This window comes from Balaenoptera acutorostrata, chromosome X (genome assembly GCF_949987535.1).
Source record: "Balaenoptera acutorostrata chromosome X, mBalAcu1.1, whole genome shotgun sequence".
Taxonomy (NCBI): domain Eukaryota; kingdom Metazoa; phylum Chordata; class Mammalia; order Artiodactyla; family Balaenopteridae; genus Balaenoptera; species Balaenoptera acutorostrata.
Genome location: NC_080085.1, coordinates 133,689,554 through 133,820,466, shown reverse-complemented (window position 1 = coordinate 133,820,466; position 130,913 = coordinate 133,689,554). Strand labels below are relative to the sequence as shown.

Here is a 130,913-nt window from a genome sequence, read left to right as displayed (position 1 = left end):
CTACCCGAAGGCCCCCGCCCCCGCGCCTGACGAGGCTCAACTCCTCTCAGCTGCCCTCACAATCCAGTTCGCAGGGAACGAGCATGCGCTGTGGGGCAGAGAGGCGAACTCGGCGCCACCCTGTGGTCAGTGCAGGAAGTGCAGGCCGCGCCTCCCTCACAGGTCCCTGGAGGCAGCGAGCCCTACTGACAGGACTGCTGCATCCATGAAACTGGAAATTCAAACTAAAATGGAGTCTCTATCCCAAAAGTTTTCGAAAAGTAGTTAAGGAACAAGTAATTGGAAACCATTTGGAATGAAGTGAATGTAGATGCAAACTTTACAACTTATACCAAATTCACTCAAAGTTATTCAGAGGCACATTTTATTTTAGTTTCTAATTCATTTTTGGCTGCGTTGGGTCTTCGTTGCTGCATATGGGCTTTCTCTAGTTGCGTCGAGCGGGGCTACTCTTCGTTGTGGTGCACGGGCTCCTCATTGCCGTGGCTTCTCATGTTGCGGAGCACGGGCTCTAGGCGCGCAGGCTTCAGTAGCTGTGCCGCGCAGGTTTGGTTGCTCTGTGGCATGTGGGATCTTCCCGGACCAGGGCTCGAGCCCGTGTCCCCTGCATTGGCAGGCAGATTCTCAACCACTGCGCCACCAGGGAAGCCCCAACAAATAAATTTTATAAGTGTTTGTCTTTAGATTATTTTCTACAATATTCTGATTTAAAGTAATGCCAAAAAAGGGTTATTGACTGAATGCTTTCTACTATGTATTCTGGTATTTAATTAGATTTTATTTTTGATTAACTGCTTACATTTTTTCATCATTCAAGTTTCTTTCCATTATGAACTCTCAGGTGTTTTCTACAGTATATATTTAGGACTAACATCTTTTTTTTTTTAATTTTCATCAGTTTTTTAAAAAATTTATTTATTATTTATTTATTATTTATTTTTGGCTGTGTTGGGTCTTCGTTTCTGTGCCAGGGCTTTCTCCAGTTGCGGCAAGTGGCGGCCACTCTTCATCGCGGTGCGCGGGCCTCTCACTGTCGCGGCCTCTCTTGTTGCGGAGCACAGGCTCCAGACGCGCAGGCTCAGTAGTTGTGGCTTACGGGCCTAGTTGCTCCGTGGCATGTGGGATCTTCCCAGACCAGGGCTCGAACCCATGTCCCCTGCATTGGCAGGCAGATTCTCAACCACTGCGCCACCAGGGAAGCCCAGGGCTAACATACTTTAATCACTTACTACATTTGTAGGGTTTCTCTCCACGGTGGACCCTCTGATGTCAAGCAAGGTGACAATTGTGGTTAAAAGCTTTGTCATATTCTCTACATTTGCACAGTTTTCCCTAGTAGGAAAATGTCTAGAAAGTTTTGAGAGCGAGTTAAAGGCTTTGGCAGATTCCCTGCATTTGCGAGGTTTCTCTCCAGCACGAGATCTCTAACGCTGACTAAGATATGAACGCTGATTAAAGGCTTTGCCACATTTTTTACATTTGTAAGATTTCCCTTCAGTATGGATTTCCCTATGTCTTCTTAGATTTAATGATTGATGAACGCCCTTCCCACGTTTATTACACTTGTTAATGTTCCTCCCTAGTATGAATTCTCTGATGCTGAGTAAGACTTGAAGACTGGTGAAGAACGTTACCGCACTCACTGCGTTTGGAAGTCTTCTCTCCAATACGAACACGCTTAATACACAGTAAGATTAGAACTTTGATGAAAAACATTTCTACACTGTTACTTTTACAATGGTTCTCTGAAAATTGAATTCCCCGATGTTTCATAAGATTTGAGTCTTGGTCAAAGTGATTCCCCATTCCAATGAATGGATAACTTCTTGCTCCATTATAAATACTCCTGTGATTGTTGAAGATAGAGCTCTTGCTTAAGGCCTTACTCATTTTATTACACATGAAAAGTTGTTTCGTATTACCTATACTATGATACCTATAGAACAACGTTGGCTGGATAAAGACCCTCCCATTATTATCAACATTACAGGTTTTAGAATAGGGAGAAACTATTTGTTGGTTAAGGTATAAAGAACACTTGCTAATGGATCTCCCAAATTGATACTGGGAATTTTTTTTCTTCATTCTTAAATCTATTGTTTTCAGACATGAGTATTTGCAGTATAGACTAGATGACTTTCCAAGTTTTCCAAATTTTCATTCAGAGATTGTGCATAATTTAAAAAATTATAGGTACTTCCCTGGTGGTGCAGTGGTTAAGAATCCACCTGCCAATGCAGGGGACATGGGTTCAAGCCCTGGTCTGGGAAGATCCCACATGCTGCAGAGCACCTAAGCCCACGCGCCACCACTACTGAAGCCCGCACGCTCTAGGGCTGGCGTACCACAACTACTGAGCCTGCATGCTGCAACTACTGAAACCTGTGCGCCTAGAGCCCATGCTCTGCAACAAGATAAGCCACTGCAGTGAGAAGCCTGCACAGCGCAATGAAGAGTAGCCCCCGCTCCCCACAACTAGAGAAAGCCCGCGTGCAGCAATAAAGACCCAACACAGCCGAAAAATAAATAAAAATTTTAAAAATAAATAAATAATAAAAAAAGGTATACATCTTTATGTACAAAAACATATTTTTCTGCCAAAGTTACTGACTTAAATTGGAGTTTTTCCCAATTTGATTTATATCCTTGATTTATTTTGGCAGTAATGTTTTTCCTATGGGAAGTTGTCCTAATATGATTATATCCATAATAACATCCTTTTAGTCCTTCACATGCCTGCTTACATTCCCAGTCTTTCATTAAGTTTAAATTTTTAAGGCGACAGCTTTCTTATTTCCTGAACAGCACTTTTCAGAATAAATCTTCCATGCCTGGCTTTTTTTGGCATCAAACCCAGGATGTCATGAAAAGATATAGCTGAAAGATACCAAATAAATTATCCCACTTAATAATCTCAGTGAAAATACTCTACATTTTATGTATACTTGACAAATAGTTACCTAAATTAAGTAAAACAGAAATGACCCAAGTAAAATCAGAAGTGAAAGAAGAGATATAATAAATGGTACTATAGAAATAAAAGTAATTATAGGAGGCTACTATGAACAATTATACAACAACAAATTTGACACTTAAAAAAATTACATGAATTTCTAGAAAGATACAGCCTACTTAGAATTTAGCATAAAAGAATTTTTTTAAATCACAATAAACTTACAATTAGACAAAAATACTAATTTTAAAGAATTCCCAACAAAAAAAAATCTATGAACCAGATGAATTAACTAGATAATTTCAACGACATTTCAAGAAAATTTAACACAAATTCTCAACAAATATTTCCAAAGTGTGAAGAGGAGATAAATTATCAGGACACCTTCTATGAGACCAGGGTTACCCAATATAAATTAAAGCAAACAACCGGAATATAATGAAGATTATACATGAAAAGACCACAATTATCAGTATATTCAATAGTGGAAGACTGAAAGCTTTTCCTCTATATTCCAGAAAAATATAAGAATGCACATTCTCACCACTTGGATTCAATTTCCTAGTCAAAATGATCACGCAAGGAAAAAAAGGCATCCAAACCAGAAAGGAAGGAGTAAAGTATCTCTGATTACAGATGACAAAATCTTATGTAGAAAAACCTAAAGCATCCACATTAAAAAGCAAATAAGTACAGAAATCATAAACAAATTTAGCAAACTTCAAAATACAAAATTAAACAAAAATTAGTTGAGTTTCTATACACTAACAGAAAATAATCCAAAAAAGACATTAAGAGTATATTTTCATTTACACTAGGTTCAAACAGAATAATATATTAGGAGTTAATGAAGGAAGTGAAAAGCTTGCATGATAAAGATTGTAAAAACTGCTGGAAGTAACTTGAGAAGATATAAATAAACAAACACACATTCCATATTTCCAGATGGGAATACTTATATTAATTGTCAATACTACCCAAGGTGATCTATAGATTCAGAACAGTCGCTTTCAAAATCCCAATGACAATTTTGACAAAAATAGAAAAGTTCCTTCTAAAATGTATGTGGAATATTACAAAACATTGAATATCAAAAATAACTTGATAAAGAAAGTGAAAAGTTGGAAGCATTACACTTCCAGATTTTAAATATACTACAAAGCTATAGTTATCAAAAGAGAATAGTGCAAACATACAGACAGAAAAAGAATAATCGATCAGCAGAGAGAGCACAGATAGAAGGTTCCATATTTATGTCAAATAATCTTCAACTAGGGTGCCTAGAGCACACAATTGGAAATGGGTAGTCTCTTAAACAAATGGCGCTGGAAAAATTGGATGTTTACATGTGAAAGAATTATGTTGGACTCTTACCTAATGCCACATATAAATGTTAACTCTGAAAGGATTGAACTGGGACTTCCCTGGTGGGCCAGTGGGTAAGACTCCGTGCTCGCAATGCAGGGGACTGGGTTCGATCCCTAGTCAGGGAACTAGATCCCACATTCATGCCTCAACTAAGAAGCCCACATGCCTCGACTAAGAGGCCTGCATGCTGCAACCAAGAAGTCTGCATACCACAACTAAAAGATCCCACATGCTGCATAAGACCCAGTACAGCCAAAGTAAATAAATAAATAATTTTTTAAAAAATAAAAAGGATTGATGATTTAAATACAAAACTATAACTATAAATCTCCTAGGAGAAAACATAGGGGATATTTTTTATGACACTGGATTTGGCAATGATTTTTTGGATATGAAACTGAAAACTCAGGCAAGAAAAGCAATACAGTTGAATGGGATTCCATCACATGTAAAAACTTGCACACATTAGAGGAAACAATCAATGGGGTGGAAAGGCAACCTGCAGAAAGAGAGAAAATTCTGCAAATCATATATCTAATAAGGAGGTAAGATCCAGATTATATAAATAACACCTAGAACACAACAACATCAAAAAACAAGTAACACAATGTATGGGCTGAGGATTTAATAGACATTAATTCAAATAAAATATACAAATAAACAACAGAAATGTGAAAGATGCTCAAAATAAGTAATTATTAGGGAAATAAATGAGACCACAATGAGGTATCACCTCATACTGATTAGGAAGACCACTACATATATATATATACGCACATATAGTATATAGAAAATGTTGACAATGATATGGAGAAATTGAAATCCTTATACATTGTTCAAGGAAATATAAAAGAATATAACCAGCAAAAAAATAATATGGAATTTTCTCAAAAAATTAAAGATAGAATTATGATATGATCCAGCCCTCCCACATCTGGGTATGTATATAAAGGACTTCAAAGGAGCATCTGTTAGAGATATTTTCACACTCAGTTACTTTGTAGCATTACTCACAAAAATCAGTAATAGATGAAACAGCCCAATATTCATGAATATATTTTAAAATGTAGCATATACATACAATGGATTATTATTCAGCTTTGAAAAAGTAACGGATCTTGTCACATGATGCAAAGTGAATAAATCTAGAAGACAGTATTATTTTGTGATATACAATAGTCACAAAGGAACGGACTTTCTTTAGGTGAGAACTCTGATAAAGAAAAAGTGGAATGTTAGTTGACAGAGGCTTGGAGCAGAGGGAAATGAAGAAGCGTTTGTTGGGGGTTTCCCTGGTGGCTCAGTGGTTGAGAATCTGCCTGCTAATGCAGGGGACACGGGTTCGAGCCCTGGTCTGGGAAGATCCCACATGCCGTGGAGCAACTAGGCCCGTGAGCCACAACTACTGAGCCTGCGTGTCTGGAGCTTGTGCTCTGCAACAAGAGAGGCCGCAATAGTGAGAGGCCCGCACACCACGATGAAGAGTGGCCCCGCTTGCCACAACTAGAGAAAGCCCTCACACAGAAATGAAGACCCAACACAGCCATAAATAAATAAATAAATAAATAAAATGGTTAAGATGATAAATACTATATGTTTTTCCCACAGTTAAAAATTAAATAATACCGGGCTTCCCTGGTGGCGCAGTGGTTAAGAATCTGCCTGTTAATGCAGGGTACAAGGATTCGAGCTCTGGTCCAGGAAGATCCCACATGCCGCAGAGCAACTAAGCCCACACGCCACAACTACTGAGCCTGCGCTCTAGAGCCCGTGAGCCACAACTACTGAACCCGCGTGCCACAACTACTGAAGCCTGTGCGCCTAGAGCCCGTGCTCCGCAACAAGAGAAGCCACCGCAATGAGAAGCCCGTGCACCGCAATGAAGAGTAGCCCCCGCTCACCGCAACCAGAGAAAGCCTGCACACAGCAATGAAGACCCAACACAGCCAAAAATAAAAATAAAATTTAAATTAAAAAAAAATTATTTTTAACTAAATAATACCAAAAATAGAAGTGTAAAACTTTTCAAAAATTACTTTTCATTCAAAATTTTCTTTCACAAGGTAATAAATTCATTTAAAAAGTAGATGAGAAATTAAGACTATTTCCAAAACTACTCGCCAAGTCAGAATAAAGCAAACAATGATCAATAACCAAGAAGACAAATAAAGTTGATAAGTCATAAGCACAGTAGGGGTATAATTAAACAAATAATCACATATATTATTGGCAACATATGGGAGATTCAAATTTGAATTCAACACCACATTGTCTTAAGTGTACTGAGTTGAAAATTGTCTTTTACAGACATGAAATATAAGTTAAAAACAAAATGAGATTAACTAATTTGGGAAAACACACCTTATAAAAGGAAGCATATTGTTTGTAGAATTTCTTTTTTTTTTTTTTTTTTTTTTTTTTTTTTGTTTGTAGAATTTCTAAAGAAAAATAAGAGAAAATTTATTGCCCTGAATTCTGAATACAACATATATGTACTATTAAAAAAGAATCTTTTTAGATGAGATGATGTATGTTAACTAATTGTATTGTGGTAATCATTTCACAATATATGTATGTCAAATCATAGGTCAATTATATCTCAATAAAACTGGAAAAAGTTACATCAGCTTTACAATAATGTCTGAAATATACATATAGATAGATAGATATAGATCTATCTATATATGTATATATATATATATATATATATATATATATATATATATATATATAGGACCAAAATAAAATGGAAATACAACTTAGCAAAACTTACAGGATGCAACAAAAACAGCTGTAATTAAGAAGTTTATCATTATAAACAACTACAATAAGAAAAAAAGATCAGAAATAAACAATCTAACTTTACCCTTAAAGGAACTAGAAAAAAAAGCAAAAAACTAAGCACATAAGTAGCAAAAGGAATGAAATATCAGAGCAGATATTAATGGAGACCATGAAAACAATAGAAAACATCCATGCAAAGTGTGCTTTTTTAAAAAGATAAGCAAAATTGACAAACTTTTATCTATACTAAGAATAAAAGAGAATACTCAAATACACAAAATCAGAAATGAATGAAGAGAAACTGCAACTGATACAACAGAAATACAACATCATAAGTGACACATATGAATAAGTATACTCCAACAAATTGGATAAACTAGAAGAAATAAACAAATTCCTAGAAAACTACCAAGACTGAATCAAAACAAAATAGAAAATCTAAACAGATCAGTGATGAGTGAAGAGCTTGTATCATTAATCAAAAACCTACCAACAGAAAAAAGTAAAGATGAGATGGCTTCACTGGGAAATTCTACCAAACACTTAAATAAGAATTAATACAAATCTATCATAAACTCTTCCAAACAAATGAAGAGGAGGAACATTCCCAAACTCATTTTATGGGTCCAACGTAACTTTGATACCAAACCTACATAAGAACACTATCAGAAAAAAAAAAAACTGGGAAGTATCCCTGATGAATATAAATGCAAAAATTCTCAACAAAATACTAGCAAACTAAATTCAATGGTATACAAAAAGGATCACACACCATGACCAAGTGGGATTTATCCCTGGGGTGCAACGATGGTTCAATGTAAACTAAATAAAATATGTAAATTAAAATATGTGATGCACCACATTAATAGAATAAAACATATAAATCATATGGTAATCTCAATAGACGCAGAAAAGGCACTTGACAAAATTGAACATCCTTCCAAAATTGGTTTAGAAAAATGTACCTCAACATAATAAAGGTCATAAAGAACAAATTCACAGCAAACATTATTCTCAATGGTGAAATTCTGAAAAATTTTCTGCTAAAAATAGGAAAAAAAAACAAGCATGTCAACTCTCATCACTACTTTTCAATACGGTGCTGGAAGTCCTAGCCATGTCAATTAGACAAGAAAAGGAAATAAAAGAAATCCAAATTGGAAAGGATGAAGTAAAACTGTCTCTGTTTGCATTTAATATCATCTTATATATGAAAAATCCTAAAGATTCCACCAAAATACCATTATATCTAATAAACAAATTTAGTCAAGTTGCAGGATACAAAATCAACGTACAAAAAACAGCTGTGTTTTATTTTATTTACTTATTTATTTTTGGCTGAGTTGGGTCTTCATTGATGTGTACAGGCTTTCTCTAGTTGCTGCGAGCAGGGCTACTCTTCATTGCGATGCACAGGCTTCTCATTGCAGTGTTTTCTCTTGCTGTGGAGCACAGGCTCTAGGCGTGTGGGGTTCAGTAGTTGCAGCATGCAGGCTCAGAAGTTGTGGCACATGGGCCCTAGAATGTGTGGGCTTCAGTAGTTGCGGTGCATGGGCTCAGTAGTTGTGGCTCATGGGCTCTAGAGTGCAGGCTCAGTAGTTGTGGTGTATGGGGTTAGTTGCTCTGTGGCATGTGGGATCTTCCCAGACCAGGGATTAAACCCATGTCCCCTGCATTGGCAGGCGGATTCTTAACCACTGTGCCACCAGGGAAGTACGAACAGCTGTGTTTTAATATACTAACCACAAACAATTTGAAAAAAGAAGTAAGGAAAACAATCATATTTACAATGGCCTCAAAAATAAATAAAACACTTAGGAATAAATTAAACCAAGTAGGTGAAAGATATGTAAAACTACAAGACCTTGATGAAAGAAACTTAAGAAGATACAAATAAATGGAAAGAGTTCTTGTGATCGTGGATTGGAAGAATTAATATTGTTAAAATGTCCATACTATACAAAGCCATCTATAGATTCAATGCAATTCCTATCAAAATTCCAATGACTTTTGCACAGAAATGAAGAAAACCACCCAAAAAGCTGTATGAAACCACAAAACACCCCTAATAGCCAAATCAATCCGGAGAAAAAAGAACAAATCTATAGGCATCACAATTCCTGATTTCAAACTTTATTATAAAGCTATAGTAATCAAAACAGTATGATACTGCCAAAAAATAGAGACATAGACAAATGGAACAGAATCAAGAGCCCAGAAATAAACCAGCTCATACATGGTCAACAAAGATTTGACAAGGGAGCCAAGAGATGCAATGGTAAAAGAATAGTTTCTTCAATAAATTGTGCTGGAAAAACTGGGTAACTACAAGCAGAAGAATGAAATAAACCACTTTCTTCTACCACTCACAAAAATTAACCCAAAATGGACTAAAGGCTTAAATGTAAGACCCCCAAACTATTACTTCTTCTGTTACTTGAAGAAAACCTAAGGAATAAACTCCTTGTTTTGGTTTTTTTTTTATTAACGTCTTTATTGGAGTATAGTTGCTTTACAATGGTGTGTTAGTTTCTGCTTTATAACAAAGTGAATCAGCTATACGTACACATATATCCCCATATCTCCTCCCTCTTGCGTCTTTGATACTGGTTTTGACAAAGACTTTTTGGATATTTGTACCAAGGGTGCAAGTGACAAAAGCCAAAATAAACAAGTGGAACTTGTTTCAAATGAAATAAAAACTAAAATAACAAACAAGCAAAAAACACTAAACTAAAAAACAACACTTCTACATAGCAAAATAAACAATCAGCAAATACAAAGGAAACCTACAGAATGGGAGAACATATGTGGAAACCATCTTTCTGATAAGGGCTTTATCCAAAATATATAAAGAATCTATAAAGCTCGATGGCTAAAAAAATAAAAAATAAAAAACTGGGATAAAGACTTGAATAGACATTTCTCCAAAGAAGACATCCAAACAACAAACAGGTACATGAAAAGATGCTCATCTAAATATCAGGGAAATGCAAATCAAAACCACAATGAGATATCACTTCATACCTGCTAGAATGGTTATGTGAAGAAAAAAAAAAGGGCAACTCTTATGTACTTTTGGTGGAAGTGTAAACTGGTACAATCGTAGGAATCAAAAAGAATGGAATTGGAGCCTTATCTTACATCACTCACACAATTTAACTCAAAATGGATTAAAGATTTAAATGCAGGACTTGAAACAATAAAAATCCTAAAAGAAAATAAAGGAGAAAAGCTCCTTGACATTGGTCTTGGCAATAATTATTTTTTGCATATGACCCCAAAATAACAGGCAAGAAAAGGAGAAATAAACAAGTGGGACTATGTCAACCCAAAAACCTTCTGCACAGTAAAAGAAATAATCCAAAGAATGAAAAGGCAACATATGGAATGGGAGAAATTAACAAACTGTCTTATCATAAATGGTAATTACCGAAGTATATAAAGAAATCACACAACAGCAAACAAATAAAAACAAATAATCTGATTAAAAATGGTTAAAAGATCTGATTAGACACTTTTCCAAAAAAAAAAAATACAAATGTCCAACAGGTACATGAAAAGATGTTCAGCATCATTCAACATCACAGAAATGCAAATCAAAACCGTAATGAGATACCACCTCACACCTGTTACAATGGGTACAGTCAAAGAGACAAGAGATTACAATTGTTTGCAAGGATGTGAACAGAAGGAAATCCTTTTTGGTGAAAATGTAAACTACTACAGCCACTATGAAAAACAGTATGGAGGTTCCTCAAAAAATTAAAAGTAGTCATTTTGTTGTCCCAGTACCATTTGTTGAAGAGACTATCATTTGCCCATTGAGTATGTGTGACTCCCTTCTCAAATATTCGTTGACTTTATATGCAGGGGTTTATTTCTAGGCTCTCTATTCTGTTCCACTGATTATGTGACTATTTTCTTGCCAGTACCATACTGTCTTAATTACTATATCTCTGTAATATAGTTTTAAATCAGGAGGTTTGATGCCTCCCAACTTGTCCTTTCTCAGGATTGCTTTGGCTATTTGGGGTCTTTCGTTTGACAAAGTTTAAGGTTTTTTTTTTCTATATCTGTGAAAAGGGTCATTAGAATTTTGATAGAGATTTAATTGAATCTATAGATGTGTAGTATGGACATTTGAACGATATTAATTCTTCTGCTCCATGGGCACAGTATATCTTTCTATTTTATTTTTTCTTCTTCAGTGTCTTTCATCAAAATCTTCAAGTGTTTATTGTACAATTATTTCCCTTCCTTGGTTAAATTTATTCCAACTATTTTATTGGTTTTGATGCTATTGTGAATGGAGAAAGAATAATGTCTTCAACAAATGCTGTTGGGAAAATTGGAAAACCACATGCAGAAAAATGAAATTAGACCCTTATCTTATAGCACTCACAAATATTAATCAAAATGGATTAGAGACAAACATAAGGACTGATACCCTAAAACTCCTAGAAGGAAACATAGAGAAGAAGTGCCTTAACATTGGTCTTGGCAATGATTGTTTTGGACATGACCCTAAAAGCATAAGCAACAAAGGTAAAAAATCAGTAAGTGGATCTACATCTACCTAAAAAGCTTTTGTACCGCAAAAGAAACAATCAACAAAATGTTAAGGGAGAATACAGAAAAAGGAGAATATGTTCTCAAAGCTTATATTGGATAAAAGGTTAGTATCCAAAATCTGTTTATACTGAACTCATATACCTCAATAGCAAAAACAAACAAGCAAAAACAGGAAACAAAATCCAATTTAAAAATGGGCAGTAGAATTGAATACATACTTTTCCAAAGAAGACTTCTAAACGGTCAACAAGTACATGAAAAGATGCTCAACATCCCTAAAAAGTAAGGAAATACAAATCAAAACCACAATGAGGTATCATCTCACAGCTTTAGAATTGCTATTATCAAGAAGACAAGAGATAAGCATTGGTGAGAGTATGGAAAAAAGGGAACCCTTGTGCACTGTTGGTGGGGATATAAATAGTTTAGTCACCATGGAAAAACTGTAGAGGTTGCTCAAAAAATTAAATATAGGACCATATGCTGCAGCAATACCACATCCTGGTATATAGCAAAAGGAAATAAAAGCAAGGTATCAAAAATATATCTGCACTCGCATGTTTATTGCATCATTATTCACAACAGAGGAATCAATAAAGAAGATGTGGTGTTTACATACAATGGGATATTATTCAGCCTTAAGAAAGAAGGAAAAAAAAAGAAAGAAAGAAGAAAACCCTGCCATTTGAGACATCATGGATGAGCCTTGAGGGCATTATGCTTAGTGAGATAAGCCAGCCAAAGACAAATATTGTATGTTACCTATATATGGACTCTAAAACCAAACCCTTAGCAACAGAGAGTAGAATGGTGGTTACCAGGGGGTGAGGAAGGGGAGAAATTGGGGAGATGTTGTTAAAAGGCACAAACTTGATACCAGAAGATGAATAAGTTACATAGACCTAACACACAGCACAGTGATCACAGACGACAATACTGTTTTATGTATCTCAAAATTGCTAAGACACTGGATCATAAATGTTCTCACCAAAAATAAAGTATAATTATGGGATGTGATATAGATGTTAAGTAAAGCTATGGTGGTAATCAGATTGCAGCATATAAATGGTTCAGATCACACTGCAAACTTTAAAAAAATTAAAAGTAGGGCTTCCCTGTGGTGCAGTGGTTAAGAATCCGCCCGCCAATGCAGTGGACACGGGTTCCAGTCCTCGTCTGGGAAGATCCCACATGCCACAGAGCAGCTAAGCCCATGCGCCACAACTACTGAGCCTGCGCTCTAGAGCCCGTGAGCCACAACTACTGAGCCCACGTGCCACAACTACTGAAGCCCGCGTGCCACAACTACTGAAACCCGCGTGCCTAGAGCCTGTGCTCTGCAACAAGAGAAGCCACCGCAATGAGAAGCCCACGCACCGCAACGAAGAGCAGCCCCCGCTCGCCGCAACCAGAGAAAGCCTGCGTGCAGCAACGAAGACCCAACGCAGCCATAAATAAATAAATAATTAATTAAAAAAATTAAAACTAGAACTGTATAACCTTTTATGTATGTGTATTCTAAAAGAGCCAAACTCAGAGAAACAGAGAATAGAACGGTTGTTGCCAGGGCCTGGGAAGTGGGGAAAATGAGGAGACGGTGGTCAGAGAGTATAAACTTCCAGTTATAAGATGAATAAGTTTTGGGAAATCCAACGTACATCATGGTGACTATAGTTAACAAAACTATTATATTCTTGAAAGGTGCTAAGAATGTAGATCTCAAATGTTCTCATCACACAAAAAATAAATAGTCAAATAACCTATGGTCATTGTTTCACAATATACAGGTTTATCAAATAACTACATTGCACACTTTAAGCTGACAAAGTGTTATGTCAATTGTATCTCAATAAAGCCGGAAAAAATATTTCAAGATGGTGACAGCAGAGCATGAAAACAAGCACAGGCTTTTCTGAGCAAAGGACCCAGTGTGACAGCAAAAGTGTCACACCTGTGGGGCTGGCCCTTATTGAACCTGCTAAGACACACCTAAAACCTGCCCCCTTGTCCCCATCTCCACGGCTAACAACCTGCCTGAGCTCCCACCTGGGTCACTATGGCAATCTCCTAATCGGCCCCCTGATTCTCCTTTTGCCCCTTCAGACCATTTGTGGGACAGCAGCCAGAGTAAGTCAGATGATGTCCTTCTTCTGCTTAAAACCCTTCCCTGGCATTTCACCCAGAGTAGAAGCCAAAGTCCTTTCAATGGCTGACAAGCCTGTTCACAACCCCCAGGACTCTCTCCCTCGCTCACTTAACTTCAAACACACAGCATTCCTGACGGTCCTCAAAAAAGCCAGGCACGTCCCTTCCTTGTGCCATGTCCCCTTGCTCTTCACTCTGCTTGCAATCTCTTTGCCACCGGTGGCACTCTGCATGTCCTCCCTCACAGCTTTTGAGTCTTACTCATTGACAAATATCTACGGAGCACAGACTACGTGCCAGACACTATTCAAGGCACAGACGGCTGCATCCAGCGTCCCTCTGATCATTACTAAGGCGGAGCATCGTTTCATAAACTCGCAGTCAATTTTACAGCTATTTTCCTGGAAAAAATAAATAGATAATATGGGAGCGTGGGAATCTTTCAGGCATAAACCCCAAAACTTAATATAAATGTTATAACTGTCAGGGATGTGGAGCTCAGCTTCCCACTCCTTAAACATGGGCTGTGCGTAGTGACATCCTTCCAAACGGTACAGACAGAATGGACTGGGGGAAAGAGGAACGTTATAGTGCAGGAACCTGACAAGCCCTCCTTCAGCCAGGGGACCAGGGTCACATCAACAGTAAAAAGCCACAGGGACTTCCCTGGTGGTGCAGTGGTTAAGAATTCGCCTGCCAATGCAGGGGACATGGGTTCAAGCCCTGGTCCGGGAAGATCCCACATGCCACGGAGCAACTGAGCCCATGCACCATAACTACCGAGTCTGCGCTCTAGAGCCCACGAGCCACAACTACTGAGCCTGCGAGCCACAACTACTGAGCCCGCATGCCACAACTACTGAAGCCCGTGCGCCTAGAGCCTGTGCTCTGCAACGAGAAGCCACCATAATAAGAAGCCCGCGCACCGCAACGAAGAGAAGCCCCCTCTCGCCACAACTAGAGAAAGCCCACGCACAGCAACGAAGACCCAACACAGCCAAAAAATAAATAAAAATTTAAAAATTTTTTAAAGAAAGGAGTAAGCCACCCTCAGAGCTTTTGCCCTGTATATGGACTGTTGTGAACTACTTTTACCCTCTGTGGTTTTCCCCTCCAAAAACACAAAGCCCCAGGCTAATCACGAGGGAGACACCAGGTAAAATTCATGCTACAAAATTCCTGGCAAGCACCCTTGAAAATGGTCTATGTCATCAAAAAACAAGGGATGTCTCAGAAACTCTAACAATGGAGACATGACCACTAAACACAGTGAGCTATCCTAGATGAGATCCTAGAGAAGAAGAAGGTAAAACTAAGAACTTTGAAAAAAGAGTGGACTGTAGTTAATAGTCGCATATCAACATTGGTTCATTAATTATGACCATGTACCCTAATTATTGGAGACGGTATTAAAATAGGAAACTTGGGCAGGGCTACTTGTGGAATCCTGCACTCTCTTTGAAAAAATTTTCATTCTTTCTTTCTTTTTTTGACTGCACAGGGTCTTATTTACAGCACGCAGAATCTTCATTGCAGCACTCAGGATCTTTTTTTAGTTGTGGCATGCAAACTTCTTAGTTGTGGCATTTGGGCTTCTTAGTTGCAGCATGTGGATCTAGTTCCCTGACCAGAGATTGAACTCGTGCCCCCTGCACTGGGAGCGCAAAGTCTTACCTACTGGACCACCAGGGACATCCCACAAAATTTTTATAAATCTGAAAGTATTTTAAATTAAAATATATTAATCAATACATCAAATTTTTACATTTTTCTAACACTTTATCTATTGTCCTACTAGTAATTACTATAAATTTCCACTGTCACCTAGTTTTATAGTTTTATTTATTTATTTATCTATTTATTTTATTTTATTTTATTTTTTGGGGGGCTGTGTTGGGCCTTCATTTCTGTACGAGGGCTTTCTCCAGTTGCGGCAAGCGGGGGCCACTCTACATCGCGGTGCGCGGGCCTGTCACTATCGCGGCCTCTCTTGTTGCGGAGCACAGGCTCCAGACGCGCAGGATCAGTAGTTGTGGCTCACGGGCCCAGTTGCTCCACGGCATGTGGGATCCTCCCAGACCAGGGCTCGAACCCGTGTCCCCTGCATTGGCAGGCAGATTCTCAACCACTGTGTCACCAGGGAAGCCCTAGTTTTATTTTTTTAATTGGATTCATGACACAGTAAAGTAAATAACCCAGGATAACACATAATTTCCTATAGCACCATATGGTACATTTTATATTAAAGTATTAATGCACATGTGGATAATAATTTATTATACACTATGTTATTTAGAAGTATTCTCGGTTGTTGTTGTTTTACTGGAGCAGCTGTGTCCTGGGTTCACTCTCTAAAAAGCCTGTCACCATAGATGTAGGTCAGGATTCAGACTGACGTGAGTCTATTTCACTTCATGGCTGAACATATTCAACAGGTCAGTTTATAAAATAAAAATAAAATGATTAATGATTCATTGTGACTGGCTGGTTTTAATTTTGTTCCATGTTTACATTTCAGGACTAATAGCACAAAATCAACTATTTGTCAACTCAAATACCAGTTTAGAATAATGAGAAAAGTAGTGACCACAAAGATTCAATTTATCATCATGATTTTTTCTAATCCAAAGTGTTTAAAAAATATTCAAACTCATCAGTTCCTAGGTGACAGGAGAAAGTGACAATATCAGAGGACCAACAATGGCAAATTATCTTGCAAGTGATTTCAGATGCTGCTACATTTTGTGCCAGAAATAAGCTGACTCTTAAAAGATCAGATGGAATTACTGGAAGCTCAAACCCTGCAATATTTCCTTTTCTTTTTTTTTAAGACTTATTTTATTATTTATTTATTTTTTGGCTGCGTTGGGTCTCAGTTGCAGCACACGGGATCTTCGCTGATGCACGCGGGCTCTTCGTTGCAGTACACGGGCTTCTCTCTAGTTGTGGTGTGGGGGTTTTCTCTCTCTACTTGTGGCATGCAGTCTCCAGGGCGCATGGACTCTGTAGTTTGCGGCACGCAGGCTCTCTAGTTGAGGGGCGCGAGCTCAGTAGTTGTGGCACAAGGGCTTAGTTGCCCCGCAGCACGTGGGATCTTAGCTCCCTGACCAGGGTTCGAACCTGTGTCCCCTGCATTGTAAGGCAGATTCTTTACCACTGGACCACCATGGTCCAGTGGTAAAGAATTACATGTTGGACTTCCCTGATGGCGCAGTGGTTAAGAATCTGCCTGCCAATGCAGGGGACACGGGTTCGAGCCCTGGTCAGGGAAGATCCCACACGACGCGGAACAGCTAAGCCCATGTGCCACAACTTCTGGGTCCGCGTGCCACAACTACTGAAGCCTGCGCACCTACAGCCCGCACTCTGCAACAAGAGAAGCCACCGCAATGAGAAGCCCATGCACCACAACAAAGAGTAGCCCCTGCTCGCCTCAACTAGAGAAAGCCCGCGCGCAGCAATGAAGACCCAACGCAGCCAAAACTAAGTAAACAAATAAATTTATTAAAAAAAAAAGAATTACATGTTATTACAATGTCCATCCATATAGTTAGCAATGTAAGTCAAGATAAAGAGTGATCTGTTCCTATATGTGCACCACAATTCAAAAGAAACACATAATGCTTCTAAGAAATCAGGTTAGATATTAAATAGAGTTGAAAATATAAAAAGCAAATACTTTTCCTTGCTTTGATTGTACAAAAGAAGTGGCCCGGGCTTCCTTGGTGGCGCAGTGGTTGAGACTCTGCCTGCCAATGCAGGGCACACGGGTTCGAGCCCTGGTCTGGGAAGATCCCACATGCCGCAGAGCAACTAGGCCCGTGAGCCACAACTACTGAGCCTGCGCGTCTGGAGCCTGTGCTCCGCAACAAGAGAGGCCGTGATAGTGAGAGGCCCGTGCACCGCGATGAAGAGTGGCCCCCGCTTGCCGCAACTAGAAAGAAAAGCCCTCACACAGAAACGAAGACCCAACACAGCCAAAAATAAATAAATAATTAATTTTTAAAAAGAAGAAGTGGCCCATGTTAAACAAACACGTCACCTGATAAGGTATGTTCATCTTAAGAACACTTCCATCTTTCTCAAAAAACTGAAAATAGAGTTGCCATATGATCCTGCAATCCCACTTCTGAGCATAAATCCAGACAAAACTATAATTCAAAAAGATATATGTACCCCTATTCACAGCAGCACTATTCACAATAGCCAACATGTGGAAACCACCTAAGTGTCCATTGACAGATGAATGGATAAAGAAGATGTGGTACATATATACAATGGAATATTACTCAGCCATTAAAAAGAATGAAAGAATGCAATTTGTAGCAACATGGATGGATCTAGAAATTATCATACTAAGTGAAGTAAGTCAGAAACAGAAAAACAAATACAATATCACTTATATGTGGAATCTAAAATACAACACAAATGAATTTATTTACGACACAGAAACAGACTCACAGACATAGAGAACAGACTTGTGGTTGCCAAAGGGAGAGGAGGGTGGAGGAGGGATGGACTGGGAGTTTGGGGTTAGCAGATGCAAACTATTCTATAGAGAATGGATAAACAACAAGGTCCTACTGCAGAGCACAGGGAACTATATTCAATATCCTGTAATAAACCATCATGGAAAAGAATATAAAAAGAACGTCTATATATGTATAACTGAGTCACTTTGCTGTACAGCAGAAACTAACACAACATTGTAAATCAACTATACTTCAATTAAAAAAAAAAAGAACACTTCCATCACCACAGAAGAAAGATGTATTGATTGTATTGAAATAAAAGAAAAAACTGATATGCTGTAACTTAGGAAATTATTAGTAAATTGGAAAAAGATAATGTGGGCTTAGAAATGCTCATCGTCACAAATATTTTACATGAGTGACTCTGGCAGTTGTACAAAGTGGTAGAAGTCATTATTCCTCAACTGTATATGATTATGGCAAATGTGTTCAGCTCATAATCTTAAGAGACAAAATTTCTGCTCCTATAAATTAAATCATGATAACCTTTAAAATATCGTACAATTTCTTTTTTTTTTTTGGAAGCCCCCGCAGCTTGTGGAATCTTAGTTCCCCAACCATGGACTGAATCCGGGCCACAGCAGTGAAAGCATGGAGTCCTAACCACTGGATTGCCAGGGAACTCCCAAAATATTGTACAATTTACAAACATGTTTTGCAAATTCAGTGAGTACATTAGATATTTTCACATCTGTTCTAAAAAGCACTTAAAACACTGATAAGAATGCCCAACGGGCATCAAGATCAAATGCAATCAGCTACCATCCCAGGCAAATTAATGACATTGAGCAAATGTTAATATATGTGCCCACTTATTTAAAGCATATATTAGTGTATGATACAAAACAAAGTCAAATACTATATGATTATATTAATATTTAAAATAAAATCCTATTAGGAAATGCAACGTGGTGAAATCAGAAGCATCTTGGTATAAATATATTACAAATATTTATGCAGGATTCATGATGGGATGATACTGTGAACCAAGTGGAAATTGATAAGAGAGCTCTCCATGGAAAAATCCTGACTCTATATAAAATGCATGCTTGTTAGAAGGCCTTTCCCCTTGTTTACAATGAGAGAAAACACCTTTGAAATATGTTAGAAAAATGAAAAGCTTTAACAAGAGATAGGCATACACTTTCTGACATAAAAATTAAACAAAAAGGAAAAGTAAAGAAATGGGGAATGAAGAATCTACAAATAAAAATATCGATTCTTTTTTTTTTTTTTTTTAATCTTTTGGCCACGCTACACAGCATGTGGGATCCTAGTTCCCTGACCAGGGATGGAACCTGCACCCCGAGAAGTGGCAGCACAGAGTCTTAACCACTGGACCGCCAGGGAAGTCCCAAAAATATCAATTCTTATGGGAAAGGAGCTTATGATAAAAAATAAGATTATAGATATCCTAATTTACCATTGAAATATACAAAATTATTCTAAAGCCTTGAGATTTTGAATTTACTAGGAGAAAGTTTATTTGCAATGAAAGTATCTACAAAAAGCACCCATTGTCTTGGCTCTTAAATATGCTAAAGTTTCAAGTTTTAATATATTTCGTCTTAAATTGTCTTAAGTAGTATGCAATGGCTAGTATTTTAAAAATCACAGCTGTATGTGGATCTTCTAAAAGTGAGGCACAATATTTTCATTATATCTTTATAAAAAATTTGGTAGTGGGCTGGCTATTATTATTTAACACTTCTAGTCACATTGGAAATCTGCCAAAGTCGTTTCAATGACCTAATATTTACGAATATCTAAGATGGTCACTGTGTTAAGAGAAACCGTCAAGCATGGCAATATCTTAATCTGGAAACAAGGTAAGTTAAGAAGTATATTTTAAATATATTTTAGATAATTTGTGTTCCTTTAAAGCCAGGGAAGTAAAATTATAGAAAATTCTGAATTGGGGGCTCCTCTGGTAGCACAGTGGTTAAGAATCCGCCTGCCAATGCAGGGCACATGGGTTCGAGCCCTGGTCCGGGAAGATCCCACAACTGCTGAGCCCGCGTGCCACAGCGGTGGGCGGCCCTCTGAGACTGGGTCCAGGCGCTGTGATGCTCTGGTTCTCTCGCTCGGGGTTCTCTGGGCATCGGCCTGGTCGCCCCCTGCCGTGGTTGGGCGGCCTTACGCCAGGAGGAGGGCTGAGGCCACGCACAGCCCAGGCTGACAGCCCCGCCTCGGGGAACCCAGAGGAAGGGGACATGCGCGGTGTACACATATGAAGCCCGGGACTGCCCTGTCTGGGTTATGTTCCCACCCCTGGGGCCCATCGCTGTTGCTGCCCTGGGCCACGCGCCTGTTGCCATGGCCAGGGCGTGGGATTCTGAAATCGTGGCTCCAGTGGGATGGAGTGGCAGGGACGGCGGGCGAGGGTCAGTCTCCCCGACCCCGGAGAACTGGGCAGAGTTGAGGAGAGGCAGCGGGGTGCCAGGCTTTGGTGCAGGACTTAAACGTGGGTTCTTTGACTGCAATGCCAAGCAGAGGCCAGCAGAGGGAGGCGTAGTGATTTGCTGGGATCTTGTGGGGTCCTGCCCATAGACACGACTTGGGAAGCCACATGTATCCCGTTTGGGACAGTCCTGTTGGTGGCAACCTGGGGTGAGTGGCCAGGAAGGGAAGAGTGACAGAAGGTGGGCTCCCTTGTCTGCAGCACTGCCCAGCCCGGCCAGCTTGCCCCGGGCAATGCGGCGGGCAGGCTGAGAGCCCCAGATTCGCCATTCTCCTGCCCGGTCCAGTCCCCGCTTACATTTTCCCCAGAGAGAGGCATTTCCTGGTTCCCTGCTCACCGTCTCAGCAGCTGGGCATTCTGCAAAGTCTCTAGAAAATACCCGCAGTAGATTTGTGAGACTTTTTTTTTTTTTTTTTTTGGCCGCACCACTCAGCATGTGGGATCTTAGTTCCCTGACCAGGGATCGAACCCACGTCCCCTGCAGTGGAATCGCGGAGTCTTAACCACTGGACTGCTAGGGAAGTCCCTTGTGAAACTCTTTAAAACGCCTTTACAAAGTGCCCAGGATACGAGCAGTGAGTCAAGGTTGTGGGTGTCCTGCCAAGGTTCAGGGCTGACCCTGCAGAGAGGACTGGATTTAAACCCCAACCTACCATTACTGTGTGTGTGCCTGGGCCAATTGCTTGACTTCTCTGTGCTTCCCTTTCTCCCTTGAAACCGAAGATCGTGATAGTACCTGCCTCAAAAGACTGATGTGAGAAAAAAAAAAAAAAGACTGATGTGAGGAATAAATGAAATAGTACGTTCTAGCATACTCGGCACGTGATCTAGTACATAACAAGCACTTGACAAATAGTATTATATTATTATGCCCCCAACACAAACCCATACATTAAATCATCTGACTACACATAAATCAGTCTTCCAGACACTTGCAGCTGCCCCTTGAGGCACAGACACTCCATCAGTAACGGGTAGAATTCAGTGCTTTGTGGGCTCCCCATCTTCTTAAGCAAGAGTGAGCAAACTTTTCCTATTGACCTGAGGTCAGGAGAACATCAATCAGTGTAATTAGTTAATTCAATAATGGCTTAATTTGGGAATGCCCTGACGGTCCAGTGGTTAGGACTCCGTGCTTTCACTGCTAAGGGCCTGGGTTTCATCCCTGATCTGGGAAATAAGATCTCACAAGCCGCGTGGTGCAGCCAAAAAAAAAAAAAAAGTAAATAATGACTTGACTCTGTTTGGCTGTTGAGGAGTTTTGGAGGGCTTCATCCTTTTTTTACCTGAAATTGATTGACAATATTATGTTTAGCTTCAGGTCTACTGAGGGCTTATTTCTTGGTTCTCACTTGTGTTTGAGATGAGAAACTGTCAAGTAAATGCCCTTTGGACAAGCAAGGACAGCGTCTGCCTCTGGGACGCGTGTGTGAGCAGCTGCGGCTGTGCAGGTCCACACGTACACACACGCAGAGATGTCTTTGACTCACAACAGTTACCTATACAAGGAGCCGCCCTCACCCTCCACTTCGGAACCTGCACTGCTCTATGAGCAGTCACAAGCCAACCAACCTCCAAGGTCAAAATATCTTCTGTGAACCCAGAAGAGAAGAGGGTAGGGTGAGGAACTAAGGAAAGCAGAAAGCCGTTAGGATAGAGGTTTTCAACATCAGCTGCAACTAAGCCAGCGCACCACAACTACTGAGCCTGCGCTCTAGAGCCAGCACACCACAACTACTGAGCCTGCGCTCTAGAGCCTGCGAGCCACAACTACTGAGCCCGCAAGCCACAGCAACTGAAGCCCAAGCACCTAGAACCCGTGCTCCACAACAAGAGAAGCCACCGCAATGAGAAGCCTGTGCACCACAACGAAGAGTAACCCCTGCTCGCCACAACTAAGAGAAAGTCTGCGTGCAGCAAGGAAGACCCAACGCAGCCAAAAGTTAAAAATAAATAAATAAATTTTTTTAATTAAAAAAAAATAAAGCAATAAGAAGCAATGAACCAGACCATTCAAACTTTCCTTACTGGGACCCACCTAAGAAATACTTTTCACTTTGCAACCTGTATCTATCTCTTTTTGAAAAAAAATTCATGAAACAACATTTACCCTAATTATGTTTGAGGCACTCTGATATTGCCTATTACATTGTATTTGTTTATTATAAGTGGTGATTATGCCCCCGCCAAATTGATCTCACCAGCCGCTACTGGGACCCAACTTACCATGTGTAAAACACTGAATTAGATTTACACATACACCAACAGGGGTGGCCTCAAATCATGCTGTTGGGTGAGAATAGTAGGAAACAGAACAAGATTTATAGCATAATGCCACTTAGGAAAGCAAAAATCACACACACACACACACACACACACACACACACACACACACACACAAGGATACACAATGGTTAAGGATATACATCAAACACATTAGAGGCGGTACCATTGGGGGAATGAAAAACGGAAAATAAACTCCAGGAGGATCTGGATGCAAGGATGCCCGCGTGCTGTGATCTGAGAATGGTTGGCTAGGCTCGGAACTGGGGTCCAACAAAACAAAAGACGGGGGGGTCATTTACTGGAAAAGTTTGAGAATCACATAAATATCCAGAAAATACATAGGAGCTGGAGAATGCCGCATTTAGAATTCTTGAAATGTATTTTAAAAATCAATTCATAAGGTCAGAGACAAAATATCATCCAGGGCAAAGTTGGAAGGGAGGAGGAAGGGTCCCCTCACCATCGACAAGGTGATACCAGATGAAAAGGAGGTGGTCGGCTTGGAGGCTGGCAAGGAGCAGGGTCCGAGAGGCCTGGCTGGTCAGTGCACCCCCGGCGCACTCCGGGGGCGGGGGCTCATGGCGGGGGCCACAATGACTCCAGGGAGGGGCTCTCTGTCGAATGTACGGCCCCTGCCTCATTGCTCTCTCGCCCAGAGCCCCTGCCGCCCAGGAGGCTGTCTGCCCCCAGCCCTTGGTTACAGCTTTTCTGGACCAGGATGGACCCCTAGCCCCAGAGTCACCAGTGCTCACACCGTCTGCTTCCCTTTACACCCAGCAGCCTCGTTTTCCTGGACTAAGGAGATTCTCCTTCGGGAACCTGAACCCAGAAGGGGGAGACCATTGCCATCGGGGTGAGGGCTGCGGCAGGAGGGTCTGGAATCTGGGCAGGAGAGACTGGTCTGGGGAGCGCGGGGGGGGGGGGCAGAGTTACAGGGAACAAAAACTGGGGCCAGGGCTTTCCTGGTGGCGCAGTGGTTAAGAATCTGCCTGCCAATGCAGGGGACACGGGTTCGAGCCCTGGTCCAGGAAGATCCCATATGCCACGGAGCAACTGAGCCCGTGGGCCACAATTGCTGAGCCTGCGCATCTGGAGCCTGTGCTCCGCAACGGGAGAGGCCGCGATAGTGAGAGGCCCGCGCACCGTGATGAAGAGTGGCCCCCACTTGCCGCAACTAGAGAAAGCCCTCGCACAGAAACGAAGACCCAACACAGCCATAAATAATAAATAAATAAATTAAAAAAAAAAAAAAACTGGGGCCAGCCAGGAAGGCGGTGGTGGTAGCGCGGAAACAGACCCTGAAAGTATGGCTGGGTTATTTACCAGTACAACACAGAGCTGGGCTTATAAAGGGAAATCCTACGAGGGCCAGGCAGGCAACACAGAAGAGTGAACAGAACGGGGGGGCGGTAAGACTGGGGGCCCCCCAGAGCACAGCCCATGAAAAGGGCAGTCACCCAAAGTGGCCACTGCTCCCATGCAGAAAAGGGACCCTCGGGGTCCAAACTGTCTCATTTTCAAGAGAAGCCAATAAATCCAGAATTTAGTGTAAAACCTCCCAATTTATTTTATTTTAATTTTTTGGCCGCCCCGTGAGGCATGCGGGATCTTAACTCCCCAACCACGGATTGAACCTGTGGCCCCTGCAGTGGAAGCGCAGAGTCTTAACCACTGGACTGCCAGGGAAGTTCCAAACCTCCCAGTTTTTGAATTGACGACACTTTTTTGCTTTTAACATGTCTACAGACTGAGGTGGTTAAGTGGCCAGACTCCCAGACCCTGCTGGTTCAAGGCCCGGAGGCTCCCCACAGCCCACCCCTCCACTCCCCGTGGGGGACCATCCTTCCCTCCCTTATCACTCCTCTGGACCCTGTGACAGCATGTCTTCCTTGTAAACGTCAAAGCTAATACACGGGGTGGTGGGGTATTTCCTGGGCTTCCCCAGAGCCTAGGCAAAGCCCTGCCTAAAGCTTTTAACTTCTCTTGCCATCATTCCGTGCTCACCACCAATTCCTGGTGTCTAATTTTGCTTCCTGGACCCTTTGATCCGGCAGGTGGGGTGCCCTGATCAGGGAAGAGCACCGGCCCATTTTGGGAAGGGACGGGCTGGCAGTCTGCTCTATACAACTGCCCTGGGTGTGCCTGGTTAGGGGGACCATCCCCTAGAGACGCGGTGTCTCAGAGCGCGCTGACAAGTCCAGGGTCCACGCCTGCAAAGAAGGTGCTAGAAGTCTCCCCAACTCTGCCTGGAAATCTGCAGGTCCTGGTGCCCTGGAGGGGCCCCCATCTCAAGGACGGACTGGCCTGTAGAAAGGGAGACCCTACAGAAAGGCCCCCCTCTGAGCCCACCTACATCCCTCCCCATCCTCTTCAGACAACGTGGGGGGAAGTTCTGATATGTGGGGGCGTTCAGGAAAGATGCCTGCATCCTGCTGCACTCGTTCCTCCCTTCAGCCGGTCAGTACCCTTCGCCACCGCCCTTGCCCCCGTGGGGAACTGGTGCCCTGGGGCCCTCAGAGGCTGACACCCTCACCCGCAGCATAAACATGACACCTGCTACCCGCCTGGCCCAGAGGGAAGCGCTGTAAAGCCAAGCCCCAGGGCAGGCGGGGAAGCCCCTGGGCCACTATGATGCCTAAACAGGAGGTTGGAATGCAGGGCTAGAGCTTGAGGCAGAGGAGGCAAAGGGCAGGGGGAGGTCTGGCGTGGAGGGGATGGAACCGGCCTGGAATCAGGAAACCTTGAGGAGGGGGCTGGGAGAAGAGAAAGACCCAGTGGGTGAAGGCAGGGCGGTGGGGAGAAGGTGGGGAGGGGACGGGAAGGGGACAGGGAGAGGCAAGTGGGCTGGTCCACAACACGGAGGGACCAGAAGTCCAGGCTTCGGGCAGGCAGAGTTAGTCATCAGCTTTGAAACTGCCCAGTGAACTCGGCAGCTCCTAGCAGACTCCCCGTTATTGCCTCTGTGTCTCCCCATGTGTCTGCCCCAGCTCACCTCAGAGACCCCACACCCCAATGGCTCAAAGGAGAAAAACCCGGGGCAGGGGTCTCCCTAATGGTAGAGTGGAGCCTGCCTCAGCTAAGCTTCTCTGGGGTCAGGGGTCAGTGCCCACCCTGCACCAAGCAGTTGACACACTCACTGCCCCCGTGACCCTCGCAACACCCAAAGGATGTGTTTCCCCTTCTGACAGAAAACCAAGGCTCACGGAGGGGAAGTGATTCGCCCAGAATGCATCTGAGGCTGCTCCATCAATCAGCAAGCCGTATGGACCAGCCCCTGCTCTTAGAACTGGGCATGTGGGGGTGAGAGACAGGCCTAGCACTCAATCGTGTACTGTACTTTAGAGAGGGAAACGGACAAATAGAGAAGTTCAGCTAATGATCAAGAAAATACGAAGGCCCACAACATTGTAAATCAACTACATTTCAATAAATTTAAAAAAGAAAAAGAAAAAAAGAATGAATGAGACAATATATACAAAAAAAAAAAAGAAAGAAAGAAAACACGAAGGTAACAGGGTCAAGCGTGTGTGGGGTGCTACTCTGGCTGGCAAACTCAAGGGAGGCCCTTGAAGAGGTGACAGCCTGCCCAGCAGACCCCCAAGGAAGGCCTGTCACACAGAGGGAACCGTGAACACAGCAGCCCTGAGACTGGACAGAGCTTCCCGCCCAGGGCACAAGCGGGCACGTGCAGCTGGAGCTGAGGGCAGAGGGGTGGGCCTGCAGAGAGAGGGGATGGGAAACTGCAGGACAGAGGCTGAGAGTGGAGGCAGGGAGGCCCAGCAGGAGGCTCTTACGCAGGCCTCCACGTCAGAGGTGACGGGGCCTAGAACTGGGGAGAGGATGGTGCGGACCAGGGGTGCAAGGGAATAGAGAGAAGGAGGATGTGGGCCTGAACTGGGGAGGCTGGGGAGGAAGCAGAAATGAAGGGGAGGCAGATTTTGACCCTAAAACCCAAGCATCTTACCCCTGACGGGGACTTTGTCTTTTTCTCCTTTGTCGTCCCTCATTAGCCAGGACAGCGGGTACACAGTAGGTGTACATTTAACTCATTCATATATTCAATGAATATTTATTGAGCACCTACTATCGTGCCTGGCAAAGTCCCTGGCCTCTTGGATTTCACACTGTGGAGAGAGAGGGGGCGCGCGTGTGGTGATGGAGGGAGGGAGAAGAGAACGGAGGACCTTTGTTTCAGATGCGGTGGTCACTGCAGGCTTCTCTCCCACCTCCTTGGGGGAGAGAGGCGGTGAGTCTTGGCCGTGAATATCTTGAAGAAGTGCACCTCAGGCAGAGGAAGCGGCAAGTACAAAGGCGCGGAGGTGGGAGGGTACTCACTGAGTTTGTTGATTCATTCACCGTTACCTGTGCCCTTGCCTTGGAACTTTCTAAGATCAGTGCCTGGGTCTTTCTCATCAGACAGCAGTGGTCAGAGGGCTGAGTGGGGGCCACGTCCTCCCTTTCTTTACGCAATTCCTCTTTCCCCAACACTGGCCAGGCCTAGAAGCAGGACAGGTGGAGGAGAAAAGGCAGAGACAGTCAAGCAAGAGGGTGGGTTCTGTGCTGTCCCACCACTCACCCCCAGGCTGTTCCTGGTTTTAGCCCCTGAAGGTCCCACCCTGGCATTCCCCTCCCCCCACCTCTGCCCCTGCCAGAGTCCCCCTGGCACTGGGAACCCCCTGCCCCTCACAACAGTCACTCCTGCTGAGTGGAGCGTCTGTCTCTCACTCTGCCACACCCGCTCTGCTCAGCCCCCGCACCACGGAGGGACCTAGGGGAGCCCGGGAACCTACGGTGCAAATGAAGGGCCGGCCCAGGTGAACCCTAACCGCGCCGCCTGCAGTGCAAGGGCGGAGTCTTAACCACTGGACCGCCAAGGGAAGTCCCCCGGCTTTCTTATGCTCATAAAATAAGTGGAAGCGGACTATCACTTCCTCATTATCATTCCTAAGTCATTTCTGCTTCTCCAGCAATCTTGCTGACATGTCGCTCTAAATTCCACCGATTCAAGACTTTCTATTCTTACCAAGAAAGCGTAACAGGCAGCAGACCCCCAAACAGGCCTGACCACACACGGAACAAGGTGGGCGCTAGGTTAACGGACCTGACACGGTTTCTGCGGCAGCGACAGAATCAGATGAACCTCTGACAGGGAGATGCCCGGGATGGGGCGGGGGGTGGGGGGCGGGAGCGTTAGGTGCCAGCTGAGAACGTCCCCGGGCAAAGTCACCGGGGAGCTGCCTGCCTGAAGGGGCCAAGTAACTTCCCTCACCCTGCTTCGCGACGGAGAAAGGGGACCTTGCTTCACCTAAGCGGCAACCCCCTCCCTGTTTATCAACAGCTGAGAAGGGCTGGCAGGGTCTCAGCTGGGATTTACCCTTCTTGGGGTGGGGACGTTGTGCGCTGCCCCCTTGAGAACTCAAGCCCCATCAAAAGTCCAGGAAGAACAATGACTTTTGTTTGGTCCTATTTGCCTTCTGGATGGTCCCTGGGGAGGCGAGGAGGCGAGCAGGGCTGTACGGCCCCCTTTGGGGGAGAGGAAAGGGACGCAGGAAAGACTGCCCGGGGGAGACACTCCGTTCACACTTACCGAGGCCTCGCAAGACCCCGCCCTTTCACAGGTAGCATCTCATTTACCGCCCGTGGCTCAGAGACGGAAACAAGAGCCCAGGATCACAACGGCCCAAGGTGGTGGAGCTGCAGAGCCCGGGCGCGCGCCTGCCGCCTAGACGCCGCCGCCTCCCCCGGACGCTCGGGCGGACCCGGCTCCTCGGCCCCGGGCCCTCGAGGAATCGGCGCCGCGGGCACAGCCGTGCCCTGAGACCGGGGAGCGACTCCGGGCCTGCAAGTCGGCTGGGTCAGCCCTCCCCCAGGGCCCGAGCCTCCCCTTCGGGCCGGGTCCTGGCCCCCCCCCCTCCCCGGGGGCTCCTCCGGCGGCCCCGCTGACTCAGCACAAACCGAGCCGCGGCGCGCGGGGAGGGGCCCGGCCCGACCAGCCGCCCGGGGGCAGCAGTTCCGCCCGCCCCTCCCCCGGCCCGCCCCGCCCCGCCCCGCCCCCGGGAAGAGGTCCAGAGTCGGGAGCCGCGGCCCCGGCAGAGCGGCGCTCGGGAGCCCCGAGGGAACCAGGCGGGAGCGCGCAGCCGAGGCCCGGCGCGGGATGACAGCCCTCGGCGTGCAGGTGGGCGAGAGCCCGGGGTGGGGGCGGGGAGGGGCCCGGCCGGGGTCGGGGGTGAAGCCGCCCAGGGCGCGGGCCCCTCGAGGTCCTGCGGGCACCGAGGCTCCCAAACGGCTGGGGAGGAGTGTTGTGCTTCTCTTTGGGGTCCGCAGTGTCCATCCGTTAGGTGCACCAGAGGGGTCCCTCCTGTTAAAAGGGGGCGCGTCTGGGGCGGAGGATGGACGGAATCCACTCGAAAATGAGGCTCGCCTTGTCACACGAGGAAGCATCTCTGGGGAAGCCAGGACTTTCCTGGGCGGGGGCAGCAAGACCATCTCCCCTCCTGAAACTGATTTTGGGGGGCGGGCAAGGGGGTGGACTCGCTGGGGCACGCGGAAACCTCAGGACAGGCTGTAGAGAGGGGAGGGGCCCGCCTCGCAGAGATGGGGTTTCTCCTTAGAAGGATGCCAGGGGTCCATCCCCACGCCTACCCCCCGGGCGTGCGGCTCTCCGCTGCCCTGCGTCGAGCTTCCCTAGCGGACGCGTCCCGCCTCCTCACCTCCCGACTGGACGGGCGCCCCGCAGCGCAGACTCCGGCTGATCCCAATGCGCCCACTTTGTAGATGCGGTGACGGAGGCTCAGGTGAAGTAACCCGCCCGTGGCGGCCAGCTCAGCGACAGAATCGAGTCGAACCAGACTTCTGGGCCCGAACAGGAGAGACTCCACCCACAGGCCGCGCCCCCAGCCCCTTGTGGCCGGGACACCGCAACCCTAGAGCCGGATGCAGCGAGTTCCTCTCGTGCTGGGCATAATCTGGGGTCCCGGCCGGGCCGCCTCCGGGACCGGCAGTGAGGAGGGTGGGAGCGGGTGCGGTCCCGCCTTCGGGAGCCGACGGCCCTGCGTGGGAGAGACGTGCACACCGGGATTTCGGAGCGGTTTGGGGGAAGCGAGTGCTAGACTAAGAGGCGAAGAAACTGCGGCAGGATTAACGGGGGCGGGGAGGGGCAGGAGAGTAGCCAGGTAAACAGACTTGACCTTTTAGTGAAAGAAGGGGGGCGGGGAAGATGAGGTAAAACCCTGGGGCGCTACTGCCGGCGGCGCGGGGCGGGGCGCTGTGCTGGCTTGAAAATCGCCGCTGATGCTAGGAGCACGTAACCGCCGGCCTGGGACTGTTCTAAGCAGTGGGGGTGCTTAGGTCTCGTTTCGGCTCCACCCGGGGGCCAGGAGGCAGGTACTGTTATCTTCAGGGGGTGAGTAGCTCGCCGGAGGTCAAAGCGCTAAAAGGCAAGCAGGCCGGCTCCGGCGCCTCCCTGACCGGTGCCCTGCGGTCACGCAGGCGGAGCTTACTCTGTAGGAGGCTGTCGAAGAGATTTCCAGCTGAGGAGGAGGAGGGCCTGACCTGGGCCTGGGCTGAGCGGGCAGTGGGAAGGGGTGGTGGGGGGGGGAGGGAAGCGCAGGAGCGCGGGGCGGGGGGTTGATGTGGAGAAAGCGTAGTGAGCAGCCCAGAGTGTCCACTACTTAGGGGTTGACGGGATCAGATGGGGTCCTGGGTTACAGAGGAGGACAAGACCTTGGCACTGGACTCAGTGGCCCAGGAGTGCCACGTGACACTGTTCTACAGGTCACTACTTAATCATTCGGGGCTCTGGATGAAAAAGGGAAATGCTTCCATTTTTCTTTTTTTTTTCAGTAGAGACAGTCCAGGCCCTAAGAGATTAAAGTGATTTGCCCAAGGTCACAGAGCTGGAGGCTGGTGGGTCAGGGGCAGGGCTAGACTGCCCTCATACCCTCTGGTCCACGGACCTTCCACTGACCAACGCTGATGCCCAGCTGCCCTCCGGGAGAGGATTTCAGGCCCTGGATCACTGCAAGTTCACAGAGGTGCTGGCAGCCGGGGTGTGGGGCAGTGGTGAGGAATAAGGACTCCCAAGATACCTTATTATTGTTACTAATATTAATCAGGAACTGCTTCTGTGCTGGGCACCTTTATATACATGATCTCACTTAATTCTTGGGAGTTTTACTGGTGTCAGGGTTTGAATGATGCCCTCCTTTGGGGTGGGAGGGGGAAAACGACCTGATGTCAGCTGTCTTTTTCTGATCCCAGTGTGATGTCTGAGGGCCTGGAGATTAAAGTCCACTCTGTGTGCAGGACAGGTGGGGCTGAGGGTAGGATGGCATGTGCTTTTTCTCCAGACAGCGTGATGTCTGAAGTCAAAAGGCCTCTGGGTGCTGCGTTCTTGTGACTTGTTGCCTGCGTCTGGGGTTTTCCCATCCTAGAAACTTATCAACCTGCAGGGAGTTACATAACCTCCGGGTGCCTTCATGGCTACTCTTTCCTGCAGGGATCACTAACTCCTGCTACAAAATGCAACTGCGGAACCATAGATGAGAAAATAAGGGCCAAGGAGGTTAAGAAACCGCGCAAAGACAAACACCTTTATGGTTTGTAGTCCCAGAGGTTTCCAAGTTCCCTTGGTTTGTTTCTCAGTAGAGCCGTTTTTTCCTCATGAAATCCAGTACGGACTCTTAGATTCCCAGCGGCTCCAGCAGGTAAGAGGGACCTGCTGTGGGTTAAGTGAGGGGCCGGGAGCTGACCCCCTGCCCCCTGCTTTAGCACCTGGAGGCCTCCAGGAGACGAGGGGATGCGGTTTGAGAACCAGAGCCCAGACTCCCCGCCCGAGTGCTCTCTACAGCGCCCCAGGCTGCCTTTGTCTCTGGTCTGCGTCGGGTCCTGAGCCCTTGGGCGTCCCTCTGGCCGCTCCAGTCCTTCTCACCACATACTGAGCCCCTCACACGAAGGCCCCAGTGGGTATTCATCGGTTGCGTGCATCCCCCCCACTACACATGATACAGCTGTCGGGCAGCTGTGCCAGGCTTTACTGTGATCTCGGTGAATGCTCTTGGGCTGGTCCCCTGACCTCTGTGTGAGTTTCCCTTTTTACATACCCTGCCCCCCCCCCATGGAGCATCTCCACCAGACTCAGGTTTAAGAGTGAGACAGGACCCTAACTAGGCAGAAGTGCTGAAAGCAAGCCGGATCCATAAGGATCCTGGGGCCTCCCGGGAGCGTGGCTCTGCTGTCTGCCCCTCACTGAGAGGGGCGGCCCAGACCGCCTCTGGAAGCCTCCACTTGCACGTGGCATAGGGCTCACCCCCAGAGTCCCCTTTCGGTTTGCTTTCTAGCAGTGATCGTCACGCATGAGCTGTGTGCTTTGCTTACCTCCCAAACTGGGGCGTGACCTGGGCTGCTTCCACACACACTCTAAAGGGCGTAATTTATGACTGGGCAGGAGATGGTTTAAAGGGAGCTTCAGATGGAAGTGACAGCGGCTGCAAACTCGACCTCGTGGCTCTTGAGCACGGCGCCGCGTGCTGGGGACACGGTCCTGCCCTCCCACTACGAATCAGACAGGAATGGAAAACTTGTCAGAACGGTTCCTGACGGAGAGTGACCGGAGGGGTCCGTTCTGGGTTGGGTGGGCAGGACAGACCCCTCCCAGGAGGCGATGTTTCAGCTGAGACATGAAGAATGGAGAAGGGGGGGGGGCAGCCGGGAGAAGAGCCTTTCAGGTGGAGGGACCAGTAGGTGTGAGGAGGAAAGTTCTAGGCTTGTCCTAGGCATGGCCAGGAGGATGCCCTGGGAGGGCTTGTGGGCCGTCTAAGGAGTTTTACCCTTTGAAGCATTCCTTTTGCTTCCGGGTTGGGGGTTGGGGACGGTGGCGTGGGGGTGTCCCGGGGCTGTGGGAAGGGACACCTCACTGGACGCGTGGCCCGGCTTGCCAGGAGAGAGGACAGGGTGTACTTTTGCAGGGCCGAGACCATAGGCTTCGAAGGGGAGCCTCAGGGACTCCCCCACCCAGAAACTTCTAGAACAGACAGTGGTGCCCCGTCCTGGGCGGAGTACAGGCTGAGCCAGACTGAAGGGCAAAGTGCAAATATCACTGCGCCCTGAAGAAAAGTGCTGAAAAAGCTGGGTGCAGATTAGAAGGAAACTGGGGAAGACCAGGGGCCAGAAGAGGGAGCTATGTAACCTTCACTGATGTGCTAATAAAGTCTAGTGCAGTATTCTTGTTTTGCATACAAAGAAGCCAAGGCTGGCTGCTAGCTCAAGGTCACATCAGCCAAGCCAGACAGGTTTGCTGACTTCAGAATGGACTAAGATTTGCCTGTCAATACAATTTGGGTTTCTTACTCATTATAAAGATCATTAAAGAAAGGTCAGGAAACTCTTTGCCTGATTAATAACTGGATCCACAGGCAATGCTTATAGGTCTTGAATGGAGGACGGACGGGAAACAGGTAGGATGGGAGGAGGGTCCCCCCCCCCGCCCCACCAGGAGGTGGGTCTGTGCTGTGACTAAGGTGGGCTTCCCGGGCATCCTGGGAGACTGTGGCTGTCGGAAGCTACAAGGTGTGTTCTGGGTCTTCCCTGAGGAGGCTGGTGAGCTGTGGCGGGGGCCCTCCCTCATGCTGCCCCGTGCTGTCTTCCAGGCCCAGAAGTTGCTGGCCCAAAGGAGGCCCCGCCGGTCCTTCTCTGACCCCTCCATCCGGGCGCTCATTATCTTGTGCGCCTCCCTGGCAGTGGTCCTCTCCTCCCTCTCCATCTGCGATGGCCACTGGCTCCTGGCCGACGACCGCCTCTTTGGGCTGTGGCACTTCTGCACCACCTCCAACCAGGCTGAGCTGCACTGCCTCCGAGACCTGAGGCAGGCCCATGTGCCCGGGCTAGCCTCGGGCATGGCTGTGGCCCGCAGCGTGGCCACCTTGGCCGTGGTGGTCGCCATCTTTGGCCTGGAGCTCCTCATGGTGTCCCAGGTGTCCGAGGACCCCCGCTCGTGGCACAGGTGGGCTGTGGGCTCCGCCCTCTTCCTCCTCGCGTTCATCCTCTCCTTCGGGGGCCTCCTGAGCTTCCTGACCCTCCTCAGGAACCAGGTCACGCTCATGGGCCTCACACGGACGTTCTGGAGCGAGTTCACGGCCTCCTTCCTCTTCTTCCTGAGCGCCGTCAGCGGCCTCCACGTCAACAGCATCAGCCGTACTGACAGCGTCACGCACCCCTGGGGCCTGCCTGCAGAATTTTAGGCCCCCCTGCGAGGACACTGAGTTCTACCAGCAAGTGGGGTCACGATGGGACTTCTCCAACATGGGACATTCAAACTGCCGCCTCTTGGCCTTGGGGTGGTCGGGCCAGTGGCCTTTGCAGCCCAGAGGCCGGGTGGGTGCCTCCAAGCCAGCAGCTGCACCAGCTTAGCCACGTTATTAGGATGTTGATTTTACAAGAAGAAACATATTTTAAAACCTTTTCTTGAGTCCTTCCTGGGATGGGAATAGACGTGGAAGCAGCTCAGGGAACTGGTGCTCAGGCTGGCTGCACAGCCAAGTACATTTCACACCTGTTTTACTGACTCTGCCGGGATATGGGCTGTAGGGTCCCTGGGGCCTCCTGCGTTGCTAAGAGTGAATCATTCGTCAGCGAAGGGTGTCCAGTCAGTGCCTAGAACCTTCTTCACCAGCTCAAAGGGCCTTGTGCAAATTCCCTGCTTTAGCTTTGGTCATGTCAGGGAGGCAGCGTTCAGGGCTGCTGGGGTGTAGAAGCTTTTCAAACCGTTCGACTTTATTTGAGCCCTGCCCTTTGTCGGGGGTACCCCGTAATCCCTGGATAACCCCAGCTTCCAGCAGCTGGCTGTGCCTCGGGACTCTCCCTGTGAATCCCGCCTGAGGCCCTTCCAGGAGGGCCCGCCTGGCTTCTAATACTGTACTCTCTGAGGTAAGCGTGTGCATCCATCTTTGGTAAGGGCCAGACAGCCTCAGGGTACCATTTTTATCCTAGAACACACTTCAAAGAGCACATATCTGGAGCTGCTGGACTCCAGGGGGTACTGGGGACTGGCCCAACCTCAGGTAATGATTAACAACCACCCTGGATGCAGAGGCCTGCAGGTGGAGGGGACCAGGAACCAGTGGAGATTTCCACCCTTGCTGGCCACTTTACATTTCTGTGCATCAAATTGGCCCCTGTCCAGTCCCTTTTCTGCCCAGTAGGTGGGTTTGTGGCCCTCAGCCCATTTCATTCTACACTAGCCCCATGCCCCTCCCCCACCTGATGAATTCAGGCCTTTCCTGGTTCATTCTGGCTGCCACTGATTGCATGGGGTTTTGGTCTCTGCCCTGCCAGGTCCTCTTTCTGGGCTGGACTGGGTGCCTCTAACTCTCCTGTGATTTTACTTTTTTTTTTTAACTTTTTGATTCCAAGGTGTACAGAGTCCATGAAGGTCCCTGGAGAAAGCCCTGGAAAATGGGTGTCTGGCCTTCTCACCCCAGTAGCAGACTATAAGATGCAAAGGGGGTGACCCTGTCTGCAGGGGTGAGATGCAGAAGTTGTGGGCCAGGGCCACTTGTCCAGGGTCACCCAAAGCCAGGACTAGAGCTGGGCCCACCTACCAGCAAGATGCCCTCTTCTCTAGCCGCGGGGAGGGTCACCTCTGCTTCTGTCAAGAATGCTCTCCCCTGAGCACGCAGGCTTCGTTTTGTAAAAGGGTTCAAATACGTAGTCCTTTAACCCTCACATGGCTGGCAGGGAAGGAGTGCTAATAATTGAGGGAACTGAGATTCAGAGTACAGGGGGAGACTTAAAATCCCCAGTGGGGCGGGGAGACAAACCCCTGTCCGCCCTTGCCCAGGAGCAGGGGAGACAGACAGCCTTGGAGGCTGGGGATTTGAAACCAGAAGCCCTGGACCGAGCTGCCACTTCCCTGCTGAGTGTCTTGGTCAAGTCACAGGACCTTGGTGAACCAGTTTCTCTTCTGTCAGTGGGACTCTGCCCCATTTCCTGCTGTACTGCAGATAGCTTAGCCGAAAGCAGGAAGAACGGGTGCCTCATCCCACGCTGGGGCGACTGAAAGGGCCGGGGCTCTCCTGGGCTCCCTGTGACTTGGCTGTCAGAAGGCTCTGGGGGAAGAGCGACCGGGTGGGTGAGTTGCGGTGAGGGGTGGGGAGGGTCCACCTAGGGCCGAGGGCCTCAATCTCCGCTAAGCTTGTCCCTGAAAACTGGAGCAGGGGGACCCGGGCAGCCCCATCCTCCAGGAAGTGGTGGGGGCGGCATCCTTCACCTGTGGCTCCCGGGCAAGAGGACTGACAAATACCAAGTCTCATCCCAGCTACCGTTTATTCCCCTGCCCCCTCCTGGGACCCCTGAAGTCTTCCCAGAAAACTCAACAGACCCAAATCCCAGGCCCTCTTCCTGCCCCAGGTCCCTTCGGTTCTGAGGAATTACCACCACGCCCCTGCCCCGAGGCCCGGAGGAGGGGTGTTATAGTCACAGGAGCGAGCACACAGCATCTGGCAGGAAGATGGGCAGCAGTCAGCCCTCAGGACCTGTCTTGGCCTGTCTGGGTGGCCCTGCTCCAGCCTCAGATGACACTGGTCCTGCAGGTACCCCGGCTCTGCTCCGAGGGGCTGGCCTTGGTGCCGCTGCTGAAGGAGCCGAGGGCCACCGGGTGCAGTGGGAACTCACGCAGGTGCCACTGCCGCCACTTCTTCTGAACCTCCAGCTGCACCTGCCCCCAGAGACCAGCCGTCAGCCGGGAGGAAAGGATGACCCTGGCCCAGGGTCCTGCTCCCCTGGGGCCTCGGTCGGGCTCTGCCACTTCTGCCCAGCGGGCATGCCTTCCCCTCCTGCAGGCCGCTCAGATTTACCATCTCGACGTCCAGTAGGTATTGAGGGCCCCCTTTCCCTTGGGTCCTTTCACCTGCAATCTCTGCACACCTGTCCCGAAGAAGGGGGTTGTTCCACAGTCTCCAGATTGGTCACCTGGGGCAACTGGACACATCCCCATGAAGCCACCCAAGCTCGGAACTTATCTGGGGGCCAAAGGGCTGCTCTTTGGGAATTTCCTTCACAATCCCCAGCTGTAGCAGCAAAGCCTTTGAGGCCAGACTTGATGCTTGATTTTTGGAAAACATCAGAGGCTACTCCCATTCAAGTGGGGCAAACCAGATGATCAACAGTCACGGGAAGGCTTTACTTGTGTGCAACACCGTATCCAACTAATGTCAACTGCACGGCCTCTGTGCCAGGAACCTCACGTCCCGACGGTGCTCTGGGCAAGGGCAGAGACCTCCAGCTAGGGGTGCAGCCCCCCGCCCTGCCAGGAGTCACACTCTCTGGAGGTCTCAGAGGACGGAGCAGCAAACGTTTCACCTGAGTCACTCGTTTTACAGATGAGAGGCCTGAGGCCCAGAGCAGGGCCGTGACCGACATCACCCATCAAGCAAGCAGTCAGCAGCCGCGGTTAGGGCTGGGGTGCCTGCACTTTCCTCCATTTCCTGAACTTGCCCAAGGATAAGAATCACCTGGGGTGCTAGTTAAGACATTCTCAGCCTCCAGCCCAGACTGACGGGACCTATTTTTGCTGGTTTAGAAACAGGGCAGGACCCAGCGGTTGTTTTAACAAGGCCTGCAGGTGATCCTGGGGCTCCCATGAGGTGAGCCCAGACTCCTGGAAGACAGACCCAAGCCAGGAGGGCCCGGCCTCCCCCACCAACGCCACACCCCACTCCCCACCACCCCTTCCAGGTACGGCTGTGAGGGAGCTCCCCTGCACCCCGGCAGCCCAGGACACTCACCTCCCCATTGAGGAAGCAGTAGAGAACGGCCACCACCAGGCCCTGCGGAAGAAGCCGGGCAACGGGATGAGTGCGGGCCCAGCACCCAGCCTCCTACCCGCCTGGGGCCCTTTCCTCACCAGCCCCAGCTCACTGCTCCCCACAGCTGTTCCAGAGCCTCCCCGCGCCTCTCCCCCTCCAGGGGAAGCGGAGGCTTCCTCTTCCGGCCCTCAGTGCCCCAGCTGTGCTGGCATCACCCACACAGACTGACACGCTTGGGGGCAAGGACCTCCCCCGTGTCCAGGGAGGGGCCCTGCACCAGGGCCGTGCCAGTTACGTTAAGTGGAGGCCACAGGGACCAGGCAGGTCACCAGAATTAGCGAGGCGGGCCACCTGGGAGAAGCAGCAACAACGGCACCTGAGCCATGCCCATCCGGCCCGGAGCTGAGCGGGTGGGGCAGCCCATGGGAGCCCCTGGGCCTGGGTGGGCTCATCTGCAAGACGAGCTGGAAATCTGGAGAGGTTTAAACAGAGCCAGCTACTCACGTTGAAAGACAAATGTGTGGCCGTGTGGTCAGAACAGCTGGCGTGCAGGTCGCAGGCAGGTACCGGCCAGCCAACAGTGGGGCGTGAGCCCCCCTCACGTCCAGGTCAGAGGCCTCAGGGCTACGTATGCTTTAGGTTCCCTGGGACGGTGGGGGTCTGTGCCTATCAGGGCCCTCCCCCGCTAGCATCCGGAGCTCCTCTCTTCCCAGCGGTACCCCCGGAGTCCTGGCGTGGAGCCTGCCAGGCGGGGCTGCGGGCGGAGATGCGGGACCTGAGCTGAAGAGGCCTGCGTGGAACCGTGAGCTACGAGCAGGGTCTCGCAGTCGGGATGCCCTGCTCACCTCAGGGCCCTCCGAGGGCCGGCCTGTCCTTCCTAACAAGCCCCTGCCCTCAGGCTTCCCACAGAGGCCCGGGTGCCACAGCCCTGACCTCGGGTGGCCCAGCCCCTCCCCCCAGTGCCAGCCAGGCCTGCCCCTGGCTGCTTATGACATGGACAGGACCCCAAAGAGGGGTGAACCTGCCTGTTTATGGTGGGCTTCATCCACACGACTGCTCAGGAGTCCTGGTGTTTTTTTGTTTTGTTTTGTTTTTATATTTTAGTTTTTTTTTATTTTTGGCTGCATTGGGTCTTCGTTGCTGCGCGCGGGCTTTTCTCTAGTTGTGGCGAGCAGGGGCTACTCATCGTTGCAGTGCGCGGGCTTCTCATTGCTGTCGCTTCTCTTGTTGCGGAGCACGGGCTCTAGGCACACGGGCTTCAGTAGTTGTGGCACTCGGGCTCAGTAGTTGTGGCGCACGGGCTTAGTTGCTCCGCGGCATGTGGGATCTTCCCAGACCAGCGCTCAAACCCGTGTCTCCTGCATTGGCAGGCGGATTCAGAACCACTGCGCCACCAGGGAAGCCCAGTCCTGGCATTTTAACAAGAGTTACAAACTAGAAGGATCTGCTCTAAGAGTCTCAGGTGTGGTTGATGCCACAGGGAACAGGGACCAGGGGGGTGGGGCAGGAACACGGACTCAAGGCAGCAGTTTTCAAGTTTTGCCACACATAAGAATCACCTGGGAGCTCTGGCCCAGGATGCAATCTGTGCCCCAACTCCGAATGTCTGGGGTGAGACCATCAGCAGCTCTGAAAGATGGTTCGAAGGGGCACCATTGATTAGGAGCCGCTGTCAGAGGGTGTGAAAGTCGGGCTTTGAAATAAACGAGAGCTGGGTTTGGGGCGCAGCTTAGCCTGTGTAATATTGGGCTTCTGGGTTCCAGGTGCTTCATTCAATCCTTGCAGAGCCCTAGGAGGTGGGTGGGGAGGACCCCCGCTTCACAGGTGAGGGACTGAGTCCCGGGTCGGCAGGCCAGGAGCTGGTGGTCAGGCTGCTGCCACCTCACTGGACCAGGGCTGCCGCAGCCTCAAAGGTCTGGAGACACAGTCTCACTGTTGAGGTGGGGGTAGCCCCGGGTGAGGGCCGGTTAGACGTGCCCCAGGTACGCAGAGGGCGGCCTGCCTCAGCCAGCAAGCTTCAGAAATTCCACGGTTTGTATACAGTCATTAAGAATATGCAGTCTTGGACCTCCCTGGTGGCGCAGTAGTTGAGAATTGGCCTGCCAATTCAGGGGGCACGGGTTCGAGCCCTGGTCCGCGAAGATCCCACATGCCGTGGAGCAACTAAGCCCGTGCGCCACAACTACTGAGCCCGCGAGCCACAACTACGGAAGCCTGCACGCCTAAAGCCCGTGCTCCGCAACGAGAAGCCACAGCCATAAGCCCGCGCACCACAACGAAGAGTAGCCCCCGCTCACCGCAACTAGAGAAAGCCCGCGTGCAGCAACGAAGACCCAACACAGCCAAAAATAAATAAAAATTAAAAAAAAAAAAGAATATGCAGTCTTTGAAGAATTTTAATGACCTGGAGAAACGTTCATTATGGAATGATAAAGAATTAAACAGAACAAGGAGGATATAAAAGCCACACGTCCTGATCTCAATTTTGTGTATGTGTGCGTGTCTTCTTGGATAGAAAAGAGACAGAAGTAAACACACTGACATTTTAACAGAGGTCATTATATCGGGTTATGAGATTATCGATGGATTTTCCTTTTTCTTTTAACTTTTCCTTATTTTCCAAATTTTCCTCAATTAGCAAGTATTTCTACAATTAGGAGGAGCTAATAAACTTTCATTTTTAGAAATATATGACAGGGATCATAGCATTATGGTTCTGTGTGTGTTCTTTAAGCTCTCGTCTTTTAGAAATACATGCTAAAATATTTACGTTTGAAATACAACGATGGCTTGGGGTTGCCTAAAATGATGTGGGTGGCGGCAGAGGTGAAACAGGACAGGCCACGAAAGGGTAAGGGCCACACGGAGGTTCGTTATATCGTCCACTTCACTTTTGTATTATGGAAAAATTTTTCCATAATACAAAATTTAAAAAATATGCATACAGTATAAATGTATAATATATAATAAAATGACATCTATGTTTGTATTTGAACAGTGGTTCTTTTTTTAAAAAAAGTCTTAAAGATCCTTTTTCTCTGTAAACATTTCAATGGGAACATTTAGGCAAGTGCTTTTGGTTTCCTCCTAACAAGCACTTCCCGAGGGGAGCCGAACGGCCTTCAGGAGCAGTCTGCAGCCCCAGCCGCAAGCCCAGCTCCAGAGACAGGAAGTCCCCACCCACGCAGGATGACACCTGGGTCTCCAGGTCCTCAGCGGGGTCACTACCCACTTCTGTTGGCCAGGTCATGACCTTCCACCCGTCTGGACCTGGACCCCCCACCTGCTAAACGGGCCACGGTGAGCCCAGCCTCCCGCACGTTATGTGGAAGCTTCCTGGCCCAGAGCAAAAGATCACGGATTACACAAGAGACTAGGTGCTCTGCGGGTCTGGGGTGCTGGCCGGGGTCTCTGGGCAGAGAAGGGGCTCAGAGGGAGCAAAGGGGACAGCCCTGGGGTGGGGGTCTGAAGGCGTGGGTTAGGGCCAGACCCCACTCAGGAATGTGTTCCCAGTGATGCGTCCTCCCTGGAAGTGAGCTGTGACAGGAGGACCACCCTGGGCACACCTGTCCTGAACAGAACTCCAGGAATGAGGGCGGCGTTGAGCCCCGCCCCAAGGCCGAGGCCTGCCCAGGTGAGGAAGACTGTGGGATGGTCAGTGTTGTTGAAGACAGGCTGGCTTCTTCCGGAAAACCCACTGGGAGAAAGTTCTCTCAGGCCGTTCCCTAGGGACTAGCCTGCTTTCATCTAAATCTTGAAAGAGTGTGTTTCTGTCTTTGCTTTGGCTACTGGGAAGCTCCAAACCAAATTTATGACACACCTCTCCCACCTTCAGAAAACTTGATCAAATTTGTTTCTGTGTATGAACTCAGTTTTGGCTTTATTTTCTTTATTCACTGATCCCTCATCTACTTATTTTTTGTCCTTTGTATGTTTTCCCTGAAAGCTACATCATATTATTTTTGGAAGGAGATAGTTATGAGTAAATAAACAAATAACACTGTGAAGTTTGGGATTCATGTTAAAAGCCCCTTCTGTCCAAACAGGTTTACTATATTTTTTAACTTCGCAACATCTTGTTGAATTAGAAGGTAGGTGGTTTCTCCCCCACCCCCTTTGTTTTCTTTTTTTAAAGTTGGCTTTTATTTTTAGTAAATTGTGTATGTAATTGGTTTCAAAGAGTCAAATGTCTCTTGTCACAAAAAAAAGAAACGAAAAAACAGTAAGCTGCTGACACCCCTGCCCCATTTCCTGTTCTCAGAGGCAGCGACTTGGAACTCTCTTGACTGATTCTGAGTTATAATGCGGATGTTGCTACTTCTGAATTTTTCAGCTTGGGGCGGTTTTTTTTTTTTTTTTAAAGAGTTTTTTGTTTTGTTTTGTTTTGTTTTTTTAATTTATTTTATTTATTTATTTATTTATTTATTTATTTTTGGCTGTGTTGGGTCTTCGGTTCGTGCGAGGGCTTTCTCTAGTTGCGGCAAGTGGGGGCCACTCTTCATCGCGGTGCGGGGACCGCTCTTCATCGCGGTGCACGGGCCTTTCACTATCGCGGCCCCTCCCGTTGCGGGGCACAGGCTCCAGACGCGCAGGCTCAGCAGCTGTGGCTCACGGGCCCAGTTGCTCCGTGGCATGTGGGATCTTCCCAGACCAGGGCTCGAACCCGTGTCTCCTGCATTAGCAGGCAGACTCTCAACCACTGCGCCACCAGGGAAGCCCACTTGGGGCGGTTTTTATGGACTTCCCAGTGTGGAGAGGAGGCTATCCTTCTTTCGCACAGCCTTCCACCCCCCGCCCACTCCCCCACTACACTCATCTTCCTGTCCTACTCCTTGATGGCTAAGCCCGAGCCCTCGGTGCTTACATTATTTTGACTCTAATTACCGAGACTTGTGCGATCGTGTGTGCTGGGCTACGTTCCCTTCGTCTTCCCTGGAGTCAGTCTCTCTCTCCTTACTTGCATCTCCCACCCCCGCGTGACTGGTGGGGAGCTTGGGCCCCACTGAGGGTCACGCAGCACGGTGAGGTCCTGCCCCTGCGTCTCGTGGGTCTCTGCCAAATGAGGCATCCCTCTGCCTCCGGGAAGACCTGGCTTTTGGCCTCTCCACTTTTCTCTCAGGAGAGAGAGAACACTTCTTCCCACCGTGAAGCCACAGCCCCTGGAGCTTACCTGGAAGGAGCCAAGGGCCAATTCAAAGAACAGCTGCATCTCCATGGCATCCTCCGGGGAGAAGGCAAAGACTATGTAGTGGACTCCGAAGAGGGGGACCAGCAGGAGGGTGGACTTGGCCAGGCGCCTGAGGACACAGAGGCGCTGCGGTCTCAGGCCCCTCCACACCCAGGGGCACCCCCATCTCGCCTGACTGCAGGAGGCTTTGCAGCAGTGTCCCCGCCGCTTGTTTGTTTTTACTTCCGTTTCGGAAAATCTCCAGCTCCCACGCACCCGTCACTCGGATTCAATACTTATCAGTCCACGGCCAGTCCCCAAATTTCTGTTCATGCGCCCTATCAGTAAAACGCTTTGAACCCATACCCACATGAATAACTTTATTGATTTATAACGTATCTGCATGTACTACTATCACGCTGTGTCTTATGTATTATTAGCAAAACCAGCATTCTCATTTGTTTGATAATAAATATCTGTAAGGAGAAGCTCTTTTGTTTTCTTCCCAGGTTAGGGTGGCCAAATTTAGCAAACAAAAATACAGGATACCCAGTTCAATTTGAATTTCAGATAAACAATGGATAGTGTTTTTTTTGGTGTAAGTACTAAAAAACTATTTGTTGTTTATCCAAAATTCAAATTAAACTGGGCATCCTGTATTTTATCTGGCAACTCTGTCCTGGATCCCCAGCTGCCCCCTACTTTGGAGCCACTACTCTAGTGACATCCTGGGGAATCTGTCACCCAGTAATCCAGGCCTCTGCCAGATTCTCAAAACTCAGATCATGACAGAGAAAGCCTCTGTTGGACACTGATTTGTCTTCAACATTTGTCATGGGCTGAACTGTGTTCCCCCAGAATTTTAAGTTGAAGGTCTAACTAAGCCCCAGTACCTCAGAATGTGACTGTACTTGCAGACAGGGACCAGTTTAAATGAGACCATCAGGGTGGGACCGTAGTCCAACCAACTGGTGTCCTTGTAAGAAGAGACACCAGGGATGCAGGTGCACAGAGAAAGGCCACGTGAGGACCCAGTGAGAAGGCGGCCGTTTACAAGCCAAGGAGACAGACCTCAGGAGAAACCAAACCTGCCAACACCTTGATCTTGGACTTCCAGCCTCCAGAACTGTGAGTAAATAAACTTCTCTTATTTAAGCCAGCCAATCTGTGGTATCTTATTGTGGCAGGCTGTGCAGACTAACACAGCATCTTTCTTGAACATCTTAAAGGTTTTAAAGTATTTTTGGATCACATTATCTTGAAAATCTGGTGAAAGCTAAGGTCTGGTGAAAGCTAAGGTCTAGTGAAAGCTGGAAAATACAGTCGACCCTCGGCATCCACGGGGATTGGTTCCAGACCCTCCGCAGACACCAAAATCCTTGGATGCTCAAGGCGTTTATATAAAATGGGGTAGTATTTGCATATAACCTACGCACATTTCCCCACATATTTAAATCATCTTTAGATTACGTATAATACCTCATACAATGAAAATGTTTTGATTGGGAATTTTTTTTCCCAAATATTTTCAATCTGCAATCCAAGGTTGGCTGAATCCTCAGATGCAAAACCCACAGACAAGGAGGGCCACTGTCCCTGTAAAGATTTGAATTTAGGTCCTCGAAGCCCACTCTCTGACTCCCTAGCCTTGTCCCAAGGGCAAGATCTCTGCCTCCAGGGACCCTGCTTAGATTTCTCTTCTCCCCACCCCCAGGGCTGGGTCTCAGGGTCACATGGACCCACTCTCCCTTCCCCTGGTCCACTGTAAACCCCCAGGCCCCGGCTTTTCCTTTTCCTCCACCTCCAACAGTGCCCAGCACCAGCTGGGTACACGATAGGTGCCCAGGAAATGCCTGCTGACTGACTGAGCGAGCGTGCCTAGGGCTTGGCCCTCCACTTACGTATAGTGGTTCCCTTCACTTCCTCTTGTTTCTTGAGTTCTAAGTTTCCTCATCAGGATCCTTAGGATGTTTATAAAAAGGATGAAATTAATCTGTAAAACACAAGGCAGAGGTGGGGCTAAGGGTGATCTGCGCTCCCAGCACGACCCCCCGGCCCTGGCCCCCGGGCAGGGAAGGCGCTGCAGGCCACACCAGGACAGCTCAGCTCGCCACTCCCTCCGCCACCCCCAGACCTTCCGGGGGCTGGGCAGTGTGCTGCTGAAACACACCGTCTGGGCAGGGACGGCTGCCACAGCACCGCCCCCCCGCCCCTGGGATTCAGGAGCTCTGAGGTCTGCTCAGCTGCAGCATGGATTACTCACACATGGAATGCGTTGGAATCTTGTTAAGAGGCAGACCTGGAGTGGGCCTGAGATTCTGCATTTCTAGCAAGCTCCAGGGAATGAATGCCAAAGCGGGTCCTTGGACTACGCTTTGAGTAGCAAAGGCTTTATAGCAGAGGTTCTCAAAGTTTAAGGTGCAGATTGCTGGGCTCCACCCCCAAGGTTATGGTTTAGTAAATGCAAATTAGATTTGCTTTTTTTTTTTGGCCACACCACATGGCTTGCAGGATCTTAGTTCCGCAACCAAGCCCTCAGCAGTGAAAGCACGGAGTCCTAACCACTGGACCGCCAGGGAATTCCCAAGATTTGCATTTTTAACAAGCTCCCAGGTGAAGCTGCTGGTTTGGGGACCACACGTTGAGAACCACTGCTTTGGAGACTCACAGAATCTCTGCAGGTCAATCGCCAGCTCCAGGAAGCCTTCTTATACCTCCTTTTCCTGATTCACTGTAGTTAGGGATGACGCTACTCGTAAGAGCACTTGAAATACTTGAAAGGGGCCAAACGCAAGCATCTGTGTGCGTCCACTGATCACCAGTTCAATCCTCACTTTCTAAAGGACAGGAACGCAGTCTATTTCTTTCAGTGTCCCCTTCCCCAACTCCAGTGCCCAGTGCCAGCAACACTATGAAGCTGCCTGTGCGTCGGCCCCTCTCCTCCCCTCCCCCACCAGCTCTAGACCATTTTGCAGAAGCAGGATCAGTGGAGCTGACTGGCTGGGCCCCCTCATTGTTCAGACAAGTAGCCTGGGGCCTGTGGACGCTGGCCAGAAGACACAGGATTAGCAGCCTGTCTGGGACCCCAGCCCAGCGCCCCTGCTTCAGGACACTTCTCAGCTCGCTGTTTGTGCATCTTGCTCTAAGCTGTGCGCGGTGTAAACTAACAAAGGCTCTTTTATCTTATTTCATTTTTTGCCTTTGAATTGTATTTCATTTAATAGGGAGAACTTGAAAGCAAGAGGGAAAATCTTAACTATCCCAAGGATGAGTCTTAAATAGTGGAATTCTAGGCCCCGTGACAGGCTGGTAGGGAGAAACTTTGCATCAGTAGTGCCCACCCAACATCCGTCAGTCACTAGAGAGACTACAGTCTAGTGAAAGCAGCCTGGGCCCTGGGGCTCTCGCGGGCTGGGCTGTCCAAGCCCCACAATTACAGCAGGGAAACTGGCTCGGTGTTATGCAGCAGCAGCACATCAGCTGGTCAAATAATTTCAAATGACGTGGGAAAGATGACATCTATTGCTAAGTGAAAAAAACAAACTAGGACACAAAACTATATTAAGCATTTTTGAAAAAGTACATGTGCTCAAAGAAAAAAATAGGAAGGAAAAGCACATGATCACAATGTGCATCTAGGCACTAAAAATATGGGTGATTTTATTCCCTTTTTAAAAATACATTTTGTATTTTCCAATTTTTTACATGAATTCCATTATTATTATTTTAGAAATGACAATATATTTTGATTTTTCAGAAAAACAAGTACATTCTTATTAAAACATAGTTAGTGATAGAGTCAATATTTTTCCACCACATTATCAACCTAATAAAAAAGGTTCTGACATTATCTAAATGTGACAAGCTGACAAAAAACAACTTTTGGTAAATAATAGCAGATTTCATTATACTGTTTTCAGCGTATTGACTGTAGTAGGAAATGAAAGCTTAGTATCTTTCATTATCCCTTAAGCTTCAATTTAGTCAGATTATAAAACACTATGCTAAGGTTAGCAAGTAAAAATGATAATCAAATTATTTGTTACCATCAAATGACTTTGGGTAGCAGTGTCTTAGGGGAGCAAAAGTAAAGCCTTGTTTAAAGTACCAGACACTCCCTGCGCTAGCAGTACAGCCTGCATTACCACCGTGTCAGACGCCCCTTCCCTGAGTGGTTCCGGATTAATGAACGGCCCTCGCACCTGCTAAGAAAAGCCGAAATAGGAAGTCGCTGTGCTCTCCTGAGCTACTCAGTGGCCTAACGCGGCTGCCACTCGGATTTCGCCACAATTTCCCGCTCTCCTACTGCAAGTCGAGATGGTAGGCAGCATCAAATAAAATTCTGTTATTTTTGAAAAGAGAAAGGTGGTGGTCACGGATGGCCCCGGGAGGCGAGCCCTTCAGCCATCAGCAGAGGAGGGGGCTGCTGCCCTGTGCTGCCCTCCTGTGAGCCCAGGAGGGGCACGTCCTGTCACCTGGCTCTGCAGCCTTGGCGCTCCTCTGAGCCTGTGCACATTACTTCCGGAGAGGGGCTGCCCCAGTGTGCCCCCCGCCCCACGTGTCTTTCTTGTTCTTATCCAGGCCCACAGGCTCAGCTAAGGGCCTCTGGATTGCAGAGCACAATCACCTGGGAACTTAAAACCAACACGAGCCCCCAGGCCCCTCCCCAGGACAAGGAGACCCTGCACCTCTGCTATCACTGTTTTTAGAAAGCTCCCAGGTTGAGAGTCCAGCCAGGGTCGAGACCCCTGAGCTCCCCTGTCCACGAGTCCCTCCTGAGTCTCTCCGCTGGGGCCACCCCTCCGGGCCTGTCCCCGTCACAGCACCACAGGGGCCCAAGGCCAGTCTGGCACTTGGCTTTCCCCAGGTGCAACCCCCCTCCTGTGATCCCAGCTCAGCGAGCCTGCCCACTTTAACCAGAGAACACCGAGAAAACGATCAAGCGCCAGTGCTCTGCACCAGGGGAGGGGGAATCTCAGGCCAGCCTGAGCCAGATCGGGGAAGGAGCTCTGCTCGCCACACCGCAGCTGCCACCGTGGACCAGGCGAAGGCAAGCTCTCGCCACCTGCCTCACTGCCCTCCCATCCACCGGTCTCTAGGGGCGGAGCTCCCAGACCCTCCTGCCACTGCCCAGCCCCCGGAAGGTCTGGTTTATCCCTCCGCACACCCAGAGGCAGCAATGCTGGCCTTGCCCTGGCCCTCTGCCCTGCAAGCCGGTCCTGTTTTGGTCTCTCCCGCTGGAGCCCAGCTCAGGGGGACGGCCACTTACCAGGACGGAGACGATCACAGGCCCTCGAATGACCCACCAGATGGACGCGTTGGCATTGATGTCCCAGCACCTAGGCAGGGAGAGCCAGGCATCACAAGGAGTGGGGAGCTGGCTGACCAGAAGAGACTAGTTCTCTGACGTCCCCTTTGCGGGAAGGACCCACACTGTGGTCCTGACCCCGGAGGCTGTGTGCTCAGCACCCTGAGAACTGACCATCCTCTGCGGCCCAGGAGCACTGCCGGGGCCAAGGGAGCATCTGGGAGCAGAAGCGTGGGGACCTGAGATGGAAGATTCTGGGCCCCAAAGCCAGCACGCTGTCAGATGCATCGGGGAGCATGGTGGCCGGGCAGCTGACCTCAGGGAGTGAAGTGTCCAGGTGACTGACGTGTGACCTCGGCCCCGGGGACACCAGGCACAGGGGCACTTGGCAACTGGAGAGCCTGTGCTTGGTCTAAGGCGGCCACAACTCTGTCCAGCTCATTTTTGCCACGAGGGCACACAGGAAATGTTGACAGAACTTTCCATTTGTTCTAAAGAAGCTGAAAATCCAGACTTTTTTTTAAGGGAATTTATCCAATCAAAAGGATTATTTGGGGGGCTTCCCTGGTGGCACAATGGTTAAGAATCCGCCTGCCAATGCAGGGGACACGGGTTCGAGCCCTGGTCCAGGAAGACCCCACATGCCGTGGAGCAATGAAGCCCGTGCACCACAACTACTGAGCCTGCGCTCTAGAGCCCACGAGCCACAACTACTGAGCCCACGTGCCACAACTACTGAGCCTGCGAGCCTAGAGCCCGTGCTCTGCAACAAGAGAAGCCACCGCAATGAGAAGCCCACGCACCGCAACGAAGAGTAGCCCGTGCTCACCGCAACTAGAGAAAGCCTGCACGCAGCAACGAAGACCCAACGCAGCCAAAAATAAATAATAAAATAGATACAACATTAAAGAGATAAAAAAATGTTTAAAAAAAAAGAAGGATTATTTTGGACTGAATTGGACTGCAAGACGCATGCATGCCTCGTCTGCCCTCGTCCACTCTCCGGCCTGGCTGTGTCATTACACTGATGACACACGGCCTCCCTCCCCCTCGGCCCGGCTGCCGCACCTCCTCTCGGGCGTCTTCCATGCTTTCCTTCCACGAGCCCGCTCCCAGGAACCCCCGGGCTTACCCTGTCCCTGAGCCCAAGTCTTTGGAGAACGAGACTAGAGCTCTTGGTGCCCGTCAGGGCTATAAGGCTGCTCTCCTGCTCTCCTGGGCCTGCGGGACTCACACACTCGTGTCGGAGGAGGGAGCTGCCAGGAGAGGAAGAGCTGGGCTGGCCCTTAGAGCAGCTGCCAGTGTTTCACAGCTCTCGTCGGGCACCTGACCCAACCACAGAGCGGCTGGGCTGGCCAACCCCAGGAGGGCTGGGCATTCGGCAGCCTGCGCCGCAGAGAGCTCGCCTGTGGCCCAGGCCTGAGACACAGGCCTCTCCTAGGTAACAGCTCCAAAGAAGGAGCCATCCTGCTGGAAGCGCTGGACAAGATAAAATATACCCTCGTTACCTCCCTCCGTCCACCAGCTTACCCGACATCTTCCAGAAAGTGTCTGGTGACAGCCCACAAAGCAACAAAAATGGCTGGGGAACCTGAGGGTTAAAAATAAAGGGGGGGGGCAGAAAGGAGAGGACTCAATTTTCAGCACCCTTATGAGAGACAGGACAATCAGTGATTCCAGGCCAGGGAGCAAGCAGGTGCCAAGGTCTGGTTGCCATGGAAACCCCCTTGCCATCCTGTGTAAATCTGCAGCCTCCCGCTTCAAGGGTGCCAAGGAATCCCTGGGAACGGAGGCAGGATCAGACAGATCCTGAAGGCCACTGGGGGGGCAGGGGGCTCCTGGGAGCTTGGGCCAGATTCCAGAGGACCTCTGCGGGGGAGAAGGGAGGGGACCAGGGCCCCTGGGCAGGCCCATGGAGCTTGTGCAGGCCACTGGTGGAGCCCTTTTCTCAAACTGGGATATTTCGGGGGGATGCAAGGCCACAGGAGAACATTTAGTTTTATTTGAATATTGGTTTGTAAAAAGCTTGGCCATTCAACTGGTAATGTAAGCTATCAATGTTATGTAAACAAAAATACATTTTGGACTAGAGAATTGTAAGTACACAGGAAATTTAAAGATAAAATACAAGAACACTTCCTGACTTCTGGCTGAACATGACAAACTGAACTTATACATTTATCTCTGTTTCTCACTGAAACCCCCCCAACATGAGAGTAAAGAAATAAAAAAGCTACAAGCCCATAAGCACAAAGAATGGGCAAGGAGGGTACAGTGCACGAGAGATGTCAGCACACTTAGGAACCTGGGAGCTGGCAGAGGAGCAGTAACTGATGTCCCAGAGCAGACGAAGCTGAAACACAGCGCGGCATGGGGGCTGCTGCTGGGAAGGCGCCCGGGCCCGGTGGTGAGGGCACCCGGGACGCCAGCAGGCAGGAGAGAGGGTGGGGCTGGAAGACAGGAAGCACGGAACCACCCCAGGTGACCAGCACCAGCCTCCTACAGCCAAAGAGCTCATCCCCGACAGAAGGGCACTCTCTGGAGAAACAGAGCCAGGGGGAATGGGGCTCTGGCCCAGCAGAGGGTGGGAGGGGTGCTCAGCTGGGCACGGGGACCAAGAGATGGTCTACACCTGTGCTGCCACGTGTGGCCACTGAGCCCTTGATACGTGGCTGCTCTCAGATGAGCCGTGCCGCAAGTGCAAGAGAGCAGACTTGGAAGATGTGCAAGAGTAAAAGACTGTAAAATGTGTTATTAATGATTTTTAAAATTATACATCGAAATGTTAATATTTTGGTTATATTGGGTTAAACAAAATATACTACTGAAATTAATTTTACTAATTAATGAAACTAATTAGTTTCTTTTTACTGTGTTTACTGTGGCTACTAGAAAATTTTAAGTTATATAAAATACAGCTCAGATTCTATTTTTAATGGGCATGCCTGTCATCCGCTGACTGGTAAGAGCCCACCCCCAGGCTGCTCAGTTCTCAGACTTCTAGCAGCCGGGATTGCACCCTTGCTCGAGCCCTCCAAACCCCACCCCAGGCAGGAGATGACAGGATTCTTCCCTGGAGGAACCAAACAGCCCCAGACAAAGGGCCTCTAGTACCGATGCTGAGGATCCACGAACACAGCGGCCACTTCCAGCCCCGTCTCCCTTGAGAGACATGTCCCCCCACTCCCCTCCACACCCACACAGAGGGCCTTCAGTCAACACCGAAGTGACTCACTCTTAAATATGAATAGTCAAGGTCATCAACATCTGAGGAAAGCTGATTACATAAAAGACAAGGACCAAAACAACCAGAGAAAAGGAACTCAGAGGAAACAGACCATACAGGCTGTGCGAGGAACCTGAGCAAAACAATTCCAAGGAATATCATCAGCGAGATTAGAGGGACGATTACTTCTCCAAGACACAAACAGGATGCCGAAAAGAGGGAGCATTCAGAGAATAAGGAAGAGGGCTTGGACATTCAAAATATGATGATCAAGAGTTTTAAAATTCCATAGATGGGATGGAAGATAAAGACCGGGAACTGCCCAGAAAGCAGAACGCAAAGTGTGGAATGAAAAGTAAGAGGAAAGAAACGAGAAAATTAGAAGCCAATTCCAGGATGTGCACCAACTGATTAAACGTTTCAGAAAGAGAGGATTAAAAACCAGAGGGAAGGAAGTGATCAAAGGGGCCGTGTAAGAACACTGTCCAAGAGATGAAGGATGTGAGTTTCCAGATGAAAGGACCACCACATACCAGCAAAAGGATGAAAACAGACTTGCATGGGGGCAATCCCTATGATATTTCAAAACACAGGAGACAGAGAGAAGATTCTACAGATTCTACAGCTTATACAGAGGTGAGTAAAAAGGCTCAGGAAACAGAATGACATGGCATGTCGCATAACACCAGATGCCAAAACAGAAGGCCTTCAAAATTCTGGGGAAAAATAACTGTCAACCTAATTTCTATGCCCAGCAAAACTACAAATAGGGCATGAAAGTTGAACAAAGATATGTTTAGATATGCAATGCAAAAAAATGTAGCTTCCAGACATCCCTGGTGGTGCAGTGGTTGAGAATCTGCCTGCCAATGCAGGAGACATGGGTTCGAGCCCTGGTCTGGGAAGATCCCACATGCCGTGGAGCAACTAAGCCCGTGCGCCACAACTACTGAGCCTGCGCTCTAGAGCCTGTGAGCCACAACTACTGAGCCCATGCGCCACAACTACTGAAGCCCGCAAGCCTAGAGCCTGTGCTCCGCAACAAGAGAAGCCACCGCAAATGAGAAGCCCGCGCACCACAACGAAGAGTAGCCCCCGCTCACTGCAACTAGAGAAAAGCCCGCGTGCAGCAACGAAGACCAAACACAGCCAAAAAAAAAAAAAAAATGTAGCTTCCATGCACTCTTTGTTAAGACAGACACTGGAGGATGTGCTCCAACACGACTGGACAGTAAACCAAAGACAGGCAGACAAGAAGTCAAGGAATAGGATTCATGGAGGAAAACGAAGGAAATCTCAGCCTGAAGGTTAAGGGAGCTGAGCAAGTCTAGAGAATGACCAGCCCAAATAGAGCAGGAGGGCAGAAGGCTCTTCTAGAAAGAACATGGGTGGGTGTATCACGTTAAACAGCACCCCCCCCCCAAAGGTTCATATCCCTAGAACCTTAGGATGTGACCTTTTCTGGAAATAGGGTTTTTGCAGGTGTTATTAGTTAAGATGAAGTCATACTTATAAGGACCTTAATCCAATATAACTGGCATCGTTTTAAGAAGGCCGTGAGATACACACACAGAGAGGAGACATAGAGGGAATAAGACCATGTAAAGATGGAGGAAGAAATTGGAGTGAGGCTCCTACAAGGCAAAGAAGGCCAAAGACTGCCACCAACCACCAGGAACAAGGGGAGAGGCATACAGCATATTGTCCCTCAGAGCCCTCAGAAGGAATCAGCCCTGCCAAGACCAGACTTTGAACTTCTGGCCTCCAGAACTGGGAGACAATAAATTTCTGTTGTTTTAAGACAAGTGGCAACTTGTTACAGCATCCCTAGGACACTAATACAGCAGGAATAAACCAAACAAATAGGAACTAATAGACTTCACGTTGTTGCATTTGATGATGGGGAACCAGCACTGGAGGGTTTTCCAGTTCTGTTGAGAATTTGGGAGAATTAATGACAGCAACACAAAATGAGTCAATAAAAAATGACTCCATAAGTTTGGGATTAACACACACACACTACTATATATAAAATAGATAACCAAAAAGGACCTACTGTATAGCACAGGGAACTCTACTCAATATTATGTAATAACCTATATGGGAAAATAATCTGAAAAAGAGTGGATATATGTATAACTGATCCACTCTGCTGTACACCTGAAACTAACATAACATTGTAAATCAACTATACTCCAAAATAAAATAAAAATTAAATTAAAAAATGACTCCATAAAATATAAAAACTTAAATACTGGAAGTAAAATCAATGTACACCAGTTGGCTCGGTAGTAAACAATATCTACATAGACATGATGATATATACATTGAATATTGTGATTTAGCCCCAAACTGTGAAAGACTCTAACGGGAGGATGGAGGTGGCATATGAAAAATTTTATACCCTTCCCTTTAATCACAAGGAGTCAACAAATAACACCTCAGGACTTCCCTGGCGGTACAGTGGTTAAGAATCCACCTTCCAACGCAGGGGACACGGGTTGGATCCCTAGTCTGGGAACTAAGATCCCACATGCAGAGGGACAACTAAGCCCGTGCGCTCTAGAGCCCGCACGCCGCAACAAAAAGATTCCGCGTGCTGCAGCGAAGATCCTGCGTGCCACAACTAAGACACGACGCAGCCAAATAAACAAATAAATATTTTTTTAAAAGCGGGCCAAGGATGTGAATAGACAGTAAAAAAAAAAACAGTGCCTCAGATGGACAAATCAAGACACAGTAGAATACTGTTTAGAAACATGAGAGCAGATACCAAGGGGAGCAGCTAAAGAGCTGGAGGGTGTTACATCTGGTGGCAGAAGTGGGAGCCTCTTCAGGAGCTGCTTGCTTTTGTTTGTTTTTTCATTTTAGACTTGTAGTTCTATTTAATTCTTTAAACCAAGTACACGTGTGGCTTTGATAAAAAAAAATTCTCTGCCTCAACTGCGGGTACTTTGGGCAAACATGGATTCTGAGGGCCACCTGTTTATGATTATTTGTCTTACATCTTTAACAGTGAGTCGGTGGAAAAGTTTGAAAAGCGGATAATGGCTTAAGTCGTGGTTCTCACTGTGGTCCCTGCAACAGCAGTATCGGCATCACCTGGGACCTGGTTAGAAATGCAGAGTCTCAGGCTCCACCGCTGGCCCACTGGACCGAGGCTGTGGGGCGGGGCCCAGGCAACCAGGTTGACGTGCCCTCTGCGTGGTTCCAACGCAGCTCCAGCTGGAGCACCACCAGTCTGAGATCCCTCAGTGAATGGGAGTTTGACGCAGCTCCTATAAAAGCCAGAGGTATCACCCTTTCCTGGGCACAGACTGACACCCCAGCCACCTTGAAAAAGTAAAAGCTTTGGATAAGCAATAAAAACTTCAAAAGCTTGTGCCTTCTGACTCAGGGGTCCCAATTCCAGGATTCTCTATTACACATGGAATAAGCTTTGCCCACAGAAGTATTCCTCACTGTGTTATTTATCACAGTGAAAAATGAGAAACAACCTAAACATCCAAAAAATAGGTATTTGGTTACATACATCCACACAGTGGTTAAAAATGTTTACTGAAGATTTGAGAGAATACAGAGCATGCTTCTGTGTTCATGGAAAGAGGCAAGATCCAAAATTCTACATACAGGACGACTGCAACCATGTGGGAAAAACTGGGAGTATAAAAGAAGTCTGGAAGGAAACCCCAGAAAATGTTCAACAGATGGGACTACGGTAATTTCTTTTCCTACTTTAAAAAAAATTTTTTTTTTTTGCAAAGTTTTATGGTGGCCACATACTCATTCCAGCAACCTATCTCTGGGGAGGGGGGTGAGTACAAACTGAGGCAGGGGCCGCTGCTTTTGCAAGACAAGAGCCTCTCGCAGACAGCTTTAGACCTTCCTGAGTCCCTTCATGTCCCCTGGGGGTTGTGCAGGCAGAGAGGCACAGAGAGAAGGAACCCCTGCTGTTTAATGTGCTGCTCTATCCCCAGGGCCTGGCATATAGTAGATGCTCAATAAATATTTGAGGAAGAGGGACTTCCCTGGTAGCCCAGTGGCTAAGGCTCTGCACTCCCAATGCAGGGGGCCCGGGTTCCATCCCTGGTCAGGGAACTAAATCCCACATGCTGCAACTAAAAGATCCCACTTGCTGCAACTAAAGATCCTGTGTGCCGCAACTAAGACCCAGTGCAGCCAGCTAAATAAACAAATATTAAAAAAATATATTTGAGTAAGAAAAGAAGGCTCTCATTATCTCATTTAAACCTCCTAAAAACCCATGATGGAGATATTATCACAATGCACTTTTGTCTCCTTGCTAGACTACAAACCCCTGGAGCGATGGAACCATTTTTGTTTTTGCTTTTGTAATCTCCGTAAGCCCTTCTGAGCACAAAGAAGTGCTCAAAGAAAGTTCAGCAAATTATGATCCTGACATTATAGATGACAAAACTGTCCATGTTCATACAGGGAAATCCTGGCAGATCTGGGAGTCAAGGCCCAGTGAGTTGGCTAGACAGTGGGGGCATCTGGGGCAGAGTCAGCAGTATAAGGCAAGCCCCTTGTCCCAGGCTCCCTGGAACTACTGGCCTATGTGGAAATCCAGATCTGCAGAGCCCCACATCTCCTGCTGACTGAGGGTCATGTGCTAATCAGGCTGCCAGAGTTCAGAAGCAGGAGGGCTCAGTGAACTCCGCTGGTTCAGGCAACTTCCCTGATGGTCTGATGAGGAGACAGAGCCCTTGCACATAAGGATTTAGACAAGCAGAAAAGACAGTGGAGGGCATTCCTGGCAGGAGCACTTCTTAATTAAAGGCACCAAGAGGAAAGTAAATGAAGCTAATGGCTACTACACATGACTACCCCTGTAAGCCTGTGAGTCACTCACAGAAACCTGACTCTGTCTAGAACCCAGTGGGTAACTTACATATGTTTATCAAATGAACAATTGATGGATGGAGGGAGGGAGGGAAGCAGGAAGGGATAGAGGGATGGATGGAGGGATGGATGGAGGGGTGGTGGGATGGATAGGTGGATGGATTGATGGAGGGATGGATGGATGGATGGATGGATAGAGGGATGGATGGAGGGATGGATAGGTGGATGGACTGACGGAGGGATGGACGGATGGATGGAAGGATGGATAGATGGATGTTTGTTTATGGCAGAATAAGAGTTAAAGGGCTTTGCAAATAGACAGGCCTTGGTTTGAATTCTGGTTCTACCCTTGTCTACAGTGTGAGCTGAGCATGTTATGTCATGTCTCTGAGCCAAGGTTCCTCTAAGAGGCCTCTGGAGGTTGTTGTGATGATTAAATAATGCATGCAAAGTGTTGAGCTCAAAGCCTGGCATACGGTAGGTGCTCAAGAAATCAGAATTATTATCATCTTCATGGACCAGAAAGGAAAGGGGGAAGAGAAGCAGTGGGGCCTGCAGTTAGCTGCCTTACTACCATTTCCCCTCCTTCCTGGAAACTGAATCCTGAATTTCCTTTGGGAAGCTATGTGGTTTGAATAGCTTAAGCCAATCAGTGTATTCCATTCTCTCAGGCCCCTGTGATTGGTTCAAGGATGTGTATAACACTTCAGCTGGTCCAATCAGAGTGAATCTCAGAGTATTTGCTGGGAGTGCTTGGACACGGCCTCTCTCTTTCATCAGATTTAACAGTGAAGCCAGGAAGAAGCCCAGAGCTGCTGGCAGTTACACTGGGAGCACCTAATGATAACACTGACGTTACAGGCGGCAAAGCAGAAAAACAAAAAGAAACGCTGAGCTGCTGGCTTCAGCCTCACCTGAAGCTGATAATCCCTGGACTCGTCAGTTATACGAACCAATTAATTCCTTTGATGTGTAAAGCCTATCGAAGGCAGGTTTTCTGATACCTACAGTCAAAAGCACCCTAACTGATACAAAAGGAAGCAGGAATGAGGACGTATGGATGCGACGTCTGGGGAAGACGAGGCAACAGTGTTGGGGGTATCAAACTGTAAAAGGCTTTGGATGCCAGAAATTGGGGCTAGGTTTTAGCTGTTTTTTCCCATGTGACAGACAAACTGAGGCCAGAGAGTTAACCATCAAGCAACTTGTCTAAGATCACACAAGTTCACGAACTTAACTAAGTATAGAGCTGATACTGGAACCCACACCCTTCTCCTTCTGCCTCAGTGCCCGTTCCCACATAGCATGCAGCCACCGTACCCCTGGAGAAACATACCCCATCCGAGGGCAATAAATCCCTGGAGCCATTTCCTTTCTGAGAAGAAGGAGATGACGAGGAGTGTGTGAAGGTAGAGGCCTTCCACCAGCAGCCAGGAGTAGTTGGCCATGATGCAGTACTGGAAGAAGACCATGACCAGCTTACAGCCCACCTGCAAGGAGAGGCAGCTGAGTCCCAGGCTGGAGACCCTGGGCTTCCCTCCGGGAGAGGTGGGGTGCGGTAGGGGTCAGCAGCCAGGCCAAGGAGCGAGCCTCTGGGGCTCACGGCCATCCCCTCTGGCCTTCCGCTATGAGAAGACCAGGCTCATAGAGTTCTCTAGAGTGGAAATCCACAGGCCAGCAGGCTTGGTCAAGATGGCCAAAGGGCTGTTGCAGCAGCAGGAACGGCATTCAAATTCTGGAACCGGCTGCCAAGTGTCAAACGGTCAGACATCGCCCAATTCCCAGTAGCAAATGAGGGCATTTTTCAGATAAGGAAACTGAGGCCTAGAGAGGGAAAGGGATTTCTGAGCAAAAGGTTAATAAAATCCTTTCCAGGTTTAGTTTTCCTGGAAATAGATGAAGAAGGGACAAGCCAACACTGATGAGAGTACACGACCCTGCCTGGTGCACTGCGTCTGGACTGCAGGCCTCTGAATACCCCAGGGGGGTGCCAGGGCTGGCCCTGCCTGATGCTGTGACTCTTGTGGCAGGCCTGTGCCTCGCCGGGATCCCTGGAAGCTACGCCTGTGGGATTGTCGGGCCGAGGCTTCTACGCCAGCACGGCTCCCATTCCCGCACCGTGAGGGCCTCCTCTCCTTTCACCGCGCTGTTCCCTGAGGAGAGGACAGCTCCTGGGATGGCCCGAGGGCTGCTGCCCAGAGCGCAGGTCACGTCCATGTCCACGGGGGGGGGGGGGGAGCGCCCAGGGCCGCCTGTGGCCTCCCAGACACTCCGACTCCAGGCATGGCCTGTGGCTGGCTCGTTAGTCTGCAGGTTAGTAGACCCTGGAAAGGTTCCCTGCTGGGCACTGCTGGACTTCTCCACTGGTCAGTGATGGGGTGGGGCCTGAATCTGTCTTCTGACTCCCAGGAAATCTCCCTGAGACACAGGGGCCCTGCTTGAGGGACCTCTCAGTCTTGAGTCAGAAAACACACACATACACACACGCACACGGAAAACTATAAGCAAGGCAAACCTGACAGATCTGTGAGCAATTACAGATGTGAGTGGTGGGAAGTGGCGGGCAGGCTGACTAAACCAATCTCGATTTCCAATCCCCTTCTCCCTTGCTGGCTTCTGCTGTGGAGACTATGATAGTAAAATACTCAATCTCCCAGCTTCCTTTGCAATTAGATGTTGTCACATGACACAGTTCTAGCCCGTGAGACGTGGACATAGTCTTGGGAAGAGGCAAAGCCTCCCAAAGAGAAAAAAAGTTTAACCTTGACTTTCCTGCTTTTTGCCTGGAACATGGGGTGAGGCCTGAGGTTGCAGCAGCCACGTTGCTAACATGCAGTGTAAAGCGTGGGATCAGGAATGGCGGAGCAGAAGGGGAAAAGGACCGTGTCCGTCACGGCGTGGAGCCACTGAGCCACCTCTGGGTCACCCGTCTGTGGACCGCTTCTGTGGGGACAACCCCCACTTGTTTAAGGCACTGACGTACAGTTTTCTGCTACGTACAGTGAAAGGGATCCTCAACTGGTACACAGTGATGCTGCAATGAACGAAGACTCATCTGAGCTTTCAGAAGGAGGACGAGGGTTGTTAGATTTAACAAAACGATTGTTCTACTGCACTTCTGGGTGTGCAGACACACAAGCATATGCTCACCTTTTTCTTTCTACAACCCCAACCCTCTAGCTTTAACCATCTGTCTACATTTGGGACTTGGCAGGAGCAGGGAAAGGAGGGGATTGCTATGCGTCTAATTCCCAGAATGGCTAATCCACTCCGGGACACTGGGAGTTGAACAGCAGCCCCATGGGCTTCTCGACAAACTGCTTTCATATGGGTCCCAGACTGTGCATGTGGGGACATGAGACTCCCTGAACCTCCCCAGCGCTGGCCCCTTTACTCTAGGCATTAAGTGCAGCCTCAGCAGGGACTGCGGGGGCAGCAGGGGAGCAGGCAGGCCTGGCCACACTGTGGGCCACGCAGGCGTGTTACCCTGTGGGCATCGCAATGCGCGACGTCGTCGTCGGAGAAGAGCACGGCATCCTTGATGAAGTTGGACAGGGCACGCAGGATGAAGGACACAAAGAGATGCATGTGGATGTAGTTGCGGGTGCAGTGGAGCTTCCTGGAGGGAGAGGGTGCAGGGCCGGAGGGGTCAGAGCCGGAGGGGCCCAGGGCTCAGCCGCCCACCCTCCCCCCACCCCACGCACCACGGAAACCCAGGCCCTGGACGTGACAACTCTCTAAATCTCCCTGTTTGCAGAACCTGAATGAACCCAGGCCCCCAGGTGCCCAGCCTACTCTGTCTCGTGCTGCAATTAAAAAAAAAAAAAAAAGCTGGGGTTATAAGGGCGAGATCCTATTCTGCCCCGACCACCACCTCCAGCTCCCAGAATTGTCAGAAGGGGGTGGGGAAGGGGGCAAGTGGCACAGAAAGAACACAGGCTGTGGGGAGAAATCAGACCCGGGCTCTGCCACTTTTCAGCTACTCGACCTAGAGCAAGCCCTTCACCACCAAAGCCTAGGTTTCCCCCTTGCTGTAGGGACAGAAGTCTGTTAACTGCTCCCCTCCTTTCGCTTCAGGAACCAGGCTTTCTTATGGGGAGTGCATCCCAGCTCTGGTTGGGGAATATGCTACCTCTACCCGCATGACAGACCTGACCAATCAGAGCTCCATACCTGGCTGCAGTGATTGGCTCAGGGATGGGCATGTGACCCAAGCCAGCCAATGAGAATTCCCCCAGGACTTTCATTGCAACTAACGGAGAAGGGGGTCTCTTGGCCCTGGTGTCGCTGAGCTGGTAGAATGTACGTCTGCAGCTGCTGGTGGTTGTCTGTGCCAGCCCCGCGTAAAGCCTGCCTGAGGCCAATGCAAGGTGAAGAAATGGCAGGAGACAGACCCAGTTCTGCTGATACCTTTAAGCACCTAGATCCAGGCACACCTAAAGCCAGATGCCCCTGAACTTGTCAGTATGTGCATCAGGTCACCTTTGTTTTTCTTAAGGTGTTTTAAGGTGGATTTCTGTTTCTTGCAACCAAGAGTCTGGCTAATATACCTGTAAAATGGGGATGATACCTATCTCACAGCATTGTGTGAAAATTAGAAATGATACATGTAAAGCAACTGGTGCAGTAAGTTCTAGTGATGTTCAGTAAATGTCAAATGAATAAAGGAATGAACGAGGTCACAGAAACTTCAAAGTTTTGCCACAGGTAAGCTTTAGATCAACAGGGGACAAAGTGACCCACCCAGACCTTCCTCTCTCTGGTCAGAGCAATTAAAAGAGACCCGAAGTCTGTGCCGGGGAAGGCTGGGAGGACGGAGAGCTGGCAGCGGGCTCTTACCGAAAGGCACAGAGGACGCTGAGGGCAACCAGCAGCATCACCAGGGAGGAGCTGTAGCCCACGGTGTACATGACCTTCAGCTTCAGGAGGTACTCGTACTGCAGAGAGAGAGGACTGTGTCAGCCCCGCCCGCCCACCTGGCAGCACCTGCCCTTTTCTGCCACAGAGTGTACCTGCTCCAGGCTGCCGAAACCCCTTCAACTCTGACCGCTATCCTGTTCACACCCCAAGGACACACATTCATAGACTCATGACATTTTGGCTTGGGAAAAGACCTTGGGGATCATCTGATACCAGTTCAAACTTCTATCCCATACACAGGGCCCCTGACCATCACCCTGAATTCAAGCCTTTGCTTGAATACCTCCAGGGATGAGGAGCTCACTGCTTTTTGAAGAAGTCACTGGGTATACAACAGTGCAAAGTATTAGATAATTTTTTCTCAAGTGAATCTAAAATCTATTACCTTTAAATTGTACCTATTGGTCCCTTTTCTTCTTCTGGAGTCACTGAAAATAAATTGAATTTGTCTTGCACCTAGAGCCCACTATTATTTTAAAAATAAAATTTTCACTGTAGAATAGCTTTAGACTTATAGAAGAGTGACAAAGATTCTACAGAGAGGCCTGTCTTTTCTGAATACAATTCTTCTGCCCATCTGCCCCCCACTTATCGTCTGGGCATTAAATATTCCCTGTGTCTTTAATCTCTTTCCATAACCCTTCACCATGTTTCTCAACTAATATGCTCCAGTTTGTGAATGTCCTTCTTAAACAAGACACCCAGAACCAGAGAGCTGAAAAGCTCCAGATGCATTCTCTGACCAGGAAGAAACAGAGTGGGACCATCACTTCCCCTGATCTATACACTGCACCTTATTAATGCAGCCGAGCAGTCATTTACTTGTTCAGCAGCCAGGTCACACTATTGGCTCATCTTTGATTCAAGAAGATCTCAATGGAATGGAATAATGTGACATATAGAAATAAATGTGAAGACCTGTATTTTTAAGGTTCAAAAAAAAAACAAATTGTACAACAGTCTTAAAAAGAATCAAGGAAATAAAAAGTAAAGCAATAATGCCATACCATTTTTTTTTTACCAACCAAATTAACAAATATTTAAAAGTACTAATATTCTATGTAGGTGAGGGTATAGTAGGAGTGAAAATTGGTTCAGTCTCTCTGGAAAGTAGCATGTATCAAGAACCTCTGAAACATGCATTCCTTCTGACCGCCCCTCTACCTCTAGGAATTAATTCTGAGAATTATCAGAAATATAAAAGCATATTTATATATAAAGATGTTCATCAAAGAACCATTTTTGATGAAAAACACACAAATGTCCAACAACAGAAGAATAGTTAACTAAATTCTTTTAAATCCAAAGGTTAGACTGCATTAAAAAATGGTGCTTACCAAGAGTTTTAAAAGATGTCAGGACATAATGTAATGTTAACTGAAAAGGCAGAATACAAATTTTACACGTACAGTGTGATTTCTGCTTTATGTAAAAAAAGTGTTAAGTTGAATTGTATGAAACTGCCCTTTTCTGTACATCGAAAAAGACCGCATATTGGCCATCTCATGTGGTTCAATCTCATACACACACAGAAACAAGACTGTAAGGAGGTGTGTTAGACATTATTAGTGGTTAACTTTGGAGTATAAACTTGTGGATAGAGTCGTTATTTTCATTTGTATTTTTTTCTGTACTTTTCATTTTTCTTCAGTGGGTAAGTACTATCTTATAACCAGAAGAAAAGGGTAATAAAAAACAAAGAACCACAGGCACAAGAATACTACTGGGGAAACCTGACAGCTGTTCATATGAAAATGACCTTGAGGTTTGAGTGGCCCAAGCTCCATGGCATTAAAGAAGTGTATGCAGGGCTTCCCTGGTGGCACAGTGGTTGGGAATCTGCCTGCCAATGCAGGGGACACGGGTTCGAGCCCTGGTCTGGGAAGATCCCACATGCCACGGAGCAACTAGGCCCGTGAGCCACAACTACTGAGCCTGCGCGTCTGGAGCCTGTGCTCCTCAACAAGAGAGGCCACGATAGTGAGAGGCCTGCGCACTGCGATGAAGAGTGGCCCCCGCTTGCCGCAACTAGAGAAAGCCCTCGCTCAGAAACGAAGACCCAACACAGCCATAAATAAATAAATAAATAAAATTAAAAAAAAAAAAAAAAAAAAAAGAAGTGTATGCAGAGAGAACATGCACAGGCTTCAGAGCCAAGAGACAAGGGTTCCCAACCCAGGACTGCTACTACTCACCAGCTGTGTGACCCTGGGCAAATTACTTAACTTCTCTGAGCCTCAGATTCCTCATCTGCAACATGGGGATAATATCTACCGTGCAGGCTTTTTGGAAGAACAAATAGGGTATCAGGTAGAGTACCTAGACAATGCCTGGCACTTGGAAGACACGCAGCACATGTTGATTCTTCCCCATCTCCACCCTCTACCCCCCCAACCACCGTTCAGTCTGAGGCAGCAGTCTGACAGTGCCGGTGTGAGGTATGGGTATGGGGTAGCTGCCAGGACAATCAGGTCTCTTCTCAGTTACATTAATGCAGTGCTGTGCAGCAGGCCACGCTGGAACGTCTGGAGTGTTTGGTCCAGGTCTGGGTATGTTACTTTAAGAGGAGCATTAGTAGAGTGGAGCACCTCGGGGGGAAGGTGACTGTCACCTGAACTGGCTACACTGCACCCTACAGGAAACAGACAAGCTTAGGGAAGCCGAGTACTAAACGCCTGAGACCTCACTGTGAGCCCCAGGGGTAGGGGAGTAACCACAAAGCCCACTGGACTCAGATGGACCGAGTTTCCTGGCAGCAGAGGGAACCTTTGACGGCCGGCCGCCATGTGACCCTGCGCTTCGGCACTGAGGCGACTGCGACCCCGGAAGCCGGAAGCCGCCTCTCGGCAACGAGCAGGGAGACACAGCGGCAGAGGTTGCATTGGTGAATGGTTCCTAGGCTTGGGGACGCCAAAGAGCAGTGAAACGTCAAAAGGCCGGAGGAGCAACGTGTCAGCCTAGGATCTCGTCACGTGAGGGACGTGTCCCACAGCTGAGGGCGTCGGCCTCACCCCGGGGACGCCTGGGTCTACAGCCCCGGGTCAGGAGCACATCGGGTAGCCTGTGGCAGCGTGAGGAGGCATGGGGTGACAAGCGTGCAGGGTCCGGACTGAGCATCCCGTGCTGTCCTGTGGCTGGGTTATTGTCTGCCGGGTCACCCTCAGGACGCCCTGGCCAGCTCGCCTTTGTCTGTAAGATCTGACCCCAAAAGAGCCCTGTTCCCAGGAAGCCAGATGTGACCTCTGCCCCAGGCCTCAACCTCTGCAGCTGTGCACCCCCTACCCCCCAGAGGGCTGCTGCCTGTCCTGGATCAAGCTGCCCATCTCTCTGCTGTGTGTCTCGACTGGGCCCCCTCCTCCTCTATCCTCTGCATCAGGAGACAGCAGACGTTTTCCATAAAGGGACAGACAGGAAACATTTTAGGCTTTGGGTACTATTCGGTCTCTTTTGCAACTATTCAACTCTGCCCTTACAGTGCAAATGGGTGTGGCTCTGTGTCAATAAATCTTTACTTGCAAAAGCAAATGGTGGGCTGGATTTGGCCCAAGGGCCCTAGTTTGCTAACCTCTGCTCTCGGTAAGCAAACTCCATTTTTTTTACCCAAGTGGCAGCTTTGCCTGGTCTTTCTGATAATCTGTCCACTGTTGGCAATTGGTGTGGGCCAAGTCAGGAAGTTGCAAAAAGACAACCAACAAATACATACTTTCACCATCATTTGATTAAAAGAGAAAAAGACATTTCAACACTAAGAAAGGATGATTTAATTCTCAGAATAAAAGAAAAAGTTTGTGGGAATTCCCTGGCAGTCCAGTGGTTAGGACTCCACGCTTTCACTGCCAAGGGCCTGGGTTCAATCCCTGGTCAGGGATCTAAGATCCCACAAGCCTTGGATTTCCCTGGTGGCGCAGTGGTTAAGAACCCGCCTGCCAATGCAGGGGACATGGGTTCGAGCCCTGGTCCGGGAAGATCCCACATGCCGTGGAGCAGCTAAGCCCGTGCACCACAACTACTGAGCCTGCGTTCTAGAGCCTGCGAGCCACAACTACTGAGCCCGCGTGCCACAACTACTGAAGCCAGAGCGCCTAGGGCCCGTGCTCTGCTACAAGAGAAGCCACCGCAATGAGAAGACCGCTCACTGCAATGAAGAGTAGCCCCCGCTCGCTGCAACTAGAGAAAGCCCACGTGCAGCAACAAAGACCCAACACAGCCAAAAATAAAATAAAAATTAAAAAAAAAAGACAGTCTGCGCTTGTCTGTGGACTGGTATTTAAGGACCCGTGAATCACAGTGAATCTCATGGTCTGGAAACCCTTCCACCAGTCTTAGGGATTCGATTTCATTTTTTTATGTGAGCTGAAGCCACGGTAGGTCTTCTTTTTACTATTTTAGACAACTGATTTTCTGAGTTAAGTCCAGAACTTTGCATTTATCTTTGTTTTAATTTATTTAATTAATTTATTTTTGGCCGTGTTGGGTCTTTGTTGCTGCACGCTGGTTTTCTCTGGTTGTGGTGAGCGGGGGCTACTCTTGGTTGCGGTGCGTGGGCTTCTCACTGCGGTGGCTTCTCTTGTTGCGGAGCACGGGCTCTAGGTGCACGGGCTTCAGTAGTTGTGGCACGAGGGCTCAGTAGTTGTGGCTCGCGGCCTCTAGAGCGCAGGTTCAGTAGTTGTGGCGAAGGGCTTCGCTGCTCCGCGGCATGTGGGATCCTCCCAGAGCAGGGCTCGAACCCGTGTCCCCTGCATTGGCAGGTGGATTCTTAACCACTGCGCCACCAGGGAAGCCCGCATTTATCTTTGTTAAATCTCTGCTCCTTCCTCTGGCATTTTACAGTTCCAACCCGGCCGTGAATAACGCGGTTAAGGCCCTGGGCTCCGTGCTTGCCCAGCTGGTTAGTCTAAGCCAACAGTCCTTATATGTGGTTTTCACAGACATAACTCACAAAACCAAAAGCTCTTTAGGGCCCTCAGTAACTCCCAAGGGTGTAAAAGGATCCCGAGGCCAGAAAGTTTGAGAACTGCTGGTCCAAGCCAAGCACGTGTCCCAACCCTCTGCCAGGGATGGTCTGGAGGTGGACAGGCTCAAGTCACGTTGGGCCAGTGAGACGTGAGGACAGGCTTGCTGGCGGCTTGCGTAAGAAACTTTTTTGCTGTTAGCAAGAAAAGTAAGGCTGCCCCTCCTGCTGGACAGGCAGGCCTGGGGAGTCTGCGCTACAGTCACCAATGGCAGTCACCTGACAACAGGAAGCGAGCCAGCCTTGGGATAACCCACCAGGCTAGCAGGAGGAGAGACAGAAAGAAGCTGGTCCTGGGTGGCTTTGGGGTACTGCTCACGAAAGGGTCCTGAGGCCCGTTCTCCGCATCCCCAGCTACGTGAGCCACATTAGCTTACGAAGCCAGTTGGAAATTTCTGTCACTTTCGAACCTCCGTCCTGCCACCCACTATACAAATGATCCCTCTTAACCTTATGGACTTTACAAACGTGATACACGTAAGCCTCCTGTCTTCATATAGGCCAGTGACAGAAATGGTAATCTACAGAGATCAGAGCCCATCCACTGGCCCTCCAAGACCACAGGTATCCTTATTAAATTACTCCCATCGGATCTGAAGACCTCATGTGTCTTCCCTAACTGGATGATAAGACCTGGGAGAGAAGAAACTCCATCCTCCACGTCAGGCCCCACTCCATCTCCTTCGGGAAGGGCTCTGAACCAGACGGCCCCTTCAGGGAGCCCACCGCACCAGCGTCCTGTCTCAAACCAGGCCTGCCCACCGCCGGGCTCTCCTGCCTCTGGAGCCCGAGGCTCCTCTGAGAAGGGACATTTGTGAGCAGGCGCTGCGGCCAGGCACCCTTGCCTGCACTTCCACAGCTTCACGAGCCTGTGAGGTCAGGGCTATTACTAACCCCATTTCCCTGATGAAGAAACTGAGGCACAGAGAAGTTACATCCTGCCCAACCCGCAAGGTCACAGGCAGGTTCAGACTCACCACCGGACCCCAAGCATTTAGCCCCAGTCTCTGCTCCTCAGCACCACCACCTCTGGGCTGGTGGACCAGGGAGGGGAAGCGGGCCCATCCAGCCCAGGGGAGCGAGGAGGGTGTGGGGCTGAGAGGGGCAGCCCGGGGTCCCCAACCTCGCCCTGAGCCAGCCTCACTCTCTCCTCCCCCAGCCACCTCTGCCCCGCAGGGAGGTGTTGGCAGGCTTACCCTCTTCTCGTTGGAGGAGTCGTTCACGTGGACCCCACAGGCCAGGTCGGGCCTGGGGAAGGTCTCTGACCAGCCGCCCTGCGTGCAGTTCCGAAATATGGAACCTGTGGGGGCCAAGCAGCCTGCGGTGAGCAGTGGGGACCGGACCCAAGGCCGGCTCTCCAGGGGCCCTCGCCGCGTCTCAGGGGCAGCTGGAGCTTCCTTCCGTCACCCTGTCCCTTTCTCTGAACCACACAGGCAGCTGCAATTGGCCCAGCTGGCCCTGGAAACCTTAGTAAGAGTCAGTCAGGAAAAGTAGTGGGAAAGGTGCGCAGGTAGATGGCCTAGAGCGGATGCGCGAGCGTGGGACAGACCCTCGGCTCCCGGATACGTCGACCTGCAAAGCTGGCCGGCCCTGCCCCGATACCCCTCTGGCCCCCGCCCCACGCCCACTGTGCCAGGCACCGAGCTCCACAGTGAGGGAGACGACTGACACATGCCCCAGGCCCAGGCCCAGCAGAACTTCCAGCATCACTACTCGATTCCCTGGGTGCCCCCGGAGAACCTTCAAGCTGGGAGGCACTGCAGTGTCTCCTATGAGGAGAGAGGCTGGATGCAGTGCTTAAGAAGAGCAGGTTACACACCTTGAATCAAACAATGTTGATCTCACACTAACGGCTGTGTATTTACTCAGTTATAAAATTTCATGCTCTAGTGTAACAATACACGGTCACTGCTACGTGCTACACGGTCACTGCTTCGTGCTGGGCACTGTTCTAAGCGTGTGATGGGTATTAACTCACTTAATCCTAACAAGACTAGGAGGCCAGCACTGTTACTTTTACAGTAAAATGTACTGTAACATGTAAATACTACACCCATTTTACAGCTGGGGAAACTGAGGCACACCATGGTTAAATAACTTGCTCAAGGTCACACCACAGTAAATGGGGGACCTGGGATTTGGACCCCGGGGCTCAGGCCTATACTCTTAGCCGCAGGCTTTGCTCTAATGCCCTTTCTTACTCCTGGGCTTCCTGCTCCCAGGCCCTGCAGCCATCTAATGGGTGGGTCCCCCAGAGAATCTGCCTGGCTGGTGAGGACCCAGCCCCGCCCACAGTGAACCCTCCTCAGGCTCCGGGTCCTACTGCTGCCCTAAGAGGTTCTATTCTACATCCAACTTCGCACCCTGCTCGCCAGCATCTGCAGACCAGCAGAGCCAGCCCTCCAGGCAGCCACCCCTGAGGAGGGAATGATTAGCCCTGTAACCACGACGCCAGGCCACACCTCTGCGTTTCTCCGCGTTACAAATCACAAGGTAGCCGCAGCCCTCCCTCCCTGTCCCGGGGCTCACCACCCCACCCCTCCAGCACACGGCTGCAGCCTGCACCCCACACGGAGGTGACAACGGCCCCCCTGCCCCCCTGGCAGACGACAGTTCCCGAAGGCTCCCCAGGGCCCGCGCAGAGCGCTTGCTCATCAAACATTTGCAGGCAGGCTGGCTGGCTGGCTAGAAAAGCAGATGGGGGGGGGGGATGAAAAGCCTGCTCCACGCATTTCTACAAGAGGAGAGAGAAGAGCCCGCCCACGAGGAGCTCCTAGAACAGGAGCCCGAAGACTGGGGTAGAGGAGCTGCCAGCCAAGAAGGAAGTCTGGGGAAGCTGGGGGAGCTGCCCTGCTTGCACCGGCCGGCCCAGCTGCATCCTCCTCTCCGGGCTGCCGAGGAGGGCCGAGTTCCGGTCCCCGGGTCTGGCTGCTGTGGAGGCTGCGGGGGTGCAGGGAGCTGATGCTGTACACAGGAGCCCTGCTGCCCCTTTCGCTCTAACCAGTATCCTGTCCAGGGCCCCCAGCCACCCCAGCTGGGCCTGGTGTGTTCCTCTCTGACAGGCCCCAGGGTCTGGGCCACTGGCTCTCAGGGTTCCACTGAGCTGGAGAAATATGGCGGGCGTTTCTAGGACCAGCCACTAGGCTCACGTACGGATTCTGATCTCATCGTCACAGCGCCCCACTGAGGGAGGTGCTGCTGACCTATCTCACAGACGAGAAAACCAAGGCCCAGGACTGGGCAACAGTGCGCAGCCAGGACGTGGGCCATCACTGCACGGCCCTCCTGCCTGGCCCTCTCCCTGAGGTCCCAGGGGCAGCTCTAGCAGGAGACCGAGGCCTTTGGGCTCCAGGCGTGCCAGGTCTAGGATGGCCCGTGGCACCGGGAGCGCTGGTGCGGAACCAGCCAGATCCGAGTTCGAAACCCAGCGCTGGCTCCTTGTCGCTGCGTACCCTTAGGCGCATCGCCGCCCCGTGCCGAGTGGGCGTGATCGCCCGCGCTGCAGGACGCGGCAGGAAAGGCGACGGCACACGCACGCCACTCGGGCTGGTGCCAGGCAGGCGGGAGCCGCGGGGCTGCTTCCCGCCTGCTTTGGGCCGCTCTGAAGTGGGCCAGGACGGTGCGGCTTGGAGTCTGGGGGTTTAGGGGACGGGCGGAGGGTTTCCGTCATTGAATCAGGCAAGCGCGGCTGTCAGAGAGGGGAGAGTGGTGGTCAAAGGCACACTGGCTGGATGAGAAGGCTGAATTAAAAGCCCACACCCCGCCTGGAATCCAGAAGCGGTTATCGGACAGCGTGTCCCTGGAGGCTGGGCTGCCTGTCTGGGGGCCTCTCTTCACAGACCCCACAGGATTCCCAAGATGATGCTGCGTGTGAGCCAGGCCAGGTGCCCAGAGCAGTAAACAAGGCAGTGCCCTCTGCTGACAGGGCTCTTAGTACAACTGCAGAGGAGACAACTGCTCCCTCTGGAGCCCCTTCCTCCCACCCACTTCCCCTGGGTTTAATGCCTAACAGGTAAGGGATTCTGCCCCAAGTTCAGGTCAGTGAACACCTCAAGGGCCCCTGAAACTACAGTCAGCATTTCTGTTCACACGTGTGTGCAGTCTGGGGAAGAGCCAGGCCAAAGCTTTTATCTGATTCTCAAAAACCCCCAGGACCCTAGTCAGGTTAGGAATCTCCGCTGCTATAAGGCTCCCATCCCCACCAAGACAGAAGGGAAAAAAAGCCAGGGCCTGACCCCACTCGGGAAGTGTGCTTTTTAATAAGAAACTCTGGAACACCAGTGCCCTTTCAAGCATCAAAGGACTGCATCCTAGATGGAACATTCTAGGCCCTGGCACAGACAGACAAATATCTGGAGGCAGAATCCAGGCTGCAGTTTCCCCAATCACACAGACACTCATTCCGTCTGGGCCCATGTAGCGGGTGCCCTGAGAAAGAATTAATCTATTCTGTTTCTTTCTTCTTTCAAAAGGAAGGGTCTGGAGCACCAGCTTGTCCTCACTGGGTGCTCCGTCCTTGCCCTGGCTGGGGAGCCCTGGAACCCTCGGGACACCACCGAGAAGCCTTCCTCCAGACCCCGGACCCGAGATGGCTCCAGGGGAGGGAAGGGGTGGTGGGAGGATGGTTCTCGGTACCTGAGGCTGGACTGTCCCGACCTACGCTCCTGGGCTGGCCGATGCCCTGGACCTGCTGCTGGGTATGAGCACAGTGGGACCCAGGCTGAGATGATCCACCCACCCTCAGCCCCGTCCCCCAACCAGCCCCGGACGCCGGGCATCGCACCCAAAGGGCAGCGCCTCCGTGCTGACGGGCAGGTGGCGGGTCCTGCAGCCCCACAGCGACACCGTGTGGCAGAGAGGGGAAACTGCAGTCCCCGCCTCCCCACCTCCCAGCTGTGAACCTGAGGGCAACGGCTAAACCCCTCGTAGACGCTGTTATTTTTACTCCATAACTGGGTCAAGCGCAGGGAAAAGGTCTGTGGTTTGCAGGGGTTTTGTGATGACTAAGCGAGCTCACATCTCTAAAGATGCCTGGCACGTGACAGGGCTTTAGCCAGCGTTAGTCCCTGCGTGTCCCCTGTCTGAGACGACCTCCTCACTTCCTTGCCTGAAATGAAGGGAACCCGTATAAACTGCAGCTTTGCCAGAAGCTTCCAGGGAGGGCAGAGTTCACCAGCAGGGCCTAGCCGAGAGGGCACAGCGGAAGTAAGTGTCCTGGAAGGCCAGCCTGGGCCCGGTGTGACCCAGCCACGAGGGCTGGAGCAAGAGCCCCGGGCGCTAAGGGGGCAGAAACGTGGAAGGGAGGAGGGGAGCCCCTTGATGAGGGCACTGGGCAGAGAGAAGCAAGCCTGGCCTCCTTCACCACTTCCCCAGTCTGCGGCCCCCAGCCCCCTTGCTTGGCGCCCTGACAACTGAGGCCACACCGCACCTCCCCAGTCAAGGCTTCCAATCCCCAACGAGGACACCCCCACCCTTCCACTCACTCCTTGTCGCCAGAGAAGTCTCCTCGGCCAACGCCTCCAGGCCCAGGCCCACCCCGGGGGCCGCCCCACAGCCTCCCAGCTGGGCCCCTGGGCTGGGCGGTTACCGTTTCTGCCCACGAGCATCCAGAGGAACCGCGGGCAGGCCACTTCCACCGTCTGTCCCGGCGCAGAGGAGGGCCAGCAGCTCGTGTTGTCCCACAGCCCCTGGCAGCCTGCCGAGGAGAGAAGCGGCGTCAGGCGGGTCGCGGCGTGGACGCAGGGCCTCCCCAGCACCGTGGCACCAGCACCGGCACCCGCGCCTCGGTGTCCCCCCAGGTGCACTCCCGTGACCAGGAACCACGGCGTCTAATGGGCCCTGTCACCTTTGGGGCGGTGGCCTCGGCATCTACACGGTGAGGGCTCGGTGCTGAAGACACACAGGGACACGCTGTCTCACAGAAGCCTCACAAGGGCAGGGCTGGGCTCCTCCAGAGCAGAAGATGGGGCATCTCCTGGCCTCTGCTCGCACCCGCTGACTCCATGGCAGTGAGCCTGCCTCCTGGCTGCACAGTACAACCACCAGGGAGCTTTAAAAACATACCTAACCGGGCCCTACCTCCAGGGACCCTGATTTCATCGGTCCTGCGTGGCGCTCAGGCATGATGCGGTGTTAAAGCTTTCTGGGTCATTCTACCGTGACGGCAGGGCTGAGAACTTCGTCCCATGACTCTCAGACTTCAGCTTGTATCAGAATTATCCAGAGTGCTTGTTAAAACACAGATGGCTGGGACCCCACCCCCAAAGTCTCCGTGGAGCCTGAGAATTTGCATTTTTAACAAGTTCCCAGGGGAGGCTGGTGTTACTGGTCTGGGACCACACTTTGAGAACCGCTGCCTTGGCTATGGAAGCAGCACTGCATTTGTGGTAGGAACGTCATTGAGGATGCTGCTTTCACCTCACTGGGTTCCCTTGATGAGGCCCCCTACCCCCCCACCTCCAAAGGAGAACATGGTCTCAAGGCAACGCGAAGCTGAACTTACGGTGAACAACTAGTATACATCTGTCCTTATAAACACTGAATTTGAGGCTGTTTCCTTTTTGCTTTGTTTGGTTGCTAGGAAGCTCAGAGCCAGATCTGTGGCCCACTTCTGGTAACTGAAAGGCTTGGAAATGAAAAGATTATCAGGTGTCTTCAAAGCAAAACTAGGCGTTGTCTAATCACAGCCTTCTGGGTTAGCTGATTCTGTGGATCTCTGGCCTTTTACGTCTTTGAGCTATTTTGCAACTCTATAAATTGTAGACAACTGATGTCCTGTCCAAAGGCATTTGAATCCACATTTCTATCTCCTCCTTTGCATTTGTATGACTATCAGTTATCTACAATTTATACATAATTGTTTTCAGCCAGTTTTGCATCTATTTGTAAATTCATTTTACCATTCTGCCTTATACGTACAGTACTTTGAGTTCTCCTGTGAACCAGTGGTAATATCTTACTGGTTCTCTCATTACTTAGGTACAATGTTTGGCAGGTATTCATTTTGTATTTGCCCGTGAGTTATGATTATACTCTGTTAAAAATGATCATTTAACATAACCACCCACCAATTCTCCCAAAGTTGATCCCGGGGGAAGAAAGACCAGGGAAATTGCTCCTGTGACAGGCTTCTGGGGGCCCATGCCACCTGGGAGGGCATCACCCGGGGAGGTCTGGAGCAGACCGGAAATTGAGCCGAGGTGACTGACACCCATGAGGTCAGCAGTCACCCCACATCTGGTTTGGGGAACACAGAGCAGACCACACTAACCCGGAGCCCCAACCTTCAGAGAGAACCCAGACCCTTGAGGCCCACAGACCTGGGCTCCAACCTGCCTCACCACACACTCGCTGCCCGAGCCCGGTTCCTCAGCTCTTTCGGGGGAAACAGATGCCTTCCTCCTGAGGTTGTCCGGGGAAGGAGGAGATCAACCTCACACGGAAAGCCCGGCCCTCAGTGGGTGCAGGGGAATTACAGCTCCCTCCTGCCGTCCTCCCCAAGCCCTTTCTGGTCTCATCCTGGCAGGGGGAGGGCAGGCCAGGCTGGGTCCTCTGAACTGCTGGGCAGTTTTCAGCTCCAGGGACTGGCGGATGCGCGTGGTTTGAAGGGGCCCTTGGGTTCCCAGATGGCTGATGCCCAGCTTTTGTGAAGCGCAGGAGTCTTTGCAGGCATGGGTAACAACCAGGCTCAAAGCATCAGTATCCTCCTCGACACCCTCGTCCACGCCATGTAAAGTCCCCTGGTGATCTGTCCCACTTCAGGGGCTCTGATCCTGCAGTGGACATCAGAATCACCTGGGAGGTTCTAATTCAATCATCCTGAGCCCCAGGAATCCGCATGTGAAGACCTCCCTACAGGCGCTGCTGTATGTGTCATCAGGCTCTGCTTTGAGAATCTTCGCACTGCACCTCCCCACAGCGAAGGCCCCTGCTTCCGGGCTCAGACCAGCCCTGGGCTCCCAGGAGCACATCCAAGATGGCGGTGAGAGGCCAGGGAGGTCACAGCGGGGGGGCAGCTCCTCCTGGTGCCCGGGCGCAGACGGCTCCCCCCACCCCGGGCAGACAGTCGGGAGAGCGGGAACCTGTCTGATTCCTGACTGCCGGACGCCTGTGCCCGCAAGGGCTGGGCAAGGCACAGGCGCCCACAAGCGTCTAAGGAACGGATGAACGCCCCAGCCTCCGGCCCCTTCCCTTCCCCATCGCCCATCCCTTGTAAATGGGCTTTCGCCGTGACGCCCACTTGACTTCTGAACCCCGCGCTAAGGTCCTGGCCTTCCGGTTCTCTGCCACCAGCTCTGCCTTGGTCCCAGCAGGAGTCACTCCGTGCTTCACTGAATGCACAGCAGTGCTGCCGGGCGCCCGGCTCTGTCCTCGGTTTACAAACGAAGCAGCAGAGCAGGGAGAGGCAGGTTCCTGGAGTCACACAGCCAGGAATGGAGGGGCCGGGAGGCTCCGCCCACCTGCCTGTCTCCAGGGCATCCGCCCCAGCTTCCTGGAGGAGCGTGTCTGGGGGGCTCTGGAGGTGGAGAGCCCCGGGAAGGGGAGGGACAGGGAGGCTGTGGCCCCGGGCACGGGGAGGGGAGGGCGATGGAGGAGAGCCGCCACGGGCACACAGGGCGGGGCCTGGATGGGGCTCCCACAAGGACAGTGAAGGCATCCAGGTGTCCAAGGGCCAGGTGTCTGCATCCTTCGAGCAACGTGGGGCTTGAGACCCCCTTGGATATTCCCGAGGCTTCACCCCAGCTCTCACAGTGCGCCCTGAACGAGGGCGGGCTGGACCGTCTCTCTTCCTGAAACTCCCCTGGGCACCCAGGCAGGGTTCTGCCACTTCTGGGCGCCGGTCCTCCAGATTCCCACCACGGACGTGGCTCACCAGGCCCACGGACGCCCTTGGGACAGCGGCACGGTCCTGAGGGCCCTGCGCAGACGAGCACGGTTTGCCTCTACTCTGAGTTCTCCCGCACCTGGAGGCTGGAGGGTGAGGGGACCCCACGGCCTCGTTGCTTCTGAAGAGGCCCCACTGGCTCAGGCACACCTCCTGGGAGCAGGCGGGGCATCTCCCCACTGCGGAAACACACGGGAGCCTCTTCCCTCACTCTGGGACAAGTGGCTTCAGGGCTGAGGCTGGCCAGGTCAGCCAGGGCACTGGCCCATGGCCCCAGTCCACGAGGCCGGACGACCCGTGTCCGGCTGGCCAGGCAGATGGGAAGGGGGCCAGGGTGTCTGGCGGGCTTCCTGAGCTGGGGCATGTCAGGCCGGGCCCACAGGGACACTGGCCTGTGCTGGCAGAAGGCCGGGCGGGAGCGGCTGGGGGGGCTGGGAGGGAAGCAGGGCCCCCCTACAGCTGGTTCACACCCATGCCCTTCCTATCGGCCAAGTAGGGAGAAGAGGCTGGGAAGGGGCCGTCCAGCCCTGTGCTGGACACACAGCAGGCGCCGTGCGCCGCGGGGGTCGAGCAGGGTTGCTGTCCCACGGCAGAGACGAGGAACCCAGGCCCCAAGAGGCGAAGTGGCATGCAGGGTGACAGCAGGACTGGCAGAGCTGAGATCCCACCGCCGGGCTGACCACTGGCGGTAGGAGGCCTGGATGCTGACCCCACACGGCCTCTCTCACGTCCCGAGCCCTGTGCCGTGGCCACTCTCCCAGCCCTGGCCTCGCCATCTGGGCACAGACCCAAGGGGCCAGCGTGTGAGGAGCACATGGTGGCAGTGTGCCCCTGAGGCTGGTACATGGTGGGACACTTTTAATTGTAACAGCTGTACATTTTTAAAAAGAGAACTTAATACGCATTAAAAGGTTACAGAAGAAGCACATCACAGCTGTGACTTTGAGGGTTACTACTGTTTAGGATGAGGCTAAGTTAAAAAAAAAAGTCAGTTGAAAAAATAGGGAACCCTCACGCACTGTTGGTGGGAATGTAAGTTGGCGCAGCCACTGTGGAAAACGGCATGGAGCTTCCTCAAAAAATGAAACTAGAGCCGCCATATGACCCAGCAATCCCAGCCCTGGACACACACCCAAAGGAAATGAAGTCACTATCTCAGGAGCGATCTGCACCCCACACGCACTGCAGCGTTATCTGCCACAGCCAAAGTATGGAGACAGCCTAAGTGTCCATCAAAGGGTGAATGGGTAAGGAAAAGTACAGTGAAATCTTATTCAGCGAAATATTATTCAGCCTACTGGGATTCCCTGGAGGCCCAGTGGCTAGGACTCCGCACTGCAGGGGGCATAGGTTCGATCCCTGGTCAGGGAACTAAGATCCTGCGTGCCACGCCGCACAGCCAAAAACAAACAAAAAAAAGGAAATCCTGCCATGTGTGACAACACGGACGAACTTAGAGGACGTTATGCTCAGTGAAGTAAGCCAGACACAGAAACACAAATACTGTTATCATCTCCCTGGTAAGTGGAATCCAAAAAAGTCAAACTCACAGAAGCAGAGAATAGAATGGTGGTTACCAGGGGCTGGGGTTGCAGGGAAAGGCGGAGAGGTTGGTCGAAGATTCCAGAGCTGCAGTCAGGTATGATGAATAAGCCTAAGAGCTAACGTACAGTGTGCTGAAAAAAAGTCAGCCAATTGATTTAAAGGAAAAAATATTAAGGAAACCACAGTACACAAGGTACATGGTGCAAGCGGGCTGGAGGGACTACGGCCGGGGGAGCAGGGGGTCTGTGCGGCCCCCTGGCTGCTTGCAGGGACCCCTTTTCTGCTGCTCCAGGGTGTGAGTGGAGGGCCTCAGACCCCACTCCCCACAGGCTCCTGCTCTGAGCGCGGGGAAGGCTGCACAAGTGGAGCAGGAAAGGGAGGGGGGCGTCCTGGTCTGGCCTCCCCTGGGGCTCTGGCTCGGAAGGGACGAAGCACAGAACTCGGGTCACTGTGGGGGCTGGGAGTTTTAGACCCAGAGCAGCAAAGCTCAGTGCCTGAGCCAGGGTTGAGGGGAACCCATGAAGTAAAGGATAGGGAGCTTTGTAAACAGAGCCACTAGCGAGGGCTCAGCGCCTCTGGGAGGGCAGGGCTGGAATGAACGCAAACTGGCTGCTGCAGGGCAAGCAGGCCCCAAGGCATCCCCCCAACCCTCCAACATCTCTGAAGTCACCTGCTGACACTGACTGCCTGGCTGGAGGGGAAGGGATGGAAGGGTGTGCAGGTTCAAGGAGGGAAACAAGACGAGACACCACGGGACCACAGACGTCATCTGGAGGGGCCAGGGGGGTGCCTGCCTGGCGCCCACGGCACAGCATGGCATCCTCGGTGAAGTGAAGTGTGGTGGAGACGGACTGAGCTTTGGACACGCCACTTACCTCTACGAGCCTCACTTTCCTCATCTATAAAATGGGCATAGTAACGTCCCCCAGGATTTTGGTGGGAATTAATGATTTGTGTTTGCAGTGGATCTTTTTTTCCTCCTGGTTATTTTTTTCCTTTTTTCCGTCCTTCCTCCTCAGATTACTAGTTCACAGTCTCCGAGGAGGGCAGGAAAACTTACGATCTCCCTGACTTGGGTTTCCAAAGGTCCCTGGGGCAGGGGGATAAAGAGGAATTCTGGTGTAATCAAAACACTTGGGAGAAAACAGAAAAAGAGCAAGACTTCCCCCAGACTAGGGAGACAAGGGGTGACGTGATGAGCAGGAACACAGAAGGTTCCAGAAAGAGGCATGAGTGCCCTGCTGCCCACTCGCCCCAGATGGCAGGAAAGCCCAGAGGAGAAACGGCTACGGGAACACGTCCAGATGGGCAGGACCGACAGCCTGTTTCCTGGCTGCATCATGCCCCCTCTGCCTTCTGAGCCCACCCCCAGGGGCAACCTGGGGCGGTCTCCTTGGCTTTGCAGTATTTACGGTATTTAGGCGTTGCCCTGCTTGTGATGGCTGGACCACACACAGAGGTGGTCAGCGTGGGTTAGAGGAACTGAAGGCCCAGGGTGGCACAGGAGGGACAGCAACGAGTCTGGGGGCGTTCCTCTTTAAACCAAGAAGCACAAACCGTTCCACAGAACTATCCTGGGGAGTAGTGGGGTGCCCACCCCCTAGAGTATTCAAGCAGAGAGGGTCATGCAATTAGGAGGCTGCCTGGGACGAGACGAAGGACCCTGTGAATGTGAGGCTGAGCGCCGCTTCCCTGGGGCAGGCTGGCTCTTCTCCCTCCGGGAGTCTCGCTCAAGGTGGCTTCTGAGCACCGGACGCTGAGCCTCCCCTCCCCCGACTGTACAAACTGCACCCGGCCCAAAGAGCCCTCCTAGTCCTCCCTGGCTGAAACGCTGCCTTTCACGCCGCCTCTCACACTAAATAGACATTAATTGGTATCAACAGTCTCTCTCTTCCTCTTTTTTTTTTTTTTTTCAAATGCCAATCTTTTCTTGGGAGGGTGAGAATATCAGTCCCTCACAGCTCAGTCTGGATTGTAAAATAGACAATCCTCAGGATTTGCAGTCAAAAGATATGGGCTGAGAGTCCTGTTTCAGCTCTGGGTGATCCTGTGCCTCTAAGAGCCTCAATTTCCTCATCTGTGAAGTGGGGATGACAATGGTACTTACTGCACAGATTGTTTTAAGAACTGAAAAAATATGTCGAAAATGCTACATGAACATAAGTTACTTGTTTCTGAAAAACGAGCCCAGATCAGCAGTGCCAAGGAAAGGGTGAAGAGAGCTAGGCTCTGCGCAGGGGAGGGAGGTCCCAGGTTGCCTGGCTGCCAGGAGAAGCCAGAAAAGGACTGGAATGTTTGTTAGAGAAACTGCATTAAAAGCCAGTACGTAAGACACACTGGTAGCAGTGCCACCACGTGGATGAGCCTTGGAAGCATTAGTGGAAGGAGGTGACACAAAGGTCACGGACCGTGGCCCCATTCGTTGTGACATGTCCAGAGTCAGCGAAAGCAGAGACAGGGAGTGGGTGCATGGTCGCCAGGGGCGGGGGGGGGCGGGCAGGATGAGGAGTGACTACTCAACGGGTACAGATTTTATTTTGGGGCGATGAGAATGCTTTGGAGCTACGTAGAGGTGGTGGCGGTTGCACTGTGAATGCACCAAACGCCACTGAGTTGTTTGCTTTAGGATGGTTGATATTGTGAATTTCACCTCACTAAAAAAAGCACTGCCCCCCGCCACCCGCTGGAAGCCAGCCCATGTTCTTTGGGAGTGGGCAACCAGCTGGCAGAGACAAGAGGAAAAGGGGATGCTGTGTCCCCATTTTGAAGGCGAGGACACAAAGGTCCAGAGAGGATCGGGGTCTTGCCCAAGGCCACACGGCCCTAAGTGACAGAGCAGCACACCTGCCCAGGTCTGTCCAAACTGCTAAGCCCACATCTTTCCTGCCACTGCACTGTCTCTCGGGAACATTCTCCCTTAGGGAGAGGCAAAGCCCTTCACCCAGCCAGCTCTGAGGGGGGTATCAGCTTCTGAAAACAGAGCAATAAATAGCCGGGTAGAGCACGCCACGCAGCTATTAGGGCGACCCTGAAATGTTCCCACAGAACGTTCCGAAGGCCGTGGCCACCTAACGCGGAACAGCTGAAGAGGTGCTTTCTTATGCGTGGTGAGTGAACAGCTGAAGAGGTGCTTTCTTATGCGTGGTGAGTGCGCCGGGCTTGGCGCCAGCTCGGTGAGCGGCGTCTCCTGGGGCTCTTCCGGCGCTCAGACATTAACCGCCTCCGCAGGGAAGGCCGGGCAGCTTAACCATTAACCTACACCCCCCCCAGAGCGTCCGCCGGCCCCTCCCCGCCTCAGGCGCCAGACAGAGCCTTGCTGGGGACGGAGGGCCTGTGGGCCCTGGCGCCCAGGACTGCAGGAGTCGTGCCCCTGAGAGGAGGTCCCGGGGCCGGACCCCCCCAGGCGGCCCCAGCCCCGGCCCGCCCCCGCAACCTGGTCCTGATGGGCATCCGCGGGGCGGAGCCTGACCGAGGGCTCTACGCCTTTGCTGTTTCTCCTGTTTTCATTCTTTGAGGGAATCTCCCCCCGCGGCCACCACGTCGGTTCTAAGCTCCACGATGGGTCTTCTGGCTCAGCTTTCTCAACCTGTCAGCAGAACAGGCCTGAAGATTTTCCCAGGAGTCCGGGTCCTCAGAAGACTTCAGAAGACTCAGAAGTCTTCTGGCTCAGGGGCTTTTAAACCAGGTTTTCAAAACAACAGACCCCTTTTCCTAAATGAAAATTGCAGAAGGCCAAAATGCAAAACAGATCCACGCGGCCTGAGCCTTTGTGCTGGGACGGGGCCGGCCTGGCCCCCGTTCACCCACCTGCGCGGCCCGGCCAGACACAGTTGCAATTACGGCGTGTGCCGCACAGCCCCATCGCACACGAGGAGAGCGCGGTCTCCCCCGGGAGCTCACGGCAGAACCCGGCAGGAGTCCCACTGCGCCTTCTCAGCCCTGGGTGCACAAGTAGGACCACATGCGAGCCCCTGGGGACAGAAGATGGCTAGACCTGCTCCAGGTCGGTCAACCTGGGCACATCCGCAGCCTCCCAGGAACTGCAATGTGAGGTCGGCAGCCACAGGGTGACGGGCCCCCAGGTCAGGCTCTGGGGAGCACTCCCCATGGGTGACGTGGCTACACTGCTCACCCCGGCTGGTCTGTGACGAGCTGGGCAGGCCGGGGGCGTCCACGTCCTCCGCCGCAAAGGCTCTGCTTCACCTCCCTCTCTCTCCTTCAAATCTCCTCTCCTCCTGCTCTCAGTCAAACGTCTGCACTCACTCATTCACCCAGTAAGTCATCAACAAACACACACCAACTACTAGGTCTTGCAGGCCCTGTGCCCCGCGCTGGGGAAGAAGAGGAGAGTGACACAGTCCCTCCCAGTCCAGGAAACACAACCCTACGATGCAGTGCAGAGGTGCCAGGAGGGAGAGAAACAGAGGGTCCTGCAGAAGTCCGGGTGGCCAGCTGCACGGGGAGAAATCGTTCCTGGAGGAGTCTGAAAAGGAGAGTGGTTGGCAGAGTGGGAAAGAGGGAATGGTGCTGAAGCCGCGGGATCAGCATGTGCAAAGGCCCAGAGGCATGAGAGAAGCGGACACAGTCAGGAAGTTGTAAGCGATCTGGTTAAGCCAAGTGGAAATGTTTGGGATGGATGCGTGGACAAGGGAGTGAGGAGCTGAACCTCATCCTGGAGCCACTGGGGAGCAACAGGACATTTAAACACTTCAGATGCTCATTTTTAAAATAACCGTCTGTAACCTCTCAGTGTGAACTAAAGTTCACCATCATCTCTCCCAGTGGCTTGCCATTCTAGGCTTTATCCCTCAGGCCTGAATGCAAGTCCCACGCCCTGTCACGGGAATTGTTGGCACTCACCTTGGGGACATGCAGACAGCTGTAGCTTCTGGGGTGGCAGGAGGGCCCAGGAAGTCAGGAGGCTGTGGCTCAGTGGTGGCCCCGTGAGCCGCGAGCCTACTGTCCGGCTCCCCCGAAGCACCTGCTGCAGCCAGCAGAGGGGAGGGAGAGGCTCAGGCTACGGAAGGCAGTTGTCACCCTGCCCCGTCCCTCAGGCAGGGGACGGGTGACTCGACTGAAGCCCATCGCAGCGCCCACACTGCTGGGCCTCCGCCGCCCGCGGCACCTCCTTCCTCCTGCCCCTGGCTGCTCCTGACGGACAGAAGATGGCTACACCTGCTCCAGGTCGGTCAACCTGGGCACATCCGCAGCCTCCCAGGAACTGCAGTGTGAGGTCGGCAGCCACAGGGTGACGGGCCCCCAGGTCAGGCTCGGAGCCCCCTCGGGGGTCCGAGGCCGCTCCTGGGCCCTCTCCTCCTCCCCTTCCCTCACCCTCTCCTCCTGCAACCTCAGCCTCAGTTGCCAGCCAAACAGAAGCGTTCCCCAGCCCGGCCCTCCTCTGAAGCCTCCACTCCGTGTGTCTAGAACTGAACTCACGACCTTCATCTCTTTTCCCCCAGAATACTCCCCCCTCCTCCCTGGAGGTGCTGCAGCCACCTTACGACCAGGAGGCGAACGCCACACATTGAGCAGAAAGACAGGAGGAATCCGGATTCTGAGGGCGCCTGGGAACTCTGCGCCAGCTCTGCAGCTTTTGTGATGTCTAAGAAACCAACCCCTATTTGATGACGCTCGCTTATCAAGTCTCTGCCACATGTGCAAAAACACATTCCCAAGCCATAAGAGAGGAGTCCAAGCTCCTCCTTCCTCACCATTCTCACCTCACAACAAGAAGTGCTAACTATTTTTTGAATGAATGCTTTCAATTTCACACCAACCCCATAAAATAGATGTCAAAACTGAGGCCCAGAGACATTAGGACTTGTTCAAGATCACACAGCCTAATTTAAAAGCCTTGGCTCCCCCTTCCCCCTCTCCTCCCCTGCACCCCTCTTCCTCTCTCTTTCTTTTGGAAAATACAGAGATGGGGCTGCCTCCCCCTTGCAGCCACACACACGCCGCTGCCATCGCCACCAGAGGGCAGACCGTTGTCTTCAGGGAGCGAGAAGCGCGACAGGAAGGGAGGGGAGCGGAGGGTCTGGCGGACACAGCTGAGAGGACAGCGGCACAGCGGGAGCAGCGGTTTGGGTGGCGGCCAGGTTCCTGGGAGGGTTGAGCACGGTGGGAGGGGGGCTGGGAAGCAGTCACCGGCCTGGGCATGGGGCACGAGAAAGTGGACGACCAACAGCCCAAGGATTTCAAGAACAAAGGCCATGACTTGGAGATAAGAGTACTGCAAAAGGATCTCTCTGGTCTGTACACCAACAAGCCGGATAACCTAGATGAAAAGGATCAATTCCCAGAAACACACGACCTACCAAGACGGAAGCGTGAGCAAGTAAAAACTCGGAGCAGACCTCTAACTAGTCGGGAGATGGAATCTGTCATAAAAAATCTCCCAACAACAAAAGCCCAGATGGCCTCACTGATAGAGTCTACCAAACATTTAAAGAGGAATGAACACTAAGCCTCCTCAAAGGCTTCCAAAAAACTGTAAAGGAGGAAACACTTGCAAAATCATTCTATGAGGCCAGCATTACCCTGATACCAAAGCCACACAAAGACTCTACAAGAAAAGAAAACTACAGAGCAATATCCCTGATGAACATTGATGTAAAAATTCTCAACAAAATACTAGCACATTGAATTGAACAGCACATTAAAAGAATTATACACTATGACCAAGTGGATCTATTGCTGCGATGCAGGGATCGTTCGAAATGTGAAAATTGCTCAATGTGATACACCACATTAACAAAATGAAGAACAAAAACCACAGGATCATCTCAGCTGATGCAGAAAAAGTATTTGACAAGATTCAACACCCTTTCATGATAGAAAACACTTAAACGAGAAATAAAAGGAAACTATCTCAATATAATAAAGGCCATATATATAAAGGCCACAGTGAACATCATACTCAATGATGAAGCCTGAAAGCTTTTTCTATAAGATCAGGAACAAGACAAGGACACCCACTTTTGCCACTTGTATTCAGCATAGTACTGGAAGCCCTAGCGTATAGCAAGTAGGCAAGAAAAATAAATAAAAGGTGTCCAAATTGGAGGAAAGAAGTAAAATTATCTCTGTTTGCAAACGATGTGATCTTATATGTAGAAAACCCTAATGATGCCTCAAATGGGCTCACCAAAGTGACAGGGTAGATATAAAATCAACACACAAAAATTAGTTGCATTGCTATACACTAGTGAGGAACAACCTACAAAGGAAATTACGAAACAAATCCATTCACAATAGCATTAAAAAGAATAAAATACTTATGAATAAACCTAACTAACAAGGTGAAAGACGTGCACACTGAAAACTACCAAACACTGCTGAAAGAAATTAAAGACACAAATAAATGGAAAGACATCCTGTATTCATGGCTTGGATGACTTAATATTTTTAAGATGTCAATAGTACCCAAAGTGATCTACAGATTCAATGCAATCTGTATCAAAATCCCAATGACAGGGAGTTCCCTGGTGGCCTAGTGGTTAGGATTATGGGCTTTCACTGCCATGGCCTAGGTTCAATCCCTGGTCAGGGAACTGAGATCCCGCAAGATGCACGGCACAGCCAAAAAAAATTAATAATTCCAATGACAGAAATACTTTATTTAATATTTATTTAATTAATATTATTTTCAGAAATAGAAAAATTCATCCTAAAATTCTTAATGGAATCTCAAAGGACCTGGGAATAGTTAAAAACATCTTGAAAAACAACAAATTTGGAGATCTCATACTTCCTGATTTCAAAACCCATTTGAAAGCTACAGTAATCAAAACAGTGTGGTACTGGCATAAAGACAGACATATAGACCAATGGAATAGGAAAGAGAACCCCCAAATAAACTTTCACATACATGGTCAAGTGATTTTTTACCAAGGTGCCAAGACCATTCAATGGGAAAAGGACAGTCTTTCAACAAATGGTGCTGGGAAAACTGAATGTCCATGTGCAAAAGAATGAAGATGGACCTTTACCTTATACCACACATAAGAATTAACGCAAAAATGGACCAAGGACCTAAATGTAAGAGCTAAAACTATAAAATTCTTAGAGGAAGTTTCATGAGAGTGGATTTGGCAATGCTTTCTTGGATATGACACCAAAAGAACTGACAACAAAAGTAAAATTAGATATATTAGGTTATACATCAAACTTAAAAACTTGTACATCAAAGGACACAACCAACAGAATGAAAAGGCAACCTAGAGAACGACAGAAATTATTTGCAAATCATATATCTGATAAAGGGTTAATATCCAGAATATATAAAGAACTACAACTCAATAACAAAAAACCAAACAACCCTATTTAAAAATGGTCAAAGGACTTGAAAGGACGTTTCTTTAAAGAAGACATACAAATGGCCAAGAAACACAGGAAAATATGCTCAACATCACTAATCATCATGTAAATGCAGATCAAAACCTCAATGAGATACCATAAGCCAATCACAAAAAGACAAATACTGTATGATTCCATTTATTTGTGGTACCTAGAACCATTCAATCCATAGAAACAGAAAGTAGAATGATGGTTCCCAGGGGATAATGGAAGAGAGGAAAAGAGTTGTTGTTTAATGGGTATAGAGCTCCAGTTTTGCAAGATAAAAGGTTCTGGAGATTGGGTGCACAGCAATGTGAACTTAACATAACTGTACTGTACACTGAGAAATGGTTAAGTTGATGAAATTTACATGTTTTTTTAAACTACATTTCTTCAAAGAAGACATACAGATGGCCAACAGGCACATGAAAAGATGCTCAACATCACTGATCATCAGGGAAACACAAATCAAAACCACCACAAGATATCACCTCACACCTGTCAGAATGACTATTATCAAAAAGACAAGAAATAACAAGTGTTGACGAGGGTGTGGAGAAAAGGGAACCCTCGTGCACTGTTGGTGGGAATATAAATTGCTTCAGCCACTGGGGAGAAACTATGGAAAGTCCTCAAAAACTTAAAAAATAGAACTACCATATGATCCAACAATTCCACTCCTGGCTATTTATCCAAAGAAAACAAAAACACTAATTAGAAAAGATACATGCACCCCTATGTTCACTGCATTATTTACAATAGTCAAGATACAGAAGCAACCCAAGTGCCCATCAACAGATGAATGAACAGATAAAGAAGATGTGGTACATATATACACAACTGAATACTACTCAGTCATAAAAAAGAATGAAATCTTGCCAGTTGTGACAATATGCATGGACCTAGAGGGTATTATGATAAGTGGAATAAGTCAGACAAAGACAAATACTATACGATTTCACTATGATTTCTATGATTTTATAGATGTGGAATCTATAAAACAAATGAACAAACATAACTAAAAAGAAACACGTTACAGAGAACAAACAGGTGGTTGCCACAGGGAGGCAGGGTGGGGGAGGAAAGAAATAGGTGAGGGATATTAAGAGATACAAAGTTCCAGCTGCAAAATAAATGAGTCACCGGTATGAAATGTACAGAGTGGGGAATAGAGTTAGTAACTACGTAATATCTTCGTACGGTGACACATCAAAACTAGACTTGTCTTGGTGATCATTTTGAAACGTATAGAAATATTAAATTACTATGTTCTGTATCAGAAACTAACATAGTGTTGTAGGTCCATTATACTTCGAAAATGAACAAACAAATTCATAGACAAAGAGATCAGATTTGTGGGTACCAGAGGCCGGGCTGGGGGGAATTGCAGGAAGGTAGTCAAAAGGTACAAACTTCCAGTTATAAGATAAATAAGAACTAGGGATGTGATGTGCAGCTTGATAAATACAGTTACCACTGCTGTGTGTTATATGTGAAAGTTGTTAAGAGAGCAATCTCAAGAGTTCTCGTCACACCATTTTTTTCTGTTTCTTTAACTCTGCATCTATAAGAGATGATGGTGTTCACTAAACTTCTTGTGACAGTCATTTCATGATGTATGTAAGTCAAATCATTATGCTGTGCACCTTAAACTTATACACTGCTGTATGTCAACTATATCTCAATAAAACTGGAAGAAAAAGAAAGAAAAACGGTTAAGACAGTGAAATTTGTGTTACGTGTATTTTACTACAATTAAAAAAACAAAGCAAAACACTGACAACATCAAATGTTGTCAAGGATGTGGAGCTACAGGAACCCTCATTCACTGCTGGTGGGAAATTAAAATGGTGCAGCCACTTGGAAGACAGTTTGGCAGCTTCTTACAAAACTGAACATGCTCTCACCATACGATCTAGCAACCATTCTCTTTGGTATTTATCCAAATGAATTGAAAACTTATGTCTGCACAGAACAACTTGATTTAGAATCGTCAAAACTTGGAAGCAACCAAGATGTCTTTCAGTAGGAGAATGGATAAACTGTGGCCCATCCAGACGGTGGAATATTCTTCAGCTCAAAGAAGAAATGAGCTACCAAGCCATGAAAAGACATGAGAAAAACCTTAAATGTATATTACCAAGTGAAAGAAACCAACCTGAAAAGATTACACACTGCATGATTCCAACTATATGACTTTCTGGAAAAGGCAAAACTATGGCGAGAGTAAAAGGATCAGTGGTTGCCAGGGGTTAGAGGAGAGAGAGGGCTGCATCGGTGAAGCACAGAGGGCTCTCAGGCCAGAGAGACTAGTCTGTATGGTGGTATAATCGTGGATACGTGCAGTCATACATTTTTCAAAGCCCACCGAATAGGAACACTAAGGGTGACCCCTAATGTAAACTGTGGACTCTGGGTGACGATGGTGTGTAGGTTCATCAGCTGTAACAAAGGTAGCACCTGGTGCAGGATGCTAACGGTGAGGGAGGCTCTGTGTTTGGGTGGGAGGGAGTAGCAGAGAGTATGTGGGAACGCTCTGTACTTTCCGCTCCACTCTGCAGGGAACTGCTCTAAAAAATAAAGTCTATTAAAAAGAAATTCACATCACATAAAATTAACCATTAGCCATTTTAAAGTGTACAATCAGTGGCATTTAGTACATTCACAGTGTTGTGTGACCGGCACCTCTATCCAGTTGTAGACATTTCACCACCACCAAAAGGCAGTTCCTACACAGTTACTCCCCAGCCCTGTCCCCTGAGCCCCTGACAACCACGAATCTAACTTCTGTCTCTATGAATTTGTCTAATCTGGACATCTCATACAAGTAGAATCATATAACACATGGCCTCTTACAACAGACTTCTTTCACTTCACGTTTTTTAAAATTTATCCACGTGGTAGTATGTATCAGTACTTCATTCCTTTTTAAGACTGAATGCTGTTCTGTCGTACGTACAGATCACATCTTCTTTACCCATTCGTCAGCTGACAGACACTTGGGTTGTTTCCACCTGTTGGCTACTGTAACCCGTGCTGCTCAGACCTTGCCTGTACAAGTCTTTGTCTGACTGTCTGTAAGGGGTTCTTCTCTTAACGCCACATCCCTCCCTGCCCTTAGATGAGTGCAGGCAAAGCAGATGAGTGAACGAAGGGAATAGAAGTAAAGTTAACATGTAAATATCAAATTAATAATATTTACAGTCCTGACTAATAATAACAAATATTTAAATTAATACTATTTAAGAAACACCTGTATTAACATACTTTATCTCATATATCTCATATACCTTTATAATTCTGATGTAGAATTACATTATACATTATAATAGATATATCTCATATATCTTTATAATTCTGATGTAGACTTTATAATTTTGATGTAGACTTTATCACCTGCGTTTTATAGATCAGTAAAGCGAGACTCAGAAGGTTAAATAATTTGTCTGTGTTCACACAGCCAGTGAGGGTCAGCCAGCAATGGACTCCAAGTTTTCCAGACCCCACGCTGCCTCTCCCATCAAACTAGCAGTAGAGGTGAAAGAATGGGTGAGAAGTACACCGCCTTGATAAGTAACTCTCACCAAACGCTTACCTTGGTGAAGTCATCATGCAGAAGCTAATGGTTCAACAACCCTGGCTGTAACCACAAACTCAGAGAACCAAAGAGAGGCGTGGTTTCTCTGGGTGTGTATAGACTGGCCACCAGGGTCACTCCAGGCCCTTCCCCTCAGCTTACTCTCTGAAAGGACGCAGCTGCTCCAGCCCCTACCTGCCCCCAACCCAGTGGACCTGGACGCAACGCACATCCCAGAGTGGGCCCAGGTGTGCACGTACCTGGGGCCGGGTGCCTGGCCCTCTCCTCGGCAAGTCCCTGCAGACACTGGTCCCGCTCTTCCCGCAGCACCTGCAGCACAGCGCACAGCCGAAGGAGGGCTCCCACCTGCAAGCCCAAAGCCAAGAATGCTCGTCACTGCCATGAAGCTGAGTCTAGTACGCAGGGCAGGGCCAGACAATGGAGACTCAAAACGAGGAAGACAAACCAGTGAATATAACAAAAAAAGAGCATGCTCACAGATACAGACAACAAACTAGTGGTTACCAGCAGGGAGAGGGAAGGGGGGCAAGCTAGGGGCAGGGCAGTAAGAGGTACAAACTGCTAGGTATAAAATAAGCTACAAGGATACGTTGTACAACACGGGGTACAGAGCCCATATTTTACAATAACTATAAATGGAGCATAACCTTTAAAAATTGTGAATCCCTAATTGTACACCTATAGCCTATACAGTATTGTACAGCAACTATACTTCAATAAAAAAGACCTGTAAAAAAAGCAATGTAAACTAGAGACTTTGGTTAATGTATCAGTATTAGCTCAACAATTGTAACAAATGCACCACTTTTATGCAAGATATTAGTAATAGGAGACACTGGAGAGGAAGGGTTGAGGGGGTATATGGTCATTCTTTGTACTTTCTGCAGAATTTTTCTGTAAACCTAAATAAATCCTCTCAACAAAATAAATTATATTAATTTAAAAAAAATAAGTGGGAGGAATCAGTTCAGCTAGTTTAAAGACTCGCTGTATAGCTACAGTAATCAAAACAGCATGGTATTATTAGAAGAATAGGCAACGGTGTTAAAGCGACTGGACAGCTACAGATAACAAAATGAACCTTGAACTAAGACTCATACCTTGTACACAAATTACCTCAAAATGATCATGGACTTGAGCGCAAAACATTAAACTAAAACTTTTAGAAAAAACATAGAAATTCTTCAAGATGTAGGGCCAGGCAAAGATTTCTTATACTTGATACCAAAAGCACGATCCATAAAAAGAAAAACTGATAAATCGGACTTCACTAAAATTTAAAACTTTTGCTCCAAGAAAAACCATGTTAAGAGGATGAAAAGGCAAGCTACAGATGAGGAGACGATATTTGCAATCTGCAAATTAGAACTAATATCTAGAACAGACAGAGAACATTCAAAACTCAATAGTAAACAAATTAAAAAATCTATTTAGGGACTTCCCTGGTGGCGCAGTGGTTAAGAATCTGCCTGCCAGTGCAGGGGAAGCAGGTTCGATCCCTGGTCCAGGAAGATCCCACATACTGTGGAGCAACTAAGCCCATGCACCACAACTACTGAAGCCTGTGTGCCCTAGAGCCCACAAGCCACAACTACTGAGCCTGTGCTCTGGAGCCTGTGAGCCACAACTACTGAGCCCGTGTGCTGCAGCTACTGAAGCCCGCACACCTAGAGCCTGTGCTCCACAACAAGAGAAGCCACCACAATGAGAAACCCACGCACCGTAAAGAAGAGTAGCCCCTGCTCGCCACAACTAGAGAAAGTCCGCACGCAGCAACGAAGACCCAACACGGTCAAAAAAAAAAAAATCTATTTAGAACATAGGCAAAATGCATGAAAAGACATTTCAGAAAAGACACACAGATGGCAAATAAGCACATGAAAAGATGTTCAACATTATTAGCTATTAGGTAAATGCAAATTGAAATCATAATGGGGTATCACTACATGCTTATCAGAATATCTAACATAAAAAATGACGACAATGCTAGCAAGGTTGTGGTGAAACTAGGTCACGGACACATTGCTGGTGGCACTGTAAAATGAGGCAACCACTCTGAAAAACAGGCTGACAGTGTCTTAAGAAAAGCTAAACATGCAACTATCATATGACCAGCCATTGCACTCTTGGGCATTTACCCTGGAGAAGTGAAAACTTATATTCACAAAAAAACCTGTACACTACTATTTGTAGCAGCTTTATCCCTAAGAGCCCAAAACTATAACAGTCTAGATGCCTTTCAATGGGTAAATGGTTAAACAAACTATGGTACCTCCATACTATGAAATTCTACTCAGCAATTAAAAGGAACAAAGTAGTAATACATGGACCAACTTAAATGAATATCCAGAGAAATATGCTGAATGAAAAAAGCCAATCCCAAACGGTTACATACTGTATGATTCCATTTATATAACATTCTTTTTAAAATTTAATTATTTTATATTGGGGTATAGTTGATTTACAACCTTTGTGTTTGTTTCAGGTGTAGAGGAAAGTGATTCAGTTATACGTGCATCCATTCTTTTTCATATTCTTTCCCCATACAGGTTATTAGAGAGTACTGAGTAGAGTTCCCTGTGCTGTACAGTAGGTCCTTGTTGGTTATCTATTTTATATAGAGAAGTGTGTATATGTTAATCCCAAACACTTAATTTATCCCTCCACCCCCTTCCCCCTTTGGTAACCATAAGTTTGTACTCTATGTCTGTGAGTCTGTTTTGTAAATACGTTCATTTGTATCATTTTTTTTAGATTCCACATCATTTATATAACATTCTTGAAACAGCAAAATTATATCTATAGAAATGGAGACCCTATTAGTGGTTGTCAGGAGTGAAGGGAGGGTGAGGGTGGGAGGGAGGGAGGTATGACTCTAACAGGGCACCATGAAGGGTCCTCAGGGTTGCAGACTTGTTTTGCATCTTGACTGGATCAACATCAGCATCATAGCGGGCCAGTCAAACCCCAGCTCACTTGCAAACACTAAGAAAGAAGTAAACACGCATTGCTATGTGCCACTGAGTTTTCGTGACTGTTACACAGCACAGCTGACTGGGTAGGAGTGACGTTTCCCGAAAGTGGGTGGCCATGTGCATTGCTGGAAATGAAGAAAGGGGCGCTGAAGCAAAGAGGGTCTTGAGAGCGATGGAACAAGATGAGGAATGAGGGAACACCTACAATGAGAACCCCTCCAAGAAAAACTTAACTTCCTTTGTGTTTTTCCCTGGGACTATGGAAAAATAAACATCCGAAGACAGTTTAACTTTTTCATTCTACATTTTTCTTAAGTTGTAGTAAAATATACATAATATTTACCATTTTAACCGTGGTTTAGTGTACAGAGTTGTACAATGATCACCCCTATCCATCTCCAGGACTTTTCAACTGGCCCAACAGAAGCTCTGTACCAATTAAACAGTAACTATCCGTTACCCTTCCTGCAGCCCCTGGTAACCTCTATTCTACTTTCTGATTCTATGCATGTGTCTGTTCTAGGTACTTCATATAAATGGAGTCATGCGATATCTGCTCTTTTGTGTCTGGCTCATTTCACGTCCACATTGTAGCATCTATCAGAATTTCATTCCTTTTTAAGGATGACTACTATTCCATTGTATGGACAGGCCGCACTTTGTTCATCCATTCATCGCTGGGTTGTTTCCATCTCTTGGCTACTGTGAATAATGCAGCCAGGAACAGAGGTGTACAAATATCTTTTCGAGTCCCTGCTTTGATTCTTCTGGGTACATACCCAGAAGCAAAATGTGTGGATCATATGGTAATTCTGTGTTTACTTTTTTAAGAAACCACCACACTGTTTTCCACAGCAGCTGCCCTATTTTATCTTCCCGCCATCAATGCATAGAGTTCTAATTTCTCTACGTCCTCATCAACCTTTGTTATTCTGTGTTAAAAATATCCATCTTAGTGGGTACAAAATGGATCATCCCACATTTCTTTTACCCTTATCCTTCCATTAAAATTGAATAAACTGGGGCTTCCCTGGCGGTCTAGTGGTTAAGACTCCACGCTGCCAATACAGGGGGCCAAAAAAAATTTTTTAAGACAAAAAAGATGAAGAAGAGAAACAACCATCCTCTATAGTTCACCCCCTTTAAAAAAAAGTATTAAATATAATTTTACTTAAAATTCACAGAAGAAGAAACAAGTGAAGGTGAAAGTATTGCTAAAATTTATATAACATTTCCCTCAAAACAAGAGCTATTAGTACTGAAAAGTTCCCTTTAAACAGTTTTTAAAAATCAAGTTTGTCTCTCAGGGGAAAACATAGGCAGAACACTCTATGACATAAATCACAGCAAGATCCTTTTTGACCTACTCCTAGAGAAATGGAAATAAAAACAAAAATAAACAAATGGGACCTAATGAAACTCAAAAGCTTTTGCACAGCAAAGGAAACCATAAACAAGACGAAAAGACAACCCTCAGAATGGGAGAAAATATTTGCAAATGAAGCAACTGACAAAGGATTAATCTCCAAAATTTACAAGCAGCTCATGCAGCTCAATATCAAAAAAACAGGGGCTTCCCTGGTGGCGCAGTGGTTGAGAATCTGCCTGCCAATGCAGGGAACACGGGTTCGAGCCCTGGTCTGGGAAGATCCCACATGCTGTGGAGCAACTGGGCCCGTGAGCCACAACTACTGAGCCTGCGCGTCTGGAGCCTGTGCTCCGCAACAAGAGCGGCCGCGATAGTGAGAGGCCCACGCACCGCGATGAAGAGTGGCCCCCGTTTGCCACAACTAGAGAAAGCCCTCGCACAGAAACGAAGACCCAACACAGCCAAAAATAAATAAATAAACTAACCCCAGTCATTCTCAACTAATTCTTCAAAACAAAAACAAACAACCCAATCCAAAAATGGGCAGAAGACCTAAACAGACATTTCTCCAAAGAAGATATACAGATTGCCAGCAAACACATGAAAGGATGCTCAACATCACTAATCATTAGAGAAATGCAAATCACAACTACAATGAGATATCATCTCACACCAGTCAGAATGACCATCATCAAAAAATCTACAAACAATAAATGCTGGAGAGGGTGTGGAGAAAAGGGAACCCTCCTGCACTGTTGGTGCGAATGTAAACTGATACAGCCACTATGGAGAACACTATGGAGGTTCCCTAAAAAACTAAAAATAGAGCTGCCATACGACCCAGCAATCCCACTACTGGGCATATACCCTGAGAAAACCATAATTCAAAAAGAGTCATGTACCCCAATGTTCATTGCAGCTCTATTTACAATAGCCAGGACATGGAAGCAACCTAAGTGTCCATCGACAGATGAAGGGATAAAGAAGATGTGGCACATATATACAATGGAATATTACTCAGCCATAAAAAGAAACGAAATGGAGTTATTTGTAGTGAGGTGGATGGACCCAGAGTCTGTCATACAGAGTGAAGTAAGTCAGAAAGAGAAAAACAAATACCGTATGCTAACACATATATACGGAATCTAAAAAAAAAAAAAAGGTCATGAAGAACCTAGGGGCAGGACAGGAATAAAGACGCAGATGTAGAGAATGGACTTGAGGACACGGGGAGGGGGAAGGGTAAGATGTGACAAAGTGAGCGAGTGGCATGGACATATATACACTACCAAATGTGAAATAGATAGCTAGTGGGAAGCAGCTGCATAGCACAGGGAGATCAGCTCGGTGCTTTGTGACCACCTAGAGGGGTGGGATCGGGAGGGTGGGAGGGAGACACAAGAGGGAGGAGACATGGGGATATATGTATATGTACAGCTGATTCACTTTGTTATACAGCAGAAACTAACACACCATTGTAATGCAATTATACTCCAATAAAGATGTTAAAAAAATACCAGTCCTATTCGTTTTCCCCCCCGGAGCCCTCCCTCCCACAGACCTCCTTCCTCTTCCAACACAGGCCTGTGGTTTTGGGGGCCTCTCCCCGCTCCCCCGGCCAGAGTTCCATTTCCTGGACTCCCTTTTTCTTTACTCTTCTTCCTTGTTTTACAGAAGCATGTTCTCTAGTAACTTCCTAAGAAAGCACACGGAGGAAGTAAATTTTTGAACCTCTGAAGGAGTGAAAAAGCTCTTATTCACTTAATTATCAAATTAATTAATAATTTGGGGATAGAAAAGTCCAACCTGCAGAGAGAGAAAATAACGAGACAGACCCCAACATAAGAGAGGAAAGATGTCAGGAGAGGGTTCTGTGAGCTATTTTGGACTCTTAAATCCGAAAAGGTAATATCTGGGAGGAGATACAATGAAAACCTGTTGAATTCTGAAGGAGGTGAAGAAACGCATCACTTTGCTCATCACACTTTACAATATAATTACTCACCTGCCAACATTGAGACCGGAAAGGAATAGCTTCAAGGGGGAAACAAGAGAAATACTAGTTTATAGGATGAGAAAGTAAAAGAGGGAACTCGATCTTACAACCAGTTCGAAGCACAAAACGTCATCAAACACTTACTGGGTCCCCAGGACGCCCCGCAATCAAAGGCGAACGGACGCGGGTCCTGCTCCCGGAGCTCACCAGCTCCAAGGAGTCAGAGTGGCCCGAGGCAGGAGCGCGAGGGGAAGGCAGCCGCCAGGTCACGATGGACCACCAGCAGCGGCAGGGGCCCCCGGGAGGCGGCTGCACCCGAGAAGTCATCCCCACAGAGCGGAGAGGATGCGGACGGACGTGATAGAGCCGGCGGGGGCCTGAGGGCCGGCTGAGGGCAGGGCCGGCGTGGCTTCCATGATGCGTCTGCTCTGGGTGCCTCGACAGCTCCAAGAACAGGGAAAACAAGGAAACGAGATGTAGGCCTGGGAGCTGAGGTGAGAGAAGTTTGGTTGAGCAAGACTGGGTTTGTGACGCGGTAAGATGGCCAAAGAAGCTCACACGGTAAGAGGGAGCAGACCCAGAAGACCAAGGGCCAGAGACAGCCTCAGGGAACAACCCGCACAGGCTGGGAATAATAGCGTAAGAAAGGACCACGCCAGAGGAGGGACCTTGCGCGAGAGGAGCCAGCCACGCGAGAAGGAACCAGCCACGCGAGAGGAGCTAGCCACGCGAGAGGAGCCACCCACGCGAGAGGGGCCAGCCACGCGAGGAGGAGCCAGCCACGCGAGAGGAGCCAGCCACGCGAGAGGGGCCAGCCACGCGAGAGGAGGGGCCTAGCCACTGGAGGGACCATGCGAGAGGAGGAACCTCTGGAGAGGCGTGGTGGGAACAGCGAAAGGTAGGAGCCAAGGCGGGGAAAGGGACAGGGTGTCCTGGCACGGAATGCTTCCAAAGGCTGGGGTCCCATGGGTGTCCTGCCCAGTTTGACCAGGACAGTCTGGGTGTGTGCCTGCTGCCTTGATCTCGTCATTCGTTAACGTCCAGCCCCTCTCATCAGTCACATGGTTCCCGGGTAGACCAAAGACCGCACCCTGTCTAATGAATGTGGCAACACAGGCACTGGTGACTGAAGCCCGTGGGTGGCGGGTGGGAGCCAGGGTGCGGCTGGCTGAGAAATGGGCGGAGGTGGAGGCAGGGGTCATGGACGCTTCTTCTAAGACGACGCTGGGCGTAATAAGTCAGAGATGGAACTGTGGCCAGAAGGCCCAGAGTGCAGGGGGAGGACCCTGTGCCACCAGGCTTGGGAAGGTTGAGCAGCTGATGGAAAAAGCCAGTCAAGAGGAGGACAGTGAGAACTGGGCTGCCTCTGTGTCGGCTCAAGACACAAGTCACTGAGCGTGGTGGGGGCGGGGGTGGGAGCACGGGTGCAGGGATGGCCGTGGGCCGGAGCAGAGCCTCTGTTCCGCCTGGATGTGTTGTGGACAGGATATCTGTGTCCCCCAACGAATACACTGGTGCCCTAACCCCGGGTGTGGCTCTGTTTGGAGACGGGCCCATAAGGAGGTAATTAAGGTCAAATGAGGTCTAAGGGGGTGGCGCCCAGATCTGATAGGTTAGTGTCCTTATGAGAAGAGACACCAGAGGGCTCACTCTCTCTGTGCCCGCTCAGAGGAAAAGCCATGTGAGGATAAGGCAGTCGTCTGCAAGCCGTCTGGGGAGGGAGGGCTCCCCAGAACACGACCATGCTGGCCCTAGATCTGGGACTTCCAGCCTCCAGAACTATGAGAAGATAAACGTCCACTGTTTAAGGCCCGCAGTCTGTGGTGCTCTGTTATGGCAGCCCTTGTGAAGGAAGGGCAGGAGGAAGGGCACAGGAGGGTACCATTCAGACATATCTGTGAGGGCAAGATGTTGCTCAGAGGAAGTTCTTTCCCTGACTCTCAGGAAATGGGAGATAGACCCGGTCTGCTGAAAATGAAAGAGGAGGTGGTGAGGTCAGAAATTTGAGAAGACACCAGGGGGAGCCTCTGGGAGCCAAGGTAAAGAGAACTGATGCGGGGCACGCAGGGATTCTGGAGAAGTCTGGAAAACTCAGGAATCCTGGCAGCACGACGGGCAGGACATGATGCACCGGGGAGGTCCCTTCCCCAGAGGCCCCTTGGACTCTGTTAGACACGGCCTGTTGAAACTGGGTGGTTCCCAGGAGATCCCTGTTTTCTCGTGTCCTCTCGAATGCTGGGCAGCCCTCTGTTTGTCATGTAAGCAAGCAGATAGGATCTGAGTGTTGTGGGGCTTGCCTTGGGCTGCAGGTTGTTCCAGAGCCCGAGCCAAGGTCAGTGGTGAGAAACCTCAGCTTGCTAAGGGCAGGGGTGCAGGCACCAAACCAGGGGCCACTGCAGGGGCCGCTCTGTGGGCAGAGCTCCAATCCTGGTTATTAAGTCTGCACTTTCAACAAGGGGTGCCAGGAAGAAAGCTCTGCCCATCCCTGGCATGCGGGGAATACTGGGGACGGGACAGAGGGAGGGGAACTCTATCGCATCTCCTAAAGGGGGTGCCAAAGCCTAGAGGACTCCCCTAAACAGTGTGGGAAGCGCACCTCCTGCTGGACTTCGTGACCCCAAGCTCATCTCTGGCCCCCTCAATAAAATGCTGTGTGTAATCCAGTATTTTGTTTATGTTTTACGAAGTGATTAGATTAAACTGAAATTAGTGTCATTTTGCGGTTTGGGGGAGAATTTCACGACAGCGCCTTGGGCACCAGAAACCAGAGCGGCCTCTCTTTGGGAGCAGACGCACATGCTGGCTAAGAACAGCTGGGTTTGGGTCCTCACGCCACCGTGTCCAGCTGGGTGACCTTGACCAATGGCTTCACCTCTCTCTGAGCCTCTGTTTCATGTGCACAGCGAGGATACTGATTGTTGGTGTGAGAAGTAAATCAGACAATGCCAGGAAGGACTGAGCAGAGTACCTGGTGTGAAGTAAGTGCTCAGTAAGGGAAGCCTTCACCATCTTCACCATCATCGTCATCAGTCACGTTAATTTAGGGACAGTAAACACTCAAAAAGAAACCCACAAATACTTCTCAGAATATTGTCCAAAACTCCCATTTCCTCTAAGAGGCTGCAGTAGCCAGATCCTCCTGTGACCTTTGCAGGCCTTCCTAAAACTCTGCTCACCCAGCTGCCACAGAGCTCGTCAGCCTCTGGGTCCAGATGCAGCCCAGAGAGGGGTGGGGACCACCATGTGTGCCAGACCCCATCCTTGGAGTTTCTGTGCCGTCAACTGAGAAGGAATGAAGGTGGGGAGGGGGAGTGGGAAGGGAGGGTGGAGAAGCCCAAGGAACCCATGCCCTGCAGAAGTCTTCTTGTCTGGAAATGGGTCTCCATCGGGTACACCTGCTTCTGTCCTCCGGCTCAGATTCCCTGTCACCAACCCCACTACCCTGAATCCAACATCCAGTGACACCGATTGTGAATCCTGTTCACGCGTTTCCCCTGAAACATAACGTTTAAGACAGTGGTTCTCAACCAGGGCAGTTTTGCCCTGCCTGCTCCCCGAGGATATTTGGCAGTGTCTGGAGACACTTTGTGTTGGAACGACTTGGAGAGGTGGTACTGGCTTCTGGTGGCTAGAGTCCGGGGACGCTGCTGGACAGCGCACAGGGCACAAGACAGCACCGCCTCCGCCCCACCCCCTGTCTCCACCCCCTCGTTCCCTCCCGTGCCAGGGGAGGGCCTAGCTCTCTTCCCAGCACCCCTTGTGAAAAGCCCAGGTTTAATATCCAGAATTACCACGTCAAAGTTAAGAAACCCTGCTTGAAGGAAAAAGCAGCCCTGCACCCCCCTTAACTCAGGTTCTCGGATGGGCAGCTTGCCGGATGCCCTGGATTAAAAAGCCCTCCCCTGGGCTTCCCTGGTGGCGCAGTGGTTGAGAATCTGCCTGCTAATGCAGGGGACACGGGTTCGAGCCCTGGTCTGGGAAGATCCCACGTGCCACGGAGCAGCTGGGCCCGTGAGCCACAATTGCTGAGCCTGCGCGTCTGGAGCCTGTGCCCCGCGACGGGAGGGGCCGCGATAGAGAAAGGCCCGCGCACCGCGATGAAGAGCGGTCCCCGCACCGCGATGAAGAGTGGCCCCCGCTTGCCGCAACTGGAGAAAGCCCTCGCACGAACCGAAGACCCAACACAGCCAAAAATGGATAAATAAATAAATAAATAAGAAAATCCTAAAAAAAAAAAAAAAAAAAAAAAAAAGCCCTCCCCTGAGTGACGACTCCTCCTTTCCTGACACATTTATGTACAGTTTTGTAAGCAAGGATTGCTTTCAAGATGTCATGCTTCACTACCTGTTGCTATATGAAACTGTCCCAGCTGAGGACAGCCACTATGGATAGCACCATCATTTCATTCACTCACTCATGCATTCATTCAGCCCACACACACTCATTGACTCCCCCTTACGCTGGGACAGGCTCTAGGGACACAGGATGAGCGAGACTAAGTCTCAAGGCTCAAGCTCGAAATGAACGTATTGGGGAGGACAGATGTGCTGGTAAATAATGACAATAGTGTTCCAGGTAGAAGTCCTCATGAGAGGCACGGGTGGGGACAGGCGAGCTGTGGCCAGGGTTTCCTACCCAGGTCTCAGAAACCTGCCCCATCAGCCATCAGCACTTGTTAGTCCACTGGCAAGGGACCCTCCCGACATCACCCTGTGTGGAAAGGCGGGGGAGGGGACAGTAATAAGCATTTGGCCTCAGTGACTGCCCCTCCCCCCAGTTAGAAAGATGCCTATGATTTCCCTCAAGAGGGAGCACGAAATGAATAAAGAATTGTTTGAATGCCCTTCAATTTCAAAATCGAATGTCTGACGCCTCAAACAAACAGGAAAAAAAAAGCAGGGTTTCATAGGCTGGGAAATACTCCAACCGAGGTAGGTCAGTTCCACTCCTATTTGTTGAAGGAGTTCTCTGCCAAGAAGTGTGAACCTCAGGTCTGGATAAGCCCATAAAATCACCAGAGAACCAAGACTTACACACAGGAATCCACCTCAAAGAACACAAAGCGGTACAGGAGTGGACGAAAATGCACGTGAAGACAAGGGGCGTCCCGGACAGAGCTCTGGGCTCCAGTCTCAGCGCTGCCACAAACCAGCTGATGTGGAGCAGGTCCCTGCTCTCTGGGGGTCTCAGTTTGCTCCCCTGTAAAAGGAGGTAACTGGACCAGGGCATAATAAGCATCCTTCCAAGGCACACAGAAGACTTGAACCAAGGGGAGGCTCTCTTTTCCCCTCTGTTTATTCCTGAGATAACACCGGGGTCCCCTTGAGATTAAAATGTAGGTTGAACCTCAGTCCTGAAGCCCAGCTACCTGTCGATTTCTTCTGATAACCGCAGAGTTACTGCAGATACTTAAAAAGGAGGCTGGGAGGATCACCAAGAGGGAGCGGCTGCCTCCCAGCCCTGGGCACCGAATAACAACACACCTGGAGGCTGCACCGGGCTTCGAACTGTCCCCACCGTCTCAGGTGGCGTTTCCCCAAAGTGGGAGCTTAGACTAACGAGCGGGTGCTGTTGCCCTAGCACCTTCCAACTCCAGCCCTAGGACAAGAGGCTCCAAGTTACAAGCAAGCTGGGAACAGAGCCCTAAAGCCCACCCTGGATGCCACAGAGCCGCCCCTCCTGCGTGCCAACGCTCCCGTCAGCTCGGGAAGCAGGTCTTTCTTGCAGTCAAACAGGACAGGACTACAGGAAGGCGAGGTCACTGGACGCCAGGAAGGACTTGCCCAGGACAGAGACTGCAGACTCAGAATTAGGTTCCCAAGTGCTTTCCCTGGGAAGTTTCTTGCGACAGAGGCCCCGGGGGCCAGTTTGGAGGGCTGGTGGGAAAGAGTGGTTCTGGAATCTGTGCGCCCACTTCCCAACCCCCCGCCCTCGCTTCCAGCCAGCCAGTCTGGGTGCAGCCACTCTCCCATTCACAAATCCCGCAGGGAGAGGCCCGGATTCCCTGGAGTTTCTGAGAAAGAAAGAAAAACACGCCACCCACTCTGCTGCCTTCTCTTTTCTCAGCCAGCTCCTCCCTGGGCCTGGTTTGGGGAGACCAGCTGCTCCCAGGAGTCCCCAGACACACAGACACTGGGGAGCCAAACCCACAGGAGAGGCGAGGGGAAGAGCTGCAGACCCGGTCCCATCACGGAACCAGCAGCGGCTGCGGCCAAAGCTTTCGGAGGTCTTCCCATCCGCAGCCCGGTGTGTGTGCAAATGTCAAGGCTTTGGAGCAGACGGATTGGGTTCCAGTTGTCTTTTCTCGGGGCAAGATTTTTGGTCTTTCCAAGTCTCGCTTTCCTTGTCCGCAAAGTGAGGGTGAAAACATCAACCTCTAAAGGCGATGATGAGGTTTCACGGCAATAACGCAGGCAAAGCGCCCGGCATACAAAACGCACGGCCAGGGGCGGCTCCAGAGCCCCGCCTAGGAGGGCCCCGGAGGCGCAGCCGGGAGGAAGGGGTGGGCTGGAGGGCAAGGGGGTTATCTCGGCGCTGCCTGCGCCCGCGCTCACGCTGATGGTGTTTTGGAGGAGCGGGCCCTCCGGAGAGGAGCGGAGAGAGATCGTAGCTGTGGGGGACGCATGCGGAGGAAGGGCTCCCACTCCCCAGCGGAAGATCTGGGGGCCCCCATCCCCCCACCCCGCGCGGGACCCGCGGAGGCGCGCGTACTCACGGCGTGCGCGGCGCAGGCGAGCAGCAGCAGCGGCGGCAGGAGGGCGCGCATGCTGCCGCGTGCGCTCCCTGGGCGCCCCGACGGCCGCCGGCCCGCGCGCACCGCCCGTTCCGGGCTCAGCGCTCCCCGCCTCCTCTCGGACCCTGGCCGGCCGCCGCGCCCCTGGGAGCCATGGCCCCACCCGGGACTTCGCCTCCTCGGACCAGGTGGCCGCGAGCCACGCTGCCCGGCCGGTTGATAAGGACGCGGCGCGGCGTGCGCTCCTCCGCCCACCGCGGCTGGCTGGGGGCCCGCGCGGAGGTCGGCGGCGGAAGAGGCAGCAGGAGGGCGCGGCCGCAGCGGCTCCCACGGGCTCGGCCTGCCCCGCCGCCACACCCCCACGGGCGGAAAGGGCCCTCCCCAAAGCCCGGGTCAGCCCCGCCGCCGCCGCCGCGCAGCGTGCGCCGCCTTTTAGAGCCTCTGTTCTCCGGAACAATACGTCTAATAAAACCCACCTACCTTCCGGTGAAAGAAGGTGGGGCGAGTGCCCTGTGACACAGCGGGCGCTTGGGAAATCGCTATGGCATCTATTCTGGGGGGCAGCTACTCTATTTCCGATTTTCACTTTATTTTTCTTTCTGATTAGTTACACACGCTCATTCCAGAAAGTTGCACACCCATCACACTGAGAAGCCTTTGATGATCAGGTGAGACGGAGGAAGGCCATCCGGTGTACCCAGGCGTTTGGGGCTGTGCTGGGGGCTTTGTGCTTCCTGGTGTCCCCGGGAGGCTAATTCAGCATCAGGCAGGTGTGTCCGGCAGCCGCTCATCCTGAGTCTGAGGCCTCAGGTGTCCTGGAGGCTGGCTTTTAGCCTCTCGGTACAAGGCATCTTCAAATGGCTTTTGTGGACCCAAGTTTTTCTTCTTCTGCCCTGGTGCCCATTCCCTTTCCTCGTGTCTCTCCTATCTAGATCTTTCTCTCAGGCACTTAAAGTCCGTCAGCTCATTGAATTCCCCCCTCCCCCCACCCGCTCCCGAACACGTGGAGGTGAGGCGAGCTCTGCGTGATTGACGCATTTGGGGTAAGGATTGGCCTGAGGTTCTGCACCCGTGCGCACACGCACGCGCACGCACAGCGCTCCCACTAGCAGAGAGACCATAACTGGATTGCCCTGGGCCAGGCTGTCATTGGAGGTCAAGGTTCTGACTGCCTTGATCCAGTGTGGTCAGTGGCCGGTGGTGGTTTTCATCTCATTCCAGCCCACAAGGATAAGCCACATTCTCCACCAGTATCAGTGACAAACCCACTTGCCCGCAAGTATAAGCCATATTCTCCAAGACCAACGTTATCACTAATAAAAGTGATATTGGGCCCCATCTGTCTTAATCGTATTTCTCAACTGGTTCAAGATTCAGGCTGGAAAAAAAGTTATCAACTGGGTTTCCCTAAACCCTGACGTCATAAACGTGCATTAGAAAGTGCGTGAGTCAAAGACGCGCCATTCTTACTGTGTGGACTTTCGTGTTACTTGAATAGTTTCTGTAACCACCGTGCGTATTGCTTTTTCGATGGAAAGACAAAAAAAGGAAACAATACAAAATGCAATCTGTGCTCTATACCGGAACCTCGTGATCGCCAGTGAAAAAGCAAAAGGACATTTGTTCTGGGCAATTCAATCAATTTCTGGCCTGTGGCAAGCCATTCTTCCTTAAATAGGATGCTCTGTCTCTCAGGGTATTGAGAAAAAGATCTGAAATGCTCTGTGGGAAGCCGTGGATGCAGTCAGTGGCTTTGTAAAACCTGCCTGAGAAAACAGTTTCAGGATAGGAGTGGAAGGGAGAAGGTAGGGAACTAACCACGTATTTAATACCCGCCATGTGCTAGGGAGTCTTTTAATAATTTGGGGTGTGTTACCGTAGCCAGTCCTCCAAGACTCAATGAGAGGCATTCACTTTCTTTGATGAATAGGATGGAAACTGGAGGCTTGGGGAAGATAAACACTTGCCCCAGTAACACAGCCCAGGACTGAGCCCAAAGCCCCGGCCCTGCATCCTTCGCGGGGCGCTAGGATTTCTCTCAGTCGTGAAGATGACTTCCTTACCCTCAGGGTTTCCAAAGTTCTTTTGCCTGCAGCACGCCTGCAGAATCCACTAAATTTGGAAATTCAAACTGAAATGAAGCCACCTATCCCATGACTTCTCCACAACTAGTTATACAACATCAATTGGAAACCATATACAATCAAATGAATGCAGACAGAAACAACTATAGCCTTCCTTTTTTTTCCTTTTAGATAAAGATGGTATTTAAGGTGATGTCTTGGGCTGTTTCAGGGTGTTACTCAATTTCCTGGGTATCTGCCATGCACACAGGAGGTACACATGTTAGTTAACCTGTTTGTGCAACTATATGAAGGTAGTTAATACCACAAAACTGTATACGTAAAGTGAATTAAATGCTAAAGTCATGTTTTGTATTTCTAATGACAAAGAAAAAAAAAGTGTAGCACTGATATTTGTTACAAAAATGACCATTAAAAACATTCTTAGTGAAAAAAGCCATACAGAAAAGGCCACCTAGATCCCATACTCATCTTGTCTGCTTCAAATCCATCAAGGTTGTCCAAATGAGGGGGAAACTCAGTAATGGTTCCAGAAAAAGAAAACTGGATCAGGATGGAAAAAGACATTTTCATACAGTTGGGACAGCAGGTGAAAGTTGAAGTGGGGCTGAGTATTAAATTATAATGTGGACATCAGGATTTCCTCATTTAGGGGCTATGTGCTGGTTCCTTGGGCAAAACACACTGAGCATTTTGTGTAAAGTGGCAAATGTGAGTACTTTTTGCCATTATTGCAACTTTTCTGTACATTTTAAATTACTGGAAAGTAAATTACTTTTCTAGACAACCATGTCAGTATCATGCCAGAAAATCAGATAAGACAGACATCAAATTTTGTTATAGAGGCCAAGACTCACCCAGACCAAGTTCAACCAAAGTTGTGATACTTATTTCCCTTGTAGGAGTCCGCATGGTATTAAGAGGCACCGTGGGAAGAGTACATTAGTAGCTACCATGTCTTGGGTCCTGTGGATTACCTGTGGTGCAGTAGAAACTGAGATTTTAGTATTGCAATTTTTCACATTACTTCAAAAAATATGTTAAAAAAGAAATTCAGTAAAGTTGCAAAATATGGAATCAATATACACAAATCAGTTTTGTTTCTATACACTAATAATGAACCACCAGCAAGAAAAATTAAGAAAACAATCCCATTTACAATTCCATCAAAAAGAACAAACTATTTAGCAATAAATTTAACCAAGGACATGAAAGACCTATACTCAGAAAACTATAAAGCATTGATAAAGAAACTGAACACACAATAGAAAACAATATTCCATGCTCATGCATCAGAAAAATTACAATTATTAAAATGTTTATTCTACCCAAAGCCATCAACAAACAGTGCCAGGAAAACTAGACACCAGACTCCAGAGAACGACACTGGTCCCCATCTACACGGCACATAAAACTAACTAAAAGTGCACAGTATTCCACATTAAACCCTTTCTCTCCTGAGGCCCCTGAAGATGCACCCCACCCACCCAGCAGTCAGCTGCACAGGAAGATTCTCCACACTTGCTCATGTCTTCCTCTTGTGGAGTCTCCTCACCAGTGGCTCCTGAGAAAACCCAGCTGCTGTCAGTGTGGACAATGCCTCATGGTCCAGAAGCCTCAGCCCTGACAGGAGACAAAGCTCCTGTCTGCTTGTCACGGAGCAAAGTCTGTGGGCAGGGTGCACCTGTGCCCCCAGGGTCAGACAGGTGGGTTCGGCGCCCCCTGTGGGACGTCAGAGGAGTGCCGGGAGCGCCGCACTCACAAACCCAGAGGCCTCATCCGGAAGGCAGTTCTGCTGTATACACTAAGTTTGGAAATCCAAACTGAAATGGAGCCAAGTATCTCACTGTATCTTCTCAAAAGATGCTTAAGGAGCAATTAATTACAAACCATATGTAATGAAATGAATGCAGACACAAACTTTACAACTTAAACCAAAATTCACTCAAAATTGCCCATAGACAAATTTAAATTACCAAACTATAAAAGTCCTAGAAAAAAAAAAAGATAATCTACATGACTTTGGGTCTGGTGACCTTATTCAGAAAACCGGAAGACAAACCACAAACTGCAAGAAACTACTTCCAAAACACATATCTGATAAAGGATTTGTACTCAAATTATGCCAACAATGCCATTAAAATTTGGTAAAGGTTGAAACACACACCTGGCCCAAGAAGATAAACAGGCAGTAAATAAGCATACAAGAATATACTCAAGATGCTGGTGGAATGCATGTACAACCAACTTTGGAAGACAGTTTGGCAGTTTTTTCCAAATCTAAAAAGTCTCACCTTAGGATCCAAGAAGTGTACCTCTTGTATTTAGACAACTGCTTTGAAAAACTGTGTTCAAACCAAAACTAGCATCAAGTAATGCACAGCAGCTTTATTCATAATGGCTAAAAACTTAAAGATATCAGGATGTCCTTCTGTAGATGAATTCATAAGCAAATTAGGGCACATACATGTCAAGGGGAGAAGAATACACCACCCCAAAATATGCCCATTTGACAAAAGGATTATTTTGGACTGATTAATTTAAGAAACAGCAGACCCAGGAGAATCTTTCAAAACCAAGTAGAAAATGCCCTTTTAGGAGGTAAATTTACATTTATTAAGGATCTCTCCATTTGTAAGGGTATGTCCCTCTCTGGACCAGGAATTGAATGATGACTAAATATCAAGAAAAGCTTGTTGGGACTTCCCTGCTGGTCCAGTGGTTAAGATTCCATGCTCCCAATGCAGGGGACCAGGGTTCAATCCCTGGTCAGGGAACTAGATCCCACATGCTGCAATTAAGAGCCCGCATGCCGCAACTAAAGATTCCACAGGCCGCAACTGAGACCCGGCACCGCCAAATAAATAAATGTTTAAAAAAAAAAAGCTTGTCAATGAAATAGGCCTGGATGTAAATCTGTGTAACAACCATACCCTTGTTTACTGGGCTTTGACTAATAACATCCCTTAAATCGCTTCCTCCATTCCCTAACATCTTTCTTTTTTTTTTTTTTTTAAAGGATTTTCTTATTTATTTATTTATTTATTTATTTATTTTTGGCTGTGTTGGGTCTTCGGTTCGTGCGAGGGCTTTCTCCAGTTGCGGCAAGCGGGGGCCACTCTTCATCGCGGTGCGGGGACCGCCCTTCATCGCGGTGCGCGGGCCTTTCTCTATCGCGGCCCCTCCCGTCGCGGGGCACAGGCTCCAGACGCGCAGGCTCAGCAATTGTGGCTCACGGGCCCAGCTGCTCCGTGGCATGTGGGATCTTCCCAGACCAGGGCTCGAACCCGTGTCCCCTGCATTAGCAGGCAGATTCTCAACCACTGCGCCACCAGGGAAGCCCCCTAACATCTTTCTTTTGTTCTCAGCAGAAGATAGCATTTAAGGTAATGGCTTGGGCCATTTCAGGGAGTGACTCAGTTTTCCTGGGTATCTTTCAAGTATACAGGAGGTACGCATGGTATATATTAAACTTCTGATTGTTTTCTCCAGTTTGTCTCTTTTTCATTACAAGGGAGATCTCAATAAAGAACACAGAAGTGTAGAGGGAAAACTATTTTTCCTCTCATATACATGCAATGCCATAGTATTCAGAGATATAAAAGAATGGACCATCAACCCGTGCAAAAAAAAAAAAATAGATGCATCTAACACTTGCATTGCTAAGTGAAAGAATCCAGTCTAAAGTTCTACACACTGTATGACCTCATTTATATGACATTCTAGAAAAGGCAAAACTGACAATGGTAAACAGTTTACGGAATATGTGGTTGAAATAGTCCATATGATACTTTAGTGGTGAACACCTGTCACTATGCATTTGTCTACACCCACAGATTTTTACAACCCAACAAGTAATTTACAATCTATTCAAACTTAGCTACTTAGGATATGGGAGTGTCAAAGACTGGAATGCAGAACGTAACAAAGAATCTAACTGATTCAGAAATGTATGAGAAAACTCACTGTTGGTAGTGGGACAAACGGGCCGACCTAAGTTAACTCTGGAAATGTGCAGAATCTGTAGGCCAAAGACAAAACGTGCCGTACATACCCAGTGGACTCTGTGTTCCTTCCATGAGGGGGAGTAGCTAACGGCACCGAAACTACTATATCAGTGATCGAATGGAACATACACACCCAGTGGACTCTGTGTTCCTTCCATGAGGGGTAGTAGCTAACGGCACCGAAACTACTATATCAGTAATCGAATGGAACATACATACCCAGTGGACTCTGTGTTCCTTCCATGAGGGGTAGTAGTTAACGGCACCGAAACTACTATATCAGTAATCGCATGGAACAAGCACTGAATTTAATAAATGACAAATGGTGGAAGCCAGGTTTCTTACCACTGGAGTGGGATGTTACAGTCAAACAAAGGGAGAAGGTTACAATATCCATGTCATAACAGATCCAGTTGGAGACATCAGTATAAACTATCTTTAGCCTAATAGAGATACACATAGTTCCACATGGAAATCTTTATAATTATGGGTATATGCATAGGCTGGGATACATGCACATATTTCCATGCACTGTCAGCTGAGCATATTTAGCTCCCACGTGTACGTTTTTAATACCATTCTCTAATAAAAGGAACAAGGGCTCTTTGAAGAAAGGGCTGATGCTAGGACTGAGACAGTAAATATATAAAGCAGGATAATCTTAAAATATCAGAAAGTAAAGAAGTACCAAAAATTTTAAAAACCCACAAAAGGAAAATTATGTAAAATGAAAACAGGAGCAAATGGAAAAAGCGCTCAACAGCCAAAGCAAGAATTAAGTAAGCAGTCTAATAATGTAGTGCTGGATTATAACCAAAAGTTTACAGTAATTATTCACGTGTCCAAACTGGTAAAAATAAATTACATAGTTTTTTTTTTTTTTTTTTTTTTTAAAGAAAGCTGAGATAGCTCTCTTTTTTTTTTATAGGTAGGATTCGGCGGAGACAGGAGGGCTTTTTTTTTTTTTAATTTTATTTATTTATTTATTTATTTATTTATTTATTGGCAGTGTTGGGTCTTCGTTTCTGTGCGAGGGCTTTCTCTAGTTGCGGCAAGCGTGGGCCACTCTTCATCGCGGTGCGCGGGCCTCTCACTATCGCGGCCTCTCTTGTTGTGGAGCACAGGCTCCAGACGCGCAGGCTCAGTAGTTGTGGCTCACGGGCCCAGTTGCTCCGCGGCATGTGGGATCTTCCCAGACCAGGGCTCGAACCCGTGTCCCCTGCATTAGCAGGCAGACTCTCAACCACTGCGCCACCAGGGAAGCCCAATTACATAGTTTTTGATGAATGGTGTTAAATAGAAATCTCCTATGCAGAAAGCTTCTAAACAATGTATATAGCCACTCAGCTGTCCATCAGGGATGTGAAGCTAACCCCTGTCTCCTCAAGTGTGGGTTCTGCATTATGACTTCCTCCTAAATAAAACACACAGGACGGACATGGGAAAAAAATTAACCTCACTGTGGGAAAACTTGACAAACACTACTTCAGCTAGGTGACCAAAGTTAAGAATATAAGTGAGAAGTTTCCTTAAGAGCCTGTCCTCTTGATATGTAGTGAAGAGGAAGCACTTCACCTCTGTGGTCTGCTTTTTCAAAGCCAAGTCTAACCATGACAAAACCACCAAGCAAATCCCAGCGCCCGGCAGTCTATAAAATACCTGACCAGTCCTCCTCCACACTGTCAAGGTTATGGAAACAAGGAGAGTCTGAGCAACTGTCAAAGCCCAGAAGAGACTAAACAGACATGATGACCCCATGTCCTTTGAGATCCTGGAACAAGGAAAGGTATAACAAAGGGAACATGAATAGGGACTTCACTTAATAATAAAGTATCAATATTTGTTCATTATTTGTCATGATTCTGTAGAAAATTAGACAGGAAAGATTAAAAGTCAAATAAGAGAAACCTACTGTAACAAACTGGAGATCTAGAGGAAAAGGGGGATTTCTTTGTAAAAATACATTACCAAAATGCACCCTAAATTAAGGAAAATACAAAAAGACCAATTAATCACTGAGGAACCTCTTCCCCATACTGGTTACCCTATCACTGTTCCAGGGTTTCCCTCTCCTGGGACAGGGAAGGAACAGGGACAGAGATGTTTGGTAGCTCCCCTAGTATCTGACCCCACCCAGTGTCTTCATCTCCCCCAGCCACGCCTACCCAGTGAGGACACCTGAGGAAGGATCAGGGATTATTGTTTCAGATGTATCAACCAGGACTTTTTCTTTTCCCAGCGACTGGACACACTTACTGAAGTAAAATAAATTAGTATTTATTGTAAGGGTAGAAATAAATTAATACTTGCAAGTGGCAAGTTGAAGAATGGGTTTGGACCTGGCAGGTCCAGTGGCTCACACTGTCTCAGTGTGACCTTGCTTCTCTCCAAAACTTTGTCCTGCTCAGTGCCTTTGGGGGACCCCATTCACAGGCACAGGCTCTCTCACTGCCCTTGGGCCAACAGCAATTCTAGGCTGACAACCACTCACCATCCATTTTCCAAGAAAGAGTTTCTCCTTTTCTTGGATTCCAAGAAAGTCATGGTTTTAAATGCCTTTGATCTGGCTTGGGTTGCATTCTCATCCTTGGCCCATCACCAGAAGATGGAAAATGGGACTGGCTAGATGTGGGCTGTAAACCCATCTTCGAGCCGGGTGGAACATGGGCTTATCCTTCTGCAACTGTTTGGACTGGAAGCAGGTGAGATGTAATTCCCAAAGGAAAACTGAGGCACTTGGGCCTGAGAACAGATGCTGGCTGGCAGAAAGCAACAGATTCTAAGTCAACGACAGCTCACTGCACAGCACAGAATCTGACACAAAAGGAAGAAAGGGGTTCACTCAGGTTCAGGGGCTGCAGCTACTCATCCAGTGCTCTTACTGTCCTCCCAAGACTGCAAGAAGTTCTTTCACTTACTGAAAAGTCAGGATCGTTGGTGGTGGTAAACTCAAGTCTCTTTCCTTGGGCATCAGGTCCTCACATCTCAGAGGCTGGCCCAGAACAGCCCATGTGCCCTCAGAAGACACACAGACCTCATTCCTGCCCCTGAGAGGTGGGAGCCCTTAAGTTATGCCATCTCCATGGCCATATTAATTGCCCATCCCTGAAAAACAATACTGCTCCTTTTCCAGTTCCTTCTCTCTCCTTTACTAAGAGGAAGAAACCAAATGCTAGGGTGGTAAGGAAACTCTTGTGCAATGATGTAATGGGAGGCTCAAGAATTATTCCAAGCCATGGAACCCATAATTGGCAGGCTTTCCAGAGCCCACATCGATGCATATGGCTCTCCAAGACAATGCAGTGTCACTGTGAACCTTCCATTGGGAGGTCCAGTTGCCCCCATATCTTTGATTCCTAATGACTACGAATGTCAAAAGTTTCTAACGACTGAAAGGACAAAGGATTGCAGGGCCATGGTCTGCTGTATGGTTGTTGTGTCAGGGACACACTCCAATGTTTAGAGGATTATTACTTCTCTTGGCAGCCTATGAGGCTGTGAGCAGGAGGCCTTTTTCTCAACCACATGCATGTTGGTAGTTGAAACTTCTCAAAGGAATGTCTACACTGACCAGGTAGCTCTTGAATTGCCTGGCATCCTGGTCAGCTCCGTAACTGTACATGAGGGCCTGACAATGCCCAGGCTGGACTGAGCTAGAGGACCACAGATGCCTGCCTGGATAGTCAGAGGTCAAGGGCTGTCCTGCCTGAGACTTGATCATCTATTCATGCCCACTCAGATGGGACAAAGGATGCCTCCAGCACCAGGAGGGCCCCACCAGCCCTTAAGAAGGTGGCATCTGGAGGCTGGCAGGTCACTGCACCCAGTCCTGTATAAATCCACACATGCCCACTGAGTGCCCTGCTGTCTGGGCTGTGCTGGAACCTGGGGCTGCCCAGGCAGACTAGGGCCAGCATCACCCTTCCCAGGTGGGAGGGCAGAAGGAAACCATGCGTGACTTCTGACACCCTCCCTAATCCTTGACAGAGGTTGAGTTGGATAAGAAACAGTCCGAGACAAGAACAGACATTTCATTCTTCTCTCAGAGCCCAGGACTGGGGGAAGGGAGGCCAGAAAAACAGCTACTCACCTCAGCTCCCTGACTCCTGTTTGACCCTGGGCAAGTCCTATCCATTCTGGAGGCTTCAGAGAGAAGGAGAGGGGAAGGCAATGAGGGTCAACTGTGCTTAAACCTAACTCTAACCTTTACCCTAAGAACCCTAACCTCTAACCTTAACCCCCTAACAACCCTAGCCCCAGACCCTCGCCCCTGACCCTTTAACCACAACCCTCTACCATAACTCTCCAACCATGACTCTCCAACAATGACCCATAACCCTAAACTGTGACCCCTGAACCCTCACACTGACTCAACCCCAGGCCTAAAGCCTGGCCTAGTGGGTACCGAGGGATGACTGTATGAACTCTCAAATAAACCAAGGAATTAAATCTTCCTGACCATGAATTTAGCAATGGTTTCTTAGATTTGACAGTAAAGCATAAGAAATGAAAGAAAAAAATAGATAAATTGGATTTCCTCAAAATTACAAACCTTTGTGCATCAAAAGAGGCTCTCCAGAAAGTAAAAAGACAGCCCACAGAATGGAAGACAATATTGGCACATTATATATCTGATAAGACTCTTCACCTAGAATATACCCAGGGCTTTTACAACTCATCAACAAAAAGACAAACAATAAAATTTATGAAACAGACAAATGGCTTGCATGGACTGCTCTCCAGGCAAGACATACAAATGGTCAACAAGGACATGAAAAGATGTCAAACATCAGTAGTCATGATGAAAATGCAAATTAAAGCCACAGTGTGATGCCCCTTCACACACACTAGAATAAAAATAAATTTTAAAATATATAAATAAAAATAACAAATGTTGGCAACAGCGTAGAGAAATTGAAACCCTTAAAAGTTACTTGTGGAGATGTACAATGGTGCAGTCTATGTGTACAAAATTTTAGCATTTACTCAAAAATATAAAATATAATTACCATGTGGTTCAACAACTCCACTCCTAGATATATACCCAAAAGATGGAAAACAGGTGTTCAAACAAAAACTTGTACACCAATTATTCATAGCAGCACTGTTCACAATAGCTCAAGGTAGAAAAGTTTTAAATGTCCATCAGCAGGTAAATGGATAAGCAAAATAAGGTAGATCCATAAGCTGCATTATTCTGTCATATAAAGGAATAAAGTAAAATTATACAGTCGCTGTGGAAAACTCTATGGTGGCTCCTCAAAAACACGGAAAATGTATGAGCCCTGGATTCCACTCCAGGGTGTACACCCAAAATATTAGAAAGCAAGGACTGGAACAGATATTTGTACCCCGTATTCATAGCAACATTATTCACAATAGCCAAAAGGTGGAAGCAACACAACACATCCTTCAACAGATGAATGGATAAGTACAGTGTATTATATCCACAATGGGATATGATTCAACCTTTAAAACTAAGGTAATTCTCACACATGCTACAATGTGGATGAACCTTGACATCATTATGCTAAGTGAAACAAGCCAGACACAAAAAGGACAAACGTTCTACGATTCCACTAGTATGAGGTATCCAGATAAGTTAAATTCAAAGACAAAGTAGAATAAGGTTGCCAGAGGTTGAGGTGAGTTAGTGTTTAATGGCTATGGTTTCACATGGGGAAAATAAAGTTCTGGAGATGGATGGTGAGGATATTTTTACAACAGTGTGAATGTAGTTAATGCCACAGAACTGTATACTTAAAAATGGTTTAAATGGGGCTTCCCTCATGGCACAGTGGTTAAGAATCCGCCTGCCAATGCAGGGGACATGGGTTCAAGCGCTGGTCCTGGAAGATCCCGCATGCTGCAGAGCAACTAAGCCCACGAGCCACAACTACTGAAGCCTATGCGCCTAGAGCCCGTGCTCCACAACAAGAGAAGCCACCGCAATGAGAAGCCTGCAAACGGCAACGAAGAGTAGCCCCCTCTCGCCGCAACTAGAGAAAGCCTGCACACAGCAACAAAGACCCGACACAGCCAAAAAATAAAAAATAAAATAAATTTTTTAAAAAAGCTTTAAAAAAATGGTTTAAATGGTAAATTTTATGTGTTTTTAATCACGAGGGAAAAAATGAATGAAATAATGATCAATGTTACAATGTGGATAAACACTGAAAACATCCTAAGTGAAAGAAGCCCCACAGAAAAACCACCCAGATCATGCTCATCTTGTACACTTTAAATCCAGCAAGGTTTTTAAAGTGAGGAAAAGCCCCAGTGATGGTTCCAGGAAAAGAAAACTGGATTCGAATGGGAAAATACATTTCCACAAAGCTGGGGCAGCTGGTGAAAGTTGAAGCAGGTCTGTGGATAGGATTATAATGTGGAAACCATAATTATTCCTCACTTTGGGGTTATGTGCTAGTTCCCTGGGAGAGTGGCCCTCCAAATCTCACAGGGTAAAACAAACTGGAGGATTCTGTGAATGTGGAAAACTTGATACTGCTATTTATAGTTTTTTATACACTTGAAATTTACTAGAAAATAAAGTACTTATCAAACAACCATGTCGTACCACGCCAGAAATACAGACATCAAACTCTGTTATAGAGGCCAAGCCCTACCCAGATCCAGCTCACCCGCAGTGGGGACGCCAATCACCCTCGTAGGAGTCCACATACTATGAGAGGCACCGTGGGAAGATTACATTGGGAGCCGCTATGTCTTGGGTGCTGTGGGTGACGTGGATGTAGCTGAAACAGTGGGATTTCTGAATTCTAGTTTTCCACATTCAACCACCAAAAAACTGTTACAACTAAAAAATGAATTCAGTAAAGCTGCAGGATACAAAAAAAGAAAAATCAATGCACAAAAATCATTTGTGATTCTATACACTGATAATGAACCATCAGAAAAAGAATTAAAAAAAAATCCCACTTACAATTGCATCCAAAAAGATAACCAGGAGTAAATTTAACCAAGGACGTGAAGGACCTGCACACTGAAAACTGGAAGACACTGATAAAGGAAACCGAACAGACAAAAATAAATGGAAAGATACCCCGTGCTCATGGGTGAAAAGAATATTGTGAAAATATGCATTCTAAGGTGGGACTTCCCTGGCCGTCCTGGGGTTGGGACTCTGTGCTCCCACTGCAGGGGGCGCGGGTTCGATCCCTGGTTGGGGAACTAAGATCCCGCATCCTGCATGCCACATGGTGAGGCCCAAAATTTTTTTTTAATTTAAAAAAAATATGCATCCTAGCCAAATTAATGTACACATTCAATGCAATCCCTACCAAAAGTGCAATGACAGTTTCCATAGAAACAGAACAAACAATCTTAAGATGTGTGTGGAACCACAAAGGACCCAGAAGAGCTAAAGCGACCCTGAGGAAGGAGAACGGGCTGGAGGCATCTCGCTCCCTGACTTCACACTTCATTACGAAGCTACAGTCCCAAAAAAGTGTGGAATTGGCACAAAAACAGGCACACAGACCAGAGGAACAGAGCAGAGAGCCCAGGAATCAACCTACAGGTATGTGATCAGTTAATTCACAAGAAAGGAGCCAAGAACATACACCAGGGAAAGGACAGTCCCCTCAATAAACGGTGCTGGGAAAACCAGACGCCACACACCAAAGAACAACACTGCACTCTGTCTACACCACACACAAAAGGGGCCAAAAACCCAGTTTTCCACATCAAGCCCCTCCTCTGAAGACAGACACCCTCAGCGGTCAGCCACGCACAGGAAGCTTCTGCCCACTTTTCCTCACCTTCTCCCTCAGTGGCATCACCTCCCGGCAGGTCCTGAGGAGACCAGGCTCCTGTCAGCATGAACTGGACCCCACAGTGTCCCAAAGCTGAAGCCCCAGGGGGTCCTGAGGAGACCTGGCTTCCATTAGTGTGGACTCGACCCCGGGTTGTCCTGAAGCCCGGCCGTCAGCGTGGACGCAACCCGCGTGTCCCAGAAGCCAAAGCCCCAGTGGGTCCTGAGGAGACAGGGCTCCTCTCAGCGTGAACGTGAACAGCATGATCTGAACAGACATCCCACCAAAAAGACATCCCACCAAAAAAGATATACAGATAGTAAAAGTCATACAGAAACAAGCTCAACATCATATACCATTAGGGAATTACAAATTAAAATCGTGAGATATCACAGCACACCTATTAGCACTGCTAAGCTCCAAAAATATGACAATACCAATGGCTAGAGGGTGAGGAACAAAAGCAGCTCTCCCTCATAGCTGGGGGGAGGCATGTGCAGCCACTTTGTAAGACAATTTGGCAGTTTTTTCCAGAGCTAAACAAGTCTCACGTTGGGATCCAACAATCATGCTTCCAGCATTTAGGCAACTGCTTTGAAAATCTATGTCCAAATGCAAGCGAGGATGCAATTATGCACAACAGCACTTTCATAATGGCTAAAAACTTGAAGAAATCAGGATATCTTTCAAAAGATGAATGCATAAACAAATTGGGGTACATCCATGTCAAGGCGAGTAGAATATGCCACCCCAAAATATGTCTCTCTGGCATAAGGATTATTGGTCTGCTTTAAAAAAAAAAAAAGGTGGGGCTTCCCTGGTGGCTCAGTGGTTAAGAGTCCGCCTGCCAATGCAGGGAACACGGGTTCAAGCCCTGGTCCGGGAAGATCCCACATGCCACGGAGCAACGAAGCCCGTGTGCCACAGCTACTTAAGCCTGCACACCTAGAGCCTGTGCTCCATGACAAGAAAGGCCACCACAATGAGAAGCCTGCGCACCGCAATGAAGAGTAGCCCCTGCTCGCCACAACCAGAGAAAAGCCTGCATGCAGCAACGAAGACCCAATGCAGCCAAAAATAAAATAATAAATTTATTCAAAAAAAATCTCAGAAAACTGAGATTGCCGTTTTATGAAGGACATTTACAATAGAGAAGTCTCCATTTATAAGGGTATGTCCCTCTTTGCACCAAAAATAGAAGGATAATTAAATCTTAACTCTTTTCAATGGAGAGGTCCTGACTTAAATGTGCAAACAATCATACCCTTGTTTACTGTGCTTTGCATGATAACCTGCCATAACTGGCCTTCCCCCCTTCCCCAGCATCTTTCTTCTGTTTTTAGTTGAAGACGGTATTTAAGGGGATGGTTTTGGTCATTTCAGGGAGTGACTCAGTTTTCCGTGGTATCCCCCCTGTATTCAGAAGGTATACATGTTATTAAATTTCTGTTTTTCTCCTGGTAATCTGTCTTTTATTACAGGGGCAGGGGGGCCTCAACCAAGAACCTAGAAAAGTAGAGGGAAAATTGTTTCCGCCCATACACATGCAGTGGAATACTCAGCAGAAAGGAATGCACCATCAGCCTATGGAAAGACATGGATAAATCCTCAGTATATAGTGCTACGTGAAAGCATCCAGGCTGAGGAGGCTGCACACAGTATGACCCCATTGGTGACACTCTGGGAAAGGCAAAGCTACACAGATGATAAGCAGATCATGCGGTGGGGGGTTTGAAGTGTTCCATGTGACACTCTAGGATGGATACCTGTCACTATGCATTTGTCTAAGCCCTCAGATGTGTATAGCCCAAGGGGCCAATCATAATCTATTCAAATTTAGTTATATAGAATGTAGGAGTGTGGCAGGATGGAATACATAATGTGACAGAGTCTAACTGTATTAGAAATATATGGAAACAACTCACTGTAGGGGATGGGATAAAAGGTGCTGACCTAAGTTACCTTTGGAAATGAATGGAATCTGTAGACTAAAGGCAAACTGGACCGTACATATACAGTGGGCTTCATTTTACGAAGTTCTTTCCAGGGTGTAGTAGCTAACAATTCTGAAACCTCTGCGCATGTAACCTGGAAAGGAGCAATGCATACATAAATGGCAGATGGTGGGAGCCAGGCTCCTTGCTGTGGGAGTGGGAAGTTACAGATAAGCAAGGGGAGAGCCACTGCCCTCGTAATCCTGGATCTGGGCTTCCTGGGAGGATGTTGACTGGCCGGGGGAAACACACAGATCTTCACGCTGGGAAGGCCCGGTAGACATAGGAACTTCACGCCCCATCTTTCCACCCATACCTGCTGGAAACACTCAGCCCTCCATCATCAGTCAATTGCAGCGTTTAAGACATTCTCACCCCCAGGCAGATAAAGGAGCATGAGGGTCTTGCTTTCCCCTAAGCTGTCCCAGAATCCAGGCCCTGGGGGTGGAGCCAGGATGGGGGTTCCTGGGCCTCTGACCAGCAGGTGAGAGGAAGGAGGAAGACCAGTCCTGAGGACAGAGGTTCCCTCAAGTCTGTGAGCCCAGGAGCCCCGATGGGATTCATTCCCAGTGCGGACATGGGCGGGGTCTGCAGTGGTTCTGTGCTCCCCCTGGACCCCTTTGATGAAGCCATGGCAGCACTGACCCCAGACGTCTCCTGGCAGTGACTCAAACTCTGACACAGCGGTTTTACAAAGGAACACGAGAATGGAGCTGAGCCCCTGACGGCCACTCCTTTCTGGCTCTGAGTTGCTTCCAACAGGACCGCAGTCACCTGCACGTAGTCTGCTGTGACCTACCTGCCCCCACTGGCCTTTCCTCTCCCTCCCTGCGATGAGTCCTGTGACATTTCCAGCCTGGACCCCTCTCACAGGCCAGATGCCTCTGTCCAGTCACTGCACCCCCATCTCACCTTGGGGGCTAACAGGGCCCTCAGGGGACCGGGATCCTGCAGCTCCCCACACCCAGGAGCAGCCCCACCTTCCCAGGTTGCTGAGCCCAGGCACGGGGTGTAACCGAGCAGGACCCTACGGGGCCTTCCCAGGACAGAGCCCTCCCCCACATCCTCTGCTGTAGCTCCTCTCTGAAGTACCTGGATAACAGCATCTGAGGCACGCTTCCTGAGTTGTTTTACAGATGCTAAAACCACCACCAAACGGAAGAAATTAACTACCTGATGATCTTGAACAGGTAGCCCCGGAACTTATGCGTAAGAATTTAGAATGTTAACTGCCTGTTACCTCACCATCAACCAGAGAATTGTGCACCAGCTGATCTCATACCCTGCGACCCCCCTCCTTCACCTGGCCTTTAACATTGCTGTGCTGAAATCCTTCAGGGGGTTTGGGGATTCAGAGCACAAGCCGCCTGTTCTCCTTGTATTGGCACTTTTACAATTAAAGCTGCACTTCCCTTCACCACACCCAGTGTCAGTAGACTGGCTTTACTGCACTCGGGCAAGCGGACCCAAGTTTCGTATTTGTTACGGCGGTCCTGAGCAGACTCACACGCAGGGTAACTCAGGGCTCAGACTGGACAGAGCCCACTCTCCATCCCCCTGTACGGGAGTTACAGGATCCTCAGGAACTGAGGAGGGGGTCCCTGAGGAGAGGCACAAGATAGAAGATGCTAGGCATTAACATGACTGCATTCACGTTAAACGTGCCTGAAGTCCATTCACGTGAGATGGTCTTGTCCTGTATGTACGCCCACATCGGCACCTTCAGTCTGAACTGAGATCTTTGGCTTCACCACCTCCACTGAGAGCATTAGCTTCACCTGCTGTGGACCGTCTCCTATAGGATTTCCAGAACCACAACGCATCGAAGCTTCACAGGACCCAGAGTCTGTGCACTACCGTCCAGGTGACCCTCACAGCAGAGCCGCGCAGCTGCCCACCAGATCCCATTTCCCTTTTTCCTGTTCACAGCTACCCTGCACCTCCCAGCCTTCCCACCCCTTACAGCTGGGGCACAGTGTCTCGTGTTACCAAGGGGGAGAGGTGGAGGTGGTGAGGGCCTTGGCCAGACTGCATCCTAGGACGGAGGGCATGATGCCCACCTGGTCACCCCACCCTGCTGGTTGGAGCCCTCACCTGGAAGCAGGGAGGAGAAACAAGGTGGACAGAGTCTGGGCCCTGCCACCCACCTGCCCTGGACTCTCACATCAAAGGGACAGAGACATCTTGAGCTTCAGCCCATTTTGGGGGGGACACTTTGTTCCAGTAACAAACCTTTGCCCTAAAAGCCAAGGTGCTTTACAAACCCCTCCCCAGCTGTCACAGAAAGTCAGACTTAACTTCATCACACTTTTCTCAAACCCCAGCTCATGCTGAGACCACCACTCAGCCATAGAGTCAGCATTGGGCCCCCAGAAAACCTAAATCAGTGGCTGGACACCACAATGTTGAGGGGTCAAGTAGGAAGCCCATCCCTAAAGGTGCGGGTTGCACACGGCCTCCCGAGCTTCTTACACCAGTACATGTTGGGGGTATTTCAATCCTGACTGAGGACATTTAATGTCACCATTCATGTTGCTAATTAAGAACCCACTAGTTAGAGGAAAACCCTATCAAGATACTTGCTACACTGATGAAAATTTCTGAAGTTGGTCGGAGGCGGGGCGTTTTCTCACATGCTGCCAGCAGCCCCCCACAAGGGGCATCCTCATTGGAAAGCTGCTTGGACCGTGCAGAGGCGTCTCTTTGTAAACGTTAGCTGACCTCCAAGCCAGTTGCTCCTGAACTTTACCCACCCTTCCCAGGAAAGCCGCCTGAATATGTGCAAGGACCTCACAGGCTGGAGGAAAGGGCTTGCAGCCACCCCAGCGACAGCACACGTGCTACGTGGGCTCCTGCACGTCACACAGGACGGTCCTGGCCCCGGCTGCTCTTCTGGAAGCTTTCCATTCCCCTACCCGAGTTACTCGTCCTGTCCTGGCCCCACTGCCTTTTTCTCGCTTCCTCACCTCTGCCCGGGGAGAACTTCCAGCAGAGCCCCACTCAGACCGGGCCACCCTCAAGGCCGTGGCCCCTCCCTCCCTCCCACCAGCCCAGCCCCGAGACTGCTGACGGGGCAGAGAATACGGCGTCAGGCACAGCTGCAGGGGCTCTTGCTGCCGGGAGGGGTGTTTATACTGACCTCAGCCCAGGCACACCTGGGGAGGGCTGGCCGCCCGGGTCAGGCTGCCCAGGTCAGCCAATCCTCGCCCCTCAGGGGCTCATAACTGCAGAAAACGGGCCTTGTTGTGCCGGCCAGGCCCAAGGGACAGGTGTGGGGTCCTGAGCGTCAGGATTGACATGGGGCTACAACTCTGGCCGATTTTCTAATCATTTTAACTGTAGGAAACAACTTCAAGAAGACCCTCTCCACACGAGAGGAACCCAGGAGTCAGGGAGAGGAGGGGTGGTGGGTGGAGACAGAGGCCTGGTGCCCCGGCTGCAGTGGAAACCCCCGGAAGACCAGGCAGAGGGAGGCCGCACAGAGTGAAGCCCAGGGTCACAGACCTGTCGGAGCTGCTGTTTGTTAGTTCAGGTCCTGCTCTGAGGTGCTCAGGGTCAGCTCTGACCAACAGGTGGGCTGGGGTGCTCTGCAACGAGGGCCACGTGCACGGTTCCTGGGTGCCCAGCCCTGCCGAGTGCCTGCCCAGGTGAGTTCCGTATCCTGGGAGGGGCCTGCCCACGAGAGCCCCGGGGGATGCTGGGTGCCTGCCCAGGTGAGCTCCATACCCTGGGAGGGGTCTGCCCACAAGAGCCCCAGGGGCTGGGAGGAGCATGTGAATGAGCGTCCTCTCTATGCAGCCAGCACAGAGTTGCTTAGTGACTTCCCTGTGGGCGGTGCTGGGGTGAGATGAGAACCAGGAGCTACTGCGGGCCCCCTGAACCCCCATCTAGGCCCAGCCACAGTGACGAGGTCAGTAGGCGGTTGCTGGCTGCTGTGCTGCGTGAGGGAGGCCCCGCCAGTACCTCTCGTTTCTTCTACCTGACACCACGGAGGCCTCCCCAGGACAGAGCGGACAGCCTGCACAGGATGAGTGGGAGCTCCTGGTGACCCTGCAGGGGACATGAGAGGGACAGACCAGGCATGAGGGGAGTGGGCACCCAGGCAGAGCCGTGGGGCTTGGGGCCCAAGGGGGCATCTCTGGGTCTCGGCTGGGAGTGGACGGGCAGGTGGTGAGTGTCACCCAGGAAAGCTGCTCTGGTGACGTGAGGCTGAACACGCTTCAGGGTGATATAAACTTCCCGGGTGACCCCAAAAACAGGATTGTGAGATGAATCCCAGAAAAGGAAGGTTTTGTAACAGGAATCTTGCTGAAGGGAAGGCTTGCAAAGTGAATCCGCCTAAGAGGAGGCCCTGTGAGCCAGTCCCCGCAGAGGGGGGACATGGAACCTGCTGGGAGCACTCATTCACCCTGGGTGGGCGATGGGCACAGACCCCACTTCCTGCTCCCACATCTGTGCTTCTGCGTAGGTTACTTGGCTTCTTGGAGTCTCAACTTCCCAGTCTGTTCATCGGGTGACAGTAGCATGGAATGACTAGTAATTTGCTCAGAACAGGGTAGAAAGGGGTCCCATGGAAATTCCACAGAACACCATCAGTATGGGAATCGCAGGCCCTGTTTCCCGCAGGTCTGTCTTCAGGATCAGGAGAGCAAATCTGAGCAGACTTGCAGCAGAGCCCAGGGATGGGCTCAGTTTGGTGGGTCCTCCTGTTTCCTGAACCTCAGAGAAGGGAGACTCCAGTGGGTAGTGGCATGTTTACCCCACACCTGGGAGCATCTGGACCTCAAGTCCCAGCAGCCACTGAGCCCTATCAGCCCAGTATCTGGGGCCCCAGGAGGCAGGCGGGAAGCCTGGAGGGCTCAGGCAGGAAGCACTGGTGTGGTCATCACCCGTGCGAAAGCTTCCAAGCCAGTGTCCAGTGGGAGCTCTTGCCCTGCCCATGAGTTTCAAATCCACAGCACAGATCAGCTGCTAGCGGCTCAGTTTGTTCTCTAGACACAAAGCAAAGTCCTCAGACCCAGTATGTCCATGGCCCGTGAAAAGACACGTCTGGTCTGGCACGAGGAGCTGCCTCTGGGTCCCTCCTGATTGGACGCCCAGCAGCCAGTGTCACCACGTCATGACCGTCAGGTGGTGTCGGGCGTGGGGGGACGAGAGCACACGGTCCAGGCCCACAGGGGACCATGCTGTCCACGGAACCAGTGCTGTGGCTATAGGTGTGCCCTCCACCACCCCACGGGCGGAGACCACCGTCCCCTTACACACTGTTACCAAATCAAGTCATATGAACCATACTCGGGCCCTAGCCTGGCTGAGGATCACTGTCTCCACAGGGAACGTTTCCTTTTTCCATTCTGGTTCAAATAGGCGAATAACGAAACCAAAGCTAAGACCGACAGAGCACAGGCTTTATTCAGTGGCCAAAGAATGGAGAAGAGAGAACTAAGTTCAGAAGTAAACTTCTCGCCCACCTGGAGAGAGTGATTTAATTTTAAAGAGTAAAGACACAATCAGCTCAGTAACTGGCCACGGGGGCTGGAGGGGCCAAGGCTAACCTGAGCTGGAGGAACGTGGGTGCCTGCCTGGATGCTCAGAGGCCAAGGGCTGTTCTGAGAGCTGCTTGGACACCCGTGCAGATGGAACAAAGGATCCGTCCAGTCCCAGGAGGGCCCCACCAGCCCTCACGAACGCAACACCAGACTTCCCTGGTGGCACAGTGGTTGAGAATCCGCCTGCCAATGCAGGGGACACGGGTTCGAGCCCTGGTCCGGGAAGATCCCACATGCTGTGGAGCAACTAAGCCCGTGCGCCACAACTACTGAGCCTGCGCTCTAGAACCCGCGAGCCACAACTGCTGAAGCCCACGCGCTTAGAGCCTGTGCTCTGCAACAAGAGAAGCCACCGCAATGAGAAGCCCCCACTCGCCGCAACTAGAGAAAGCCTCCGTGCAGCAATGCAGACCCAACACAGCCAAAAATTAATTAATTAATTAATTAATTAAGGAAAAAAAAAAAGGCAGCACCTGGGGGCTGGCAGACTGATGCACCAAGTCTTACATCACGTCTACTTAGTATCCTGCATGTCAGGGCCATGCTGGACCTGGGGCTGCCCAGACAGAGTGGGGTCTGCATCACCCTTCCCAGGAGGGAGGGTGGAGGGAAACCCTGCATGACCTCTGAGGCCCTAAGAACCCTTGACTAAGGCTGAGCTCAATTGGAAACACTGGGTGACCAGAGCAGACATTTCATTCATCTATCAATGAGAATCCAGCACTGGAGGAGCAGAAAACAATGGCCTCGCTCAACCTTGACGCTAATCCTGACATGGACCCTAACCCTAAACTCTGATCCTGACCCTAAGCCCTGACCTAACCTTAGCCTAACCCGTACCCTAAACCTGTACCTTACCCTAACCCATGCTCTACCCGTATCCTACCTGTACCCCAATTCTAACCCATACCCTAACACCCACTCTAACACACAACCCTAACACCCACTCTACCACAGAACCCTAACACCCTGAGACCAACACCATAAACCTCAACCAATAAGCAAAACCATAACCATAACCAAACCATAAAATAGATTCATTAACCATACCCATAAATAACTCATTAACCATAAAACTTAAACCATAACAGCAACCAGAAACCATCCACAGCCCCAACCCTCACACCAGCCCCAGCCCTAATGCTAACCCTCCAAACCACTTACACCAAGCCAAGTCTAGTCAGATTATACAAATACATCTTGGAAAAGAAAACTGGGGAATTCTCTGGTGGCCCAGTGGTTAGGACTCTGTGCTTTCACTGCCAAGGGCTCGGGTTCGATCCCTGACTGGGGAACTAAGATCCCACAAGCCATGGGATGGGGCCAAAATAAATAAATAATTAAAATGAAATAAAACCACTAGTTTAAAAAAGATTTTAAAAATAAACGAAAGAAACAAGAAAACTACCCCAGTGTAACTTATAAATATGAATGTAAAAATCTATCACAAAATAATAGCAACATGAAACCAACAGAACTTTAAATGGATAATGCCATAAGCAAGTATCTCTACACCAGAAATTTCAGGTTGCTCAACATATTAAAAGTAAGCAATGTATTATTCAACCACAATAATGGTGTGAAGTAAAAACACATAATCATATCAATTAATGCAAAACATCTACAATGAAAATCCAGTGTTATTTCATGAAAAACACTCAAGAGAGCAGGAATAAAAGGAAATTTGCTCAATATGGAAAAGAGTAGTAACAAAAGCCACAGCAAACATCATGCTCAATGTTAAAGACTGAAAGATTTACTCCTGAAATCAGGAACAAGGCCAGGAAGCTGGCCTTCATCACCATTACTCAATAGTGTACTGGAAGTTCTACCCAGAATCTTGAGGAAAGAAAGAAAAGGCATCCATGGGTGAATGGAAAAATTAAAACCCTGTCTCTTCACAGAACATAGGTCACATCATCTTATATATAAAACTACCTATAATCAGCAAAGAAATTATTTGAGCTAATCAACTAATTAATCAAAGTTACAGAACAAAATATCAATTCATGAAAATCTATCTTATACGCATACGCTGGCAAAAAATAACCAGAAAAAGAATTTATGAGAACAATTCCATTTTTAATAATGTCAACATCAATATTTAGGAGTATATTTAATCAAGGTACAAGACTTGTTTTTATGTATGTAAAGTTGTATGTTTGAAATTACTGGAAAGTCAATTACTTTTCAAAACATCATGTATGTCAACAGCATGCCAGAAAAGCAGAGAAAACATCAAACTTCCATATAGAAGCCAAGCCTTACCCAGATCCAGTTCACCCAAAGTCCACATGTCATTTAGAGGCACCGTGGGAAGGTTATATTAGGAGCCGCTGTCCTCCGTGTTGTGGACGACCTGGATATGGTAGAAACAGTGGGATTTTTGAATTCCAATTTTCCACTTCATTCCACAAAAAAACTATTAGAACTAATAAATAAATTCAGTAAAGTTGCAAAATCAATACACAGAAATCAGTTGCATTTCTCAACACTAATAATGAACCATCAGAAAGAGAAAGAAAGCAACCCTATTTACAACTGCATCAAAAAGAACAAACTACCTGGGAATAAAGTCAACCAAGGAGGTGAAAGACCTGCACACTGAAAACTTGAAGACATTGATGAAGACACTGAAAAACACACCAATCAATGGAAAGATATCCTGTTCTCATGGAATGGAACAATTAATATTGTTAAAACATCCATGCTACCCAAAGCAGTGGACACAGTGAATGCAATCCCTCCCAAAATTCCATGGTATTTTCCCCCAAAACAGAGCAAATCCTCCTAATATCTGTGGGGAACCACAAAGGACCCCAAATAGCCAAAGAAACCCTGAAAAAAGAGAACGGGCTGGAGGCAACTCCCTCCCTGACGTCACACTCTGCTGAGAAGCTACAGTCACCAAAACAGTGTGGAACTGGCTCAAAACGGGCACAGGGACCAGAGGAACAGGACAGAGAGACCAGAATTCAACCCACACGGACGGGTCGGTGAATTTAGGACACAGGGACCAAGGACACACCAAGGAGCACGACACTCCCCACGATAAATGGTGCTGGGAAAACCGGACGCCCCGTAACTCATGCTGGCTACCCTGCACACAAACCTGACCAAACACCCAGCTTTCCACGCCAAGCCCTCCCTCGCTCACACGAAGACGGACCCCCTCAACGGTCAGCCGCCCCCAGGAAGCTTCTCCCCACTTTTCCTCACCGTCTCTTCACCTTTTCCTCAGGCACCACCTGGGTCCTCAGGAAACCTAGTTCCCCAGTCAGCGTGGACGCAGCCCCACTTTGTCCTGAAGCCGAAACCCCAGCGAGTCCTAAGGAGACGGGAGACCGAGCTCCTCTCAGCAGAGACGCGGAGCCGGGCGTCCTACCCGAAGGCCCCCGCCCCCGCGCCTGACGAGGCTCAACTCCTCTCAGCTGCCCTCACAATCCAGTTCGCAGGGAACGAGCATGCGCTCTGGGTCAGAGAGGCGAACGCGGCGCCACCCTGTGGTCAGTGCAGGAAGTGCAGGCCGCGCCTCCCTCACAGGTCCTTGGAGGCAGCGTGCCCTACTGACAGGACTGCTGCATCCATGAAACTGGAAATTCAAACTAAAGTGGAGTCTCTATCCCAAAAGTTTTCTAAAAGTAGTTAAGGAACAATTAATTGGAAACCATTTGGAATGAAGTGAATGTAGATGCAAACTTTACAACTTATACCAAATTCACTCAAAGTTATTCAGAGGCACATTTTATTTTAGTTTCTAATTCATTTTTGGCTGCGTTGGGTCTTCGTCGCTGCGTATGGGCTTTCTCCAGTTGCGTCGAGCGGGGCTACTCTTCGTTGTGTTGCACAGGCTCCTCATTGCTGTGGCTTCTCATGTTGCGGAGCACGGGCTCTAGGCGCGCAGGCTTCAGTAGCTGTGCCGCGCAGGTTTGGTTGCTCTGTGGCATGTGGGATCTTCCCGGACCAGGGCTCGAGCCCGTGTCCCCTGCATTGTCCCCACAGACAAATTTTAAATACAAAACTATTCAAGGGGCTTCCCTGGTGGCGCAGTGGTTGAGAATCTGCCTGCTAATGCAGGGGACACGGGTTCGAGCCCTGGTCCGGGAAGATCCCACATGCTGTGGAGCAACTAAGCCCGTGCGCCACAACTACTGAGCCTGCGCTCTAGAACCCGCGAGCCACAACTGCTGAAGCCCACGCGCTTAGAGCCTGTGCTCTGCAACAAGAGAAGCCACCGCATTGAGAAGCCCCCACTCGCCGCAACTAGAGAAAGCCTCCGTGCAGCAATGCAGACCCAACACAGCCAAAAATTAATTAATTAATTAATTAATTAATTAATTAAGGAAAAAAAAAAGGCAGCACCTGGGGGCTGGCAGACTGATGCACCAAGTCTTACATCACGTCTACTTAGTATCCTGCATGTCAGGGCCATGCTGGACCTGGGGCTGCCCAGACAGAGTGGGGCCTGCATCACCCTTCCCAGGAGGGAGGGTGGAGGGAAACCCTGCATGACCTCTGAGGCCCTAAGAACCCTTGACTAAGGCTGAGCTCAATTGGAAACACTGGGTGACCAGAGCAGACATTTCATTCATCTATCAATGAGAATCCAGCACTGGAGGAGCAGAAAACAATGGCCTCGCTCAACCTTGACGCTAATCCTGACATGGACCCTAACCCTAAACTCTGATCCTGACCCTAAGCCCTGACCTAACCTTAGCCTAACCCGTACCCTAAACCTGTACCTTACCCTAACCCATGCTCTACCCGTATCCTACCTGTACCCCAATTCTAACCCATACCCTAACACCCACTCTAACACACAACCCTAACACCCACTCTACCGCAGAACCCTAACACCCTGAGACCAACACCATAAACCTCAACCAATAAGCAAAACCATAACCATAACCAAACCATAAAATAGATTCATTAACCATACCCATAAATAACTCATTAACCATAAAACTTAAACCATAACAGCAACCAGAAACCATCCACAGCCCCAACCCTCACACCAGCCCCAGCCCTAATGCTAACCCTCCAAACCACTTACACCAAGCCAAGTCTAGTCAGATTATACAAATACATCTTGGAAAAGAAAACTGGGGAATTCTCTGGTGGCCCAGTGGTTAGGACTCTGTGCTTTCACTGCCAAGGGCTCGGGTTCGATCCCTGACTGGGGAACTAAGATCCCACAAGCCATGGGATGGGGCCAAAATAAATAAATAATTAAAATGAAATAAAACCACTAGTTTAAAAAAGATTTTAAAAATCAACGAAAGAAACAAGAAAACTACCCCAGTGTAACTTATAAATATGAATGTAAAAATCTATCACAAAATAATAGCAACATGAAACCAACTGAACTTTAAATGGATAATGCCATAAGCAAGTATCTCTACACCAGAAATTTCAGGTTGCTCAACATATTAAAAGTAAGCAATGTATTCAACCACAATAATGGTGTGAAGTAAAAACACATAATCATATCCATTAATGCAAAACATCTACAATGAAAATCCAGTGTTATTTCATGAAAAACACTCAAGAGAGCAGGAATGAAAGGAAATTTGCTCAATATGGAAAAGAGTAGTACCAAAAGCCACAGCAAACATCATGCTCAATGTTAAAGACTGAAAGATTTACTCCTGAAATCAGGAACAAGGCCAGGAAGCTGGCCTTCATCACCATTACTCAATAGTGTACTGGAAGTTCTACCCAGAATCTTGAGGAAAGAAATAAAAGGCATCCATGGGTGAATGGAAAAATTAAAACCCTGTCTCTTCACAGAGCATAGGTCACATCATCTTATATATAAAACTACCTATAATCAGCAAAGAAATTATTTGAGCTAATCAACTAATTAATCCAAGTTACAGAACAAAATATCAATTCATGAAAATCTATCTTATACGCATACGCTGGCAAAAAATAACCAGAAAAAGAATTTATGAGAACAATTCCATTTTTAATAATGTCAACATCAATATTTAGGAGTATATTTAATCAAGGTACAAGACTTGTTTTTATGTATGTAAAGTTGTATGTTTGAAATTACTGGAAAGTCAATTACTTTTCAAAACATCATGTATGTCAACAGCATGCCAGAAAAGCAGAGAAAACATCAAACTTCCATATAGAAGCCAAGCCTTACCCAGATCCAGTTCACCCAAAGTCCACATGTCATTTAGAGGCACCGTGGGAAGGTTATATTAGGAGCCGCTGTCCTCCGTGTTGTGGACGACCTGGATATGGTAGAAACAGTGGGATTTTTGAATTCCAATTTTCCACTTCATTCCACAAAAAAACTATTAGAACTAATAAATAAATTCAGTAAAGTTGCAAAATCAATACACAGAAATCAGTTGCATTTCTCAACACTAATAATGAACCATCAGAAAGAGAAAGAAAGCAACCCTATTTACAACTGCATCAAAAAGAACAAACTACCTGGGAATAAAGTCAACCAAGGAGGTGAAAGACCTGCACACTGAAAACTTGAAGACATTGATGAAGACACTGAAAAACACACCAATCAATGGAAAGATATCCTGTTCTCACGGAATGGAACAATTAATAGTGTTAAAACATCCATGCTACCCAAAGCAGTGGACACAGTGAATGCAATCCCTCCCAAAATTCCATGGTATTTTCCCCCAAAACAGAGCAAATCCTCCTAATATCTGTGGGGAACCACAAAGGACCCCAAATAGCCAAAGAAACCCTGAAAAAAGAGAACGGGCTGGAGGCAACTCCCTCCCTGACGTCACACTCTGCTGAGAAGCTACAGTCACCAAAACAGTGTGGAACTGGCTCAAAACGGGCACAGGGACCAGAGGAACAGGACAGAGAGACCAGAATTCAACCCACACGGACGGGTCGGTGAATTTAGGACACAGGGACCAAGGACACACCAAGGAGCACGACACTCCCCACGATAAATGGTGCTGGGAAAACCGGACGCCCCGTAACTCATGCTGGCTACCCTGCACACAAACCTGACCAAACACCCAGCTTTCCACGCCAAGCCCTCCCTCGCTCACACGAAGACGGACCCCCTCAACGGTCAGTCGCCCACAGGAAGCTTCTCCCCACTTTTCCTCACCGTCTCTTCACCTTTTCCTCAGGCATCACCTGGGTCCTCAGGAAACCTAGTTCCCTAGTCAGCGTGGACGCAGCCCCACTTTGTCCTGAAGCCGAAACCCCAGCGAGTCCTAAGGAGACGGAGACCGAGCTCCTCTCAGCAGAGATGCGGAGCCGGGCGTCCTACCCGAAGGCCCCCGCCCCCGCGCCTGACGAGGCTCAACTCCTCTCAGCTGCCCTCACAATCCAGTTCGCAGGGAACGAGCATGCGCTCTGGGTCAGAGAGGCGAACGCGGCGCCACCCTGTGGTCAGTGCAGGAAGTGCAGGCCGCGCCTCCCTCACAGGTCCCTGGAGGCAGCGTGCCCTACTGACAGGACTGCTGCATCCATGAAACTGGAAATTCAAACTAAAGTGGAGTCTCTATCCCAAAAGTTTTCTAAAAGTAGTTAAGGAACAATTAATTGGAAACCATTTGGAATGAAGTGAATGTAGATGCAAACTTTACAACTTATACCAAATTCACTCAAAGTTATTCAGAGGCACATTTTATTTTAGTTTCTAATCCATTTTTGGCTGCGTT

At 49.0% G+C, this 130,913-nt stretch overlaps 2 protein-coding genes across 8 annotated transcripts; one reads left to right on the top strand and one right to left on the bottom strand.

The window, feature by feature from the left end:
• Positions 1-29,196: 29,196 nt before the first annotated feature.
• On the top strand, positions 29,197-34,560 carry LOC130706229 (voltage-dependent calcium channel gamma-like subunit). Of its 7 annotated transcripts, XM_057537566.1 has the most exons (3): positions 29,202-29,279; positions 29,879-29,898; positions 33,751-34,560. In XM_057537566.1, exon 3 carries the CDS (start codon positions 33,997-33,999, stop codon positions 34,339-34,341), a length of 345 nt encoding a protein of 114 aa, XP_057393549.1. In that variant the 5' UTR covers positions 29,202-29,279; positions 29,879-29,898; positions 33,751-33,996; the 3' UTR covers positions 34,342-34,560. The 7 variants fall into 7 exon arrangements, with proteins under 7 accessions (XP_057393546.1, XP_057393549.1, XP_057393550.1 ...); XM_057537563.1 differs by lacking the exon at positions 29,879-29,898 and having other exon boundaries at positions 29,197-29,279; XM_057537567.1 differs by lacking the exons at positions 29,202-29,279; positions 29,879-29,898 and adding an exon at positions 30,482-30,506.
• Positions 34,561-36,288: 1,728 nt separating this feature from the next.
• LOC103018074 (secretin receptor-like) lies at positions 36,289-95,434 on the bottom strand. Its single transcript, XM_057537727.1, has 13 exons — positions 95,252-95,434; positions 89,007-89,112; positions 71,988-72,095; positions 67,597-67,700; positions 61,309-61,406; positions 59,956-60,088; positions 57,806-57,959; positions 49,911-49,971; positions 48,342-48,411; positions 44,974-45,065; positions 43,076-43,202; positions 37,885-37,926; positions 36,289-36,815 (listed from the first exon to the last, which is right to left on the bottom strand). Exons 1-13 carry the CDS (start codon positions 95,432-95,434, stop codon positions 36,669-36,671), a joined length of 1,425 nt encoding a protein of 474 aa, XP_057393710.1. The 3' UTR covers positions 36,289-36,668.
• Between the last annotated feature and the right edge of the window lie 35,479 nt (positions 95,435-130,913).

Bases quoted from the DNA above. Each gene is read 5' to 3' on its own strand.
- LOC130706229 (XM_057537569.1), top strand. From the start codon at position 31,699: ATGGTTTGTAGTCCCAGAGGTTTCCAAGTTCCCTTGGTTTGTTTCTCA. The intron at 31,810-33,750 runs GTAAGAGGGACC...GCTGTCTTCCAG, and splicing joins ATTCCCAGCGGCTCCAGCAG to GCCCAGAAGTTGCTGGCCCA.
- LOC103018074 (XM_057537727.1), bottom strand. From the start codon at position 95,434: ATGACTTCTCGGGTGCAGCCGCCTCCCGGGGGCCCCTGCCGCTGCTGG. The intron at 89,113-95,251 runs GTAAGTGTTTGA...TTGGGCTTGCAG, and splicing joins CGGGGCGTCCTGGGGACCCA to GTGGGAGCCCTCCTTCGGCT. The intron at 48,412-49,910 runs GTAAGCTGGTGG...CTCCCTGCCTAG, and splicing joins CACTTTCTGGAAGATGTCGG to GTGCTGGGACATCAATGCCA.